The following is a 121,896-nucleotide window of genomic DNA, read 5'->3' as shown; positions in this document are numbered from 1 at the left end:
TAGCAAATGAATTGTGAAATACACTGGTTCAGATGTGAATGTTTATAATAAAAGGAGGGGAAGAAAAGCCACCATATTATTCTGTTCAGTTTAACTACACATTGTAAACTGTATAGAAACTTTCTCTTGTATTACACAGCATGAATAGGTAAAATATGAAATTATGCAACCCTGAAACTTGGACAAGTTATGACTCTTGTTCTTTGTTACTTGCTAATTTTTCCATCATGCATGGGCTAGGAAGTAGAGCATGCCTTCATGCACATCAGTTATCTGTACATGTTGAAAATCAGAATAAACTAACTGGCCAAATAAATTCCACAGGGGTCCCTAGTCTCCTAAAACTCCATTATAAGTAAAATTTTAAGATGCTGGACCCTGTTGCATTTGTCACATAATTTTAATCAAGAATGAATGAATGAATGGTATAGATATTAAGAGCTGGTTTTACCATCAACTGTATCTGTAGAAAGTTTCTGGGATAATACCCATGGCAGTATATACAGTGTATGCTATAGTACTGAATTTTAGAATATGTACATTTTATTTTGGATTATTTTTAATAATTTCTTCCATGTAGAAGTACTTACAGGAGTATACATGTGAGAATGTAAAATCCATGTGGCTTTCGCATTCTTATGTACCATATCTAACACGTATCCTGGATTTTTTTTCCCATAAGGAAGTATCACCTCAGAATACATTCCTCTTCTACAATATGAACGTTTGCATGTGCATACACAAACTGAAAACTAAAAACTGTAGAAGTTGAGGAGCTGGAAGAATTGCCAAAGCATGTGAAACTTTAAAAAGCAATAGTCAGAACTGCTGGAGTGCGTGTGGCAACTAATTCAAATGTTTTGGAAAGAAAAGCTCCGTTTAGCATTCAAATTATGCCAGTCAGCATCCTAGATCCTTAAAGAAGTGTCCCAGCTCATCTCTTTAAGCAGGCTGAGCAGCTTTCAGCTAATTGCAAATAGCCAATGGCCTGAACAGTGACAAACTGTGAACAAAGTGTGAAGTCAGAAGCAGCCAATGAAGCAGATTGGTAGGTCAAGTTGCTGGCTGACCTGGCAGTGATAAGGGTGGAACCCTGCCCCTACCTATGGCAGGAAGCCATGCACATGTGCTACTGCTGCCTAATGTCCCCCACTCCCAGCCTACACAAAAGAATGCTCAACAGCCAAAGAAAGCCTGCCCATCTTCATGGATAGTGCTGAAAATGTTCTCTCCCCCTGCCCCCCCCATCCTGAAATTCCTGCTACCTACATGAATCACATCACAAGCTGTCACTGTGGGGATACCCTTTTCTTTTCAAGGGAGGTTTGTGCCTTCTCTCCCCCTCACCAACTATTCACTGCCCCCGCTCTTAGCTTACCAGCTGGGCTTCTGTCTTGCCTTCAATCTACTTCTGGCTCCTTCGAATCATTAAAGATCTGAACATCTGTCAGTTGCTTACAATTCTCTTAAGCTTTTCTTTTCACTGAATTTTGACTGGAAGCCAAATCTCTTATTTTGATTTCCCTCATTTCTTTTCTGGCAGGCTCAGTGCACAATTTTAAGTAAATCTAGCTGGACAATAATTTTTTTTCAGGGTGAAATTTGCAGATCTAAAGAACCTTGCGGATAACTTTGGATGAGCCTACAAGTGTCTGGTAACAGTTTTAAGCCTTGTGCAACTTGAGTAAACAGTTCCATGTTGCATCTAAGGAGAGACCACATTACTATGTTATTTAACCACTTTTCACTTGTCTGCTCAACATATTTGATGTCATCTTTGGAATGTCCGAACTGTGCCAAGCCTACAGTGGATAAGGTCCCCAACTGTCATATAATTATTATAAGTAATAAAGTTAAATATATAGATATATATATATATAAACATATCTGTGAAAGAGCAGTTAATTCCGTTGCTGGACATAATCACAAACAATGATCTGTGAACAGAAATACAACTTCACTAACAAATCTGTCAAACATGTCATAAATGGCAATTGAGATGTATACATTGGATACAATTACTGCAGCAAGGGAGTATTTTTTGGTTGTTGTTAACACACACACAAGTACTAATGCATTCTGACAGCCTGTAGTAATTTTGTGAATCCTCTTCATCTGTGCGAGCTGGTAAGAATTGTCCTTGTTCTCATAAGTCTGTTACCATACTACCCAGTCAACAATAAAATTGCAAGTACCTTGGATGCATGAATATATTACGTTGATATTGTAGAAATGGTCAGTTTGGCATAAACTTTCAGCATGATTCCTGTTGGTATCAGTATTATTTTTCTGATGCTGTAAACAATTTGGTGTTGACAGAATTACAAGTCTGTTTCAGATTTACTTTTTATGATCCTTGTCATGTTTACCCTTTTCTTCTTTTTCTGACTTTTCTTGTTCATATTTGTCTGGTTTTGTTACACTATCGTAGGAGGGAGGTGAAGTTGTGGAGGAGCTTCTTTCTGTCTTTTCCAGAGCCAAGCTCAAACTTAATTTATCAAGAGCCATTTCAGTTTGGGAAGGAAAAACATCACCGTCCCTATATAAGTATGAGGCATGGCACACTGGTTTCCTCAGGCGATAATGCCTAAAGGCTCTCTGAATTACCCTAGCTGATTCCTCCTCAAGTTTCCGTTTCAGGGTAGTTGTAATTGGTTCATAGGAGACTTTTGAGGGATTAGCAGCCATAAACCGATCTTCCATTTGCACACGAAGGGCATCCATTTCATCGCTTTCACCCAAAACACGCTTTGTAAAGGCAAATAAGATATCAAGACAGTGAATTCTGTCACCACTCACCATGGGCAGGTCCATTGCAATAAGTTGAAAATGGTTTGGTTTTGGTATTAGGAGAGGTGGCTCCAGTGAGGCAGCAAAATCAAAGAGTTTGCTGTATTCTATAAACTGTGTTGCATCTGGATCAAATTTTTCCCAGACCTCATAGAACATCTCAAAGTCATCTTCACCTAATGGTTCAGCACTTTCTTCTGTAGCAACGCTGAAGTTCTCCAAAATGACAGCAATGTACATATTTACTACAACTAAAAATGAGATGATAATGTAACTGACAAAGAAGAAAATCCCAACGGAAGGATTGCCACAATCTCCTTCAACTGAGCTTCCTGGGTGAACTTTTTTAGGGTCACAGTCTGGCTCCTTGTTGAGAATGGGTAACAGCAGACTATTCCAGCCAGCAGAGGTGGTAATTTGAAAGAGGCAGATCATGCTGTTAGCAAAAGTTTCAAAATTGAACATGTCGTCAATCCCACCTTCCCTTTTAACATATGCAAACTGGGACATTCCAAATATAGCGTAGATGAACATGACCAGGAAAAGGAGGAGACCAATGTTAAACAAGGCCGGAAGAGACATCATCAAAGCAAAAAGCAGGGTGCGGATCCCTTTTGCCCCCTTGATTAGACGCAGAACTCGACCTATCCTGGCAAGTCGGACCACTCGGAACAAGGTGGGGGATACAAAGAATTTCTCAATGATCTGTGACAGGGACATACCTACAAAAAATGTTGCAAGTTAAAATTGTATAAGTATATTTTCATATATTTATTTTATATTATTGTAACTTTAAATCAGGAGTGACAGTGGAAGGAGAGGGTGAAACAACATCCTTGTGACTGCTTTTATCTGCAATTGGCTCTATTCCCCCTTTTAAAATCATATGACTCTGAGAGAGCAAGAATAGGATGCCAAGTCAATGTATCCTGGGCATAGAAAATGTTTTTTTCTTTTTAGTAATAGAAGAGCTATCAGAAAGTTAAAAAAAAAAACATTTTTCTATGCATAGCATACAGTGTATGCAACTGGTTTTTATTCGGAGTTTTGCACAGAGGTCCATGAATTCCAGGGACTGAGAGTTGCATTTGGTCTTTAAGTAGCTTCTTGGGGTAAGGGGCTACATGTTTAAAACTGGAAGGTTCTATTATAATTTTAAGTATATTTTGAATTATAGTTATTACCCACTGATTTAATACTGTCCCTCTTCTGACACATTAACTCTTTAAATATTTTTATCTTGCTTTTCTATACTTAAAAACACCAAAAGAATTCTAGCACTTTATTACAGTTAGTCTCTTTTTCTAATTTTGTGAGCTTTCTTGGAAATACAAATATCAGTTAAAGTGCAGCACATATTCATAATATAAGTGAATGAATACATTTGTTTACTCCTTTATAAAAGCTATCTCTGATAGCATCCATCATCTATAGGAATAAATTCAATTAATTATGCCTTGCACTAAGAATAGGGTTTTTTGTCTGTATCATGTACCTGAAATCACATGAAACTAGTTTCTATGATCTCTGAGGCAATTTATCAATTTATCATATACAATTTAATAATACAAACAGGCTTTGTAAAATGTGAAGCCAAGAATATAAATCTGATAGATAGATAGATAGATAGATAAGATAGATAAATACAGGATATGTTATCAGCAATGCTTAGTAATTTATGCCAAATGTCCAGAATATTGAAATGGGAATTTCATCTGATTTTACTTAGACTTCAAAAGTTTCTTACCTACAATGGAGAATATGACAACCACAAAATCAAATATATTCCAACCAACAGTGAAATAATAGTAACGGAGTGCAATCAATTTCAGGAGACACTCCCCAGTAAAAATGACAATGAAAATCAAATTAATCCAATATAAAATTTCTTCTACAGAAAGGTCCTGGTCAGCTGTTTCCACCATCATAGTGACCATGTTGAGGCAGATAAGAACCATGATGCCGATGTCAAAGGCTTGTTTGGTTACAAAATCAAAAATAAAGCCTTGTATTTTATTCTAAAAAAGAAAAAAGAATGTGTTGTTATTTCCTAAAGGTGTGGAAGCTATTGTTTTAGTAGGCTGCCCAGAGTCACTTGCTGAGATGGGCAGCTATAGAAATTGAATGAATGAATAAATAAATAAATAGTAAGTTATTTTTTCTGTTATTGATAAAAGGATGCATTTTTTTCAATTAAATGAAGTATTTTGCTTCTGTGTATTTGTTTTACTCAGTTAAATAAATAACACGCATTCTTACTGCTGGCCTGGGTATAGGTTTCTGTGGTTTTTTGGATCCCAATTTTTTCATAGCATTATAATATTTTTTCTGTTCTTCTGTCATAAAAATATCTTGACCTCCTAAGTAAAGAAATAAAAGAAATAGTTACAACCATACATTTACCCCAACAAGGACAAAGCTGTACAGTTAAAAAAGGCTTTTTAAAGAGATCAGTCAACAATTTCCTGAGTAAACTAAGTGGTCACAGGATAAGAAAGGAAGTCTTCCCATGAACTTCTAGTAACCAGTTAAAACAAAGCTATAAAAGATTCTCAAAAGGAGGGAACAGTGGAATTTTTCACAAATTTGTATTGCAACTAGTGGTTTTAATGTGTTCATAAAAAGTTATAGAGATAGGATAGGACACAGAACTGGTCAAATATAGTTTAATGCTACATTATTCAGGGTGCATAGAATAATAAGGGATAGCAATGAGCTCCAAAAAATGTTTCCAACTGATGTAATGGAATGAAAATGGCACATATAATTCAATGTTTATTCATAGAAAGTGATTATCTTGGGGCCAAAAATCCAGTATATGTTGATGGAGTATTTGCTGGCAATGCCAACTGGATACCCGGATGTAAGCATTAGGATCTACTGTAGCTGCTGTGTAGCAGGCAACTTCAATACTGGGATCTTTAGTTGTTGACCTATCTTAATCTGTTACGGTATGATTTAGGCGTATATTGTTAAGCTACTATCGTAAAACTACTTTCATCTGAGAATTTGTATAAATCTTAAAGCATCTTATTTTGTTGGATAAGAGGGCTATATTCCAAAATACTGTTAATAACTTTAAAGAACAAATAACATATTTAAAAAGTAGTAGTCAGAGTCTTGAGTTCTTTTAGTCATTTCATGGACTGTATGTAAAAGGGTGAGGGAGATGAGAGAAAAGAAGCTCTAAAAATCTTGAAAAGTACTTGTCTAGATTTTCTATGCAAAAACAAAGTGGGATAAGTTTTTGACTTCATTACACTTACTGAAAAGGTTCACTAGACTATTGTATTTTCCCGGTTTAATATTCTAAAATGTTAGCTATGAAAGATAAATAAGTAGCAACGGATAACTGTGAGGAATAGTTCTTCCATTACCCCAGTTATGCTATGTTTACCGGAGAGAGCCTTCTCAATGCTGCAGGACCAAGCGAGTCTGCTGCTACAACATTTGCACACACTTTTATGGATAGCAAACTATTATGAACAAAAGTGTAATATATAGTCACTAATTTGAAACAATAATTGTATTAGAAAGTAATTAAACCCATTCAGTCAAGACAACTAAAATGACATTCTAGCCATTTAATTATAACGACCACTCCATGAAGTGAAAACTAATTATTTGAATACTTATCTTCTTTTTTTGTTGGTTGAAATTATCAATGATGACACCAATGAAAAGATTCAAGGTGAAGAATGAACCAAATATAATGAAGCCGACAAAGTAAAGATACATATACAGGTTATGCTCATACTGGGGTTGCCTTTCTGTCTATAAAATAAGGAGGCATGGCAAAATATTACCCAAGGAGCTTTCAGGAATGATGAAGAATTTGTGTGTTACAAATTTGCTAAATACCACCATAAAGTAATAATGAAACACTACATAGAACATAGCAATATATCTTGAAATCTATTCTCTTCATTAATTTCCCATGAGGGCTGTGAGGAAAATACCTTCTAATTTTACAGGGCAGGGTAACATTAGAAGCAGCAAACCAGTGCTTAATGAGGTCCACCTGGGATCCTTTTGAACATAATTCTATATTATCATTGGATATCCTATAAATGAAGCAGTGTGGGGTATACTGCTGCCATAATGGAAGAATCCAGTATTAGCTTCCTTAATATTATTCTCTTCAATAATAAATACTGGAGAGAAGAAGATTGAGAATTCATTTTGGATGAGTTCGAGGATGGTCAAATCAAGTCCCAAGCAGCTGCTGAAGAAAACAAAATGGCTGCTCTGTCTGTGAGGAAAAGTTCAGCAAATATACCATATACTTTCTCAGTGTTATTACAGCTGCCAAGAGAAGTGAGTGACATGGATGGCAATTACTCAAAACTCTCTTGGCAAGGAGGAATGAGAGATGATCTTGGCTCAATATTCTTGGCTATTAGTAAGGCTTCCTCCAACATGGAGAGGATAAATTTGGAGAAAAGCAACAATTCTCTGTACAGGTCAGGGTGTCTGGCAAATAATTATTCTGAAGGTCCTGTTGCTCTTACCACGAGAGAGAAGCAAAGAAGAAAGGTAAAGTCAATGAGGCAGAATTAAGGAGATAGTGCTGCTCCTAACTCACATCCTCATCCTAGGATAAAAGTCAGCTTTCTGCTGCTTAGTCCTAATGAATAAGCCTTCTAAATTCCAGATTATCTTTCTTCTGATATCTAGAGACCAAAACTTTGAAGTATGAGAAAGATGCTCAAATTCAAGCATCTAGCCACCTGATTTATGGATCTGATTGAAAGCAGTAACATTAATTCAGTAATGTTCCTTTATACAATTTGAAAGCAAAGCAAAGTGTACTTATTATGAACACATGAAGATCTGCCATCATGTACTTACTCCTGTTGAATCAACAGCAGCATACATTATTTCCCCCCATCCTTTAAAGGTAGCCTATAAAAAACACAATATATTAGTGTTGGTATATGGCCAATGCTGTTCCATCAACAGAGGAATGATAAAACCTAGACTTCAGATTGAAAACACTTATTTGGAATGAAGTGAAAAGCTTCAGAATAAAGAACTGTGCTACTCTACAAATAACCCTGAACTAATTTTAATGGCCAAATAAATTTTCTGCAATCTTATAATTTAGCAACTGATATCTGAGTAAGATGGCCAGCAGTAGTGACTAATGCAAATGCCAATATACTCAGCATTGCTTGGATGGAATTTCCATATTGTTCCTCACTATCCTTATTTTTAATGACCAGTTCTCATTTTCACATGTTTTCTTCTTATAGAAGGATGGTGTTGGAGCGAAGCATAAATATGTTAGAACAGAAAAACTGAAATGGTGAGTCATGAGTATTTTAAACAAGTCACTGATTTTATTGATCTGGATCGATCCAGTGGTTTTTATCTGATAGAGGTTGAGGCAAAAATACTGCAAGAACCCTGCCAAAGACAACTGCTTTCCTGATATGTTGTTCCTGTATACTAAATAATGGTTGCTTGAAAATAGGGATATGGATCTTTGGCTGATGGCTTTATTTTGTTTCCATTTCCCCTATGAAACAATGGACTTCATAGTACAGATGGAAAGTAATTACTAGTATCAAACTGATAGTTACTTACAATTTGAAGTAGAGAAAGATATCCGGCTCCAACATTGTCAAAGTTGACTTTAACATTTCTCCATCTGGCATATTCTAAAGTCTCACAGACATTTTTAAATGGAACAATAAAATGTGAAATCCTTTTTCCATCTGTTTTATTAACACATTCAAAGAATGTACCAGCAAACAGATTTACACCCATGATGCTGAAAATTAGCCAGAATATAAGACAAACAAGAAGCACATTCATAATTGAGGGTATGGCTCCTACCAGGGCATTCACCACCACCTGGAGAGAGGGGAACAAACATTGTGTAAAAGATTGTAGGTCTACATCCAACAAGCTTATGGCACTTGAAAGGCTAATACATTTATCCCACCACACACTGGACTCAAATGCACATCAGGTGCATGAAATGTTATCCAAAGTTGGCAAAAAAGAAAAAGAGGACTTACAGCAATGAAGCAGAAATTGCCTGAAGTTTAAATATATAAAACCAATCATAGACAATCCACAAGGCAACACTGGCATAACAAATATGCTGACGCACCAAAAAGCAGTAACTGGTAAGAAGTAATTGCCCTTCTCTCTCAGTAACACCAAACAAAATATCAGGAATATAAAACAGAAAAATCTTACAAATTACATTTCCGCAAACATTTTATAAGGTAAGAGATTTCTTCTTTTTAAACAGAGCCTCTGGAATTTCAGGGATTACAATATGTAATGGATTTGTTTGACATCTTTGGACTGATTTGTCAATAAAGTATGCAAGCTTTGCACTCTAAGAGGAGTCCATCTGAGCCATATGCCTATGCATTGGCAGGGCAAAGGTGGGAGGGGGGATGATGAAATATTCATTGTGATGTCCTGATGCATGTGTAAATCATGGTGGGATTTGCACTGTGAGACATGTTTCATTATTTTTTGTTATTGTGGTTTGTACCAGGTACCTATGATTTAAGCTTACTAACAGCAACAACATCATCTTCTGAACAAGAAAATGAAGATACAGTGAAAGGCAGGTACACTAATAAGGTATTATGAAGACAAACCAGAAAGGAAAATGAACATGGCTCAAAGTCAGAGGGGTGGGATGGGGAATGAAACAGGCATATCAAGGACTGCAGACTAAGAAGAAAAACTGCTATAATTTTTTTCCAAAGTAAAACTTGGTAAACTATGAAATCTTAAAATGCTTGGAAAATGAAATAAATCTAAGTAAACATTATTATGCTTAAGCTCTTCTGATTTCTTGCACATTTGTGTAACTTTCTGAACTGACTTAATAATAAAGTCATTGTTCTGATACAGGCTTTGGATCTTTTTTTTAAATGGCAACTTGTCTATCTTTGATTTTTACACAGATAAAATATCAGTAACAGCTTCAACATAATTTGCAATGGAACACCCTTCAATTCAATCCAGTTGTTTTATTAACAAAGTATACCAATCTAACAAACACAGTATCAGTATATACCAATCCATATATATGCATACACAATCAAAGGAACCATTTCAAGCTTATTTCTACGCAAAAACAAATCAGTCAGAAAGTCTCAGTGGTTGTTATTCACACCCTTTTCGCATAGTTGAACTACTGCAAAGAGAGGAGGTGCCTTCAAAGACAACTTGGAAGCTACAACAGGTTTGGAATATGGCAGCCAAATTGGTAGCATGGGAAACACATTACTGTAGAATAGCTTTTATTCACAGTTGTTGCAATGCTGGCCAGTAAGCTTCACACCCAGCACAGTGTGCTGGTTGTTAGTGATAAAGCTCAATCCAGCTTGGCTTTATCCAGTCTGGCTCTGAATTATACTAGAGACTGCCCTGGGAAGGCATCTAGAGTGGATCTGCCCAAGGTCCTGCCTTTGTGAGAAGAATGTAGAATAGAAGGCAGGCCACGTCAGTTGCTTTGGGGACCACTATGTTGGTTTAATTATGAGACATTACTGTTGGGTGCCTTTTGTATACTGCATTTGGCACCTTTCTGAATCATTTCAGTTTAAATCTAACTGAAGTAAATACATAAATTCATGCCACACCATATCTTCAATATGTCTTTCCCACCAGCTTTTACTCAAACTCAATTCATCATTTTACATTCTGATCCTTAATTTTTATAGTCCAGATAGTTCGTTTACCATCTACTGCATTCTTTAAGATTTTGCTTAGTTAACATTCCCTATTTTTGGAATAAAAAGTTTATCTTTGTAGTTACCTTCCTTTTCATCAAATTAATTGTTCCTAGTTCAGAAAACTTTGAAGTTAGTCAAAAGTCAGGATCAGAAGAGAGTTGTTCATTAAGCATTTCCAATTATTGCTTAACAAATAAACATGATTCATACTAATAGAAGTCCCTCAAATCTTGTGCATAAGACTTTTCACAATATAAAATTTAATCTAATTTATTTATTTTAAGGTATATTTTTCTATCTATCTTGATGGTCAGGACTTACATTTTATTTTCATTTGAATAAGTTTATAAACTACCTATTTTCCATACACTTTTGCTTTTGCTTTTTAAATTACAGATTTGTTTGGTGATAAACAGAGCAATGTAATCTGTTCCAGGATTAATTTACATCTCCTTATGTTACAATTTTACATAATGTTTCTTGCAAATGGTTCTAATGATAGCACCAAAAGAACAAAACACTTGGCAGTAAAACTATTTGCCAAAATGACTGTTGCTATGATAGTCCCTCTGTTCGGAGATGGGCGGTGACAACTTTGATAGATAGATAGATAGATAGATAGATAGATAGATAGATAGATAGATAGATAGATAAAATAGTCTTCTCTGCAAATCCTTATCCTTGTTACAGGGAATGTTCCTAATAGTAGAAAAGCCAAACAGCAGATAACTTCACCCAACAAATATTCTATAGATATCCCCAATGAATGTCTATGGAACAACCTGTTACCAATCACTTTTGTCTTACTTACCCTCATTCCTTCAAAACGGGATAAGGCTCTTAAAGGTCTCAAGGCTCTCAGGGTCCGAAGAGATTTAATGGGACCAAGTTCAGAATAGTTCAAGGCGTTGGCAATTAAGCTTACTAAGGAAACCTGCTCAGAAACAAGAAGCACGATCACATCAAAATCATGTCATTTCAGAATTGCTGAAAAAAAAAGGTATTTCTTTAAACAAAAAACCATAACTTAAAAAAAAAGAATTCAATTACCAGATGGGTTGCCAGATCAACTTATCTGAGTTGAATGGTTTTTCCATCCTATATTTATATTCTGCCTTTCACCGTGGTGGAATTCAAGGCAGCATACCAGTAGAAATGTAGCCTTTTTAAGCAAGGTCATTGCATCAAGTGTTCTAGACTAGCCTAATTTTACCCATTAACTGTCATTTCATAGGTCCTGTATCATATCAAAGGCCATTCCCAGTGAATTAAGGCCCGTAAAAAAGGTATACAACTTCTCATCCACTCTACTCACTAACTGAAACTTTTTACTAATGAAAAGAAAAAGACCACAGTTGCTGGTCACAGAAGTGAGGTTTTAGATCTAAAAGTGTTTTGATGGCTGAATACAGAAGTGAGGTTTTGATCTATGCTGGCTGAATACACAAGTGAAGAGAAATTAATAAGAATAAAATACTGGAGAAGAGTTCTCAGCACAAGTGGAATGAGTGGTGCAGCCCACAGGGAACCCCTGAAGCAAAATCAAGATGCACAAAATTAGATCACTGAAACATCCACTATATTCACAGATATTTCAAATCTGCAATTTCAGCAGGGAATACAAGAAGGCCATTCTTTTAATATAGCCAAAACTCTGACAGTGAAATATAGGCAAGGTTTCTCAATTCCATGCACAAGCCCTTGATCAACTGGACTGCAGCATCAAGATTAAAGAGGTCAGAGAAAGAAAGTTCTTTCTTCCATCACATCACTGCTACATGTTGATAATGCTGTAATTGTGCAATTACCACAGAGGAATGTGCAAATGGCTACACTGTGCTTGAAACCTGAAAGCTGAGAAATCTGTGATAGTGCTTGTCAAGTGTGGCTGTATCAGTCTTCTAACTTTGTTCATAACAAGCTTCAAATTCTGTGAAAGCCAGATGGCAGCAGACATTCTCTGGAGGTAGATTTGAGCCAAGACATTCTGATGCCTTGAGCAAAGGTGAGCAGGCTATCAACCGAATGTTTTTTTCTCACTGATGATGAGCCACTTTCTCTATTGCACCTGAAAGCAGCAGCCTAGCTTAGGAGGCAAAGAGCAGTTTAGGTGGTATATAAAGACCAGCTTGGATTCCTTTGCATCTGCCCCATGAAGTGGGGAGAGAGTAGGGCTGGCCCAGGCTTTTGTGTATTAGCAACTATATAAATGCAACAGAATGCTTCAGGTATTAAACGTCCTCTTTTTTTATTTTCATCTGTAGCTTCTCTTGTGCCTTCTTAAGGATAATATAAACTTATAATCTTGTAAAGTAAAACGTTTACCATATAAATATCTATTTCTGCTTAGCACTGTTTTGTGCAGTGGCATGTCATTTTTCCTTGGTTAATGTATGTTTTGTAAATTAATGTTCTAAAGGGTCAGCAACTTTTTTAGTTGCCAGGCAGTATCAAATGTGCATATACAAAATCACAATGACATAAATGTGTATATACAAAACCAAAAAGCATTAAAAAAATAGACCCCCGATCTTATGAGATAAAGAGACCCAGTGTGATGGCCCCAGTACCAGGGTTTTAACTTGAAAAATTCTCCAGACAGTCCATTAGAAAGCTTAGAGAATTCATTTATTAAAATTCAATTACACAGGACAGTTGCAAAGCTCTGAATAACATTTTGGCGCCAAAGCATTCAGAGCAATTCATTCCCTCTGACATCATCCCTCCTCCCTGTCTTACAAACAAGCTCTTTCTCACTCCTGATTTCCCCACTCCCCCAACTCTTTAGTCTAATTAGAGTCCAGGTGTCTTATCAGCCTGTCCTTGGCTCTAATGGCTTGTGAAGGAATGTGCTGAAGCATTCTCTCTGTCTGCAAAGTGGCAAAGCTGACACGGGTTTGTTCTCCCTCAGCTGATGTGTGTAGCAGGCTGATACATGTAGCAGTGCTTTATGGCAGACGTGCAAAGGGAGCCTGACAGCCAGTCTGGTGTAGTGGTTAAGACAGCAGGCTAGAAGCCAAGAAACCCTGAGTTCTAGTCCTGCCTTGGGCACAAAGCCAGTTGGGTGACCTTAGGCCAGTCTCTCTCAGCCCTAGGAAGGAGGCAAGGGCAAACCACTTCTGAAATTTTGCCAAGAAAACTGCAAGGATAGTCCAGGCAGTTGCCAGGAGTCAAAACTGACTCGAAGGAACCAAAAAAAACACCTTTAGGAGATAGTATGTGAGAAATGTGAGAACACAACATTTGTGCAAAATATGGCAATCTCACAAGATTTCAAGCATTTTTTTTAAAATAAACTATTAGCATTATTAAAAAATTTAAATTATGGAGATCAATGGATGCCATCTTGTGATTGCTCAGGTGTCACACATGATCACCTGCTGTACTCTTAGCTTTAGACTAAGGTATCAAGGTAAATAAACTGAATCAGGACTTACATCTACAATCATGAAATCCAGCCAGCACCAGGCATTGGTGAAATAGACTTGAAAACCATAAGCCACCCACTTCAGGAGCATTTCCAGAATGAAGATGTATGTGAAGACCTTGTCTGCATATTCAAGTATGGTCTTGATGGTCTTGCGCTGTTCAATGTATATGTCTTCAAAAGCCTATGAATTAAAATACTACTACAAGTAAGGTCATATGGGCAAAGGGCTAAAAACGGAAAGAAAAGAAAAGAAAAGAAAGGAAGAGCCACCACACGTATTGTGCTCGATATTTTAAAGATTTTTGTATTAATTTGTATCTGAATTATATTTTGGATAGTTGTATTTTATTACTCCATTAGGATTCTTCCTGCTGCTTTTTTTTTTAAACACAGCATCTACTACCACTCAATAGGCCTGCCTTATGAATCACCACACTGATTTTCTCCATTATAAATATCTTTCTGGATTTCAAGGTGGCCACGACAAACCTTTTTGCTCCAGTTGCTTTGGTGCCTTTCCACCTCTGTTCCTGTTCACCTACTCTGACTCTCCAGCTTGTTCCTTTCCTGCTTCACCTCCTCTAATCTAATAGCTCATTCTTCTTATTCTCCCCTATCCATCTTAACAATCAGTGTCAAAGAGGTTCCTTTTGCATCATTACTTCCATTTTTTAAAAAAAATAACAGTGTGAGTACATGGATACTCACACTGTTATGGTGAGCTGGTCAGGCAGGTGCATTGTCGAAAAAATGTGTTTGCCACTCCATAATATTTTTAAGGGAAAAAAGAAAGAAAAAAGAAAACTCTCCCCCCAAGATTATTCAGACAGCCATGGAAGTGGGGGAAGTCAAGGATATTCTATTCTTCCCCTCCATCTTTGGATTAAGAAGAGAAGGCTTCTTTTTCTACCTTTTCAAAAATAGCACTGTGGTAGTGGTAGTGTGTGTATGTATATGCATGTATGTATGTGTTTATGTGTATATATACATATATACACACATATACACACAAACATATATATACCCTGCCCAATAAAATGTGCCAAATTTGGCTAAATAGCAAATCTACTTTTATGCAGAAAGAATCCCCTTCCTCTATCAGGGCCACCACATTCTTCTCCCAACCACATAGCAATAGCCAGGTGGCATCTGGAATGAGAAAGTGTTTCTATCTCTTAGTTTCACCTCAGCCCAATTATATGGCAGCCGAAATGGCTGCGGATGTCTCCACAGGTGCTTTCCCAAGCATCATACCTGCCATGGCAGAAATAGGTTTTCATTTTTATGAGAATGCTGCTGATCCTTCTGTCTAGTTCTGTGTGACATTTGGGGCCCCCTAGACATTGCTGAAAATATTGCAACAGAAATGGTTTTGAAGTTGACTGGCCCCTAAATTATCGCATGTCTACCTGATTTTGTTAACATAAAGAACAAAATCTGAAGAGGCAACTAGGCATGACCTCACAGAGCATATCTGCAAATGGTCAGAGAACTTTGGATATGAAAATAATTTTAAATTTGTACATGCAGGAATTTATGATACAGAAATTGAAGGGGACAGACTTGTGACTAAATACATGCAAACCTGGCATTGGAAAGAAATAGATGGAACGGCCCATCATGACTGCTTAAAGGACCACATTATATAAGTGGCTATTATATACGTGCTACAGACATCCAAAGAGATGGGAGATAGTGGCAAAGAGCCAGAGTTTTCTGAAACTCTTCATTGCCATCTGGTGGTTATCCAGATTTTGAGACCATATATAGAAACTCTAATGGATATCCCATATACATAAAACTCCACAAAATCCCCATAGATGCCAAACTAATCATAATTCACATTTTGTGTTCAGTGCACCACGGCAAAGGACTTTAGCAACCATTTTATATTCTCAGAATTGAAGAGTGTTAAGAGTCTGACCCCTTGTATTTATAAATGTTTAAAATATTAATTAGTACTGTATCTCAATGAGCTCCCTGGAAGAATCTGTTTGAACTGAGGCAGGTTCTCCTAAACCCTTTATAAACCATTAAACCAGATCCTGACAAAGAACTAGGCCTTTACAGACCTAGAGAAATTTTGAAAGCTTATGAATAGATGGTCAGAGTAACGGAATAATGGAACAGCAGCTAGAACATTATGGCCAGAGCAATTAACCTCAGCCAACTATTATTAACAAATAATTGTTTGGTTTACTAAATGAAGCAAGTCAAAATAAATCAGAAATAATGAGGCTACAAGGGAAGAACATCTGAAACATGCATAGCTATCATATAATTCAATATGTGTATATATTTAATAAATTAAATGAAATCTTCCATTTGATGCTGAAGTGACCACTGATACTACAAGCTAAGTTTCTCCATAACCAGTGTGTCATCATAGAGAGTCTCCCTCCTTAGTGGTCATGTACCCAATTTCAATTGTATAAATATTAAGGTTGTCCCTCCAGTTAGTCCACTTACTCAATTTCACAAGTCATAGAAGTTGGAGCATATATATGTGAAGTAATTTGGAATGCTGTTATAGCACAAGCAAGCTGATTGGTTTTCCTAGGACTGTTTCCAGGTGGTATGGGATACATTCAACTTACCAAAGCACCACTGCTGAGAAGAATCATGAAGACAATGAAGGTTTCAAACCAATTGTGTTCCACTATCTTAAAGCAAGTTTTGCGAAGGTTCCACCAGGATTTGCCTTTCCCAGAATCTATATTGACCTGACAACATTTGAATTTCCGTACACAGCCTAGAAACCAGAATATTTGCATTAAACAAACTTAACAGTCCCCCAAAATAACAATTATCTATGCTGAAACAAAGTCTTTATAGAAACCCCAGGCTGCAGTTTGGATCCAGAAGTATCTTTTGCACATGGAAAGTGTGTTCATGTTAACACACAGGACTCCAGTTCAGCAAAGGTCTTCATAAACAAAAGGGAAGGAGGTGATTTTTCAGATTCCAACTGCCCTGCAGGTTCCGGGCCACCTTCCAGCCTTCCACACTGTTCTAATATCCTTAACCCAGAGGTGTCTCTGGATCTGTGCATGTGTCAGATGAAAGCAGAATCATACTGTGATGACACAAGCTCTGCCCCTTTTGTGCGTGCCTTGTATAGCTGCACACACATACAAAAGGGGCAAAAGTTTGTGTCGCAACAGTGCAATGCTGCTTTCCTCGTTTTAACAAAAGTAACATGTCTGCAGATGTTTTTGTCTGAACCCCAATGTTCTGGAGCAGATTTTCATTAAGTACAAGTAGGAGCCAAAGGCACTGATGGGATTTGCTTTGTTTTACAGGAGCACAGTATTTCTGCTCATTGATTTCTGGAGTCCTCTCTTATATATTTTACATATTCTAAAGCCATGTATACAGCTTGTCAGCACTCAGTGTATGAATAAAATGATGGAATCAACAATACAATCCCCTTGATAACATTGATTGTCTTTGAGAGATGAAGAACATGAAAAGTAATTTTCTGCTGTTCATCTTTAAAATCAGCATTAGATTTATTTTTCTCAGATACACGTATCCAAAAAAGTTTTATAAAACACTAGTACTGAATTCAGTATGCATGATAGATTATCAATCAATATATCATTGACATACATGGCACTGAATTTGGAGAGTTAGAAAGGCTAGCTCAGGTTTCTTCTGATCTAGGAGGGATTCTTAAAGATCTGAGGAAACTGTAAGAATCCAAAGGGAAATAAATAATCTTTCCAAACGGTCATTTTGTGTGTGTGATAAAAGTCTATTTGTTTGCTTTGTTGCCAGGAACATGTTTTACTTTTCTATCTGCAGGCATACTGCATTTTTCCAAATCTCTAACTGCATTATTGATTGCAAATTATGAGGGATAAATGGCATGTGTTTTCTCAAGTAACAGTGTGAAGGCTGAAGCTGGCAAGGCCAGAAACTTGAGACCAGACAGGCCTGTTACCAAAACATGGTGCAGGTGCCCTCCACATCCACGGCTCAGAAATGAGCAACAAGAAGTTCATTACTATGTAAGAGAGGGAGAAAGAGACATAAGATTTAAGCTTTGACATTACGAAGAGAGGGCTTGACTCTGCAGCAGCTATATTCTTCATTATTAGGGCTTCTTACATCTGCAATAAAAGCAAGCTAAGCCCCACCCTTGACCCTGATGCTTTTAGCTTCTAGAAACGTGCTCTGGATGCAGCTCTGACAATTAAGGGTCATGGCTTACTCAAACATAGCAGGAACCTTGCCTTCCTGCTGTTTTATTCAATGGCTATAAACTTTAGGCTTCCGATCTCTTTCAGTTTTAAAAGGAGGAGGAGTGCATGAGCCTGAGGTTCAGCATAAGATCTGTCAAAGGGCGATCGCAGTATCTGAATGACCTGAGTGAGGTAAACCCAGCATTTCGGGAAAGCATTTGGAGGCTTCTTGTGGTTGAGAAGCCAGAGGAGAGATCCATAAATAAGCCTGAAAGAAACCATGGATTTTCTTAAACAAAATTGTGGATGGGTGATTTGCAGCTGGGAGTTGGGGGCATTTGAGAAAGCCAGATATTACATCACCCTTAGTCTTCCAGTCTTCAGCAAAGGATCGTTACCTTGTCGTGGTGCTGGAGCTTGAGCACCTCAACGATGCCATGAGCTAAACCATGAAGGGCCACCCAAGACAGGAAGGTCATGACAGAGAGGTCAGACTAAATGCGATCCCTGGGGAAGGTAATGGCAACCCACCCCAGTATTCTTGCCGTGAAAACTAAATGGATCAGTACAACCAGAGATATGTCGGTATACCATCGGAAGATGAGACCCCCAGGTCGGAAGATGGTCAAAATGCTACTGGGGAGGAACAGAGGATGAGTTCAACTAGCCCCAGACGTGATGACGCAGCTAGCTCAAAGCCGAAAGGACGGCTAGCGGCCGACGGTGCTGGTGGTGAACGGCGAATCCGATGTTCTAAGGATCAACACACCATTGGAACCTGGAATGTAAGATCTATGAGCCAGGGCAAATTGGATGTGGTTATTGGGGAGATGTCAAGATTAAAGATAGACATTTTGGGCATCAGTGAACTGAAATGGACTGGAATGGGCCACTTCACATCAAACGAACACTAGATCTACTACCGTGGACAAGAGGACCACAGAAGAAATGGAGTAGCCTTCCTAATTAATAGTAAAGTGGCTAAAGCAGTGCTTGGATACAATCCAAAAAACGATAGAATGATCTCAATTTGAATTCAGGGCAAGCCGTCTAACATCACAGTGATCCAAATATACGCCCCAACCACAGATGCTGAAGAAGCTGAAGTAGAGCAGTTCCGTGAGGATCTGCAGCACCTACTGGACAACACACCTAAAAGAGATGTTATTTTCATCACAGGAGACTGGAATGCTAAGGTGGGCAGTCAAATGACACCTGGAATTACAGGTAAGCATGGCCTGGGAGAACAAAACAAAGCAGGACATAGGCTGATAGAATTTTGCCAAGACAACTCACTCTGCATAACAAACACTCTCTTCCAACAACCTAAGAGACGGCTTTATACATGGACTTCACCAGATGGACAACACCAAAATCAGATTGACTACATCCTTTGCAGCCAAAGGTGGCAGACATCTATACAGTTGGTAAAAACAAGACCTGGAGCTGACTGTAGTTCAGGTCATGAACTTCTTATTGCACAATTTAGGATCAGACCCAAGAGATTAGGGAAGACCCACAGGTCAGCTAGATATGAGCTCACTAATATTCCTAAGGAAGAATCTGTATAACGACCAAGTAGCAACAGTAAGAACAGACCACGGAACAACGGACTGGTTTAAGATTGAGAAAGGAGTACGGCAGGGCTGTATACTCTCACCCTACCTATTCAACTTGTACGCAGAACACACATGCGACAAGCTGGGCTTGAGGAATCCAAGGCTGGAGTTAAAATTGCTGGAAGAAACATTAACAATCTCAGATATGCAGATGATACCACTTTGATGGCTGAAAGTGAAGAGGAACTGAGGAGCCTCATGATGAAGGTGAAAGAAGAAAGTGCAAAAGCTGGCTTGCAGCTAAACCTCAAAAAAACCAAGATTATGGCAACCAGCTTGATTGATAACTGGCAAATAGAGGGAGAAAATGTAGAAGCAGTGAAAGACTTTGTATTTCTAGGTGCAAAGATTACTGCAGATGCTGACTGCAGTGAGGAAATCAGAAGACGCTTAATCCTTGGGAGAAGAGCAATGAAAAATCTCGATAAAATAGTTAAGAGCAGAGACATCACACTGACAACAAAGGTCCGCATAGTTAAAGCAATGGTGTTCCCCGTAGTAACATATGGCTGGGAGAGCTGGACCATAAGGAAGGCTGAGAGAAGGAAGATCAATGCTTTGGAACTGTGGTGTTGGAGGAAAATTCTGAGAGTGCCTCGGACTGCAAGAAGATCCAACCAGTCCATCCTCCAGGAAATAAAGCCAGACTGCTCACTTGAGGGAATGATATTAAAGGCAAAACTGAAATACTTTGGCCACATAATGAGAAGACAGGACACCCTGGAGAAGATGCTGATGCTAGGGAGAGTGGAGGGCAAGAGGAAGAGGGGCCGACCAAGGGCAAGATGGATGGATGATATTCTAGAGGTGATGGATTCATCCCTGGGGGAGCTGGGGGTGTTGACCAACAGGAAGCTCTGGCGTGGGCTGGTCCATGAAGTCACGAAGAGTCGGAAGCGACTAAATGAATAAACAACAAAATCTTCCAGTATGAATGACCATCTAGATCTTGTCTGATTATTTGTAACTTGTCTGGTACTATCATTTTAAGAGAAAACTCTCCCCACTCGTGCTGTCATTGTTACTACTAACTCTTCAGAAGTTATTTCTTTCTTATCCAGTGTAAAGAGACAGTCACAGACGAGCAACTAAATATATTTCTAAGGCATCCTTTGATACTTTTTCTAACTTTTTTTTTCACTAACTAAAACACCTCTATAATCTTTTTCCATTCTGCTTAATTACATGAAGAAAATGAATTAATAGGAAGCTTCTTCCCTTGCAGTCTGAAAGCAGCAATTTACTATCCATATTCTGGCAAGTGAGAAACCCTCTGAGGTAAAGTCTACAACCAAATTCTCATTTTTTAATTCCAGAAATTATTGTCAGTCACATTACAGGCGAGCGTGAAGTTTGACAGTCTTTCATAAATTTGCATCTTTTTTTGTTCAGAGGCCAAGAAATTGATCCCGTAATAAATGACTGACATATAACCTAAAACAGTTACTAGCCAGCAAAGATAAAACAGGGTACAACAGTAGAAAGACAGTTGTCAACTTGCAGATCCAGATAAAAATTCCTGGTGGTATCATACAGATTAACAAAGTACATTTTGGGTGAAAGCAAGGGTAGAAAAGGCAGTAATTTGCAAAGCTGCCAAAATAAATCCAGTTTTATTCCACACACAATCACCACAGTGAAGCCGGTTCCCTTTGATACATACCTTCAGTAAAACAAGGCTTTGGTTGTGGTGGGCCTTTTACTACAGCATCAGGTTCTCTCTCTCCAACAGATGCAATATTAATTGTGCTGCCTTCAGTGGAGCTGGACAGACTTGATTTCTGCAAATAAAATCCCACAAGGCATTTTAAAGAAAGCAATACTTACTCTGAATAGAAGCAAATTATGCATGCAGTTGTGATACTTTTCAAGGATAAGCAGATTTCAAACTTAAGAAGACCTACTTTGTTCACTAGAGACCCTAGTATGAGTCAAGGAGAGCCAAATACAAAACAGTGAATCAGGCAAGTGGCCATATGCTAAGAATTAGTACTCTGTAAATTTCAGAAAATTGTGAATGGCATTACAGCCAAGCTCCTAAGGCCTTTCACATAGAAAGCTACACTGGGATTCACTTCAAAGATTCCTTTCCAGTAACCTAATTGAGGAAAATGGAGTGAGAAATGTTTTAGTTACAGGTAGTCCTCATTTAGTGACCACAATTGGACCGCCAACTCAGTCATTAAGTGAAGCAGTCAGTAAGTGAAACCGTGACAGTGCTTACAATTTTACTTCAGCTTTCTTTTGCTTGACAGACCTATGAGGGCTGGTCATAAAGTTACTTTTTCATCACCACTTTAACTGTGAATGGTTGCTAAATGAGAACTACCTGTATTTCAGTTGGATAATTAAAGGTTAGAAAGAAATTGAAAAGCATCCAGATATCTAACAGGAGATATCAAGTCACCTTGATGGTGTGTTATATTCAGATTTCCAGGGGAAAAAAATATCTAGAAACATCTATCTTTGCTCATATACATTACTTGGCATAGCTCAGCATTTGGCATCAATACTTATTACATGATACTTAAAATTTTCCTGTTTTTTTCTTGAAGATGGTAAGAAACCTAAAAAAAAAGTGTCAGTCTGGGGTAAGTTACATTATAGCCATCAGTAAAAGTTCCATACTTCCGCTACTCTGTCAGCCATGATTCCTCTTAAAAAGCAGTTCTGTCTCAGTCAATGGTTTGGATTTACATTCAACTCTTCTTGATATATATCCTATATCTGCTGAAGCCTCCCCCTATCCAAGCCACTCCTAAGAATTGAAGGATCTTTCAGATTAATATATGTCACCTGAGCTGGTGATAAAAATGGGATGCCCTGCTGCTATATGTGCACTTACATATTGTAGTGTCACTTGGCCACTTCTCATCACTGAAACACTCTGAAGTGAAATTCAGATGAGCTAGGAAAAACACAGTGCTAAAATACTAGTATCACAAATGATAAACCACTTTTCTCAATACAGCCAAGGCAACATAAAGCTAGTTTCTGAAATTTCTACAGTTGAAAGAAGCAAATAAATTACATTCCAACAGCCTTTGTTTTCCATTCTTTCTTGCTGAAGCCCAGATGTGTTGATTTTTGCACATTTTAAAACTATTTGTTATTTTGGTACATATACAGGTCCTTGTGGATATCCAGAATGTTACTGGAAAAAAATCAGATTGTGACTATATTGATTTGATACCTACCAATCTTGAAAACATCATCATGTATGTAATTGATTTAATGCACTGTTCTGGGCAAAGCCAGAACTAATATAAACTGGATAAACAATGGACATATATGAGTTTCCAAAATCAAGCAAAGTAGTTTTGGTAATGGCATTTTCCAATTCATTGTAATGTTATTACCACAGAGTATAACATCAGAAATGAGATCAGCACTACATAGCTGGATGAATGTGAGGAATGATGAAAGCATATTTAAAACCATATAGGATCATTTACACCACTATTGTGGCAATCCAATTTTCTTTTTTTAAAATTGGAAAGATGCAGATCTAATCTTTTAAAATAAAAATACACACACTTATAAATAAATATTTTGTTTTTAATTCACTTCCCCTTTTTTAAAAGGAAGTCACAAGTGCAAAGCGAATGAAAAACAATATATTTATTTACTGTATAACATATGGCTGTTTATCTGTTCTGACTTCACTGGGTTGCATTATCCAACCCATGCCTTCACCTTTCACAAGGAAGGGAAAGCCACTGCGTCATCCTGCTTCATCCTCTTCCTTGAAACTGTCTTCCTATATCAAACAAAACACAGACTACATATCCAAATACTCTGTCTGCACTCTCCTAATGAGAACCACTGGAGTTTTAACTTCTCTTGTGCAGTGCTGGCAAGGCTGCAGAAGCCTTGGGTTCTTTGAACCTTTGCCAGCGCTTGTCCTGATCATTGATGGCCAGGACAAATGATGTCATAGGAACACTTTCTTCCATCTTCATTGGGGAGGGATGCTAAGAGAAATCTCCCAACACCTGGAGAAAGACTCAGTTGGTTCTCTGAACAAGGCAAAAGGATCTGTGGCACTGTTGCTTCCCAAAGCCAAAAAGGGTGCTTGTAGGTGAAAGTGAGGAGACAATGGGGAGGCCAGCTTGGTCATCACCACCAGTTTTTCCCTGAATGATTCTTTACAACAATCCCTCCTCTGTACCTGGACAGGAATACATATTATTTAATACTCTGCTACTTTCTGAGGCAACTATACTGCTTTTCCCTTCAGATAAACAAAGAGCTGATAAACTGCAAGATAAACTGCCAGAGGGAAGACACTTGTGTTTGGTTCCTTGCCTGTTACACAAACGATTTGCCTGCATGGTTATTGAGAGAACAGGCAACACCATATACGGATTGTGAAGCACTCACAACAAGGATTATGTCTATGTTAAAAAATAATCATTCCTGGTTATTCTAGACTGAGCTGTAATAATGTTTTTGCTTTCATCATTCTAGCATGGACACTTTTCTTACCAAATGCTGTAACAATGACTGGACACATTCATTATGAACTGGATTATAAAACAAACAAGGTAATAGAAAACGTTTAAGCATCTAGAAACATACATCATGCTAGATAATTTCAGACTACTTTTAATTCTTGTATAATAAATAGCTATCCCCACCTTCCCCTTTGTCCTTCATCCTTAGCCACCTTTCTCAGTTCTTTGGCAGAATGTTTGAGAACAGCTCTGAACACGGTGTGTGTGTGGATGGCTGTGGTGGTGGTCCTGGGCCTGTGTCCCTACTGCATCCACAAAAGGTTCAGGGAGTACAGACGCACTAAGGGATGGCCTTAGATCATGGGTGTCCAACCTTTTGGCTTCCCTGGGCCACACTGAGTGAACAGGAATTGTCTTGGGCCACACATAAAATATATAATATACTGTAGTTAATATATATAAGTAACAAAACTTCATTTTTTATATTTTTTATTATAACATTTTAAAAAAGAGGGGAACATAAAACTAGTGGGATATTTGACCTTGTTTTTGTGAAACTAATGCCTCAATGTTTGGTTCGATGAAAGTGGTTGCAATTCTCAGTGAGTTCTCAAGGTGCTCATCAGAAATTTAATTCTAATTTTACTCTTTGTGCGCTTCATCCTTGGGGCTGCATTACTAGCTGTTCAGGGCCGCATGCGGCCCATGGGCCACAGGTTGGACATGCCTGCCTTAGATCTTTTGGATCCTTTTATTACCTTGAGGGGCCGGATGGGACTGTAGTGTAGAGCCAGTGTGATGTAGTGTTTGAGGAATTGCTGGACCAGGAGTGGGAAGACACAGATCGAATCCCATCCTTCACCACAGAGGCTCATTGGGTGATTGGGGCCAGTCCCTCTTTCTCAGTCTTACCTACCTCGCAACTTCCTTCCTTTGGGTAAAAATGGTAGGAGGGAGCCCAATGCCTTGCGCCCCTAAATGAAAAGCAGGATACAGACAGTCCTCTACTGACAAACTTTCAAGTTATGAACTTTTGCCAGTATGAACAAACCTGTCCACAACTCCAACTTAGAAGGTCCCAGAAGGCAGGAGAAGGCAGGAAAGGGTTAGTTTATGGCACGTACATACACTTGGTTGGACTTACGAACAAAATGGACTTACAGCCTTTTGGAATGTAACCTGTTCATAAGTAGAGGGCGGTCTGTGTGTGTGTGTGAGTGAGAGAGAGAGAGAGAGAGAGAATGAGAACTTCAGAACAGAAAAGCAACACTTTCTGCCTTGTTTGGATCAGCGAGATGTGGCTATGTGTGACCAGGGACATCCTTTTTTGGGACAAGGCCAAATGTCAGTAATAAAACCACATCAGGGACTTAAAACCTTTTTGGTGCCACAGCATTTGAGACTGACAAAACTCTCATTTTCCCCCCTTTTCAACTTTTCCCATCCCCAGCCTCTTCTTTCCCCTTCACATAATATTCTTATTTTTTCCTTATTTTTCCTTCCTTTCCACTGGGTCAGCTTCTCACTAGGCCCTGCCTTCCTCCCTTTAAACTGTGTAAGGTACCCTGCACATACATTCTGGGGCCTTCCATCCCTGGGTCAGACATAGAAGAGATCTGTGATAGACCATGGCAGCTTATATCACCCCCAGCAGGTCTTCAGTTATAATAATCTCCCTGCCCAGGGGAGAAAGCCATGGCTGCAAGCTTGCCAGGAGCCAGGCCCCTTCTTGTTGTGGGGAGTAGTAATGGTGAGGTACCGTGTCTCTGTTTCCTGAACCACAGCAGTCAGGAAATCCAGTTTCTCAACATGGAAATACTATGAAATGAAGTTAACTGTTAACTACTGTTAGCCTTGATGCCAATGTAGAACTCGTTATGTTACAGGGTTAAGGCCAGCAAGGAGAGGCAAAGAGCTGGAGAAGAAGGAAGAATTTAAACTTGTTCTCCATCTTTTGCACAAGTTTCTTGCTGTAGCAGAAAAACTGAGGGAAGCATGGACAAAGGCAGAGGTTGGGGACTGTGGAGAAGCCAGGAGTGTAAGGAGAAAGGAAAACACAGAGAAAGTGAAAGGGAGGTCAGCAGTGATGGTAGAAATAATAGATGTGCAGGAAGTGGCACCTCTGTGATGCCATAAAATTTGCCAGCAGAAGCTGGGGGGCTATCAGGGGCTATTTGTTTATTTATTTAATTTATCCCCACCGATCTCCTCCCATTGGGGGACTCTGGGCGGTTTACAATAACAACAATCGATTAAAACAGCAATATATAAATATAAAATTACTCTTAATAAATAATTATAAAATAAAAGTAAAAAAGTCCAAGTGGCAAAAGAATCTGACACTGCCCGTATGTGGGAGGAGTGGTCTAAGCTAGCAGCCATACCCATGTAGAACTATTCCCCTCTCCGCCCCAAGCGAGGCGGCGGAACCAGGTCTTCAGAGTCCTCCAGAAGGCCAGGAGAGATGGGGCCGATCTCACCTCCAGGGGCAGCATGTTCCACCGGGTGGGAGCTACTGCAGAGAAAGCCCACTTCCTGGACCCTGCCAAACGGAGTAGACGGGGTCCGCAGCATGCCCTCTCTGCACGATCAGGTGGGATGGGCTGATGTAATGAGGTGGTCCCTCAGGTAACCTGGACCCATGCCATGTAGGGCTTTAAAGGTAATAACCAACACCTTGAATTGGACCCAGAAGCAAACTGGTACCAAATGCAGCTTGCACAGCAGCAGTGTTACATGTGCCCTTCTAGGGGCACCAAAAACAGCCTGCACGGCTGCATTCCGGACCAGCTGGAGCTTCTGGATACTTTTCAAGGGTAGTCCCATGTAGAGTGTATTGCAATAGTCTGTATGGGAGATAACAAGGGCATGAGTGACTGTTTGAAGGGCCTCCCGATCCAGGAAAGGGTGTAACTGGCGCACAATGCAAAGCTGTGCAAAGGACCTCCTGGCCATGGCTGCCACCTGCTCTTCAAGCAGGAGCCGTGAGTCCAGGAGGATCCCTAGATTACGTACCGGGTCTGTCTGGGGCAGTGCAACCCCATCCAGAATCAGAGATGTCAACGTCCCAGATACGGAAGAGCCATTAACCCACAGCTACTTCATCTTACCAGGGTTCAGTTGAAGCTTGTTGTTCCCCATCCAGACCCCTACAGCCCCCAGACACCAAGAGAGAGCAGTCACAGCATCACTTACCTCACCTGGGATGGAGATGTACAATTGAGTATCATCAGCATATTGATGATACCTCACCCTGTGGTGATGGATGATCTCACCCAGTGGTTTCACGTAGATGTTGAAAAAGAGTGAAGAGAGTACTGAACCCTGCAGCACCCCACAAAGAAGGGGTCGAGGGTCAGATCTCTCGCTCCCAATCACCACCAATTGGGACCGGCCCTGGAGGAAGGTGAACCAGCGCAAGAGCACGCCACCCACCCCCAACTCCCTGAGCTGGCCCAAAAGGATACCATGGTCGATGGTATCGAAAGCTTCTGAGAGATCAAGAAGAGCGAGGATGGATGCATTGCCACCATCCCAATCCCACCATAGATCATCCATAAGTGTGACCAATGCTGTTTCTGTCCCATAACCGGGCCTGAAACCTGACTGAAAGGGGTCTACATCATCCGTTTCCTCCAGAACCCTCTGGAGCTGTAAAGCCACCACTTTCCCCAAAAAGGGGAGGTGGGAGGCTGGACGAAAATTGTCCAGAACAGTAGGATCAAGAAGCGATGGCTTCTTGAGGAGGGGTGCACCAATGCCTCTTTAAAGGCAGCCGGGAACACCCCCTCTCCCAGAGAGGTATTAACCATTGCCTGGACCACATGTCACCTCCCAGACTGCTTTTAGCAGCCAGGAGGGGCATGGGTCTAGATGACATGTGGCATTTACTGTCCATAGGATCCTGTCCACTTCCTCAGGTCCAACAGGATCAAACTGTTCCCAGATAACAGGGTAAGTATGTTCCCCTGGTATCTCTCCAGACCATGCCTCACACCTAGATTCCAACTTGGAGCAGATCCAACTTATTTTGTCCTGCAGATGCTCAGCAAATTCCTCTGCACAGCCCTGTAGGTGGGTCACTGGGCCCTCCTTCCCCAGAAGGGATCGAGTATCTTAAACAGGGCCATCGGGTGGCATTTTGGGGACGCAAAAAGAGAGGAGAAGTATTGACGCTTCGCTGCTTTTATTGCCACAAGGTAGGCCTTAATAGCGGCTCTAACCTGTGTTCGGTCAAATTCAGTCTTTGTCTTCCTCCAGCGGCACTCTAGGTTCTCTTAACCCTCTTCAGAGCCCTCAACTCCTCTGTAAACCATGGGGAGTATTGGGCTGAATGGGGCAAGAGAGGCCGCACAGGCGCGATCCTGTCCAAGGCCCCGGCCGCCTCCTTATTCCAGGCCGCAGCCTGATCTCCTAGCAGGCGGCCTACAGATTATGAGTTATGCACCCATGATTCTAATTAAATGTAGAGAATGCACCTCTTTCCCTCTTGATATAAAAACACTCAAGTTATGATTCAAGATGGAATTACCTCATGCACTTTCAGGGTCGGTTTTCCTACTAGTAGTTAGTTATAGTTGTTACAGTTATAGTTAAAATCATTGTAACTAAGGCTGGATTTCTGTTTTATACTTGCCACTCTTAAAGCCCCACTGAACATACTAGAAAACTAAATATCACATTATAAATTTAACATTATAATATTCATTTGGGTTATGTTCAGTGATTTACTTCCTATGGAGAAAACCATGGGCCAAAATCAATGATTTTCTTAAAATCACAATTTCTATTAAACCCAAGACACATCAGAAATTTATAATCCAAGGCAAAGTGGATCCATAGACCATGCATTAAAATGCAATGTAACAATAGTCAGACATGGTGAGTATTGGGCATTGATCATGCTGTAATGCAAGTCACATGACTCAAATACTAGATCAATTCATACATGTTTCTACTGATTTGCAATGGATGAAAGTGGCAGATATGGTTAACGGATTAGCATGCATGCCAGTCAAGTTTTATTCAACAGTGAACATGTAGATTTGCTAAGACAACCTGTTCAAAAGAGATGACACATGATGCTCTGCCTTGTTTAAAAGCACCAGGGGTGCACTCTTGATTAATCCTGCTTGATTTTAGTCCTGTGAGAGGTAAGAATGATAGGAAACAGGGTTGAAGACACAAATAATTTTTTTCTTTCTGTTTTGTTTCAGTAAATGTGATGAACATGGCTTTAAATGTTTCTGCTATGATATTCACACCAAAAAACCTGTGAAAACTAGGGAAACATAGCAAGTGAGTGAAAACTCAATTTAAAAAATACACATTAGGAATACTGGCTGCTGTGGCTTCCTGTGTGAGTTATGGCTGACTGAAGATATCTCTGCGAATGAGCAGAGAGGACCATCACTGTGAAGAACGAAAGACTGGTGAGTAGACCGGGCCTTCAAATCTCTCTGTAGAAGAAGAGATCAGGAGATCGCCCACAAGTGCTCTGAATGGTGCTCCTCATGAGGAGATTGTAAAACAGCAGATTCCCATGGGTTTGAGTGCCAGGAGCATAGGGAGATGCCATCTTTGCTCTCAGCAGTGGCAGACCCTTTCATGACACTAAGCCAGCCAGACTTACTTTCTAATCACATTTGGAAATGTTCAATTAACCACTTTGTGGATATTAGAGACCTTCAAAATGGTGAGCTGAAATTGATACCTGGTGAGTTTTAACTTCTTCAGATTTAAGAAATTTTAAACAGAGACTTAAGAATTTAAAATAATATACAATTGGCAAAAAGCAAAAGAAAAAAAAGGATTTTGATTTAAGAAAGCTTTAAATGGATTAGGAAACCAGAGAAATTTGGAATATTGGTTATTTTTGCTGTAAAATTTGAAAAACAAATGTATAATTAAATAATATACTCATGGGAAACTACCAGAAATGGAACTAAATCCATATTAGAAACTGAGGCTTGATGAAGGTTGCAAATGGACACTAGAGGGAACTAAAAGACCAGGCAGAAGAAAAGTTAAAATGGCTAAGCCTCTTATCTTAAAGAGTTTCTTTGAAACGTGGACTGAAATATTAATAACTAATATCTCATAAAGGATACAGATTTCAGTGGATAAACGTTCAGAAGATGATGAGAAAACTTTTAAAAAACCTTTACCTGACATAGAGATTATAGAGTTTGAAGGCATGGAAGACAATAAAATTGAGATTACCAAAATGGGAAACAAAAGACAAATCAAGAAAAGGATTTGGACATGGAACAGCTGCAACAAGAAATCCTGGACAATGCCTCTTTATGGGATTTACTAAGTAGGCTGAAAGCTTTGAAGACTCCTTTTAAATGCCAAAGAGTGATGAAAAATCAAAGTATCAGTAAAGTATCAGTCCAGAACAAGTTGACTGTAAAGTGAATTTGTGCATTACACTTTTCAACAGCGTGGAAGTTTTTCTTTTGAAAAACTGTTGTAGGATAGGAAAAAAGAAAGTCAGCTAGGGTCTATATCTGTAGTTCCCAAACTGTGCTGCAGCCCCCCAGAACACACCAGCAAAGTCACAGCGATGCTGTGGGATATTTACTATTTAATAAATGGAACTGTTAGTGAGTTTATTGTGGCACTCCAGGGTGCCCTGGTGCACAGGGGTGATATGGACCAAGAAAGTTTGGGAACCTCTGGTCTATACCATCCCCCCTCCCCGCCATAATTAGGATCTTCCCCTTCATCACAATGAATTTCTATTAAAGAGAAAAAAGGACCATGCTAGTAAGCAAGCTGGATTCTGCTTTACGCCTAACAAGACTAATCGTTCCCACTTATTCCCCTTTTTCCTACTTTTCTTCTGCCAGAGTTTAACTTTTCACAGACAATGAGTCTCTCCCATTCCTGTTTTATAATTTAAAAACTGTGATACCACTCTGATTCAATGGGCTTCCAATCAAAACAAAAAGGCACTTGTTCTAGATTAGAAGGACCATAATTTACTAATAAAGCATATGTGGTGCAGGCAGTGGATCCTAGGTTCCGTTGTTGACTTCTCCACTCCAAAAAGATTCAAGTAGCAAAAAAAAAAAATCTCTTTCTGCCTGAGTTACTGGTTGGATTTAGAAGGTGGCATCATTTTAGCTTAATATGATGTGTCTTAGTATAATATGAGAATGGAACCACAGTTGTCTGGGTTATACATTCTTTATATTAGGCAAGTAGGAAAAGTCACAGTGACTTTCACTCTCTTCTTTTCCCATGCACCTCTGAAGCTGGTGATTGAACTTTCATTTCAGTTTAATCACAGTTTAATATTATATTCACACCCCAAATTGCAGTTAATTTTAATTACAATAAGTAAAAGCAATAATCTGCATAAAATATAATCTGAATCTGAATTGTTTCCAATAATCTAGTAAAGTCCAAGTTTGTCTACATTTGTCCAAAGGAATAGTCAAAACTTCTGAACTTGAAGTAAAAAACAAAGTAGAATTGGTAATCCACTGTTCTCTTCTACCCTACTCCCTGCCCCTCCCTCTTATAATCATGTTGCTGTCAAGCGAGCTTTGTGGATTGAAAGTGGTTCAGCAGGAGTGGATAATGCACAGCCCTAGAACTTCAAGTGGCACTTGACCTAAACTGAAAATAAATTCTGCTTGTTAACAGACTTTTGGCAAGAGCAAAGTGGCCCTCCCGTAGCAGCTTACTAGTTGGTTAGATAAAAAGAAAAGGGATGGCACAAAGAGAGAGAAAAAGGGAATGGCATTTTTGGCTCCAACCCCACCTAGCCTCATCTCCTACACCATTCAATGTTTGCCAACAGCTTAGGCACAATGATGATGCCTCTCTACTTGAAGGACGGATATGGCCTGTGCACCTTAGATTGTCTACTTCGGCATGAGTATTAACAGCTTCACCTAGGGGTGGTAATAAATACTTCTATCTTATTTAGGTTGCATAAATAGAGAAGTGAAGGTGAATAACAGCAACCCGTGCTCAGAATTCTTGGAGAATGAGGCAGGCCTACTTATGGAGGAAAAGACACCTGTAATCCTAGTTCCATAATCTAATTGTTAAGGTGTTTAACTGGGATTGGGGAGATCCAAGTTCAAATCCATCCTTAATCATGGAAGCTCACAGGATGACATATGATTAGTCCTTATCTCACAAGATCATTCTGAGGGAGAAAAGATACCTAGGTACATCAGTTTGAGCTCCTGAAGGAAAGATGGAATGTAAATCTAAATAAATAAAATATCTGATTGTTACTGTCTGTATATTTGGGTTACCACTAACCTCAAAAGGGCATATGTGTAACTATTTTCAAAATTTTGACCAGTTCCTACTCCAGATAGTTGGCAATACAACAGTATTTTATATGCATGCACTTATTAGGTTAAGACATAGCCCATTTCAGCATTTTGTTAAAGATGGATCTCCTGAACTTTTATGCTGAAAAGAAAACTGTAAAAGTTACTGAGGAAGATTCCATGAAAATTAATTCTGAGAAATCACCACAGACTTGAGATACAGTGGTATTCCTATACTATACAAAGCCATAATCTTTTCCACATCTACAGCTTGCATACTTAAAAAATGTATCTGTGTCTCTTTTTTAATGATCTAACTGCGATATATTTTGATGCTGAAGTCAGATTAGTGATAAATCTTTGAACACATAGGTGGTTTCAAATTGCTTGAATCATCCTGGAAGAATTATCTCCCTTACCAAAATATCACTTCTGAACTAAAGTAATCTTACAAGCCAAGTGCCAACAGGGTCTGAGTGACTGTGCTTGGTTTGGTCTTTATTGCTGGCTCCTGTCATGTGTCCCTTCTTTTCCTTTGAGGGACACCTTCAGCCTACCAAAATGAGTGATCTTGATGTACCTAATTAAGCCATTCATTTGAATTTTGTAGATGGCACTCAAGAACAGCATGTTGTCAGGACTCAATTTTTGGCATGGGGTCTGCCTTGCTCCACATAGCATCTCCTCCCTTTCAGACTGTGTGAAATCTGTATGCACAACTCTTTCCAGATTTGTTATATTTTAAGACAACTCTGTCATCTGAATTCAACAACATGCAGATGCACGTTAGATGCCATTGTGTGAATGAAAGGACACATACCATACACTGTCTTGTATTACATGGTGAAAAGGTAATTAGGTTGTCACTTTCAATGTTCCCAAGTCAATACTCATGTGTAGAAAAAAAAACAGCAATTACAATGAAACCTCAAGTTACCTGATTTTGACACAACAGACTTCATATGCAGTGGACTAAATTTCTCCAGTCATTTATGCCATTTGGATAACCACATCATTAAACAAATGATACAAATGATGTAGATTGACACAATGCTCTACTTTTCAATTCCACTGGCATACATGATTGAATAGCCACTTTCCCAATTAGTCCAGTAAAATGAGATTTCACTTTATTGAAAACATTAAGAGTATCTTTAAACTATTTAAGTCATAGAATACTAATGGTACTATGATATACACTGAAGAATGACCCAAGCATATAAAACCAAAACAGTATTACTGTATAAAATAACATGTCTTACTTCTTTACTTTCTTCAAGTTCGGATATGCTGCTAAGTTCCTCTACGGTGAAAGGTTCAAAATCAGACTCTCCCACTGCTATTGGTACGGTCACAGTAAGATTTGGGTTGTTTATGAATGACATAGGATCATTGCCATCCATGCAGCTGGTAGTCATTATTCTAGGCTTCTGATAATCAAAAGTTTTGTTGATTTCCGCTACTGTGTGATTGGGAATGCACTGATCTTTCTTATCATTTTGTTCATCAGCTGAACTTAATTCAGTGGTGGCCTTGCATCTTTGCAAAAAAACAGCTTGGACAAATTCATATATCTTCCTCTTTACATAATCTATTCCCCACTGAATTCTTGCTATAGCCGTCTGTAGATTATTTGCTTCAGTTTCCTGTTCTGGAGCAGCAAGGCTGTCTGAACTGAAAGAACTCAATAGTAATGCCAGGAAGAGGTTTAGTACCTGGAGGATGGGGTGGAGAAATAAATTAATTAGATTTTTTTCCTCTAGTTAATCATTTTGATTTTTTGCTTTTAATTTTCTACCAATTTCATGCATTCACCTTTTAGTTTCTGAGTATAGTAAAAACAAACAGTACCCAGGTCTAGGTTTTCAGCTTTGGCAGACATAAAATCAAGTTTTCTTGCATGATTTTGATTGTGTGTGTGTGTGTGTGAGAGAGAGAGAGAGAGAGAGAGAGCTTTAAATCAGAATAGGAGGTCAGTCCTATTTTAAAAAAAAGTATAATAAGATGTAAGTCGGCTGGTTGGTAACACCATATCAGCACTGTTTTTGAAAATAGGCTGGAACGATATTGTAGTTGGAAAATAACAGATTAACATGTAGAAAAAAAGAAAGGAGACTCTGCGTGATGAAAAGGATGGGAGCAACAAAAGTACATAATTAAAATACAGGCCTGCTGGGGTCCAAACTAGATACGTTAGGAATATCTCTCTCCCCACAGGTGACTTTTTGAACCAGTGCAATTTCCACAACATTTGCACACTTTCATCTCTGAGCAGAGCACAACCTTTCCTTCCTGTTGAAATTAACTAGAGTTTAGTATTAGGTTGGTACTGTAAACTATGGCTGGCTGAGACATAGTAAAATATTCTTGCCATGTTTATCAAGCCTGGAAAGGTATAACTCAGTAATTTGAAATGAAAACAAGACTTTCCACCATATTTTTGCAGTTATGTCAGAGGAATTGGAAGGTGGAATACTTGAATTTGACTTGCATAAGCGTATAAGTTTAGCGTTATGTCAGAATCACGCAGTAAACTACTGTACCCATCATAGCAATTTATACATCTGACAGGTATCTAAAGTTGCAGAAGATATCAAGTCATAAACAGCCACCTCAGTGATTTTTAAACTCTGCTTACCTATATAATGGGTATGGAATTTATGGGGTACCAGTATCCTGTATATCATATAATTTGAAATAGGAGTAGCCCGAAGTCCCTAAGATACAGTCCCTAAAATATTTTGTATGACCAACTTGGCTGGTGTTGCAAATGCTCAACACTTTTTGCAACAGTCTTGGAAAACTGGTAAAAATGCAATTAAACTGCACTAAAATGTTTTAATTGAAGGACTATCTGAAATAGTCTAGAAGTGAGGACTTGGGATAGGTGGAGAATTGCAGAAGCATAATTATATACACATAGCGATATTTACTCTAGAATAGTCTTCATGAAGAAGTCAATGTCTTCAATCATAAAATGTCTATGCATGGCAACCACAAGTTTTGGTACCCAGTGCTGTACTAAAAAATCACATGTGCAAGAGACCTTTGGCGCTATTTATTTCCTTTTTAACCCACTTCTCTGCTGGGCATGGATTCCTGTGTTTATGCCACTGGCCACTGGCCATCCCCACAGATCAAGAGGATGAACCACAAAAAGCCAGGCGTGAAACAATTTTCTACTCCTGGGGTCTTTCACTAATTTCAAGCACATGCAGGCAATCTGCTCTGCAACAGGTCTCAACTGGTTACAGTGAAAATCTCTCAGCATTTAGATCAGGCCAGGAAATCTGATGTTCTGGAAGACTTGAAGCTGATTAACATGCAAAAGACTAGTTACATCAATGGAAACGAGCCAATACAGGGATCCTTGAAATCCCCCATAACTTTCTGAATGTATAAACTATATTTGAAGAGAGCATTCTTACTAGCTCCCATGGATATTAAACTTTGGGGGAATTGTGCAACAGCAGTTTTCTCAACAAAACTGATTAACTGCCCTCATCGACAGTAAGAGCTGTATAGTATCAGACAACACAGTAGAAACAATCGCATAACAGCTGTATAAGACAGTGTCTGCAAACACTTACCACCAGGTTCCCAATCACCATAACCATCATGAAGACTGTCAGGCAAAGGGCTTGACCTGCAACCTCCATACAGTCCCACATGGTTTCTATCCATTCTCCACAAAGCACTCGGAACACGATCAAGAAGGAGTGGAAAAAGTCATTCATGTGCCAGCGAGGGAGTGTACAGTCTTCTGAAATTTTGCACTTACAGTGCTCATAGTTTTTACCAAACAGCTGCATACCAACCACAGCAAATATGAAGACAATGATAGCTAGCACCAAGGTCAGGTTTCCTAATGCTCCAACTGAGTTCCCAATGATCTTTATGAGCATGTTTAGTGTTGGCCAAGACTTTGCCAGTTTGAACACTCGAAGCTGAAAACATTAATGAAGAATTCATATATAAGAGAAATTAAGATAATTTATATGACTGAGGAATCGGTTCAGCCTGGCTAAAATGCAGAGAGCTACGAGGCCACATTAGCAGCTGTAAGCATGTAGCCTGTGGACTGTTTCCACCCCTCCAGTCCCCATTTATAACACCACAAACCCTCCCAGACTGCAAAACCGTCAGTTTTCAGCAGTGTGTTGTTGTTGTCTGTTTGCTCTCAAGGTACTTTGAAATTCTCCAATCCACTTTTAAAAAACATAAAATACCGAGCTCTGCTTCTGATGTCACCATGAAAGTAAACCCCATTCCACCAAAACCTGCAGTGAAATAAACTCAGAGTAAAGGAGAAACCCTGCCTGGAAAAAACTCTGCCCTGCTCTAGCTTATATATGTTACATTCTGAACAATGGCTTTAGTTACAGCTCTAAAAGTACAGACTTCTTTAAGTAATAACAGCCACACAAAATACATGTTCATGTTTGGATTTTCCTAGACACTTTGCTTTTGTGATTGTTGACAGAATAGGAAGGGTATCTCAGAAGTATTTTCTTCTTCCTTTAGCTGAAGGACCAAGATGATGTTATCAAATTTAAGAGGTCTGGTCTGGCTAAAATCTGGCTGGACAAACAAGGTGATGCTGCTGATTGCAAGCACAAACTGAAAAAAATATATTAATGCTTAAAAAACCCCAAATCATCCAATATCCTTTCTTTGCAAGCCGCAATTTACTGGAGAGAAGACAAAGGCCTCCTCTACAGACCTTCCTCAGCCAGGCATCAAAATGGATTGTGGACTTTTGCTGAGGATGTGTCCTCACCATGGAACCTCCATGTCAGTCCTAGCCTGCTGCTGAGTCAGACTGTGGCCAGATCAAGGCGATCTGTCAGAAAAATGGCATTTTCTCCTGGGAAACACACCACCTCCCATGCAGGGGGAGGCTGAGGCAGGTCAATGACCTGCAGGGCTTCATGTGGCCACTGCAGGACTGCTCCCGCCCATTTGGCCATGGAGCTTGGTATTCTATGTCTTGCTTGGTAAGTGAATTAATCTGCAGATCTGTGCAAAACCTGTCGGATGCAGCCAGTCCAAAATGCACTCAGAAGGACTTTCATCTTAAGGAAGATTGCAGCTATACTGAAAAAAAAATCCCCCTACAGGCCAGATATTTACCAGTCTGAAAGACCTTAAGACGGACAATCCATCCACCTCTTGAAGACCCAGCTCCATTAAACTTAGGGTGACAATGAAGCTATCAAAAATATTCCAGCCTTCTTGGAAATAATAGTAAGGATCCATGGCAATTATTTTGAGGACCATCTCTGCAGTGAAGATCCCAGTGAAGACCTAAATGTAGAATGCAACCAGTTAGTTATTGTTTTATTCATTTATTCCCATGAAAACTTCATGTTTTATTCTGCTGTTTGTGAGCATACTACTCAAGAAACAATACTTGAAATACAATGACAAAAGCAAATATTTAAATCTCATTTGTGCTCCTGCTCCAACTGAGGAAAGACATGGCTTGACATAATTTTAAAAGAGGAGAATTTATACCACATGATAGGCCAGGAACCAGGGAAGGTTTGTTGGAGGAACCATTATTTAACAACTTAACTTTCTTTTTTCAAAAGAATTTTATTAGATTTAAGAGAAAGAAAAATCCTACAAAAAGAAAAAACAACTGAAAAAGAGTGGAAACACAAGAGAAAAAAAGAATTTTAAAGGTTACATAAAGAGGTGACTTCTGACTTTTAACAGCAAGGATATATAACAATCTTCCATAATCAATCCCTTACTCTATATCAAACCAAAATCACATTATGTCTATATATCATGGCGAAAAACGGAACCGGGGACAGCGATGGAGCCAGCACTTCGCACCAGAGGCGTGAAGGACGGCCTGCAAGAGGCAGAGGCGACCCGACAGTGGCTGGAGGCAGCGCACCCGAAAGGGGACACGGACACCCTCCCTGCCCACACTGCACCCCAGTTCCAGACCTGGAGCTCCAACCCAGACGGGAGAACCCCAATGGAAGACGAAGTCGGGGACCAGCAACTCCTCACTTGGGCTGGCGGAGCAGGACCCTGGACGGGAACACCTTACTCCACCTGGAGGCTCCGCTACCCCCAAACGCCTGAGCAGGAAGGCGCAAGACTACGTACTGGACAGCATCTGGCAGCACCGACGTCGGACGACCAGGGCACGCCAGGCAGGGTCATGGCCCTGGAAGCCAGGGTACGATACCTTGAGCACCTGCTCCTGTCCCCAACATCGGCAGACGAGGACATGACCCTGAAAGCCAAGGTACGAGACCTGGAACATATGCTCCAGTCCCTAGCAACAATCGTCAGCGAGCGCTCCAAGACTGAGGCAGCACAGGGGGCAAGAGGGGATCGGGGCAACATACCCACCTCGCCAACAACCTCGAGTGGAAGGGGCCAAGCACGAGACTCTGTCGCAGGGATTCGCGGCCCCAGGCCAGTGGGAGCCATCCCTCACCACCCACAGGTAGGGGACCCGCAAATTGGGAGGTTCGCCAAAGGCTTCCCCGTACAATTTGACGGGAACCCTACAAAACTGTCCTTCTTGTCCTGACTACCAGGAAACACGCTGAGACAATGACTTGGTCTCTAATATTTATTACTAGTACTTAACAAGAATCCTAACAAACTGAGGAAGCGTGGGAAAAACCCAGCCATATAAACCCCAAAGGTTAAGGCGGTCCCGATCTGTGTCTCTTTGAATGGCTGAACAGTTCCTCAGTGCTACGCATGCGCTTGACAGTCTGGGTGGGAGCCCCCTGCTCGCCATCCTTACTCATGACACTTCTTTCTAACAAATGCGAGGGACTACATGGCCCAATATGGCCATTGCTTCAACACAGAAGCCGCTAAAATCTCGGCGGTGGCCACCAAGCTCCAAGACAGGGCTGCGGACTGGTACGTGCAGATGTCCGAGTCCGGAGCCCCAGCCTTGGCCAATTTCCACGACTTCCTCGCCGAGTTGAAGCATTACTTTGAGGACCCCCTGGCGAAGGAAAGGGCCAAGTGCACACTTCAAGTGCTGCACCAGGGAAGAAAAACGGTGGCCGACTACGCCCTCGAGTTCAAGGTCCTCGCAGGCAAAATCACGGAATGGTCTGAGGCCACCCTGATCGACATGTTCAAGTGTGGCCTCAACCGGGAGGTGCTTCAATGGGCACTCTACAGGGACGACCCAGCCTCCCTTCACGGGTGGATTTGCCTAGCCGGAAAAGCAGAGCACGCTCAGCGCACATTCCTGCTCACAACCGCAGATGACAAAATCCCGCCCAGCACAAGAGGACCAGTCCCACAGTCGGGCCCAACCTGGCACGCAGACCAACAACGGAGGCTCGCCCACAGGCAGTGTACCAGGTGCGGGAAAATGGGCCACTGAGCGGCGGACTGTTTCACAAACAGAACAACGGATCGCCCGCCCAGACCCACACCGAAGACACCGCACAAGCCATCCAACCCCCCCAGACGGCTGACAGGAGCGTTAGCAACCCCGGACGCAGACGCCTACCTCGCAGGGGATGCGATCAACGCCCAAGAACAGCCGGCAGAAAACGCTCCCCACCTGCTCTAAGCAGCGCCACTGGGCAGGTGGTGAAGAAGGGGCGCAACAACCCCAGGGTGAGTGACGATTGCTCCATCCTGGCAGGGATAATTGAACTCTCTTACGGCCCTAGAGCCATTGCGGCTGAAGCTATGGTGGATTCTGGGTGCTCCAGAAATCTGATCCACCCGGACATTGTCGCCGCACTAAAACTGCCCTGTTTCCCCCTCCCTAAACCGCTGGCGTTCCATCAACTAGACGGTTCTACAGCGGGGGGGAGACTGGCCACCCAGAGGACCGGAATGGTCACCCTGACAATGGGCACCCACAAGGAATCAATAAACTTTGTGGTGACCCAGATAAGGAAACCCATAATAGTGCTGGGGATCTCCTGGCTAGCACGCAACAACCCACACATAGACTGGAGGACACGCTCCATCAAGTTCAAAGACGGGGTCTACCAGGCACCGACACCGGACAAACCATCTGCTCCGACGGTGGGGAGGGCAGAAGTCGTTGACCACACCCATGACCCCCCCCCCCAGAAGGACTGCCGGAGCAATATGCAGACTTTGCAGATGTCTTCGGAGAAGAGGAGGCGGACCAATTACCCCCCCACCGCAAGACGGACTGCACAATTGAACTGCTCCCAGACGTCCCATTACCCAAGCCCAAGATCTACCCCATGACCCAGAGAGAATTAGCGGCGCTGTGGGAATTCTTGGATAAAAACCTCTCCAGGGGCTTCATAGAACCAGTGAACTCGCCGGTTGGAGCACCCGTCCTATTTCGGGAAAAGAAGGACGGCACCCTGAGACTATGCACCCATTACCGCAGATTAAATTCTGCTTCCCTATCCAACAAATACCCCCTACCCCTCGTAAAGGACATGCTAGCACACCTGTCAAAGGGAAGGGTGTTTTCCAAACTTGACCTCCGCGAGGCGTATTACAGAATCCGCATCAGGGAGGGGGACGAGTGGAAAACAGCATTCAACTGCCCCTTGGGCTCCTTCCAATACAAGGTACTGCCATTCGGTCTTGCGGGGGCCCCGGGGGTCTTCATGCAACTCATCAACGAGGTACTGCGTGAACACCTATTCAAGGGCGTACCGGTTTACCTGGATGATGTCCTCATCTACATGAGGACGCAGAGGGAACACGAGAGGTTGGTGAGGCAAGTCCTCACTAAGCTACGGAAAGCCAAACTCTATGCTAAGCTGTCCAAGTGCGAATTCCACAAATCGCGCTTGGACTACCTAGGGTACAGAATCTCTGACAAAGGCGTAGAAATGGACCCCGCGAAGGTCCAGGCAGTTTTGAGCTGGGAACGCCCACGCACCAGGCACCAGCTTCAAAGCTTCCTCGGGTTCGCGAATTTCTATAGGTCCTTCGCGAGGGGGTTCGCGGAAATCGCCCTACCCTTAACCGATTTGCTCAAGACCAAGGGCGTCGGGGAGACGCGCAAGGTGAAAAACCCGGGGGCCGTACTTAATTGGACTCTTGCCTGTCAAACCGCGTTTGACAGGCTAAAAGCGCTGTTCACAGCGGAGCCAATCCTAGCACACCCGGACCCCAAACTACCTTTTGTGGTGCAGGTGGACGCCTCTGACTTCTCAATAGGCGCCATCCTGCTGCAAAAGGATTCCGCAGGAATCCTGAAGCCATGCGCCTACCTCTTGAGGAAATTCTCGGAGAAAGAGAGGCGCTGGCACGTATGGGAAAAGGAAGCGTTTGCGGTTAAAGCAGCGCTGGAGGCTTGGAGTCACCTTTTGGAAGGGATGACTTGCCCGTTTGAGGTCTGGACATACCACCGCAACCTCAAGGTGCTCCGTACGCCCCGCGCCTCAGTCCCAAGCAAATACGATGGGCTCAGTTCTTCAGCCGGTTCAACTTCCAGCTGAAGTTCATACCAGGCAAAAAGAACTTCCTGGCAGACGCACTCTCCCGACTGCCCCAGGATGCGGAGCCTATCTCCGACATTGTAGGGATGGTGCTTTCCAATTCCCAGCTGGGTATGGCAGCGGTCACCCGGGGTTGCGCTTGGGGACAGCCTGCCCCCCCTCACAAACAACTACAACGCAACCCGCCCCGAGATGCAGGCAACCTCAAATACCAGGTGGGCTACGGGCAGATTTCATAACGGCATTGAAATCTGACCCCTGGCTCCTCGCCAACCCCAACAAGGTCACCATGGACCAGGACCTCGCATGGGCGGAGGGAAGGTTATATGTACCCGACTCACAACGGCAGGCGATCCTCAACAGCAAACAGGCTGGTCACTTTGGGTTCTTGAAAACCCTACACCTGACTCGGAGACAGTTTTGGTGGCCCTCGCTGAGGAAGGACGTCAAGACGTATGTGGCATCCTGCCCAGTGTGCGCTATGGCCAAGCGACCGGCTGGCAAACCCCAGGGGCTGCTGCAACCCGTGGCTGAACCCTCCCGCCCTTGGGATGAAATCTCAATGGACTTCATAGTCGACTTACCGCCCAGCCAAAAGAAAATGGTCATTTGGGTGGTAAAAGACTTTTCAAAACAAGTGCATTTCATCCCCTGCGCCTTGATCCCGTCAGCCCAACAGCTGGCGAAACTGTTCCTAGTCCACATGTACCACCTACACGGCTGCCCCTCCCGCTTGGTGACCGATAGGGGCACACAATTTACCTCGAGGTTTTGGCGGGCTTTTTTGAAACTGATAGGTACCCAGCAAGCCCTGTCAACCCCCTGGCATCCCCAGATGGACGGATCCACAGAGATCCTTAATGCCACACTGGAGCAATTCCTCTGCTCCTACATAAACTATCACCAAGACGACTGGGTAGACCTCCTCCCATTTGCAGAGGTCGCATACAACAACGCGATACACCAAAGCACCGGAAAAACCCCCTTTGGGGTGGTGTCAGGTCGGGAGTTCGTCCCCATCCCTGAACTACCTCAGCCTCCGTCCCCAACAGTGGCCGCCTGTGATTGGGGTGAGAAAATCGCAGATTCCTGGCCGGTCATCAAGGACGCGCTTAAAGAGGCACAAACAGCGTACAAATCACAAGCGGACAAACACCGGCGCCAGCAACCAACATTTCAGGTGGGAGACATGGTCTATCTATCCACCAGCTTCATAAAATCGCCGCAACTGTCGAAGAAGCTGGCCCCCAAGTTTATTGGACCATTCCAGGTGACACAAATAGTGAACCCAGTCACGGTGCGCTTGGACCTGCCCCATAATCTAAAGAGACTGCACCCGGTATTTCACTGCAGCTTACTCAAGCCGGCAAGTGATCCCTCCCGGTGGCACCCACGCATGCCCCCCCCACCAGTGATGATAGACAGGCAGCAACACTTCGAAGTAAAGGAGGTGCTTGACTCCCACAAGTGGCGGGGCTCCCTCCAATACCTCGTAAAGTGGAAACACTTTCCACACCCTGAGTAGGTCGCTGCCTGTGACGTCCAGGCTCCCGACCTGACCCGCATGTTCCACACCGCCTACCCCTCCAAACCCGCGGCTTAACCTTCCCGAAGGGGGGCAGTATGTCATGATCACCGTTGCGATGCTTGTGACATTGCAACGGCTTGCATAACAATACAGGGAAATGGGTACCGGGCGGATTAAGGGAAAAGGCAACTAGCTAACAAAAGAGAGCAACAGGTGCTGACAACAAAGTGTCAATTCTAGCTGGAGGCGCGAAAGAGAGAAATACAATGTTGCAAAGAAGGTAATTGACAAGACCAGACCACGAGGTGCGGCCGAGCTGTCAAAAAGATTATGAACCTGATCGCCCGGCAATGACCGGCCGGGAAAACAGTCAAGGAAACGCCCGAAGCACAGGAGGGGCTCCACGACCCCTCACCTACCGGCAACGGAACCAACGGGGCTCGGGGCACACCCAGAGTAAGAAGGGGTGGAGCGCTGACCGGTGCGGGCTATTTAAATCCCGTTCCAGCGTGCTCCACTCACTCTCAGCTTTTCAAAATGGCATGCATTCTGTTCTATCAATAAAGCCAGAACCTAAGCCCACGCTAGCATCTGCGTCTTTACTGGTTAGCAGGCAGAGCCTGACACCTTATCTTAATATCTATATCTATATCTCCTAATCAACTTCCCCCAAATATAACATTTATTTATTTCCTTCCTACTACTATTCTATACATTTCTGTCTACTATAATAAAGATCAAACTAAAAAGCATATAAATTGTCTCCCATTATAATTAATAGTACAACGATTATAGTAATCTTAATCATATTAAGCCTAAAACCAAGCATTTATTATTATACCTTGTTAATCTTAATCCAAATCATTAAAGATGAATGAAGTCAAACAGCCCTAGAAGCAATCCAGACGAACATTCTTAAACCCTTATCTCACTTCAAAATAAATCAGAGCTTTTACATATCCCCACAATACACACAGAACATTTTTCATAAAGAAATCAGACAGCCCAACTGCCCCCCTTAAAACTCTAGCTTCTCAACAAAAAACCTCCCATACATAATGACCCCTTCTTTTCCATTCCATCAACAAATCAATTTCCCTTATGGCTTGAAACTGGATCCGTCCCTTTAATTTCTTCAACTCAACTATCGAATCTTTATCTGGCATTTCAACAGAAGCCTCGGTCTCGCTGTTAAAGGAAACATTTCTATCATTGTTAAGTTCTTCAATTTCTTCCATGATATCCCCAACCAGATGACACATTTTAAAGGTCTTGCTTTCCACAATATCCTGAATGTCTTGTATAATAGCTTGACAGGAATAAAAAAGAATCTATTTAAGGTCTCAGTGGAAATCTGAGAAAGTCTGATTTAAATCCTCCATGTCTCATGCAGCAGATTATGGCGCCCCCTAGGTACTTAACTAGTGAAAGTAGGAGATAATAGAAATATTCCAAGATGTGTTTACACAAGTGAAAGTATGATAACAAGCAGTTCCCCAGTAAAAGTAGCAGCAGAAAGCTGAGAGTTCAGAACAGCAGATTCAACATGTAGGAAAATATTAAAATCTTCAAATTTAGTGCAAAAATAGGAACAGGGAGATGATTACATAGTCTCAACCTTCCTTAGTATTCGGATGGAAAGCAAAATCCAAAACTTAAAAAGAATTTTTAAAAATTAATCCCAAAAATAACGATAAGCGCCAAGAGAGCCGGCTTCTCCTTGCCGTAGAAAGCCTCTCTTAGGTTACATAAACTTAAAAAATATATAAATTGGGTGATTTAGAAATGGGGCAGCTGGTCTTAGTGTCCCTTTAAGGCTACAGCATGGCTTGGAAATGGTGACATCCCAGCCTCCTGGCAGCTCTTACCAGATTAAGATTACCAGATTAAGATTGCAAATTGGCTGTTTGCGATCCTCTGGCTGCAAGTCACCGTTCTGAAGGACAGATGCGATGATTTCGAGTGTTTTCTTTGTCCATGAAAATGCTCCTGGGCTTCAGGAAAAACCTGCCTGAACCTGAAAAAACTGCCCTGTTGTCAGTTCTGTCTGCGGAGCCCATGGACACAGCTGTTCAATCTGCCATGTCCCCACCGTAAGTTCAACAACTTAACTTTCAATCATACAGAATTCCAGATGTGTGGGACTTCAACTCCCAGAATTCTCAGTCAGAACATTATTCCCACTGTAGTCCCAGTGTTGGAACTATATTCTGAAAAGAAGGAACAGGGCCATGGGAAACAAACATTTTCCATAAAATAGACTCCAGATTTAATTTCAGCAAGAAGGACTTTAATATTATGGTGGAAAAAAATAAAAAAAAGAACATAATTTGTTATAATGGTGATTCCTGCTGAAAGGGACTGATGTTCTGACTCAGGTTAATATTTTCAAAATGTTTAGAGAGATATCCATTTTTGGAAAGCTTCCTTAGAGTTTAGCAGGTTTATGAATTAGAAAATTCTTTAATGTAAATTTGACTTACCAGGTTTCCATTTTTAAGAACACTATTGAAGTAGTTGTCAATTGGATAATGTTCCATGGACATGAATAGTGTATTTAAAATAATGCAAATAGTAATCCCAAGATCGACAAATGGATCCATCACAATTAAATGAACAATTCTCTTTATTTCTAACCAACTGTCGGAACAATTCCAAATCAAGTAATTGTGGGCAAACTTGTACCAGCAAGGTGGACATTTCTGTCTTGATTCTTCAAGTTCTGAAGGAAGCCACAGTGAAAACATTCAGAGAAACACCTCATATTGATTTCATGATTTACACTCATTAGGAAACAACAACTTTACTAAAATGTGATTTGCAGATGCATTTCCATGTATTTTCTCAATTTAATTTTCTGTCATAGCACATTTCAAATATTGCCATTTAAAAGGGCAAGACTATGACACAGATATTGTGGCAAAGAATAAAGTGCTGGATATTTTATTTATTGATTTAGCCATCTCAAAGAAAAGTGACTCTCAGCAGTGCACAATAAAAAACAATTGTTAAATGAAAGTATTAAAACAAGTGCAATTAAAAAAAATCAAGCAATATTATTAATAACAAGATAGCAGAGAAAAATTGATGTTAAAAACAATGCAGCCATCTCATCATTTTCTTGAGATCCCCAAGCCTGCTAACACAGCCATGTTTTGAGGCACTTTCGGAAGGATATCAACGATGGGACCAATCTCACTTCTGAGGGGATGATGTTTGACAGGGCGGGCTCCACGGCAGAAAAGCGTCCCATCAGATGAAACTCTTTCCCAGATGGGCAGATGTAATTGGGTGGAGGTGGTCCCTCAAATAACCCATCCCCATGCCATGAAGAGCTTTAAAGATCAAAACCAGAACCAGGGCCACAATTGGGGGGGGGGGCAAGTGGGGCATGTGCCCCGGGCACTGTGCTGGGGGGGGCATCAAAATGAGTCCAGGGGGACGCCAAAATGGGCACGGAATCCATGTTTGCCCCAGGTGACACAGACCCTAGTTGTGGGCCTGACCAGAACCTTGAATTGGACCCAGAAGCAAACTGACAACCAATGCAGCTCGCAGAGCAGTGGTGTAACATGTGCCATTCTAGGGGCACACAAAGCTGCCTGTGATACCACATTTTGCACCAGCTGAAGCTTCTGGATACTCAAGGGCAGTCCCATGTAGAGCGCATTACAGTAATCCACCCAGGAGGTGAACAGATATTAATTCCTACTGCACCATCTTGAGCATGGCTATGGGAAAAAAGGCCTCAGAGCACTGACTTCACATTGCCACTGACAGTGGGGCCCTATGATCAGCTCCACACTGCTCAGCTGCAGCCATATCAGAGGAGAAGTGGGTAGGGCTCTCAGAGGTATATGCAAACTGTGAATTGATCTAAATGTGTAGCTTCCTTTCAAACAAAGGGGTATATAGAATTTTTGCCACCCACTGTTTCTTCCTTATTATGACAAGGCACCTAAATTAAAATTAGGTGTTAGTTAAGGCTTTGTCACAGCTCATTCTAGTACTTGAAAAAATTGCATTTCTAAAAACACATCCAGTATACTAACTTTTTAAAATAGGTTGATTGTCACTACACTTAAAGCAATGATGTCTTGCATTAAATTATAAAATATGCCTCTAAGAAAAAAACATGCTAGCTTGAGAAACATGAGATGATTCAATTAACTCTCCTAAAATGCACTGAAGGAATGCATGAGAGGGGTTATAGGTCCATCCAAGGGAATTGTTTGACCCATTAAATCTTGAATGATCCAAAGAAGTATTTTTCCTGTGATTATGCAGGCATGAAGCCCTGAGTATGCATGTGTGAATCCCAGTACATCATTCAATTTTCTTTTCTTAATTGCTTCCACCTCAATCTGTAGCATCAGCCAGGAATACCCAAAGCCAGACATACCTTTTCCAATGCTTGCACATCAGCTGCAGTACAGCAGACCCACAAGCCCAAGAAACGGAGTGTTTTAAAGTTCTAGGGGTGTTATGCACATTCTGAATTACATTTTGCCTTTTGATTCCAAACCTCTGCAGAGCTTAATAAAGTGCTGTTCTTTTTCTTGCGTAGTGTCATCCTTTAACTCTTAGCTTTTTAAAGCTTCCCATATACATAACAGAGAAGTAAACCAAAGTTCCATAGCAGTTTTACTATGTTCACGCACCTAGCTATGTACCCACCTTCCATCGTGTTTGTGATAATGCTGGCTATGCTCATTGCTCGTTGCCTTACGGTGGGGTCTTCCAGCAGATCCATTGATATCTGAAAAGAACTGGACCGTCTCCTTTTGCTTTCCATCTCAGAAGCAGTACTCTACAGTGGAGTAAGAAGACTAAATTATCAAATGACTGCAGAGGTACATACCAGAAACATAATCCAACACATAAAAACACTTCAAGAAGTTCATGCTACTGCACATGCAGCTGAATCTTTCTGTATTTCTTAGGCTGAAACTTACTTCAGCAGTAGACTGTATTTTGTGCTTGTTACCAGTAAACAACTAACCCTGCACCTCTGCAATAGGCCAGGTTAGCCTTTTGGCTTGGAAATGTCCCAGGACCAGGCCTACATCTCAGGAGCTCTTGTCCTAACAGCTCTTGAGGGCTCTCATGCATATCTTGTACATTAGCTTGAAGTTCTCTTGTATAATAATTGAAAGCTACATTTCAGCTTTCCCAAAGTGGTCCTTGGATCAGGATTATGGATCAGGTTCTTGACCCAGACTTTAGCAGGGGGACAATCTATGACTTCATGCAGCACATTTTTAAATTTAATTTTGCAGATCCTCCTTGGATTAAACAGAACCTGTTGGCATTGCTTCCTCCATTTTGAAATGGATTATACACAAAAACTATAATGCAATATATAGTAGGTTTAGGTTTCTAGAAATACCAGGGTGATGGTGATGGTGGCACACACACTAAAATTAAGAAAACAAGTGAAAAAAGCTAAAATTCTGCCCAATAAGGGGAAAAACTCCAGAAATAGTGGCCTCACTCACAACACTACATCATCATCATCATCATCATCATCTCATTGCCTTAGGCCTCTGTCTTCTAGGTACTAGTAGATATGATACAGGCCTTCTGTAGAACTGCAACATTGGCAACTGAAAGGACCCTGATTTTTCAACTACATCTTATTGTTAAGACACAAAGAAGCTATATGTAAATCAAAGTATGAAAACTTGTACTAGAGTTTAGAAGATTTAGCTTTATGCTTAGATAACCTGACAACCTAATAACCTGACACGTGGGGGTCCAGAAAGAAAAATTAGGTCATGCAACAAAAGTCATTTCAGCAAACAGCATTATGTTTTTGAGCCAGTGCTCCTCCAGGCCTTCAATCCATTCTGGATAATTATAAAAAATAAAATAAAATAAGGTAAAATAATATCCCAGGTACATCTTGTTACATGCTCTTTTGTCATTAAATCTGCCTAGTAACAAAAACATGGCTTAAGTGAGCTTCAGCATGCCGCCAGGGAAGATGTACTGGGACATAATACTGTATGGAGCTGCAAACACAATATGTAAAAATATGATCTAATCAATGTGAATTTATTGCATTTTTTTTAAATTGGGAAATGAGTTTTTAATGAAACAGAAATACAGTCAGAGGAAATATGGAAATACGGCATGGAAAGGCCTGGCTTATTAATGAAGGCCAAAGCGCTGATGTTAATCTTAGGGCATACCCTTGAATGCAAAATAGTTCTTTCACAAAGAACCAAAATGAAGGTCCTGGTCCTGATTTTGATCCTGGCATGGAGGGCAGGACAGGAAGCAAGGTAGCTTTCACCCTCCATTCTGCCCACAGCAGACTCTGTCCGATCATACTGCCTGAGTGCAAATTTGTGCGGTACGTTTATATGCAGCTCTACTTATGTCTACATATGTAGAGATGCATACCCAAAAAATCCAAGATTTATTGCCTCACTTTGTGCTGTTTTGCAAAGCTGGTTCCTATGAGACCTGCACCTGAGGAAGTGGCCTTACTGGGCTGAAGGGCCACAGAGCGTGGAAGATGCTGCACTTGTATAAATCACTCTAAGGTGACATAGGTGCCCTCTTGTTAGGGAAAGACAATGGGACAGACACTAGTGGGGGGTGGGGTATGAAGGAGATGAGAGCAGCTGTGGCAATGGAAGGGAGTAAGTATGGGTGCGCAACTTTGGGGGACCAAGTGCCACATTTGTGTAGCAAGGGTTGCATTCCAAAAAGGAGGAAGTCAGGATAAAGAGGTAAGATGAAGAAAATTTTACTTCAAACAAATACAGTTAATAGAATTATTTTCCATGCATTTAATAATTTTTCCCTTTTCATATGTTAAAAATTACATACGTTAACTGCTGCTTTTGGAAGGGCTCTGGGGTCCACATGTAGCAGATATGCCCCTCTGGAAACAATGTACATAATGGATCTTTTAGGCAAGGATGAGCAGGAGCAAAGCAAAGGGAAAGGAACAAAGAAGGGGGAGAGGGTATTTGCTCAGCATAAATTAAAGGTAAACATGGCAAATAAATACTTTGTCTTCTTTTCCTTTAAATCACATCATGGAAGTGTGTTTGCAAATACATGCAGCAGAAGTCAGACCAGTTATTTTTATGTAGCACAGTTTTCAAGCCTGGAAAGTGACAGTACTGAAAGCATTTCCAAGATGCAGAAGCATCCACGGTTTGGATTCCATTCTGGAGACCCATCATGCCTACGCTACTTAAAGCATCCTTACGCTGTCATCGGTAGTTGCTTTATCTATTATCACCTCTGGGAGAAGCTGTCCAGTAGGCGACAGGAGCACTGGTGGTCCTCCTACCAAGGAAACCACCCCATTGCAGTCCACACTGCTCTGCATCTTCCCATTCACTGGAAACATGGTCTGACTAAGGTTACTGCTGCGCCGTTCACTACGTGTGCGTAGAACAAAATAGGAACCATTCCGGCTTCCATTCTCTTCAAAGGTACTGTGCTCGCTATCAGCATCTGAGCCTCCTTCGGTGGTTTGACCTCTGAAGCTGGAAAAGCTGGCCCTGCTATTGCGCCTTGTGGGAAACAGCATTGACTAAGGAGACAGAAATTGAACCATCAAATGAAAACTTGTAAATCACATACAAATCCCAATTGGCAGGCTAGGCAATAACTTTGAGAGGATAAGCACAGTTGGACCTTAGGAAGTATGAAATGACTGGACTCTTAAAATGATTATTGTGGGGGTGGGACATGCCGTCCTAGGGGGTAAAGGAATGTGGGTTTGACTCAGAGAACGGGAAGGGGAATGTCCAGCCATTACAGAAAGGTTACCCAAGTCCTGGGAAAGTAGAAAACATGAGAAAGAAACTCAAAACAACTCCGCCTTGATTGTGTTAGGTATAAGTTGAAGTAGAAAGGGCTTTGGCAGACTTTCAGGATTCTGTTACAATAACCTAACTGCATTAAAGTATATTCCAAGGCTCTTAGCACCTTTTCTTTCCTGACCTCGTTAACCTCAAACTCACACTGCCAATCAGTGAGGCCAATCACCAATACCCATTGAACAGAAAATATTATTTTCCATCATCTCCTCTTGTCCCCAAGGATACTGTCTACAATCTCAGCTAATCCTTTATTTGGGCAGATAGGCATACTTCCAAATTGAAGCAACCACTATTTTCATTATCTAGTAATACCAATATGGCCTGTGTGAGGCTTATGGGATTTCTTAGAAACAAGGCTAAAATTAATGTAGTGCTTTGAAATATGACAGCTTTTCTATTTTTTTAATTAAAAAATGTTTAAAAAGTAATCAACTTGGGCAATTAGCTTGACAAATATCAAGACAGATGTACATGGGCACTATTTTCTCCACCACCCTCAATTTCAATAAACGCTAGACAGTACTTCCAAACACTTACAATTTATTGCATCAAAAGGCTATCAATGAAGCTTTACCCATACTGTTAAAGGAAAATTCAATATAATTAGCGGTTCCGTTGAGATGATAATCAGTCACTGGTAGCTTGCAATTGCTTAACATTCTGACTGCAATGTCACCATGTTAATTTCTCCTTGTGCTAGTAAGTTCTTATGAATAAAGTCATGAAAATGTACATATGTATAAATAGGTTATTTTGCTATCAGATACATAGCATCATCCTGTCTTTTCAACATAGCAACAAAGACACCACTGGATAAATTTAAAACATTCTATTCCTCTTTCCCCAAATTTTATTCTATCACCGCCACTTTTTTCCAACTGTTTGGCTTTCTAATAATAAAAAGATACTATTGTTTTAAGTTCCTCACTGCAGATAATGACAAGAACCTGAAACCCAGTATGGACATAATTTGTTTAAGAGCCATGTACATCTTTCCTTGCATGCAGACCATAAAGTGTGATTCAGGCCCCCATCTGCAACAGTTTAGACAGATATATATGTATCTGACCTGGTATGGAGAAATGACCCTATTTTCATATGTGAGTCTACTTCCTTCCAGAGAAAATCGAAATCCCTTCCTTCTGATGCTACTATCCGATTCCGATTTTGGAAACATTTTGCCATTCCCTTTATCTTCTCCAACAGACAATTCTCTCTGCCGTCTTTTCTTCCTCCGGTTTCTTCTTTCTTTAGCACTTTTGGAGCTTGACAATTCTGAAGATGTTGCAGAAAGTCTTCCAAGAGCACCATCATCCCTGAAGTCTTTATAAGCTGCTGCTGCTGCCAGCGCCTATCATATGAAGGGATCAACTACATAACTACTCTACACAGGACTTAGTTATCTAGCATGCTGCTTATTATTCTAAAAGAACATAGCTTGAAGAATACAAGGGTAAAGAAGGAACATGCATGTACCAAAATAATAGTAAAATGATTTTACACTAAAGTAGGGGCACTTAGTCTTTTTGTTTCATGGATCCCTTTGAGAGTCTGGATCCCTTCTTAGAAAAGCGTATTTACAAACATTAAATCGAATACATAAATAGATACTGTATTACAAAGGAAAACAATTATACTCAAATACAGTTATCAAAATATTTAAAAATAGCAAATATGCAATATAATATACTGTATGTGCTTCCTTATTAAGCCATTAAATCAATAACAAGCTAAGTTTCAGTTAGAGGTTAGTGACAATAAAGTTGCAATTTTTTCCCCATCCAAGTTCATGAACCCCCTGAAATTTATCAGCAGATTAAGAACTCCTGATCTAAAGATTTAGCTGATATATAATAATTAGAATTAGAATCTAGCCTGTGTGTTGTGTGTTAACTTTATGTGTATCATTAAATAAGCCAAGGTTCTTCATACTCTGTACACAGTATTGTGGTTGTGTTCTTTCCAGCAACATGAGGCACTCACCTCGTTGTAAGGCTCAGGGAACCCCATCCCATCCCTATGAGGGGGAATAACGCTATATGATACCTTAATTTCCTGTTGTCTTTGTTTCTGTTGCATCTGTCCTGCAACTGTTATTTGACAGATGACGGTTTTCATATGGTTTATATGCTTCCCATATGCTTGAGAAAGGCAAGACATAATGTACTCAGATAGGACTCTATTTTTATAAAACATGTCATAAACACACTGGGATAAAAGGTAGTGCTGCATGGGAGTCTCACACAAGTCCTTCTAAAAGGAACAAAGTTTGTGCAGTTCCTATTTATCTATATTTACTTTTCTTGAAGATTGTAGACTCCAGTACCTGAGCTTCCTCCTGTTGCCTTTTCAGATGCTCAAGCATGTGCTGATACTCAGTCTCCTTTCTCAGAGCTTCGTCAATAGTAGCTTGATTTTGTTCTTCATAGGCCATAGCTACCACTGCCAAGATCAGGTTGATAAGGTAGAAAGAGCCCAGGAAAATCACCACGACAAAAAAGAACATGTATCCTTTGCCAGCAGCCCGCAACGTCTGGGAAACCAAAAATTACTTACTAGGTTAGTAAAACAAGTAAATTTTAAAAATCAGTGTTTATCTATCTATATCTGTATGTATGTCTGTGTCTGTGTGTGTGTGTGTGTATGTATGTTTGTGTGTGTATGTGTGTGTGTATATATATATATATGTATGTGTGTGATCCAAGGCTTTTGTCTTGGATCTATTATTCAGCAGTGCCAAAAACTTTTCTGAATTTAACATACTTTGTATTCAGCTCTACCACCATGTATTATTTATTTAGAAACAGGTATGAGGAAACTGTTTTAGAAGCTGCATTGAATCCGATCAGGGTTTTAATGCAGCATGTGAAGTTTAGTTGTTTCTCTAACAAACGGTTCACAGCAATTCTTCACCCAATGTGACATGGTGGTTTATTTTTCTGTTCAGGCATTTACATAAACAATTTTGGTCCTTTCTCACAGTTAAAAGTATTCCTTTTCTCACCAGTTGGTAAAGGTTTTCCCAGTAATCCTGAGTCATCAGCCGAAAGAGTGACAAGAAGGCCCAGCTGAAGGTGTCAAAGCTTGTGTAGCCATAGTTGGGGTTTCTACCAACTGGTACACATGTGTATCCTTCTGGACATTGCCTATAAAAAAAGGTGATGAAATGACAATTTTTATGCCTTCTAATTAAGCATATGGAAAATCTCTGAAAGCAAAAGAAGAGGGAAAACCGCAATTTGTACCTGGAAATACTGGGGTGTATACTAAGTCCAAAACATATGGAACAGTTGAGAATAAAAACTTTACAGTAGCTTATTTCAAGATTCTTGAAGAATTCAGGCTTTGAAAATTGTGATGAACTCTGACCTAATCCCATATCCAGGATTAATATGTGAAAAGAAATTACCTCTCAAATTTCATACTTCCTCAAATCTTATACTGCAACAATCAGATCAAAAACTTCAAATGCACTTTAAAATGCTTGTTTTAGACTCAAATAGTTAAGAAATGAAAATTGAACATACACTGAGATACATCTATTAGGCACATTACAAGTCAAAATTTATACTATGTGGATTTATAAAGATCTGAAGATTCTGTGGATTACAAGAATCTACCTATGTACATATTCAGGGCTGACATGAACTAGAATTGGACTGACCTCAGAAATGATAAATCAAGGACATGTATTGCTTAAGTTCACACTGAGTGCTATCAGGATGAATATCTGAGGTTCAGTCCCCTTTTGATAGTGTTTCCATTTTTTGGTGCTTTTCCTCCTACTTCCCTTCTCAACAAAAAGAGATAAATTCTAGTTTTGCCAGAACTAGTTCCAAATTAATATAATTATATGATTGTGTGAAAAAGCTCCCATTAACTTAGCATGATTTTCAGGAATAATTATACTTTCATTAGGAAATTAAAGAAAATGGGTCTTTATACTAAACTGGGCCTGTAAAGCAAGGTATTACCCAGGCTTGAATGTCCTTGCCATATTATAATGCAAAGAAGAAATACTAAATTTCTCCCATTTCTTCCCTTGAGCTACAGCTTTTTATGTTATGTCCCATGCTATCTGGGAGCATTCCCAAACCTCTAAGATGAGCTGGTTTGTAAGGGGCAGAAGGCCGTAGAAGGAAAGAAATTCCTTTCATGAATTCTGCTCAAATGTTGACATTCAATTCAATGTTTGATGAATTAGCAGATTTAGTTACATTACTAATAATGGATTTCTCTTCTAAACTATACTTTGAAAGAGACTTACCCAGCATCTGAGTTATTACCACAGAGCAAGGCATCCTTCTCACCTTCCAAAAAGTAAAAGTGGTCTGTTAAGAAAAAAAAAAGTTTCTTATGATATTTTCATTTATATAATAGTCAGTGTTTCCTATTAGTTATAAGAGGACATTTTCAGAGTAAGAGCCACAATCAAATAAACCCACTGGATAGGCTAACATAATGATAAGCTAACACTGCACACTCTGTTCTTCTACCTTAACACCAAAACGTTTATAATGTATGGAAATATATCTGTGATCTTGTGACTAGACTTGTATTGTGCATGAGAAGACAAAGCAGTTAGGAATGCAAATTAAAATTATGTCTATATGTGGATTAAATTCAAGTAGGTTGACTAGCCTGATCATATCATTTAAACTGTGGAATCCATGTCACTCTTTTCTATTATTGTTATTATTTCATATCTTTACTTCTTTAACAAAGCAATCTTAGGAATCCATGTGATTCTGTAAATGATTACTAAAGTTTGACTTCAAGTGAAAGTTACTTCCAGTATGTGTGTCCTGTCCCAGCCCACATTCAAAACAAGATTAGTCAAGTGAGTCCAAGGGTCCAGAGTCAAGTCACGAGGTTTCTGATCAGGATTCAAGGCACGTGGAATCCAGTAAGCAGATGGTTGTCTCCAATGACTGGTCTGAGCTTGCGGCTCCCTTTTTATAGAGGCCGAACCGGGTGGAGCTTATTTAGGAGGGCAGGGCTACTTTCTCGTGCATAGCCTCTCCAACCTTCACTGTTCCTTTCTTTCCGCTCTCCTTGCTCTTAGGCTGGGAGGGGGTGGCAACCCCGCGTCCTCATCCCTGAGCAGCGACACCTGACCCTACTGCTCATTGGCCAGCCCCGCCTCCTCTGCCTACCCAGACAGACCTTCATCTGTCACCCCCGTCGCTGCCTGCATGCCCTCCAAAGCTGTCCCCGGGCCCGGCTGCTCTTCCTCGTCCTCCGACTTGGACTCTGAGCCCCTCATGACAATGCGTATACGAATTACAACTAAGTTTATCACTACTAGGAAAGTGGACAATTTGATTGAAGGGAAATTACTTATCATTTTTATCAAACTACAGCACCCACAACACTTTGAAAGAGCTTTTCTTTTTCTTTTGATATTGTAACTGAAACCACTAATTAATTAACTTCTGTGACTGATCATTTAGATTCAAATACAAAACATGAATTACTGGTTACTGGAGTTATTGGAATTTTATATTATAACTATCTGATCTGAAACATTATTTTTGCTAATGGCACTGACCTCTCTTCATTTAAACAATTCATTTTAAATGATCTGCCCTACAATGAATTAAATATGTATGGTATTTAGTCCAGAGAAGCCACTAAATAAAATTAGTCCAGAAAAAAAACCCTCTTAGATTAATTATTATTTCATCATCCTCAACCCTACTGCCAGGCAATGCCAAGCAAATGATGTTTTTACTTTAATCAAAAAGACTGCAAATTAACTAAATACTAGAAAATGCAGTGCCACCCAGTGGAACAACTGAATGATGATAGTGTGAGGTGTGGTTGATTCACAGCAATACTTTTGATTACACCATTATTTTCTGAATTCTGAACTGCCCAAATACACTGGTTGAACTTATGGCAAGGCTTAGATTCATATCCAAGTTGTTGTTGTTTATTCGTTTAGTCGCTTCTGACTCTTCGTGACTTCATGGACCAGCCCACGCCAGAGCTTCCTGTCGGTCGTCAACACCCCCAGCTCCCTCTAGAATATCATCCATCCACCTTGCCCTTGGTCGGCCCCTCTTTCTTTTGCCCTCCACTCTCCCTAGCATCAGCACCTTCTCCAGGGTGTCCTGTCTTCTCATTATGTGGCCAAAGTATTTCAGTTTTGCCTTTAATATCATTCCCTCAAGTGAGCAGTCTGGCTTTATTTCCTGGAGGATGGACTGGTTTGATATTCTTGCAGTCCAAGGCACTCTCAGAATTTTCCTCCAACACCACAGTTCAAAAGCATCTACCTTCCTTCTCTCAGCCTTCCTTATGGTCCAGCTCTTGCAGCCATATGTTACTATGGGGAACACCATTGCTTTAACTATGCGGACCTTTGTTGTCAGTGTGATGTCTCTGCTCTTAACTATTTTATCGAGATTTGTCATTGCTCTTCTCCCAAGGATCATATCCAAGTACTCTAGTGCATTACAATTGTTGTTGCTGCTGTTGTTTAAACCTTACCTTTATTTTCAATATATTTAGACCACATTAACTCTGTTCCATTGTAGTACTGCTTAAAGTGTGGGTCTTCGTAAGAAGAGTTACTCAGGGGCCAAAGTAAGCATTTATGCCTCAAGTGACCCATGAACAGCTGCAATCCTACTAGTGCAAACACACTCAAACAAAACAGAGTCAGGATCATGACATCTGAGAGCTTCTTCACTGACTGAATGAGGGCCCCTACAATTGTCTTCAGGCCTGAAACAAAGAGAAAGGTATAATCCCAAATTGGCTAAGGTTCCATCTCCAGGTGTTAGGTAAATGAGATGAATTAAAGATTTCATGCAAGCAGTTCCTATTTTTGAAAACCACCGCTTTTTGCCCAAAGAGAAAAGAGAAAGCCTTCAAATTCATGAGAGAGACATGAAATGTTCAAGAAGGCAACTGTGAAGGAATATAAAAAGCATATCACCTAAACCAGCTATGCAATTAAAAGCCAGCAATTTCAGTCATTCTTACTTTGCATAGAGCTAATGCAGGGGGTAGGCAACTTCGGGGTGGCAGGAGCGTAATTTTAATTTTGAGAGCATGGGGTGGTTTCAGTCACAAAACAGTTGAAATGAGAAGACATACATTTACCAGAAGGCAAATGAGCCCTCCGCCCCAGAATGTTCTCTCTGACCCCAGTGGGACACGAAGGCATTCCTACAAATCCACTGGACATTAGAGGGTGCTGCTCTGCTTTGCTTTACAGCATGATGGTTTTATACATATATAAAAGGACTTTTGTTAAACAAAGCCAAGCAGGATAGGAAGCTGGATCTGTAGCAAAGGTGGTGTCATGGGCATGCTGGTGCCCAGGGGCACCATATTGCCTACCCCTGATCTATTGTAAAGGAAATTTTTTACCAATAGTAAAATTTTTCATACATGACTTAACAGAAATATCTCCTTTCAAGCCAGACAGTGGTTTGGCAAGGTAAGGCTTCTCAAGCTATATTCATGCAGCATCCATGCGGTTCCTTTATTAGCTTATTACTAGGTTTACTAGCAATCCAGTTTTTTAAATGCTAACATCTTCATTCCCAAGTTATTTCAATAAACAAAGTTTATCTGAATATGAAAAGTGCAACCATTTTTCATATTGACGTGTGAAAGAAAATTTACTATTTTAATGTGCAACATACACAATTTGTATTGCTATCTCATGCAAAAATGCATTAAACTCAAAGGCTGATGTCTTTACCAGAGCAAGAAACAAGGAATTATTTCTAGACAAATAATCTGGATTGATTAGCTAGTTTAGCAATAAAGTTTGTCGAAACAGATATGACTGCAGTTTTGACAAATTTAAAATCAGCCTCTGGGTTTAACCTAGCTCTCACCTGGGATGACTGATATTGTTTTCAATGCCCGGAGAACTCTGAACGTTCTCAACGCTGAGACATTGCCCAGGTCCACAAACTCTGTCACATATCTGTAATAGGGGAGTTCACACACAAACACAATGACAGGATAAAAAGGAACAGTTGGAGAGGTACAAGGGACCTAACACCTTACACCACTTACGTCTTACCTGGGATTACAGAAATAGTTTTCAAAGCTCTCAGTACTCTGAAAGTTCGAAGAGCTGAAACATTGCCTAGGTTTACAAATTCTGTTACATACCTGTAGAATTAAACCACAGTTATTCAGAGTTGAAGCAGACTTCAGGGTACTTACCTGAGTATGTATTGGAGCTAAACTGTTTTGGTAATTAAATTATAATTAGCTTTTCTGATTTTGCGTTCAGCACATACAGTTGAAAATAAATCCCAGTGTATCCATTGGGGATTACACCAAGTAAGTGTGTGTAAGATTGCAACTACCGCCAATGCAACACTCTGTAGATATCTGGATATGAGTCACTAAAGATACTTCTACCATGTATATACGGGCACTGGCTTTGTTAGCAAACTGGAAGCTTTTTCAGGTGTATGTATCTCCATGTCTGTGTGTATGTATTATGGTGGAATAAGGTACCCCCATACACACACATGTGAGCTGCATTCACTACCAGCCCTATAAGATGCACCCCCATACACAGAACTGTCAGTGCTTTGCTGGGAGCCTGGTGTACACTGTAGTTTTCTGCATGCTTAACAAATTTATGTTATATCTTCAGAATGATTTGGATTATTTAAGTGAGCCAGTTTATGGCCACAACAGGTGTGTGCGCGTGTGTGTGTGCGTGTAAGGCAATTTGAGTCAGTTATACTTTATTATTGCATTTGACATTTTAAAAACAAGGGGAAAATGGATCTGACACAGCATTTTCCCCACTGATGCCCCCTACTTTCAATCTGCTCCTATACTCACAGAAAATATTGTGGAGAAACATAGACTGGGTTACAGGATGAACCATTCTGCTCCCCTTGTCCTGCTGATAGAAACTACTTTTCTGATAAAGGGAGCTAATTATGGACCAAGAAAATTAATCACAACTGAACCAAACATAAGTTTAGTATGGTTTATTTGTAGTATCTGATAACAGTTTCTCCAATTTTGGCTTCTACTCATAGAGTGAGAATTTCCCGTTGTTTCTTTCTGTCTTCTAGGGTTGCCACAACTACCCAGACCAGAGTTTGGGGAAGGGGGGGCATGCAGGGAAATTTCTTTTGCCTATTATGTCCATTCCACTAACAAAAGGCTACTGCTGGATGCAATTAATAAAAAATACAATTCATGTGTCTCAGGACTGTCTCATGCAGGTACAATCTTTGTGATTGTTTAAAACTACGTAAGTCACCATGTTAAAAAAAAAAGGCTGAATACTCACGCAAATGAAATTACAAGAAAATCAAGCCAGTTCCAGGGATCTCGAAGGAAAGTAAAAACATCTATACAGAAACCTCTTGCAAAAATTTTTATGAGAGATTCAAATGTATAAATTCCAGTGAACGTGTATCTGAGGGGGAGAAAAATGCATGTAAATTTGTCATTCCCATAGGATTTAGTGCAGTAATTTCCTGCTCTTGTTAATGCCTCCTTCTCCTTTTATTTGGTACCTTCCAATGTTGCAGAGATTTCTGCCCTTAAAATGGTAATTTTTCTTTCCGCTTCCCCCCTCCCGTTCATTCTTAACATCTGCTCCAATAGCTTGGGGATGAGGGCAGGGAATATGTGCTCTGTCATATCAGGCACTCATTTACAAACATGTACCTCAAAAATGCCACAGATTTCTTGAACACTCTGAGATAAATGGGAGTCTCACACAACTCCTTCTAAAAGGAACAAAGTTTTGTGCAGTTCCTATTTATCTGTATTAAAATCTCACCGTCTGCAAAATACTGGCAGGGTGATTTTGGTGCTCTCTCCCCCAGCACAGCTGCTTTGAGGTAACAGACTGCAACCTTAGCCCCTCTTCCCTTCCCTCTGTGCTCATTCTTTCTGTGGTCAGAAAGTCAGAGTTTTGCTTGTGTCCTCCAGAGAAATGTGGTTTTTTTTTAAAAAAAAAAAAGCAAAACCAAACCAAAAGAACATACAGACTTCACACAGGGTTTTGCAACCATGCCACTACTTTGCCTTTGGTACAATTTTGCATCCAAGGGGTAAGCCTGGTTGGAAAGGCAGCCCCCATCTGTTGTCTTGGCCAAGACAATGTCGTCCCAAACAGTGTAGTTACTTTTTGTTTTGTTTTTTAACTGTTTACCATCTGCTACCCTGGGATCCTTTAAACAATCCTGTGCTTGAGATTCAATGTCTATGGTGGAAGTTGATTAGGAAGCCTGCCCGTAGTTCATGTAGAACATTTTTACAATTTTTATTGCATGATACCAGTTTAGCATCCCTAGTACCTCAAGGTGGCACAACAGCCATTCCTAAACCACTATTTCTGGATGCAATAATTATTCCTTATTTTGGGGCAAAGTACAAATTCATATTTTGTCCATTACATCTATGGTGAACCTTGGAAAAAATAAAGAACAAACCTGAAAAAGGGGCAAATCTGAAAGAGGTTCACAAGGATAAAAAAAATTGAATTTATAACTTTGCTTTACAAAGGAAAATTCAAGAGCAAAACCAAGAAAAACTTTACAAAAGTTGCATATTCTATTAAAAATATCTAAAACCAAACAGTGTATATATATATATATATATTTATTTTAAAAAGGCAATTCAATTTCCATACTTTTCACATAAATGTGAAAGACGGTGCATTAAGAGGTACCATTTGTATGGTAAAAGTCAAATGATCAAAATAAAGGGCATAAGTCAGTTTTTGAAAAATCAATAAATCTAAGGGAGAGCTTTCTGAAATAAAGGAGTATCCTTTATAATAAAGGGCATATGGTCACTGTAATTACAGTCATGGGAAAAAGTCAGTACACCCTCTCTGAGTTCTACAGTTTTACGTATCAGGACACGGTGTAATACGCCATGTGTTGTTGTTCATCTGAGGTTGTCTTTACCTAATTTTAAGACCTGCTCAGGACCAGATGATTTTTATTATGTCCTGATACGTAAACCATGGAACTCAAAGAAGGGTGTACTTACTTTTCCCCCCGACTGTATATCTGAAGCCTAATGAATCCATAAATGGTAAACTGAAACATTTATGGATTCATTAGGCTTCAGATATACAGTTGGCTTTCGTTAAAGATTTTGCTATTCACAAGTAAACCAAATTCATTTTGTGTCAGTCTTCAGTACATTGGTTTTGTAATCTCTTAGGGTTTATGACGTCCTTTGGTGCCTGATAGGGTTATGTTCATTTCTGTTGTGGCTGGATTGTTCTTTTTCTGAGCTGAGGCTGAGTTGTATGAAATGCTATGTATCTCTTTGCCTTGCTTTCTCTATTAGTGGAGTTGTAGTTTGTTTAATTTTTCCCTACGTTTTTAGAAATTTGTTAGAAAGCTTGCAACTGTCTACACTTGCAGTATATTACAGCTTAAAGAGAATTTATACATATTTCTCTAATTTATATGATACGTAAATAAATATAACTGTCAGTGTAAATTGCCAAAGAACCATTTTAATGCAAATTGCCCTGCATTCATACTTTGTCATACATTTTCTGATAAAGGATTTCAACATCCAAATTCCCCAGTACAGCAGGTCCCCGGTTTAAGAACGCGTTCTGTTCCTAAGTCTGTCCTTAAGGTGAATTTGTATGTAAGTCAGAACAGTCATTTAGCATCAGTAAGTCAAATGTTTGTCTTAGTATATAGTATATATTTTACCTTTCTATGCATATAAAACTCTTAAGGAACACTTCCAAATATGCTAAAACATCTTAAACATAATAATATACTACGTAGTATTGTGTATTTAACTCAAAACATGGTACTTAACTTGAATTTTTAATATAGTAGGCTTTATGGCAGTACGTTCTTAACTAGGAGTTGTCCGTAAACCGGAACTTTCGTAAACCGGGGGCCTGTTGTATACAAACTCTTTTTAAAAATATAAATAACTACATTTGTACACAAGCTTCAAGAGTATGAAACAGAGGGTTGAAAATTGTTCCCAACAGAATGCACAGCAGAATTGTTTCCATTGCTATGGAGTTGTAATAGCTTCTTTAGCTGTCAGTGAGGGGTTATTTTAGCCCCTGGTGTATATTATAGGAGCTGTGCAGAACTCTAAAGAAAAGACAAATGAAAAAACTAATTTCTCCTTTCCTCCTATGAACCAGACTGTCCTGAGCAAAGTCTGTTCAGAGGTATAAACACTGAATCCAAACCATTACATTTCTATTCCAATGAGCATAATTTTCAGAGAAAGTTTTCAATTTGACCCTAATGTTGAAACCGCATTAGGTGTGCTGTATTTTTTTTTCTTTAAAAATGTAAGTTGCATTAATATTCTAAACAAAACTGTGTCTGGTATATCCAGTGGTGTGCTGATAAATGTATAACAACTGTCTCTGCTGACTCCATTACCGCCACCATGCCGTGAGCCACCAAACAGCTGATCAGCATGCCTGGCATCATGGCTCAGCTCTGCTCTCAGCTGGATCACAAAATTCCAGATAATTTAATAATCGGCTCTCGCAAGTCAGTATGAGCCAGCTCTAGCGCACCACTGGGTATATCAGGAAATAAAAAAAAGCAAAATTATTCCATAAGACACCTGATTTTTTTTTCCTTCCTGGAAATCTACATCACTGCCTAGATGTAATACCATATTATCATGGGACTGTTTCAGGTAATTTCAAATCTACATATGACTAGGAAAACAAACAAACCGTGTACTTACTCTACCATCTTTGACCATTCAGGAGGTTCTTTCAAAGTCATGAATACACAGTTTGTGAGAATAGTAAACATAATAAACATGCTGAATAATGTTGGATTATGTCAAGGAATATGTGACAAATTCTAGACAAGTATTATCATCTACCAGTTCATTTCAATACATGTCTACTCAAAAGTAAGTCTACTTAACTGAATGAGACAAACAGGCATAACTTTGTTCTCTAAATGTATCCAAGTTCTTAGGATACTGGCTTATAAATATTCATTGTATGAATTGATGAATTCAATTGAATCATATCTATAAATTCCAAATAAAAATGTCATGCCCAAAAAAAAAAGTTACTTCTAACGAAGTTTTATTCCACTGGCAGAAAATTAGAAGGAGTCTGGTAACATCTTTTCCAATAAGCAAATGTTATTAAAAAGCATAAGCTTTCATGAGCTGCTGCTCATTTTATCAGATACTCAGGGTGGCCACAATAAGCAGAAGGGAGGGAGGGAGGGAGGGAGGGAGGGAGGAACTTGTTCTGAGTCAAAAGATACCTGCAGACAGAAGGAGTCTTCTACTGGATTCATTTCATACAATGTTATCTATTTAAATAAGTCAAATAATGTTATCAAAGTAATCTAATTTAATTTAAGGAAGAGCAAGTACACCCCTATGATAAAACATACTGCTGCTGCTCTAAAAGCGGCTGCATATAATTTTGTAAGAGCAAGTTTTAAACAACTTCTGTTGTAAAAGGATATGAATGAACTAAAATTTTTATAGAAATTCTTCTAAGAGTATTGAAAGGACTCAGCATGTATAAGGCAGGTGTGGCACTGAATCTGAAGATAGTCTTCCCTTTATTCAATACTATAAATGTCTAATGAGAGAGAACAAAACATATAAATGCAATATGGTAATCATGTTAATTTTATTTCTTTAGTTTTACATCAAGATCCAGTTCAAATGTTCCAGAAAACCATGATTTCCCATTATGAGAAGGAGCCACAGTGAGCCTCATGTTATTTCTTCCCTTCATAATTGCGCAAGAGGAGTTTTCAAAACTGTGAGTTTCATTTTAAACTAAATACAATTCTCTATAATATTCCTGTTCTGGTATTCATTTATTTATAGAATATATTACCAGCTTTCATTCTAACAAACAATTATACTGATGTTTCAAAACAGGATTAAAACCACAAAACCTTCATATTATAACATCTTAAAACTATAAAACCATCAGCTTGCAAAATCTTAAAAATTATCACAATATTAATGACACTCAGAAGCACTGAATCAATTAAAAGCCTTACCATCAGCCATAAATAAACAGGGAGGATTTCCAGACGTTTGCATGTATTATTGTCTATTTTAACTCTTTTTTAGTAAGCCATACTGACCCATCATACCATAATTGTGCACAATAAATGTAAAGGTGCTCCTACCTATCATATTCTCCTAGTATATGATTAGAGATGGAGACTGAATATACCCACTTTAATTTTAAGGTAACTACATTTTTGTCTGAATTGTAAATTATTATTAGATTTAGCTATGACCTATCCAAAAAAGCCATGAATTTAAAGTTTAAACCTGCCTACACTAACTCAGTTCAATATTTCATCTAAATGGAGAGCCTATCAAGTATCACAGTTTATTTAGCTAATTAGTTTGAACTAACTTCTCCTTTTCCATTTTTTAAAAAGAAGAATTGCAGGTAATTAAAAAACAGTAACAAAAAAGTAGAACCTTTGAATTTCCTTTTCATGTGAGTGAAGAACGATGGCTGAACGATCTGAGATTCACATTAGTCATGTCATGCATTGGGAAACCATGATTTCCTCTTAGATCTGACCAAGTCATTGTGTGACAATTTTATTGACCAATGGCAGATATGTGCAAAATCTACGACTCCAGGAAGGGTCCTATTTCCCATTCAGAGTATAATCTTCTGCAAAGCCATATCTGTGATGGCCAGATGAGAAACAGAACATTCTCGTGTTCTCCAAAACTTTCGGCTCTTGGAATGGGAATGGTAGGCGTTGTACACACTTACCGTGTAGCATTTATCACAAGAAATTAAAAGTAGATACTTTTAATTTATTTTATTTCAACAGTTGTGAGCTCACCGCTTTAAACATATCACAAGGATATGGCAAATAAGGCATCAATTTTTCATTTCAGTACAAATGCTAGTTGATTAAGCAAGAAGAGCAGGTTTGTACTGCATTTATTATAATATTAAAATAACTGGCAGGTAAGATGCATTTACTAACCAAACACTGCAATCAAAGTTACACACTGACTTGTTTCATCCACATTATACAGTGCATATATACTCATTTAATGTTAGCCATGCTCTGGTTATATGAACACTTACTTTTTTATTTGCATAATAAGGGTCCAGGTCTTCCAAGGGCTCAGACACTAAGTGTGGAGGAAGGTCTCCATAAATAAAAGGCAATGGCTTCCCTGCTTCCAAGTCAGTATTTGGCTTTGGCTTCTTTTCGTCACTGTCCTCCTCTTTTAGCTCTTGATCTACTTTTTGTTTGTCTTTTTCTTCAGCGATCCTTTGCTCAATTGCTGCAAGCGACTCCTGAGTGAATCGGAAGAAGCAATCCGGTCCTGGTGGTGCAAGCAGTGCTTGTGCCATTTTTTCATTCTGCAAGTTTTAATTACTTTTCACTTCTTATCAAAGAATGACCTATTAGAAGGAGGAAAACCATACGAGTTAAGAAAGAAAGAAAGAAAGAAAGAAAGAAAGAAAGAAAGAAAGAAAGAAAGAAAGCAGTAACAGGTTTTGTCTGTGTCTGTGTGTGTGTGTGTGTGAAACTTTCCAAAACTGCAGCAGGAAAATAATCAGTAGATCCTGGCCAAGCAAACTTGAACTCTTTACAATATTTTTTTTTCAGATTTTCCAAATGAAATTAAGGAAATTAAGGGTTAAGGTTCTAAAATTCAGTGAGACTCAATGGGATATGGTAATTTCTAATTATCTGCATTCAGAATCCTGAACTGAAATTTTCTGTTATTTAAAATGACCGTTTAGTCATAATCGATCCTAAACTTAAGACTTAAAACATTTGAACCGTATCAGAAAACTCTATGTAGTGTTTAGATTCTGCTCATGCTACAACTAAGTATTTGCATGTAGGATCATAAAATGGCAGGAAACTTTTTCTTGTTCCAAAGTTGTATAGTAAGAAATTCCACTGGTAACCAATAAATATATATTTTTTCCCCTTTCTTCTCCCTCATCTATTGTTTAGTAATAGCTATTCTATCAGGCTGAAACAGTGGACAGGCGGGAAGCCATCCTCCTGCTTGGCTAATATACTGCTGTAGATCAATTTGATTCCTTTTTTCTAAAAGCCATAGCTTTTGGATTGTAAACATGAAGGCTTTATACACTGACTTTATATAAGCTGCTCTGGTGGCCTTTCCACTATAAAGGAAAGAAAAAAAGGCACAGGTATGAGTTAAAATTCAAGCCACTCTGTGATGACAAGGATAGCTACTTCTCTGTCTTTATTGAACCTGTGGAATGTCATCCAACTGCACAATTCAGTGACATCTCCATTATTGGGAAGAGAAACAGAACAGAAAATCTAGCGAGTGAAAATCCTGACTGCTTAGCTGATCATTTTGTGGATAAACTCAGAGGTAATACTCTGAGCTAGGTGGTGGTGGTGGTGGTGATGATGATGATGATAATACTCTGAGCTGGATGGCAAAATCCAGTGAGATGACAGAGGTAGCATCTTGCAATGTTATTTGAGAGGTTTCTGATTCTATGGATTTCAAGGAGGTAGACAAGGTTCTTTGCAATCTTGATGCTGCCACTGGATCCCTGCCCCTATGGCTGGTTAAAGAAACCAGGGAAGGGGCAAGAAAGCTGATCTACACCCAAGCTCTCGTTGCAGAAGGTGGAGGTTCCAGCGGTGAATCAAGAGGCCCATCCTGGGTCCAGTACTACTGGACAACTACTATATTGGTTACCTGAGGGACCGTCTTGTCTGCATCACATCGACTCGTCCCACCCGTTCATGTAAAGAGGGCATGTTACAGACCCCATCTGTAAAAGAACTCCATCTGGAGGGGTCTCGGAAGCAGGCCTTCTCTGCAGGAGCTCCCACCCTCTGGAACATTCTTCCCCTGGAGGTGAGACAGGCCCCCTTGCTCCTGGACTTCCGTAAAAAATTAAAAATCTGGTTTTGCCAGCAGGCCTGGAGCGGGAAGGAGAATAGCCACTCCTGGGGATGGCTGGTGCCCTAGAACAATCCTAGAATGGCCCTTTATACTCACAGACTGATAGAGAACCTTCAGCCATCTAGATTTTATCACATTTTTATTCTTATTGTATTTATTGTATTTATAATTGTCTTGAATTTTGTTTTTATTGTAAACCACCCAGTGTCCCTCCTTTGGCGGGGGGGGGGGGGAGATGGGCGGTGATAAACATTTCATAAATAAAATAAAATAAATATCCAACCTCTCCTATGCTGGATTAGAAACTGGGGGACTAGAGTTCTAGTTCTCCCTTAGGCATAGAAGCTGGCTGGATGACTTTGGGTTTGACTCTGAGCCCAACCTATTGCACAGGGTTGTTGTGGGAAAAATAGGAGGTGAATGCATTAGGTATATAGGGACCTTAAATTGGCTCAAAATAAAGGTGGGATAAAAATCAAATAATAATATATATAAAATTTTATTTTGGTTTTGTTTTATTTACCGTATACTTGTCCTTGTTGCCATTGTGCTTGTACATCTAGAGTCCTTGAGAGCAAGGCAATTGATACAATTAAATTAATGCCTAAAATTTAATTAATACTTTTTTTTTTTTGCTGTTCAATCATGTCTGATCCTCAGCGACTGCCTGGACAAGTCCCTGCAGTTTTCTTGGCAAGATTTCAGAAGTGGTTTGCCATTCCCTCCTTCTTAGGGGTGAGACGAAGTGACTTGCCCAAAGTCACCCAGCCAGCTTTGTGCCTAAGGTGGGAATAGAACTCACAATGGGATAGGTTTCTAGCCTGCTGCCTTAACCATTAGACCAAACTGGCTCTTTAATTAATACCTAATTATTTGCACATAAATTAATACATTTCCTGTCCGCAGAAAAGCCTTGAATGATAACCAATCTTTTCCCCACTACATCCTATAGGTCAGATAAAGTATGGTGCAGGTTGGCTATAAGCGCACATGGGCAGTGTTTTCACAGAAGGCTGACGTCTACTAGTAGTTCTCAGGCTCAAGGATCCTGAATGCAGAAGCCACAGGGGACATAACATGCATGATGATGTTATTTGCAAATGATGTAAATTATGAAGTTTGCATGAGTTGTGCCATGATGCAAATAATGCACAGTATTTAATTCTCATTGCTTATGCAATAATGTCATGAGACATGTGATGTCACTCTCTCCCTACCATCCTGGTAAGTGCAAAATGTTCTATCTTAGTTGTAAGGAAGAAGAATATATTTGGCAAGTCATAACTGCTTAGCTGCCAAATGTAGCTAGGGTTTTAAACAGATTGGGCACTTAGGATGATGATCATTATTTCTGACAACCACAGGAACTGAACACTGAAAATAAGGTGAGAGAACCACACAATGCAGAACCTCTCACTGCACTTTACTGAATGCAAATCAAGCATTTATGCCAAAGGAGGCTTTTTTCCCAATGCAAATAGCAGATGCAGGAGAAAAAAGGTTAAAGCTCTCGGATTGCCCCCTTCTCTAAGCACTTGTTATCTATTTTAAGTAGCTGTTTTTACAATTTCTATATTGTAAATAAAGTCTTGTTTAATTAGCCCTGAACCCTAAATAGTTAATTCACATTGCATTTATGTGCACACATGCTACCGAGTAAGTCCTTCTGAACACAGAGGAATTAACTTAGAATCAGGATTGTGCTGCATGTGTACCTTGCCTAACGCATCTATTTTTATCTGTGCACCAACTTAAAAGGAAAGGGACATGGAAACACCTTCCACCTAAAGTAAATATTTATTTTAATCAGCCCATTTAAATTCTATATACATTAGGCAAACTATTACTTGCTTTACATAATCCACTTGTACATTTATTTTCTAGATGCCAAGTCTATAATAATAATAATTCTAAAACGTTATTCACTATTTTACTCTCAAAATTTCTTCATGAAGAGGAAAACATAGAAAGAGGGTGAGATCAGATTGAGATTAATTTAGGCGACAGGTTGATTAAAAACAGAAGGCTTCCATTGCAGCTGTAGTGGCGCTTGTCCACTTCAAACAGATTGAAGACAGAGTAACCTTGTCAAGTTCCTCCCCAAGTACCACCCATTTTCACCAACTCTGATGCAAAACCTGGAGTTCATTGCACACAACTTCTGTCTTTCTTTCTCTGTCTCAGACATATACTATTATTTGTTTTTGTAAGATGTAACAAGCAGAATACACATGCACTAAACAGCAGTTGACTTCTGTTTCCACATACAGTGAAAAACACGTGTGCATATTTTCCACATTAAAAATACTTCTGACAGGCTAAACTATCTCTGTTTGCTATTTCTTGTCCAAAAGTGCAACATAAGCAACACTCTGGGCAGACCCAGGCCTACAATGCCTTCTGCTATGGTCAGCCCTTTGAGGTAGGCCAGATCAAGAAAGAGACACTGCAGAGGTTCCAGGAAAGTGACCATATTGTCCTATATCAGCCTTTCTCAACTTTTTGACCCTGGAGCAACCCTTGAAATATTTTTCAGGCCTTGGGGAACCCCTGCACATTCCGGCTCAAATATAGGCCACAAGTTACCAAATTATTATATTGGTTTCATGTGTAAGCCTGTGTATAAGCATTAACGGTGTTCTTAAACTAAAAATAAAGAATGAAACTTACCTCTTTAATGTGAAGTTGCCCGAATTTGAAATAATTTTTAAATGAATCATGATCTCCCAGGAAACCCCTAGTGACCTCTCGTGGAACCCTAGGGGTCCATAGAAACCTGGTTGAGAAACTCTGTCCTAGAGTATAGTAACAGAAGCTTGAAAGCCTGTCCATGTTTCTCCCTGTCCTGTCTTATACTGAACAACATCAAGGTGGGGTTACATTGACTTTCTTTCTTGGCTTGCTTCAATTTATTGTTTTATTGAGGATTTTGTTGTAAACCGCCCAGAGTCCCTCCAGTGGGAGGAGATGGGCAGTGACAAATTTGATAAATAAATAAAAATAAATAAAATAAATAAACTTCTTGCCTGAGTAATCTTTTCTGTAAGTCCTCCTTAATGATTCTTTCTTACTTTCCCCAGTGTCAGGTCGAAATTCCTTTACAGTAATTACCATTTCTATTTCCTTCAACCTTCCTTTATACACTCTAGGCGTCATCTTTTTCCTTTGGAAAGCACCTTCTCTGGCAGCAAGACTCAAAAGCTCTGGCTGGCTTCCTGCACCGTTTCAACCTTGCTGTCTGTCCTGCTCATGGCAGAAGCTTCCAATCTGCCCTGCATCTTAACTCAGCCATCCATCACTCCCTTCCCCTGCTTTGTTATTTCATCTCACAGCTTCCAGACAAGTGCTAAAGAGAAGCAAACATTATGAAATTATGAAAATCAAGAGATTTTCCCCAAGCCTGCACTTTTATTCCGTCAACCAAACAAAATAACATTAAAAAAAAATGGGTGTATTACAGGGAAAGAAAACGACTCATAGGAGAAAGGGCGCAGATGAGTCTGAATGTGAAATACTTAAAACAGATGTAGAAATCCCTGTCATAGCTCTTTCTGGGACAGGTTGCTGAAGTACTCTGAAGGAGGCTATTCATCATCCTTGGGATATCATCAGTGTGGTGGTAAGACAGTTTTTTCTTCCCTCAACTGTATTCCCATCGAAGTTTACAAGTAGTCCTTGCTTGCCAACCACTCATTCAGCGACCGTTTGAAGTTATGACGGTGCTGAAAAAGGAGACTTATGACTGGTCCTCGAAGTTGCAGCCATCATAGATTACAATCTGGATGCCTGGCAATTGGTGTGCATTTATGACGCTCGCAGGGTCCCACGGTCACATGATCTCCATTTGTGACCTTTACAGCCAGCTTCCGACAAGCAAAGTCAATGGGGAAGCCAGGAGGAAGTTGCAAGTCACAGTCACATGACATCATGCTTAACAACCCATAATGATTTGCTTAATGACTACAGCTGGAACTGACATCGTAAGTAGGCACAGTCACATGACATTTCACTTAATGGCTGCACCAGTTAGCAACAGAGTTAAGGCAAATGCAGGCAAGACAATAATTGAGAATACCTTAGATATACTTACAGGCCAGCTAGAGCAAAACAGCCACAAGACAAACCTTACCATTTAATGAAAGACTACCATCCATGAATCCTATGACATGTATAAGGTAATCATGTGTATATATTTATACATGACACACAGAAATGGAGGTTGGATTTCTTATGACTCAGTGGAATAAATATGATACTGGAATGAACACAGCTGTGGAATTAACTCCTCCCTCTTAGAACTCTCCCAACTAAGAAGTCTAAGTTCATCCAGAGCAGATTTCAGAATCACCCAGAAAGGAGTGGGGAAGGATTAATTTTGTCTGAGAGTAGAAACTGCATGGATGGTTTTGAATGATGCCAAATACCTTTTCCTTTCTCTCTTGCCCTGTTAGTATGCTGCTGTCCCTTATTCTTCTTCCTCTGAGCTGGTCTTTAAGAGAGAACCATACTACCTACACTGCCATTAGCTTTCAAAAATGTCCACTTGCAGAAGGTTGGTTGGCTGATGTCAATTCCTCATGCCCCAATTCCTCATGCCCTACCCAGTTCATTTGAGTCTTTAACACTTAGATTCCAATACTTTGCCCAACTTAGTCCCAAACACATCACTGGGTTATAGTTCTTCAGCGTAGTACCTAGCGAAATGATGTTCTCTTGTGCAGCTTTTACATCGCTGGTAGTTCTTCTATTGTGGCCTCATTCAGAGTTCAAGGAGTCCATTTCAGAATACTGTCTTTAACAGGAATGAAATGCAATGTAACACAAATGAAAATGAATTGGCATGTAGTGTTGACACTGTGGAAGGTAATTTATAATCACAAGAACACATTTGTTAATTGAAATTATAACAGTGTAAACATAGACAAGTGATTTTAATACATTTTTCTTTTTTTTGTCATAAGAATTTTTATTAGATTTCAAGCAAAGATAAAAACTACAAAAAAGCAAAAAACCACAGAAAGAAAAAGAAGAAAACTAAAAAGGTGTGAAAATACAAGAAAATTTTTTAAAGATTACATAGAGGTGACTTTTAACAGCAAGAATATACAGCAATTTCCATAATCAATCCTTTACTCTATATCAAACCAAAATCACATTATTTCTATAAATCATTCCATTAGCTCATTATAAAAGTCACTAAATACAATTGCTCCCTCTCCTTATATTAAAAGAAAATATGTAAAGCATCTAATCAACTTCCCCCAAAGACATTTATTTAATTATTTCCTTCCTACCACTATTCTATACATTTCTGTCCACTACAATAAAGATCCAACTAAAAAGCATCTAAATTGTCTGATAATTAACAATACTGCAATTATAGCAATCTTAATCATATTAAACCTAAAACCAATTATTTTTATACCTTGTTAATCTTAATTCAAATCATTAAAAAAGAATGAAGTCAAACAAGCCCTGAAAGCAATCCAGATGAACATTCTTAAACCCTTACCCCACTTCAAAATAAACCAAGATATTTACATATCTCCACAGTACACAAAGAACATTTTTCGTAAAGAAATCAGACAGCCCAACTGCCCCTCTTAAAAACTCCGACTTCTCAGCAGAAAACCTCCCATAGATAACGACTTCTTCCTTCCCATAACATTCCATCAAAAAGACAGTTCCACTTATGGTGTGCAATTCAATCTGTCCCTTTAATTTCTTCAACTCAACAATCCGATCGTCATCTGGCATTTCAACAGCAGCCTCAATCTCGCTGTCAGTAGAAACATTTCTATTGTTGTTATACTCTTCAGTTTCCTTCATGACATCCCCAGCCAGATTAAACATTTTAGAGCTGATGTTTTCTACGATGTCTCGAATATCTTGCATAATAACTTGGCAAGAATCAAAAAGTATCTGTTTAAGGTCTCAGGGGAAATCTCAGAAAGTCTGCTTGAAATCTTCCATTTCTCAAGCAGTAGATTATGGTACCCCCTAGGTAGTTAACTAGCGAAAGTGGAAGATAATGGAAAAACTCTGGAACATGTTTACACAAGTGAAAGTATGATAACAGGGAATTCCCCAGAGAAAGTAGCAGCAGAAAGCTGAAGGTTCAAAACAGCAGATTCAACATGTAGGAAAAATATTAAAATATTCAAATTCAGTGCAGAAATAATAACAGGGAGACAATTATTTACTCTCAATCCTCCTTAGTATTTGGATGGGAAACAAGCCAAAACTTAAAAAGATCTTTTTAAAAATTAATCCCAAAAATAACGATAAGCACCAAGAGAGATCACTTCTCCTTGCTGGTGAAAGCCTCTTTTAGGGTACATGAACTTAAATAAATAAATAAATAAATGGTGATTTAGAAATGGGATGGCTGGTCTTAGTGTCCCTTAAAGGCTACAGCGTGGCTTGGAAATGATGACACCTCTGCCTCCCAGAGGCTCTTACCAGATTAGCGCGAACTCTGTTTACGATCCTCTGGCTGCAAGTCGCTGTTCTGGAGGACAAATGGGATGATTCTGAGCATTTTCTTTGTCCGTGAAAACCCCCAGGACTTCAGGAAAAACCTGCCTGAGCCCCCCAAAAAACCTGCCACGTTGTCAGTTCTGCCGACGGAGCCTGCAGACACAGCTGTACAGTCTGTCATGATCTCACTGGAAGTCCCGATTTTAATATATTTTTCTTGAACAAGTACCAAGCATGGAGATTTAAAATAAAATCTTAAATTTAAGAATTGTTGATAACGACTAATCTTCACTTAATGACCACAACTGGTCATTAAAAAAATAATTGTATTAATTTTAAATTTAGAATAAATGCATCTCTCTTCTGTTACATATCCCAACAGCATATTCAGAATAGAACAATTTAAAACCAAGCAATTTAAAGAACTAGACAAAACACTGATTTAAATCACTGGTTTAAATCAAGATCCTGATTTTGAAAATGTTCTATTTCTGTCTGGAACAGTTGTGGGAAACTCCCATGGCATGCTACCACATTTATGCAGCCTGTAGGGTTCTCCTTCCTCCCTGCCCAAGCATGAAGAAGGGGGCTTCCAAGGGCCTTCCTTGCCTAGGTATCATAGGGGCAACCTTCCTTCTTTTCTACAAGCAGGGAAAGATGCAAGGTTGGACTCTTCATTCTCCAAAGTTTTTCTACCTGTGTGTATTATAAATGTTAAGAGTGGGGAATGTGTAAGAATGAATGAATGGAGGTATATTTTAGGAAACAGCAAGGAGCTAAGCCTCCTGATACATTCTCTGGTACAAAATTACAAGCTCGTTTATTTTTTCTCTTATGTCCTTTCCCTCTCTTAAGATATTTGAGAAAAAAGAATATTGAAGAGCATATATGAAAGATATGCTTTCATATAACACCCTCAGTGTGGTTACTGAATTAACCTATTTTCTAGGTTCAACCAATACACTGAACCATAAGCAAACCAAACTGTGTGAACTTGCAGAGTATGCTAAGCCATATACAAAAACATCCTCCTAATCAAAATTCAGATTTACTTGGTATGCAGCCATTAGGTATTTAACTAACTTGGTAGTTTCAAGGAAGCTAAATAGGGTGTCTGTCACATTTCCTGTCATACAAGGCAATTTGAACACACTGTGGGATGTAATAAGAGATTCTTGCAACTGTGGTGCCAATACAGTAGTCATCAGTTAACAACAGTAATTGGAACCAGAATTTCTGTCCCTAAGCGATGCAGTCGTAAAACACATTATGAGACTGCACTGCTTAGTGAAGGCACTCCCGCCACTCTGCTGTTGTTAACGAAATCCTACCTGGTCATTAGGCGATGTCTCACCCTGATCCAAAGCATTCCTAGCTTGGTCCCTCCCAGCCCTGAGCCTCAGTAAGGTAACTGCCTCCTCCTCAATCCCCCCCACCCACCTATCTCCCCCCATCTCTGCCCTTTTGGCTGCCCTGCATTCCGCCATCTCTGCTGGCCCTGTTCTCCATTCACCCTGCCACCCCCAACCGACCTTCACCCTCGTCTTCCTCCTGCTGCTGATGCGGTGCACCTGGCCTGGACCTTCATGAAGCAGTTGCTAGCTGTGCCAGGCCTTCTTCCTGAGGGCACATGCTGCCTTGTCCAAGTTGTGTTGGCTTTCCTGTGAGGCTTTGGAAGGCTTCAGAGCCTTGCAAGAAAGCTGTACACAATTTGGACAAGGCACATAAAAATGATTTATATTTTTTGAAGAATTATTTTTAAAAGTAGGTTTCAAATTGAAAAATTGACACTGGTTGCTATTTCCTGCTGTACTCCAAATATAGGGCCAGTCTGGGGTAGTGGTTCAGGCACCAGGCTAGAAACCAGGAGACAGTGAGTTCTATTTCCGCCTGAGGCATGAAACCAGCTGGGTGACCTTGGGCCAGTCACTCTCTCTCAGCCCTAGGAAGGAGGCAAGGGCAAACCACCTCCAAAAAACCTTGCCAAGAAAACTGCAGGGCCTAGTCCAGGCAGTCACCAGGAGTCAAGACTGACTCGAAGGCACAAAAAAACAAAACAAAACAAAACAAAACACCCTCCAAGTATATTGTGGGGGACAATACTGTACCAATCCTTATAAACATTATTGCTGTAAGGGATTTTGAATACCCCAAACGGAGCAGGCAAAGTGAAACTGTCTGATGACCCAGGAGGGGAAGGAAGCAGATTAAAGAAAGCAGGTTGTTGCCCTTTCTTTGATGTGAAAGGAGCCAATATATGGGCACAATAAAGGACACTGTTTATCTTAGAGGGTTCTACTATCAGTAGAAAGGGCAGGCTTGGGGCTTCCTTGGAAGAGTGGAATTTAGAGGCACCAGGTCAGCCTGTAGTAAGGTCACCCATGCTCTTACCTGATATAGCATTCTAAGGTCATGTTATAATCTGCATTGCCTTTGGATCCCTTATTTACCATTTTGAAGGGTATATAACCTATAACCATGTGGGCTACAGGGGCCTTTTGCATCCCTTTGGTAAGGAGCGCAGTGATCATGGTAGCCATGCATACCAATAAAAGACACTTTGTTGCATCTATCTCCAGATGCTTTGGTTTAAGTGGGCATTTTCCCCACAATAGCCTGGCACAGTTGGCAGAATTAGGGCAGTCTGCTGTGTTCAGTGTATTTTTTTAATATTACCTATCTCTACATGCTGCTTTTTGGCTGAACAAAATGAGCCCATTGTCCCATCCTCCAAACTGGAAGGATTGAAAATATATTGAAAGAAGGACTGAAAACATATGATACAGGTTTTAATTAATGGCAATTCACACAGGAGAAATGGTTCAACACATCCCTCAGCATCTTCTATCTGCTGCTTCTACCAGACAAACACTACTATCTGTTCATTTTAAGACTGGCATTCAGCCAGGATGTTTATTCCTTCTATACGACACAGAAACACCCAGAACATCTTGAGCTGCTGGAAATTTTAAATACACCCCAAACTGGGCCACACTGAGAAATACCAGCTCATTAAATCATTATGGGGTGCGGTAGCAGGGAGAGGGAAAAACCACGTTGGAATAATGGAATATTCAACATAGTGATTAACTGAACCCTGGTGGGCAGCAAACAGACAAAACTCACACATTCATAATTTTACTAATAAGAAAGCCTAAAGTTGTTTGAATTTCTCAGAGTTTGGAAATGCAAAAATTAAAACAGGCCTGTGGAAGGTGAAGGGACATTCAGCCTCTGAGTCACTGGACAAAGCCTTCTCAGGACACAGGTAGGCTACAGTGATGCTTATTGTGTCTGTGTGCTGGTAGGTAAATAACAGAGATGAGATTGAAGCAAATAGTAGGACATTCTCTCTGGTGGCTGAAGGTCTTGTGGGTGGGTCCTCCATTATATCCCCACAGAGAAAGTAGCAGGGACTCCACTTGCTCCAAAGCAGCAATTAAATCAACTGATCTCAAAGAGAGGTTTTCCCTAGCTGATCTGTTACCGGCGGCATTTCAACCAACAGCTGGCCTTTTCACATCTCAAGAGGAACCCTTAGTTTACATAAAGTGTGCCCAAGCAGGTAAGGGAATGGCTAATGTGTTTACTTGTAGCAGGTGGCATCATCGATGAGGTTCTCTTGATACAAAAACAACAGACCAGTGCTGATCCTGAAGGCCAAGAGGAGCAAAACTTCAATCCAGGGTCCAGATCAATAGCAAGCATGTACTGTTTTAAGTGTTTTGCTACACATACTAGGCAAAATAGCCTGTTGCTGTTACTATGATTTTTATACTATTAGATTTTACTCTTTTTACGTTTTCTTCTTTTAGCGGCCAGGCAGCTATGATGTGTTTACTGCAAAACATAAAAGTGATAAATAAATAAAACGTGTCATGACCCCCGTTGCGATGCATGCACGCATCGCAACGGGGAACATGCCTTTCAGGAAAAGGGGAAGGAAGGAGGAAGGAATCATCCTAATCCCTTAAACACTCAAACACAAACGCAATCATAAGGACAAAGGAGACACACCTTTGCCCTGACCAGAGAAGGCATCAGCATATCGCCCGGACATCCATGCATTACCCCGGGGGACACACCTGCGCCGGACATGGGAAGGAGACAGAGGAGACCAGTGATAATCTTCCTGATTGCCCATTAAGACCCCGGTATCGCACCCCCGATCGCCCATCAAGAAACAGGATCCGGACTGTGGGACAATGGGGGTGGAGAAGGGCCAGATCCGTGCCAGGGGTATTTACGGGGTACCCCGCACGCCATGTGCTCATTCCCATCTTTTTGCGTGTATGCACTCTGTTCTCAATAAACAGGATATCCTTAGCCCCATCTAAGTGAGTCCGTGTCTTTCTGAGAGCAAGGCAGCCATTACAAACGTGAAAATAATGCCAAAGCACACTAAATTCTTCAGAATGCCTCATTGTTATGGCTGAAATCAAAATCATGCTTGCACACATCTGTGTACTACTGAAATTTCCTTCTCGTTTTACTTCATTCAGCTTATCCGAATTACTATTTTCCAAACTTCAGATACATGGATTATTTAACAAATCCCAACATATGTTTCTATTCATTCAGTGATATCAGTTTCAGACTATATTTTCCTCCATCTCTAATCCTACTTTAAATTTCAGTTCAGATCCTGGAGTAAAATCCTTCTAAACAAACAATTTCATCATTTTTCTATCTTTTTATTATTTTCCCACTCTGCCTTTTTATATAAACTTTCTCCCAACACTAAAGCTATAATGCAACTTCTAAAACTTTGTTGTTTAAGAAACAGATTGGCAATGTTTTCTTAGCAGCTAAAAATAATTTGTTTGCTCTAGCTAATACATAAGTGATTTGCTGCTGTCTTCTTCCAGGATGTTTGTTTTTTTTTAACTTCTCAATCTAGACTACAGTTTGGGAATTTCCTGGTGGTCTCCCATTAGGCTGACCATACTCCCCGTTTTGAACAGGACAGTCCTGTTTTTTTAACATTTCCCGACTGTCCCGTTGTTTTAATATAAATGTCCCATTTTTAAAAAATGTTGGAGCCGTTATTGGGAAAAGCGGGAAAAAATTGAAATTGAAATTGAAAAGGAGGCTGACTTGGCAGTATTTTTCCATCTGGTGAGAAACCTACAGTGGGAACCACAGGAACAGCTGATTGGCGGTGAGCAAGAGGAAGAGTCGCTGCCGCCAATCAGTGCAGTGGAAGCCGGTCGGAAAAGTGCGCCCAGCAGAAAAGAAGCCGATTGGCTCTCAGGCCAAAACGGTGGGAATAAAATAAAATAAAAGGGCACGCCAGGGAGGAACAGGTTGTCAGGGACAACCGCTCACTAGACTCCTCCGTTACTCCCATCCCAGTTCACCGCCACCCTCAGCCCTCCTGCAACCGCTCCACCCAACGCTACCCCTGCACCAGCCTCTCCGGACCCAACCATTGCTGCACCTCCCCCTCCTGCACCTTCCCAGCTTACTGTTGATAACTTTTTTTATTGTCTTTTTCGTGAATACGAAATATTACATAAGTTTAACCCTGTCCCGTTTTGCCATCCCAATGTCCCGTTTTTGTCTCAAGGAAATATGGTCTGCCTATCTCCCATCCAAGTCCTAACCAGACCTTATTCTTCCTGCCTTTTGAAAATCAGCTGAAGTTGGCTAGGTACTGCCATCTAGCTGGTATAAAAGGACAATATATCTTCAAAATAGAAGTCTGTCCTCCTCCTGTTTCTTTAAACTGCATCATAGCTTAGGAGTTGGAAGTGAATGAAGAGCAACCTCTTGTATTGCTGCCTTGATAGCACCAGTGGAAAATCCTTAGGCAGACTAAGGGATAATAGGAAATAAAATCCAATGCATCTGGAAGGCAGCAGGCTGGTGGAAACTGCAAAGGGGCACAACCAACCCATAATTAGCTTCAACAGGCAGCTTTAGAAACCTGCCACATTTATAAAGCGCTACAAAGAAAAAAAGAAAACTTTTTGATAAATGCCAAAAAAAAAGACTTTTAACTGCTACTGTCTGTACCTTTAGAGGGCAGTCAGACATCATAAATCAATACTATGTGAGTAGCACAAAGAAAAGAGCCTCGTGTGGCACAGGGTGGTAGGCGGCAGTATTGCAACCGAAACTCTTCCTGTGACCTGAGTTCGATCCCAGCGGAAGCTGGATTCTCTCTTGGGGAGCTGGCTCAGGTCGACTCAGCCTTCCGTCCTTCCGAGGTCAGTAAAATGAGTACCCAGCTTGCTGGGGAAGGTGACGACTGGGGAAGGCAATGGCAAACCAACCTGCTATAGTCTGCCAAGAAAACATTGTGAAAGCGGCGTCCGCCCATAGGGTCAGACATGACTTGGTGCTTGCACAGGGGACCTTTCACCTTTCACACAGCACAAAGAAAGTATTACAGGAAAAATAGGTGAGGAAAGACTTCAGAGGCACATTTGTTTTGAACTGGGGGAATGCTGGTACTCCTCAAAACACCTTTCTGTGGGCAAAAGGACTTCATTTTGAATCATTAAAGCAGCTACTTCTTTTCTGAAGCTTGCACAGCTGCTTTGAAAGGATGTGACAGCACTTCTTTGTGCGGCTACTGATTTTATCATGCAAAGAATGTTTTGACAATACGGTATCTTTTACTGGGTGACTTTGAGCTAGTCACACTCTCTCAGCCCAGCCTGCCTTCCTAGGGAGAGTAGAGAGTGCTAGATATATAGGACATACGTTTAATAAAATAAATATATATCATAAATAAATATATTCATGCCATCTACACTTCAACTTCTTGGTGAATGGAGATGACATATCTCCAAAGGTAGTCAAATGGCGGTCCTGTCCCTTTCATTAACTGGCCACAGCTGAACAGAAATCTGGGTAGAGGACCAATAAAAACATTGTCGAAAAAGGTCTAGCTCAGAACTTTGTTTGAATCATCGTAATTGATTACAATATGGACAGGTAAATAAACTATGGCGACCAAAGGGGAAATTCACATATAATAAACAAATAATGATCCCAATATGTAATCTGGTATGATCCCCCAATTTTACTTTGGACACTAGGAGCAGCACCTTCAATTTTGATTTGTTTAAATTTGATTTTGGACAGCTCCTAATTTGATGTTCCAGGCAAGTGACATCACCTCCTTTCTAATCATAACGAACACTTGATTAATATTGTGAGAAAACCACAGAATGGAACTTTGTGAATCTTGGAGACGTAGCTCCATGATAATGCTTCAAATTAATTCTAGAGTTAGAAGCACACTGCTTTGGACAAAGGAAGATGGTTTCTTAGAAAACAGGTTTTCAGAAAACCAATACTTCCCTTTCTCCATTGTATTTCATGGCTGTGGACTGTCCTCATTTCCAAGACAAGAGCCACAGGCTCCCAGCTATGGCCAGATGATTAGTGGTTCCAAATTTCTTCTACATATTTTTTCTGTGTCAATTCTTATTACATTTCATGATTTCTTTCAAAGGAGAGAAAAAAAATGAAACGTTTAAAGCTGGAGTGGTTGTGCAGTTGTTTACTAAGTGGCTAAAGACACAGATCTTCATGCGTATCTTTCACTGTACAGTCCTCTCTCTGGGGATCTGCCATCTCCTTGGCTTTTCGTGCTTCAGTTAAATCCCCCCACCAGGCATCTTGTATGGACTCCCTCAATGGGCCTTTTTCAGGTTAGAAAGTGTAGGCAACAGGGGAGGTTTCAGAGTGTAGATATGAGAAAATAAGTTCAGTAATAAAGCAAGCAACAAAACACCAACACGAAAAATGTGAAGGAGATTCTCAAGCACCCTGGGAATAAAGTAGAAAACCAGAAGCCTCTTTCTCAGGGGAAGAAAACTTTTTGGGCCACGGGTGAAAATGAATGCGGGCTATAATGGTGGCACACAATTTTTTCCAACAGACAGAATGAAGGGGAGGATTCACAGATAAGTAATATTTGTACACAAATTCCAGCTATTCCAGAGCTACTTATCAAGTAGGATCCTTTCCTTCAGAAATATTTCCACTTTAAATAGTTCATATGGTTGGAGAAAGCTGATTCAGATGAATGCACATTTGTATATCCTTCACAATAAAATGAAATCTATCAGACTAAATTAAGGGTTTAAGATATATTTTACTTTGGTTAATTTAATCTTCAAATCATGCTGTTTGCAGAAAACACTATCTCCAGGCATATTGCATCATGGAAAACATAGATAAATAGCAATGCCTTTTTATGTGCTGACATCAAATGCATTTGCTGGTTGGATATAAGATTAATTTCTGAATTTACATGGCCATTAATATTTGTTTTTTTAATAGATACAATTAGAAGAAAAACTATCAGAGTTTCAACTAAATGTTTCTTCTTCACTACTTTATTCAACAGTACTTAAATAATAACCTCTGAGGCTGAAAAAGCTATTTTTTTTTACTCTCTAGGAACACAATGGCTAACAATTAATTCAGATCACTTAGAGCTAATAAAGAAATTGGTTCACAAAATTTGATGAATCAGTAAAGACATCAAATTAAAATTTACTTTATTGGATCAATATTAAACTCAGTACTTTTATCTGATGATAATAAGAGATAATGGTCTTTATATAGCACTGAGCTGAGTTTTAAATTACTTTTCCCTACTTACCATGTTCCAGAAATAGTTTCACTACAGGCAGTCCTCATTTAGCAACCACAATTGGGACTGGCAATTTGGCCGTTAAGCAAAGTGGCTGTTAAGTGAAACCATGACTGTGCTTGTGTTCTTACTTCAGCTTTCCTTTGCTTTACAGACCTGCAAAGGTCCTAAATGTGAGGATTGAACATAAAATTATTTTTTCATCACTGTCATCACTGCGAACAGTTGGTAAACGAGGCAGTCGCTAAAAGAGGACTACCAGTAGTGATATTATACTAAAAAATACCACTTTTAGCATGTCATGGCTTGGTCCTTCACTCACCAAATCTTTGAGTAGAGAATGACTTTTAGGCTAAATCAGGCAGTATTTAGAATTTTACTTTGTGGGTGCTCTCACAAAAAGCTACAACGGTTGGATCGGCTAGTCCCAGGACTTCTGTAAACATACTTCCCAGACCCATCTAGCCCAAACCTAGGATACTCTCTACCACCGAATCTTAATTTTTCTTTTTTATTCTCTACAGAGGTAGATGCATTTATAAACACAATATTTACCATATTATAAATAATTTTAATGAATTCCTCTAATGCTTATTTGAGCCCCAAAGACATTTTGTAAATAGGGTGATCCTAGAGACTAGTGCTTTGGATTGTATTATTCCAGATTCTTTTAATTAAAAAAACATAAATGGGAATATTTTTAAAAATTTAAAGTGGAATAGAAAACCCATCAGACACCAAGGAAGATGTCTACAGGCATGGTGTGTCCACTGGCACCACATTTCCTAGCCCTAGAATAAATAATGTATCTTCTAAACATACCTGGACTCTTTTCATTTTATAAATTAAGAGCTGATTGAATGTAATGGTTTTAAGAGCAAATTAGTGGGCAGCAGAGCATGTAGCCCTATGGAGAAAAGGAAGATCTTCACTAAATCATGTAATACAATTCTTCCTGGAAATTAATATTGACCTCTACTAATACAGGTAGTCCTCGAGTTACGACCATCTGTTCAGCTACTGAAGTTATGGCAGCACTGAACAAATAGTACTTATGCCCAGTCCCAATGTTATGGCTGTTGCAGCACCCCTGTGGTCACGTGATCAAAATTCAGGCACTTGGCAGCCTGCCCTCACTTATGACTGCAGGGCCCCTTCAACTCCCCCCACCTGCTTATCTCCCCCCACCTCTGTCCTTTTGGCCCCCTGCACTCTGTGGCCCCTGCTGCCCTGTCTCCGCTGCCCCCAGCTGACCTTCGCCGCCTTCTTGCTCCCACTGCTGACAAGGCATGTCCAGCCTGGCCCTTCGCGAGGCAGCTGCTGGCTGCATGAGGCTTTCTTCCTGAGGTCACACATGGCAGTTTCCTTGCGAGACCTGGGGAAGAAGGCCTCATGTGGCCAGCAGCTGTCTTGTGAAGGGCCAAGCCAGGCATTCCTTGTCAGCAGTGGGAGCAAGAAGATGGTGAAGGTCAGCTGGTGATGGCAGAGTGCAGGGCAGCAAGGGTGGCTGTGGCTGGGACTTTGTACTGCTGGACCAGGCCAGGGTGGCTGGGGCTTCCATAGGTGGCTGGGGCTTCATGCTACACCGTTGGGCCAGGCTGGGGCTTCCCGGGGTGGCTGCAGCTTCTCGCTGCCCTGAGGCTCAGAGGCTTCTTGTTAGCCCCAGAGCTGCAGCATGCCAAGAAGCCCCTGAGTCACAGTGCGGCAAGCAGCCCCAGAGCCATGTGGTTCTGGGGCTGCTTGCCGCCCTGCAGGACAGGGTGCAGGGAGGCCAAAAGGGCAGAGATGGGGTGGGGGGAATAGGCCGTTGGGAGGACTTGAAGGGGAGGCAGTCCCTTACCTTGGAAGAACCAAAGCTTGGGGCTGGGAGGGCTTGGATCAGGGTAAGTCCTCTGCTAACGACCAGTGGGATTTGGTCGACAGCAACGGGGAGCACTGGGATTGCCCTTCACAAGGCAGCTGCTTGCCGATCAATGTGGTCACGTGATATCGAACTTTATGATCCCATTACTTAGTGACAGAAATTTTGGTCCTAATTGCTGTCGTAACTCGAGGACTACCTGTAATACATTTTATAAAGAATTTTGCTATATTATTTTCTATTTTTAATCTTTTATTTTAATTTCTAGATACATTTGAATATATTTCCTATTCCTAATATTTGCAATTTATCTTTATATAGTGTGATCTATAGTATTTATTCCCTCTTTCTGTTGTTCAAGCAAAGATGAGCACAAACATATAGAATGAAATATTGGAAGAGAGCTTTATTTTTACCACACATGCACAGAGCTCTCTTGTAAATAAGTAGACAATTACCATGCACAAATAACTTTTGGCCCTTGACCACAGCTGTTTTAAATCATCTTAATAACCTGCAAAGACTTTGCATCAATGCCTCAAGCAATTATTTATGGTATAGCCTATAGTATGCCTAAACATGTAAATATATAAATAAAGCTCTCTTCCAATATTTCATTCTATATGTTTGTGCTCATCTTTGCTTGAACAACAGAAAGAGGGAATAAATACTATAGATCACACTATATAAAGATAAATTGCAAATATTAGGAATAGGAAATATATTCAAATGTATCTAGAAATTAAAATAAGAGATTAAAAATAGAAATGAGAGATAATGAGAATATCCTATTCTGTCATTCACCCTCACCAAGCTCTGCACAGACGAGGAGGCCACAATATATTTTATTCAACAATAATTTCATTTTAAAATATTTGACTAATTAATAATTTAAATCAACATTATGTGGTTTTTTTCAAGATGTACTGTGCACATACGAGATCTACAGAAATATATGAGACAGAGTATATCTGGATTACTAATTGGTCTGAGCTATATCTTCTCACTGGTCTTTAATCTGCATAGTGGCTGTAAGAAACCACCTACATTTTATTTCATTAGCTCATTTTTTTTTTGGTGGCCCCTGCCAAAGATCTGCATTCACAAACTCTCAAGACATTATTCAGGAAACAGCAAATACACTGGAAGCTTCCTTCCATATATTAACAATATACTGAGCAAGATGTAGACAGAAGAAAGATACGCTTTTATACAGTTTGCCTTTGTGCCATTATCTTAAGCAAATTTAAATAAACTTGTTATACTGCCTAAAGCTCTGGAATGTATTCAGCTTAGCTACTGATATCTACTTTCACTTAGGCAAAAATGAATGGGAACATCATCTTCAAAAAGTTTGATTGTGGAAGATTGGCAATTTCGGATCATAACTGAAGTGTTTTTCCCCTGAAGGCATTACCTTCCTTGTCAAAACGGCCAGTAGAGATTTATCAAGAACTGAAGAAATTATCTTTACCTTAGAAGTTTACCCAGAAGTTTAGCACTTCTGGCTCTTTTTCTCAACCTGGGAGCAAAGGTTCCAGATTTCTGGAGACCTTGGACTGAGGCTGATCTGTAATGCCAAGTTGATCTGTAATAAAGTCGTTTTAATCTAAGATTTACTCCTGGACAAAATGGTATACTTGGTATATATTACCAAAACCTGAGTGGGTGAGGACAGGGAGGTGACCCTTACTGAGATATGCCCATATGGGTTTTGGATATTATATCACTGTTGACCTGAAGATACTGGGAGATGAGAGATGCTTCTCACTGAGAGGCCATACTGCTCAACAGGAGCTCTGTTCTGTAGGTGGCTGGGTATGAGACCCTACATGTGCAGTTAGGCCAGGGTGTCAGCCCCAAGAGGTAAACCAGATCAAGAAACCAACTATAACTATATATTATTGAGATAGGCTATAGTAAGAGAATCTTGCAACTCTGGTTGTGTTTTACCTTCTCTCCCTCTTATGCCCCACTGAATCAGCCTGAGTTTCTTCCTAATACTATCTCCCTTCCCAGGGCTGAAGGAACGCTTCTGCCCTTGTTGTTTCTTCAATGGCTTCTAAATATTCCTTTCAAGGCCATCTCCATGGTTCTCAGCAATGAGGGACAGTTAGGGATGCTGCTGTTATATCATCTTCCCAGCTGTACAACAGTGTCCTTGTCTGAGCTTCTTGATCTCACCTCAGGGTTTGTAACTGACAAAACGAGAATATTATTGTCCCGAGTCATCACAGGCCTGACACATAAGGGAGGTAACTCATTACATCTGCTTTATCCCTCAGAGCAATTGAGACATGATGGAGGAATGGGGGGATAGATATGACATCTAGTCCCTCATCATGGAAATGTCACCTTCTAGTAACTATGAGATTGACCAGAGCCATGATTCTGCAGGGGGACTGGAATAATTCAAATGGTCTACCCCAGGAGTCTGAAAGACCCAAATATGTTTCAGAGAGAAACAGGGAGTTTCTCAGTAACTTGGAAATTCTGTTAAGAGATTACTCAACCTCTGGAAAAAGGAGATGATGATGGCTCTTTGACGTACTCCCCTTGTGGTCTTCCTCTGTGTACCAGTCCCAGGGAACCTGGTTTACTGAGGAACTCCAGAAGATGAAATGCCAGAAGAGAAGCCTGAAGCAATGCTGGCATAAGACAAAGAACAAATCACACTGGACATAAGTACCTGCTCAAGTTCAGGACTACATTGTGGTGGTAAGCACAGTAAATTGTACTTAGTTCTCTGCCCTTCATCCAGTGAATGTCATCCAGTGATATGATTTAAACTGACCTGGACACTTTTAGGAAAGATGGATTAGAAGACCTATTAGGGGGCTGTTGTGTCACATTAGCAGGACACTTCATGGATAAGTGTCTTCACTCACATTCACTCAGAAGTTAGAAGCCAGATGGACTGAGTCTGAAGTGACGACCAGGATAATGGCCAAATCACTACATCCAAGATAAGGCAGAAACATTAAGTATACAAAAGCACAAATGAGCAGAAGACATAATGGGGGGAAGAAGAGGTCCATGTGTTTTGTTGTTGTTTATTCGTTCAGTCACTTCCGACTCTTCGTGACTTCATGGACCAGCCCACGCCAGAGCTTCCTGTCGGTCGTCAACACCCCCAGCTCCCCCAGGGACGAGTCTGTCACCTCTAGAATATCATCCGTCCACCTTGCCCTTGGTCAGCCCCTCTTCCTTTTGCCCTCCACTCTCCCTAGCATCAGCATCTTCTCCAGGGTGTCCTGTCTTCTCATTATGTGGCCAAAGTATTTTGGTTTTGCCTTTAATATCATTCCCTCAAGTGAGCAGTCTGGCTTTATTTCCTGAAGGATGGACTGGTTTGATCTTCTTGCAGTCCAAGGCATTTTTTCTGAAGGATGGACTGGTTTGATCTTCTTGCAGTCTCAGAATTTTCCTCCAACACCACAGTTCAAAAGCATCTACCTTCCTTCTCTCAGCCTTCCTTATGGTCCAGCTCTCGCAGCCATATGTTACTATGGGGAACACCATTGCTTTAACTATGCGGACCTTTGTTGTCAGTGTGATGTCTCTGCTTTTAACTATTTTATCGAGATTGGTCATTGCTCTTCTCCCAAGGATTAAGCGTCTTCTGATTTCCTGACTGCAGTCAGCATCTGCAGTAATCTTCACATCTAGGAATACAAAGTCTTTCACTGCTTCTACATTTTCTCCCTCTATTTGCCAGTTATCTATCAAGCTGGTTGCCATAATCTTGGTTTTTTTGAGGTTTAGCTGCAACCCAGCTTTTGCACTTTCTTCTTTCACCTTCATCATAAGGCTCTTCAGTTCCTCTTCGCTTTCAGCCATCAAAGTGGTATCATCTGCATATCTGAGATTGTTAATGTTTCTTCCAGCGATTTTAACTCCAGCCTTGGATTCCTCAAGCCCAGCATGTTGCATGATGTGTTCTGCGTACAAGTTGAATAGGTAGGGTGAGAGTATACAGCCCTGCCGTACTCCTTTCCCAATCTTAAACCAGTCCGTTGTTCCGTGGTCTGTTCTTACTGTTCCTGCTTGGTCGTTATACAGATTCTTCAGGAAGCAGACAAGATGACTTGGTATCCCCATACCACTAAGAACTTGCCACAATTGGTTATGGTCCACACAGTCAAAGGCTTTAGAATAGTCAATAAAACAGAAATAGATGTTTTTCTGAAACTCCCTGGCCTTTTCCATTATCCATCGGATATTGGCAATTTGGTCCCTAGTTCCTCTGCCTTTTCTAAACCCAGCTTGTACATCTGGCAATTCTCGCTCCATGAATTGCTGAAGTCTACCTTGCAGGATCTTGAGCATTACCTTACTGGCATGTGAAATGAGTGCCACTGTTCGATAGTTTGAACATTCTTTAGTGTTTCCCTTTTTTGGTATGGGGATATAAGTGGATTTTTTCCAGTCTGATGGCCATTCTTGTGTTTTCCAAATTTGCTGGCATATAGCATGCATTACCTTGACCGCATCATCTCGCAAGATTTTGAACAGTTCAGCTGGGATGCCGTCGTCTCCTGCTGCCTTGTTATTAGCAATGCTTCTTAAGGCCCATTCAACCTCACTCTTCAGGATGTCTGGCTCTAGCTCACTGACCACACCATCAAAGCTATCCCCGATATTGTTATCCTTCCTATACAGGTCTTCTGTATATTCTTGCCACCTTTTCTTGATCTCTTCTTCTTCTGTTAGGTCCTTGCCATCTTTGTTTTTGATCATACCCATTTTGGCCTGGAATTTACCTCCAATGTTTCTAATGTTCTGGAAGAGGTCTCCTGTCCTTCCTATTCTATTGTCTTCTTCCACTTCCATGCATTGCTTGTTTAAAAATAATTCCTTATCTCTTCTGGCTAACCTCTGGAATTTTGTATTTAATTGGGCATATCTCCCCCTATCACTGTTGCCTTTTGCTTTCCTTCTTTCTTGGGCTACTTCTAGTGTCTCAGCAGACAGCCATTTTGCCTTCTTGGTTTTCTCTTTCTTTGGGATGTATTTTGTTGCAGCCTGCTGAACAACGTTGCGCACTTCTGTCCATAGTTCTTCCGGGACCCTATCTACTAAGTCCAATCCCTTAAATCTATTCTTCACCTCCATTGCATATTCCTTAGGAATATTAGTGAGCTCATATCTAGCTGATCTGTGGGTCTTCCTTAATCTCTTTAGTCTGATCCTAAATTGTGCAAGAAGAAGTTCGTGATCGGAACTACAGTCAGCTCCAGGTCTTGTTTTTACTGACTGTATAGATGTCCGCCACCTTTGGCTGCAAAGGATGTAGTCAATCTGATTTCGGTGTTGTCCATCTGGTGAAGTCCATGTATAAAGCCATCTCTTAAGTTGCTGGAAGAGGGTGTTTGTTATGCACATTGAGTTGTCTTGGCAAAATTCTATCAGCCTGTGTCCTGCTTCGTTTTGTTCTCCCAGGCCATGCTTACCTGTAATTCCAGGTGTCATTTGACTGCCCACCTTAGCATTCCAGTCTCCCATGATGAAATTAACATCTCTTTTAGGCGTGTTGTCCAGTAGGTGCTGCAGATCCTCATAGAACCGCTCTACTTCAGCTTCTTCAGCATCTGTGGTTGGGGTGTATATTTGGATCACTGTGATGTTAGATGGCTTGCCCTGAATTCGAATTGAGATCATTCTGTGGTCCTCTTGTCCACAGTAGTAGATCTGGTGGTCATTTGATATGAAGTGACCCATTCCAGTCCATTTCAGTTCACTGACGCCCAAAATGTCTATCTTTAATCTTGACATCTCACCAATAACCACATCCAATTTGCCCTGGCTCATAGATCTTACATTCCAGGTTCTAATGGTGTGTTGATCCTTAGAACATCGGATTCGCCGTTCACCATCAGCCACTAGCTGTCCTTTCAGCTTTGAGCTAGCTGAGTCATCACGTCTGGGGCTAGTTGAACTCATCCTCTGTTCCTCCCCAGTAGCATTTTGACCATCTTCTGACCTGGGGGTCTCATCTTCTAATGGTATACTGACATATCTCTGGTTGTACTGATCCATTTAATTTTCACGGCAAGAATACTGGGGTGGGTTGCCATTACCTTCCCCAGGGATTGCATTTAGTCTGACCTCTCTGTCATGACCTTCCCGTCTTGGGTGTCCCTTCACGGTTTAGCTCATGGCATCATTGAGGTGCTCAAACTCCAGCACCACGACAAGGTAACAATCCTTTGCTGAAGGGTCCATGTGTTATGTCTGTTAAAACCTTATTATGATCAGGATGAGCCAACAGGAAGTACAAAAAAAGTTATGAATTCATGAAGACCATACAAAACTCAGAAACACAATCAAACCTGGAAATCCATGAATCAATTTTATAAACAAAGGTAATGCCCTTTTTCATATTTCTGTTGAGCATTCTATACTACTGTTATACCAACATTGTCAACTGATTTTCTATAATGTTGCTATAATCAATCAATCAATCAATCAATCAATCAAATATATATCTATATCAATACCAATACTTGTATTCCAGCCAGTCTTGACTCCTGGCAACTATATAGATAAGTCCATACATTTTTCTAGGAAGCATTTTTGGAACTGGTTTGCCACTGGGGCTGAGAGATACTGTCTGATCTAAAAACCAGCTGGCTTTTGTGCCAAATGTAGGACTAGAGCTCAAATTTCCCTGCTCCTAGTCTGGCACTTTAACTATCTGGCCAAATCAGTTTGTATATGTACACAGAAGTAAAAACTGAAGTGGAATTGCAAAAGAGGTGGAGATAAAAAAATATCACAAGAATTAAGTGATTCTCCAACAAGAACTTTCTTAGACAGAAAGTTGTTCAAAAAGACTCTACAGTTAATTATTAATATTAGATAATATTGTTCATTTATATACCAGTTTTTTTAAGGGGTTCTACTGAGTGGTGCACAACTTTTGTAAACACATAATCTTTCAAATATCAACTTCTTTCTACAGAAGGAAAGAACCATCTATTTCTGCCTATGAAACAGATCTTTGATTCAGGAATCCACACTCACTGTATCTGAGTATCTTTTATAAGCAGAACTTTTCTGGATCAAGGCAAAAGGCCTATCTAGTCCACCATTCTGTATCACACAGTGGCAAACCAGAGGCATCAGAAACTTTATAAGCAAAGTAACTGATTTATGTTGCTTTCCAACATCTAATGTTTAAATACATTCCTTGTGATTCAGGAGGTAGTATGTTACCAAGAAAACTGCACTGGAGTGAAGCAGAATCCAAGTTTTACTTCTATACAGCCATTAAGATTAGCAGCCACTCCCAGCTCAGTCCTCCACAAATTTGTCTAGTACTTTTACAAAACCATATAAATTTGTGGCCATCATTGTATCAGAGGGCAGCAAATTCCAGACAGAACTATTCGTTGTGTGCCTTTCTGTACCCAACCTGAATATTCTCACATTTAGTTTCAATATATCATCCCCATTGTGAGAAGGGGAAAAAAAACTATATTTCCTTCTTTTTTTTAATTTGAAATTTTTAATGCAATAAAATATACAAAACAAACAAAAACAAAGATAGAAAATAAAAGATGGAAAAACAAGAAATTGAAAAACAAAATAAAACATAGAATTGTGCCTTCTTCCGTCCTTCTTTCCCCAATCTCTTTGTCTCATTTTTAATCCCCCCAAAACTCTATATTTCTCATGCTATGCAAGACTTTAGCTCTATCATGTGTCCCACATCCTTTCACTTTTATAAGCTATAAATATTAAATGCTGTGATCTCTCCCTATATAGAGAAGCTCAGTCTAGTCCCTTAATTATCTCTTTTGCTCTTTTCCATACCATTTCCCTCCAGTGCTATTTTTTTTTAGAAGAGAAAAACATCAAATATGCTTTAGGGTCTCTAAAAGTCTCTAAAATTAGCATGGATTGTTAATAAATGAGGTTTTACAGGTAATATTGCACAACTGATGAATTAATTATTATTGTATTGTTGGAATGTGTGAATCCAAGCTAGAAAGCAAAAATAGCAAGCACTGCTGAAGTTACACAAATAGGCAACTAGAGCAGAATGCTATGCTTGTATACAGAAAAGTAATTTCTTCTGAATTTCACAGGGCTGATTTATAAGGATTGCAGCTTTTTTCTTTGAGACAAGGGGAAAGCTGAATAAAGCCTTATGGGAAATCAACCAAACCTGGCAGCACAATTTTCTTTATTGATGTCAAATATGATTGAGAGTGACTAAAATATCAACAAGATTGCAAACAAATAGCGCTGTCATATATCACACAGTTTTAATGTATTTACTGTCAGAGGTATCAAACTGATCTGGAACAATTTTGATTGATCCTGGGATTTTATTAGCTGCCAATTTTGTGTTACTCAGACTCTTGTTCCTATGCTTCCTATCAACTACCATATATACTCATGGATAAGCCCATCTGTAAATAAGCAAACTCTTGAATTTTTAACCAAAATACCATGAAAAATGTGCCATCAGCAGACAAAGCAACCCTTGGAATTTTTGCATGTTTTAATTTTCACAATTAGCTTATCTGCAGGTGGCGCATTTTTCATGGAATTTTGGTTAAAAATTCAAGGGATGGCTTATCCACAGATGAACTTATCCATGGGTATATATGGAAAATACAGGTACTTTAAAAATTATTACTATATATATTCACAGATAAGCCCATCTGCGGATAACCATACCCAATTTTGGGGGTGTATTTTTGAACCTAAAATTCTTTGCTTATCCATGAGTATGCTTGGTATTTGCCACACTCCAACAACTTTTTCATTGCCCAAGTACATAAAAAATATATACTAGTTTTCAAGAAAAAGATTCAAAGGTTCTCCCCAGTTGTACACATGTCAGGGTACTGCTGCTGGTGATTTCTTGTCCACTTTATGTAGTCATTTCATGTCTGGATTTCTGCTTGCATCTTATCAGAGCTGTCTCCATCTACTTACTTATGACAAAAAAATACTTATGAGAAAAATATTTAAATGTTCTACCATCAGAATAAATTATGGAAACTAAATTTTGATTTGGGCCCTTTGCTTATTTGTTGACTCATATGTTTACCTATAATTAAATTGTGTTTTTCTAAGAAAAGGAGTAATAAATTGTTCTTGTTCTATTTTTAATTACTGAAATTAATTTTTAATTTTGTACAGAATTTGGTAGATAGTTTGTAATAACAATATAGCTTTAAAATAAATACATGAACAACACTTTGGAAATCCCATCTCTAGTGAAATTACACTTGGACTGGGATCAATATTGCTGGTCCAATTCAAAGGGGAAGAAGCAACTATTTTGTAGATGTTCCTGAATTATAATGTTTGGCAGCCTCAACCAATGGATGCCAGGAGCTGTGACTCAGCAATACATCTGCTCTGATCCTAGGATTGGAGACTACCAATGATATTAATCATAAATGAGATTTGAGGGAGTAAAAAGCCTGACTGTGATTTTTTTTTTTTAAATGAAGAATTGGAAAGTGGAGAGATGGAAACCAAATTAAAAATCTGAACCCAGATTTGGAACTGAAAATGGAGGATAACTGGAGAAGGAAGCAAGGTCTGACAGCCAGATTAGGCATTTTAATTTCACTTGGGCTAGACCTGTCTCTGAGTGCAAACATCAGCCATATCATTGTTGTTCTTTTTCCCTTTTATGGATTTAACTGTTTTCTTTGTCCCTGATCAATTAAAACTACTCATCTGAAGGGTTATTAAATATGTGTAAATTGCCTTTACAGATAAAAAATACAGCTATGTTATACATTCAACCCAACACAATACCAAACATCCACAGGTGAAGATTTTGCAAAATGAGGGAAGGAAAAGAACATTCAGTGGAGAAGTAGTCAAGAGGAGAGTGTGCTCTGAATTACTTCAAGCAGCTGTTCCATTTTGACAGGCTTCAAAGTGTAGCTAAACATGAATGGCAAGATTTCCTTGGGCATTCATACCACACTCCTTGCTTCCTCCCATTTTATTTGTTTATTCTTTTAATTGAAAAAAGGGGGTGGCGGGGAAAAAGCAGTCATATTGCAAAATGAAGCATCAGCCTCCAGCAGATGCATTTCCAGTAATGTTTTTGGATCCCATACAGATCCCACAGGTATTCTTAGAAAATAAAATAGTGGATAGGTGTAGCTTGCTATCTTGTTTAGAAATGTGCACCCTTGACTTCCCCTGCCCTCCACAAAATAAACCTCAGGTAGTAGAAAACGTTCTGGAGGCTAAATGAGACAGTAGGAAGCTACTTAGTCAGTTTTTATTCTGGTGAAAATCTGGTGAATGGATGTTTTGTGAGTGACTACCATAGTGGATGTAGCCATTCTGTGAATGTGCCTGTAATGTGCTTTCAAAATTACATGTGTTCCCAGTGGCCCCAAAAGGATGGGGACCCTGATTTAATCTCTGTTATGATCTCTTCACCATCAGATCTTTTCTTTTTTTCTTCCTCTTCTCTTCCCTCCCCCCCTTTTAAAGCTATTTTCCAACGCATTTCTAGGAGGCCCAATTCATAATGTAAAAATGAAATTGTTTCAAGCATCCACACTTTTGCTTCCTCTCATCTTCTCTATGGAGAGTCTTTGTGGGGAAGCTTGAACTGAAGTTGATTCTCAGTGGGCTAAATCAGGAGACCAAGGTTTCCTGACTCCAAGGTTTGAGACCTAGAGTAGAAAGATGTGACTTCAGATTTTCACTTAACTGAAATGATACTGCTTGGTCCTGAACTCGACATGCTCTTTCGTGATAGGACAACTACATATGCAATCTTAACTTTCTTAAAGGAAAGGTGAGGTATAAATGTATACATAAGCAATGTACTAATGTGTGGCTGGATTTAAATGGTTTTTGACATTGATACAGATCAAAAACTTGAGTCCTTCCCAATGTAATAATATTGAAATATTATATACAAGTACAGCTAAGTTTGCTCTTCACTGTGGAATAATAATAATACATCATCTAAAAATACTATCCTCTGCAGGAGAAGAAACTTAGCTGCAAAATGAAAATAACATTTTGAGCACAGAAAGATGGCATAATGCATTTCTGTTTGAACTGTGGGAAGATCCTCAGAACAAGTCTTTTTGCCAAATAGTCATTTTACTTCTATAACAGTATCATTCAAATGATTATATGGGAGAAAATTTATGCAGACATTGTTATCTATCTCCAGTCAGCTAAATTCTCCAGCCCCAAGTCATATAAAGTCAATTATTATATCCAGGTTAAACCATATAGATATATAGAAATATTTACATAAATGTGATAAACAAACACTTTCCTTATAAAATCATGAAGCCTGAAGGCCTCCTACAGAAGAGGAAAATTGGATATGACTAATTCTAGTGGGATGGAACCTTGAAGATATTGCAATCCAATAGAGATGCCCACTGGAGTAACAGGGGGAAAAAAGCAGATTTTTTATTTCCATTCATTTGCAAACTCCTACACATTTCCTATACTGTTGGATCCATGCTTCCAATGCTGTATAAGTGAAGCCCTGTCAGACTTTCAGGGTAAACGTATAGGAATCACAACCAGATGATCCAATTCTACTTTATTGTAAAGCTGCATTGACAGAAATTTGCAAGTCTGATAGTACAATTCTCCCCCCCCCACATCTAACTTTACAGCCCAAGAAACTAGGGAGGGTCTCTTCTGAGCCTCTTGCCCCGCCCACTTTCCAGCTGTGGGCCATGCCGTCTCTTATCTGACTGTTCCCTTGACAGCGTCTCTTGGCCCAGTCTCCCAAAGTCTTTCCCACATACCATTACAAGACCTACTCCCAATCCCACATACCATTACAAGACCTACTCCCAATCAAGAAAGCACCAATCAACCCCACCCAGAGTCATTGAGAGTTGGGTGGCATACAGGTTTAATAAATTATTACTATTACTATTAGTATGAAAAAAGCTATGATATTAGATATCCAACTTAGAGATCACTCACAAAATAGCTGCCATGGGGTTTGTCTATTTGAAAAAGACTGCCATTATGACCATTTGCTCACTGCCATCTCTTCTGGAATTTTTTCTATTGTACCTTGTTACTTTGGTTCTTTTTTCTGGACAGGTGAGAACATTCTCAAAGTATGGAGCTGCAGCCACCATTTTTACTTTCAAATAGTTATAGACCTTTTTATGGAACCCAAGGACATTTTTGTACATATATTTGATGCTTTGGGCTGGCATTTTACCCTGGATTAGATGAACTTCCTATTTAATCCTTAAAAAAAAACCTTTAAAAAATCAGGAATAGCAGGAAACCTTAGAAAGGACTTCATAGCCACATATATGCTCATGAACACCATTTTATCCACTGTGGTTTAAGAAGTTCTGAGTAACACTGAACTAGAACTATCATGGTTAATTACTAAAATGCCTGCCAAAATTTCAAACCAAGTATTTTTTGTAAATGAGAGTGCCATGCTTCCAGTTCACATAACTTTTGTTACAGGTATAAAGTTTGGGGCATGCAATCAGGATACAGAAATGTATAGAATTCTTCCAACATGATTAGCTGAAGCTGATGAGTATTTCCTAAATGCTTCACAACAGTTTAGTTCTATATTCAATACTTATAGTGTAGAAAAATTTTCAATTTGCAAGATAATAAAAAAATCAAAATATTCACCCTGAAAATCAGCAAAATATAAAGGAAGGAATATAAAGTTGGTTTATTTGATCAAGGTTAAAATAGGTATGTTATCTCTGGTAACCCTTAATGGACTTTTGCTGACATCAGGACTGAAATGATGAGGCTTTTAAGTGTCCTGGCTTAAGCAAAGACCACGCTGAGATGAGTCTCTAGTGTTTTATTTAACTGCTATAGTAGACAGGAAATCCTACCAAACTGAACAAGCGTGGGAAAACGCAGACAGATAAACCCCAAAACTCAAGGTGGGTCTGTTCTGGGTTTCTTTGAATGACAGCTCAAAGTCTCTAAACTATGCATGCATTTTCCCCCCTAGATAGGAGCCTCCTCCTGCTCATCATCTGTACTCATGGCATTAAGGATTTGTTTATAGATAAGAGATGGGATATGGGAAGAAGAGATCATTTGTTGTATTTTAAGAGAAGGTGATAAGTTACTAAAATTGTTTATACTTGTGATGAAGGGGGAAGTCACTTCTTTATATATTTCTTTTCTTTTTCTTTACTATATTATTTTTTCTTTCTTTTCTATTTGTATTTGTATTTCTTTTCTTTTCTGCACCTTCTATTTTTTCTTTATCTTTTTATTCTTTAATTTTTAAAGTTTGTATCAGTTTTTATTGTTGTAAATTTTATTGTTGTAAAAATCAGTATAAAAATGAAAATCAGCAAAATATTAGTGGCACAAGTCTACTGCTCGTATGATCTAGTGTTTGCATAGGACAAGAATGCTGATGCAGCAAAAACAAAAACAAAAAACCTTTGCTACCTTATACATCACAAGATTATACACAAAGAAGTCTGGCTGCATTCAGACATCATAGCTACTCATTAGGCTTGTAGTCTCACAAATACATATGCAGGAAAAAGACTAGTAACGGTTTCCATTTTGTCCAATTATGGAAAGTATAGTTCGTACAAAAGACAGAAAATTCACAACCGGAACATCAAACTTTTTGTGGAAGTTTTAGATTGCCTTTGGGGCAAAGAAGGGAAAATGGGGGAGAAAAATGCCTAATTCCATGGCTTGCTACGGCTCATTCACATAATGCTGCAACATCACAGGTAAAGGCACTGTTGCCGAGTGATGTGCAAGCCATTTCAAATTCAAATCGTTTCAAGCTTGAAATAGCAGCCTCAGCTTTGAAATGCTCTGCTCCAGCCACGCCAGAGTGTTCCACTGCTGTTCTGACCATCCTCGGAAGACTTCTAGAATGCCTGGAACGGTGTCAGAACACTTCCAGTAAAGTTAGAACAGCTATTTCTGACTAAAATGGAGCACACAGAAAATAATTAGAACCTGAAATGTTTTGCACACCTTTATTTATTTATTTAATCCCTCCTCTATTATTTTTATAAATACAGTAACTCAAGGAAGCGAACATACCAAATCCTCCTTCCTCCTCCTCTTTTCCCCACAACAACAACCCTGTGAGGTGAGCTGGGCTGAGAGAAAGGGACTGGCCCAAGGTCACCCAGCTGGCTCTTCATGCCTCAGGTGGGACTAGAACTCACAGTCTCCTGGTTTCTAGCCCGTTGCCTTAACCACTAGACCAAACTGGCTCTCATATTGCACTCATACTGCAAAAAAAAAAAAAAAAAAACCCCACCTTGTGATAACAACAATCACCTCCATGATTGTTCTGGCTCTTTCTACATGTTCTCAAGATTTTATACCAACTGAATCCTCCATCTAGTCCCCAGTCCCAGGATTAGAAGAACCAGTAGGGCTTACTGTTTATATATCTCTCCCCCTGCTGCACAGCAGCAGCCCTGCCAGGGCTGCTTGACCTGGTTGCTGAGGTAGTGGTGGAGTTCCCTCAAAGTGTTGGGGAGCTTCATCTTCTCTTCCCTCAGTGGCAACTGTGACAACCATGGATCTGACCCAAATTATTATTACCACCCACCCTGTTTGGAACTCCCTCCCAGTAGAAATTTGATCAACCCCATCCTTCCTAAGCTTCAGGAAGACTTTGTAGACTTACCTGTTCCATCTTGCACATGGATGGAACCATGGCACTCAGACTGCTAAAAAGTTTTCTGTAACATGGAGATTGCAGGGGCTTGGTATTTGGATTTGTTGGTGTTTATTTCTTTGATTTTTAAAACGTTTATAAGTGTTTGGGGTTTTCTGGGATACATTTTTATATTGTTAGCCACCTAGAGCCTGCAGGAATGGGCTCCACACAAGCAAACTAATAAAATAAAAAGCAAATAAATTAATAAATAAATACATCAGACTATCTGGAAAAGATGCTGTGGTGGGCAGCAGCTGGCCCTTGGAAGAGCAAGCCAGCCTGGTGTGCCCAAAGGGAGTCACCTGACCCGCGAGCGCCAACAGAGGAACGGAAGGGGGCTCTGTCAAGTTTGGGGCAGGAAGAGTTCGGGGTGCGTCTTTGGTGAGGGAGTTGGCCAGAGCGCTGGGTGGGGGCGGGGGTGACCTCAGGCAAGGTGGAAAGTTACTTAGCTATAGTTAGAATTGCGTTTGGGCTTTTTGTATTTAAACTGTGTGTTCTGTGAGTAGAAACTAGTTTTCTTTTGGTGCCTTTCATAAGGTTGATTTTTGTTTCAGCTGACCGTCCACCCCCCCCTCAGCTAGGCTGAGCTACTGGCCCCCAACGTTTCTGCCTGCTTTCCTTTCTGTATTCAGCCGGACTGCGGGTGGGGGGGGCGCGAGGGTCTCCCCTTCCATCCTCTCCTGGCCCCCCAGAGGGCTGGGCTGGAGGGAGAAACCCGTTTATAGTGAAAGAGGGGCGGCAGCAAGCAGGCCTCCCCTTCCAGGCACTGGTCAGCCATAGGTGTGGTTACCGCAGAACCAAAGGGCCTCAGAGGAGGGGCTGGTTTGACCCCAAGGGTGCCTTTTTTCCCTCATTACTAGCACGTTTCTTGATCTTCCTGAGGAAAGAGGGCGGGGCTGGTTCAATCCTCCACAAAGCTGCAGAGTATATTAGAGCTTCCGAAAGGCACTGTTGAACCATTTACTCAACCTGCTAAAAAATTGTAGCCTGAAATAGATTTCTCTCACTTGTCACAGTTTATCAGCTGTTTTATTTACTTTTTCTTATTAGCACACCAGCAAACAAGTTCTTAAATATGAGAAAAGGCCTTTGCCTATAGCTGAAATAACTAAAAATTGTTACTTGTAGTAATAATTAATTGTAAAATAGCATACAGATTGGAATCTAGGAAATATCCTCAAAATGTCTATATTGAGAATTTGTGTTCAGTTCTTCTTTTTAACATGATCAACTGAATTCGTTCAATATAAGTCACTGGCTTGCAAACAGTATGTAACAACAACAGCTTAATAGTCTAAAATGTTCACAGTATTACTCTGTCAGGATTGTGTGAACTAAAGAATTGCTGTAATTCTTCAAACACACCCATCATTTCTTAGCTTAGCCACTGCATTGTTTCATAAGCATTTTACCTTGTGTACCCTTTCCAAATCATTTTACTCAATGTGGATTGGCACTGTCTTAATATAAACCATTAAAGAGCAAAAGGACTAATCACATTTACAGGTAAATGGTTTCAGTGGTAAATGATTATTCTTTTATTAGAAGGCACCTTACTGTTGTCAGCTATTCAACAGAATAAGATGTTGCATTGGCAATATTCCTTGGAGTCAAACTGAAGATGAAATGCCCTCAACAGAATCTATAGCAGAAAGGTGGGAGTAGACAAGAGACCTAAATGTCCAATCAAGTGTGTCAGTTTTATAAAAATGTGATGTTCAGCTAACCCAGCATCCTCTCTTGATATTACTACTAACATCGCTCAACTTGACAGCAAAATGTTCCCTTCCACAAAGTGTCTCTAAAGTTTGGCTCAAGCACCAATCCAGCAAACACTATTTTTTCCATATTTACAGAATAAATAAATGAAGATTTGAATAATGTGGAAAATAAAACAAAGTGAACAATGGAAACCATCACATGCCAAACATATGAAACACTTACAAAATCATAAAAGATTTTTCTGACAATCCTTGAAAAACCAATAAAGAAAACAAAGACAAGGCAGGACAGAGTCCAGGAGAATTCTGCTGGCTGAGATTTTCCCCTATTAACATTATTTCTTTATTTATTTCTTTATAAATTTATTCACCGCCCATCTCTCCCCAACAGGGGGACTCTGGGAAGCTTACAATAAAACAAGATTAAAACATAATGGAAGAATATTATCTTTAAAGCCAGCTAAAGCCAATGTCTATAACAGGGTGGGCAATGCAGCTCTGATGCTAATTCCAAGCCAACTTTCTGGAGGGTTATCTGACCTTTTCCTGAAATCTGCTGCTTAAGAGGAAGAAAAAGTTCTTGCCTAATAGTACTCATTATGGACTCTGGATCCATCAAATGGTAGCTTCATCCTTACCCAACAGGTAGAGAGTTTCCAAACAATTAATTCTAAGGAAATGTGGCCCTTTACAACAAAGAAGATTGCTCCTCCCACCTTCCCTCTCTGGAAGAACTGTTTAGGATGATACACAGCTTCTCCTGATGTTTGAAGTCCTTTCCCTTCCCTTCCCTTCCCTCCCTTTCTTCCTTCCTTTGGGGTTCATTCTGTGAATTGGAGGACAGTGGCAAGGTTTGGCTGGGAAAGTCCAGATATAAAATAGTCCAAACTGCCCTCTGAAGATTCCTTGCCAGTCTTTTCCAGATGCTGAAAAGCCCTTGAGCTGAAGGTGAAACCCAGCTGTGTCTCTTCAAATATACTTCCTACTACCAAATTAGGGATGGACTTGAAACAAACAGCATATTTTGGAATGGCCACAAGAGTGGCTAGAGTGGTAGTCTGTGATGATGACTATTTAAAATTTAAACCAAAGGAAAAAATGGTTGAGAGGATGATTGTTTTTGAAAAAAATTAAAATAACATCTAATAGGAAAAATTGGAACACAGCTCTGCTTTTCTCCCCTGAAACTTTCTTTAGATTAAAAAGGGATATTGAAACATCCCACCAGCAGAGGAAATTTGAGGTAACTTCAATTTCTTTAAATAAAACCTCTAGATTGTAAGACTAACAGATTACAGCTGAAAGAAAGCAGCTGATTCCTTTTACATTCTTTTCAATCAGCACATCTCTCAACCTGAAGAAAAATAATCTCCCAGAAATAAGTATTTCCATTCCTACCATGTTTTCTTAATGTTTTTTTCTTTTTTAAAATTTTTTCCCCTTTTGGCCAATTTTCCTATGGGCAGTGACACATTCAGCAAGATCAAACAACATATTTGGCACAATATTTTGGCAGCCTACCTGCCAAGAGTAAGCCTAATAGAAACAATATTGTGGTTGTTCACTGATATTTTTGCTTCCAAAATAGTATGGTTGCCAAAAAAAAAAAGGGGGGGGATGCTGATGCTTCTTAATTGCATGAAGAACATTAATATTGCAACATACCAAACCTCAACAAATCATCCTAGATCTCCATAGAACCTTTCTGTTTTTAAATATATTCTTAAGCTCAGCATGAATAAAACATAATAAACACACACACACACACACAATCAAAGCTCAACAAATCAACCTATCATTATACTATCAGACTTTATATTTACGCTGAGGTGAATCACAGAAAGGCTTCCACCCAATAACTGAGATCTCCCCTTTTTTTTTTTTGGCATAGCAACTTAGTAGAACCACAGTATGAGATAAGATTCTGAGGAGATCAAGGATTTGACAGAATAAAGCTCATGATAAAATATATCAGTGTGATCTTGAATTAAATGAGAATGTTCTAAAACAAAATATTGGCATAAAAATATTTATAATTCACATAAAATACATATAAATGTATCTCACCAGGTTAAATATTTTCTTTGTACAAATTTTTAAGAGGGACTCATTTGAAATAAAATTTCATTTTAATGAAATAAAATGAAATTTGAAATCTTTAGGGTTTAAGCACTCGGGAAATCAAACCTTAATTTTGACATCAGTTATTCAATTATTCCTCTGAATGGAAGAGAATGATTAAGAAGCTATATTTCCCTATGGAATTAATTATTTTACCACTATAAAATAACTCTTATCAGTAAATTATTATCTTTTATAGGAAACAATCAAGTTCATACATCTACCTATATTTACCTTTTATTATGTAGAACTAATGGTTTTTTTTCTTCTTTTTAGCTGAAACTATTTATACCATCATCAGACATATTACTACCACAACAGAAAATAATTTTTCTGCAAGTTTTAACCCTAAAATGAGATTTGCAGGATGGTCTTTCCCTTTATAAGGATCCCACTGAAGGGAATATAGAAAGGGCTAACCATGCCTTCTGCAGTCTCTAGTTTCCAGACTATTCCAAACTTCCTTGAGGCAGAGAGCAGAAACAGCAGGCTGATGTCAAGAAAATGAGAGGCTTCTGTATAATCAGAGGAAATGACTTTTTTTTAATGACAAGTTAAATGATGCCCTTGGGGATGTGATGGAAAGCTATGTCAGTTCTGAGTGAAATATACCACTGCCCTTATTATTTTTGTTTGAAGTGAAATACTTACCAGCAGATTTATATGACCATGGGTCTCATATGATTCACTAAATCTTTTATTACTAAAACTTCAGAAAGGAATTGCTTATTGGTTTCATGATCAATACAAGCTATTAACATAGAATTAGCAGTACACTTCAGGTTGGGAGAAAAGCACTGAGGATTCTTGTACTCATTTAGCTAAATTACAAACTGAGAAGTGAAATAAAAATGTTCTCAGAATTTTAAAAAGCAGATTTTTCAGTATGATCCAAGATTGGAAGGATTCTCTGATCTAGTGTCCTGAAATACGATGGACAGTAATAGTAATTTCAGCCAATGGTTAGTATATTACATAGTGATTACATAAAGTCTGTTCCTATTTCTAGAGCAAGGTTGGCAACACACTTTGCATGGATGCCAGGGTATTTGTTGTACCCCTACACAAAGTCCAGAGCTCCCTTTATATTGCTTTAAAACAGAAGTGATGTTAAATACTTTTTAAAATGGCTAAAAGTCTCTTAAGATCCAACAAGATGTTTCCACTATAGCATGAGAATCCTGAGGAAGACTGGCTACATTTCCAGACATTCTGAGCATCTTTTGGAGGTTACATGGTATGAGAAAAAGATGCCAATCTCTGCTTTAGGGATCAGGTTTCATAAGGCCACCATAACTTCAGCTACAAGCTGTACACCAATATGAAACCATGTTAAATATAGGCTTCGCTGATTAACACACATTTTCACAGTGCAGAAGTGTTTTATTAATGACTCTGAGTTGATTCTAATATTGATAAATTACTACAAAAATATACCACGACACACTTGGACTAAATACTTAAATGAGGAAATACTACAGGTTACTACTACATATTCTATACCAATCATGGTACTATTGGGAAAAATATATATGACTGACAGTACAATAAATAACTGGACAGTTTTATTGACTTAGCACTGATATACCCATATCACTAGGAGTACCTAGAGATCTGGAAATAAAGAGCTAATTAATGGTGTAGGTACAAAGCCCAGAGATTATTTGGGATGAGCTGGAAATCTTGGGAGAAAGTTCAATTAACAGAGCTTTTTTCCCCTCTAATACACATATTCAATATAAAATGTTATGTTAAACTTTTATAATACAGCAAGGAAAAATTATTGGCACAAAAGAACTGGTTGTTGATTATATCACACACAAAGCAGGGACTCTTACATTAGTTTCTGTGCATTTACTACCACCCCAGCATGGGATTTCATTAAGTCAAACTGCAAAAGAGAGATTTTGCCTTTTGGAAGGAAAAAAAATGAACAGGATGAATCAGAAACACTGACCTCTTTAAAAAGTGGTCTTTACTTTTCTAAACTGTTGAAAAAAACTCTACACTTTTCCCAAATTTGTACAAATCAGTTTGTTCCAAGCTACTATCAATACCATGCATCTATTAATAATTTTCATCTGGCAACTAAACAAACTGCAGGGGAGGGGGGTTCTAAGGGAAATCTAAGTATTTCTGTGCAAGCAGTAATTATCAGAAATATAATTTTAAGTAGAGGCAGAACAGGGGCTTCATTTTTGTAAAGAGCAGCATTCCATTTGGTGATAGATCTATTGCTGGTTGTAAAGGTAAAGGTTTCTGTTTAGTTGTGTCTGACACTAGGGGGCGGTGCTCATTTTCATTTCATGCCTGAAGAGCCAGCGTTGTCCGAAGACACTTCCGTGGTCATGTGGCCAGCATGACAGTCATGGAATGCTGTTACCTTCCCACAGAAGCAGTACCTATCTATCTACTCGCATTTGCATGCTTTCCAATTGCTAGGTTGGCAGGAGCAGGAGGGAGTGCAGGAGCTCCCTGTCACACGGCGCTCGGGTCTGGAACTGCCGAACTTGCAACCTTCCAGTCAACAAGCCTGGGATCTTAACCACTGAGCCACCACACCCCCTTTGTTGCTGGTTTAGAAGCCTACATATAAGCATACAAAGTACACTTAGGATGATATTTAACAGGATCTGAAAGTACTGATGAATTGGGATTTCTGTCTGTTTGCTGCAATTCACAATGTTAAAGTAGAAAATTGCAGGAAGCTTTATCTGAAGGATTTTACCTGCCCAACACTGAATGTTGGTCACAATCTGGACATGTCCCAGAAATTTCTGACATAGTGGAGGAGTATGACTCTTATTTAGAAAGGTTTGAATGATGGCTTACTAGAAATTACCTTCTCAGGTAAAGAAGGTAAATATATTGCCAGCTAGCCATACTGTTTCTTGAAAACTCTCACTATTCCTGTGAAACCTAGAGCTTACGTATTCTTACAGTCTCTGTCAATAGCGCTAAACACTTAAGTTACTGTAATGGTATGTGGGAATCACTTTGGGAGAAAAGGCAACAAGACGCAACCAAGGTAACAGTCAGATAAAAGGCAACTTAGCCCACAGCAGGAATGTGGGCAGGGCAAGAGGTCAGAAGAGACCCTCCTTAGTTTGGGGGCTATAAAGGGAATGGGGGAGAGAAGTACTTTGAGGCTTGCATAATTATTAATGTAACCTTATAATGAAGTACAACTAGCTCATCTGGTCATGTTTCCTGCCTAGTCTACCTCGTAAGGCTGACATGAATCTTGCAAGTCTCCTGCTATCTTCCAGAGAAAGGAATTTTAGGAATGGCCTCCAATCCCCAGGGGACTCTGCTATCTGAGCACCTGTTGTCCAACATCACCTCTCCCTGATTTTCTCTTGCTCCCCACATGTTTAAAGTATACTTGATTGCAAGACTCACTTCATTCAGTTTATTTCCTGAATCTGTATAGCCTGAATCTCAGGCTACTTCCTGATATTCTGTTTTTATTATACGCCCCATTTTTTAGCCTTGTCTTTTTTTGTTTCTCAGTTTATCAGAGAGTTCACTGGGCAACCACTGCCAGTCTCATCATCTATCTTCCATTTTTCTTTCTCTTTAGTACTGCCAACCCTTCAAGGTAGGCCTGGTCAGGTACTTTAAGAACTACTAGAACTGTACTTTATTGTTATAGGATATAATAAGAGTCACTTTAATAGTAATATGGGTGGTGTATAAATTTAATAAATAAAATAACATAACATAATCTTGAAAGCCTGACAGAGATTATCCCTCCCTCTCACATTGAGTTTCTTCCACAGCCCACCTGTCTTTCCAGTCTAATCTGATGTTTTCTTATGACTGCTGCATACCTTCTTCAAGGCTGTCTCCATACTCTGCAGGTGTTGTGTTTTGGCATTAATTACCTCTTTTTTTTTCAGAATTTCCCAACCCACCTGAATGGGTTTTTCTTTTAGGATTTCCATCCATGGAATCCTTATTTTCATTCTTAGCTTATTGAAGTCAGCTGTCTTGAAATTGAGAACACAAATTTGATTACCTTCCATACTCCCTGCCTGCAATATAGTGAATTCTAGGATCACATGGTCACTCTTTTCTAAGATTTCTACAACTTCCGCTTCCTCATCCATTTCTTCCATGTTAGCAAGTATTAAGTCCAGTATAGCTGATCCCCTAGTTCCCTTCTCCACCTTTTGGATGATGGAAGTTATTTGCAAGGCATGACAAGAACCTGTTGAATCTCCCATTTGCCACAGAGTTTTTTCCCCCAATTGATGTCATGGATGTTGAAATCCCCCATTACCACAGTGATATATTTCATCCCACCAAGGTTCAGTAATACCAACAATGTCATACTGCCCCCCTTGAAACTAGAACTTCAAGTTTTTACAGCAAACCTGCTGGCTTAAGCTGAAGATTGGCCACAGTTGTTAATTTTTAATGGATTTATTTATAAATAAATATTCATATTATAAATAAATAAAATATTCATTTATAATAGCATTTATAAATATAAATGCTATTATAAATGAATATTTTATTTATTTATAATATGAATGCAAGGAGTGTAAATTATTTATCAGTAAATTAAATTATTTATCATCTCAATCAACTAGGACTCTAGGAGTGATGTACAATTAACAAAACAACATAATGGGAAACAGGGCCATATTACGTAAGTTTGTTGGAGTACACTACCCAGGACACAGTATGTGTCCAATAGCATACTATATGAAGTTGTTTCAAAGACCAAAGAGCCAAACCTAAGTACTGGGCATACTGCCAATGCTGAAATGATAGTATGTGCAATAACTTGGTTGTTTATGGGAACTCAAGCCGCTAGACACTGGTGCATTTGTCTCACTATTTCAGGTTGTCCAAGCATCTTACTTAGAGCTCACTTCATAGGCAAGACAGAATATTCCTATACTGGGTAGAATCCAGGCAATAGTTGCATATAAAAATGAACCCTTCACCATTAGTGGCTGTACAGGGTGACAGGCCCACCCTTTTAGGAAGAAACTGACCTCATCAAATCAAGTTAAATTGGTCTAAGATATTTACAGTCACGGAAGCTATTGTTCTTGTTGCAAAAACTGGAAAAAAGCCTTGATGAACATCAACCTTCTTTTAAATAAGGCACCACAGAAAGGTTCAAAGTTACTATTATGGTTCATCTTGATGTCAAGGCCATTTTTCACAAACCATATCCTTTCTCTTACTCCTTCAGGAAATATATAGAAAGGGAACTGGAAAGAATGGAACAGCATGGCATTGTGTCATGTATCCAACACAGCAACTGGGCAGCTCCTATTGTATTTGCCCCATCTCCCCCAAAAGATAAATCTAGTCTGTGTGGAAGTTAGAAATTGACTGTTTATTGTTGTGAGGATCCAGAACCATTCCCTTTACCAAACACGGATGATCTGCTGGCTACACTGATGCAGGCAAAACCTCCAGACTTACTGTGTGCCTACTAGCAGCTGGGTTAGATTCAGATTCCAAGTAGCACCTAATCATCACCTCTCACAAAGGTCTGTACAGAATCAGTATCAAAAACTTCCTTTTGAAGTTTTAACTCTAGCAATTTTTCAACTTATAATGGATCAACTACAGGTAGTCCTTGTTCAGTGACTGACACATTTAGTGACCATTTGCAGTTATGACAGCAATGAAAAAGTAACTTTGTGGCCAGTCCTCCCATTTATGACCTCTGCAGGTCTGTACAGCAAAGAAAAACTGAAGTAAGATCATAAGCACAGTCATGGTTTTACTTAGCAATCGCTTCAGTTAACAACCAACTTGCCAGTCCCAGTTGTGATTGTTAAATGAGGACTACCTGCATTACAAAAGTTACATTATGTGGTCTACTTCCTGGAATTTGATCTCTGCTTCCTTTGTATAAGAATAGTTAGCAACAGTAGACAAGCTAAACTTGAAACTTAAGGAGTGCAAGAGAAATGATCTAAGCGTCAAGTTCTTCTAGAATCAGTAGACTATGACATTGATCAACATGGTCATCGTCCCACAGAAAATAAGGTTCATGCAACAGTGCATGTGCCTTAACTCACAAATATATCTGAACTACATTTTTATGTCAAATTATTACATGATTCTTCTTCATACATTATGCCTGATGGAGAAAAACACGTTAATGTTTTTTTTATCAAAAATACTATCTTCAACAGAATGGAGTTAGGTCCAAATAGAAAGAAGGAGCTTGCCGTTATTTCTGTAATAAAAAAGCTTCACAAATAACCTTATGGGCAGAAATTCTCCTTGATCACAAGCCTATTTTGGCTATCATAGGATCAACATTTGTCATGCCAGTATTAGCAGTATTTTAAGTGTAGCAATGGACGCTAATTCTGTCAGCTTACCACCACAACAGAGTACAGATATTTTGGGGATCATGGGAATGCTGATTTTTTGTTACATCTATTATGCTCATCTACCATAGATATTTATAATTAGGGTATTTTTTTCAAGTTTCTGATGTGGAAGAATGGCTTCTTCATTGTAAAGATATTTTGGCAATGTCCCCTTTTGGCAAGAGCAGAGAACTGTATTTCCAAGGGCTGGCCCAGGTATATCCAGGATAAAATGATCACTTAATGATCAAAGCTTCCATGGAGATGCTGAAGGAAGAGGGTTTGGGGTGTTAACTGGAAGCATCCCAAAAGAATGAGACAGGGAGGGCTATTAAGTGGTTGGAAAGTTGGGGAAGGATTGATGATTGCTGTAGTGATGGGCGGGAGATAAGATAGGAGGCAGGAGATGGGCCATTACAGAGGAACAAGGATAAGAAATTTTGTCCCCTCTTCAGGCTCTCTGGCCACACCCCAAGGTTCTAAGTACTGCATTGCTGGAAGCCTTGGCCTCAACCTGGTCTTTTGAATGGCGCATCCCTCTATAATAAGCTGCCCTTCTTCCATGATCTAGTGATGGTAGACAAGATGGAATTGGGTACACTGCTGAGATCTGGCCAGGCAAAGATGGAGGGTTTCCTCTGCCAGTTAGGTTTCAGGTGGAGTACCAGCCTCAATACCACAAGAAGGCAGGGAATGAGGGGTGGCAATGACATTTCATTCGCATGCTGATTATCATTCAACTTTACATCTCTACCCCAGGCTGAACAGGTTTGGTGGCAGATGTCTTGCTTTAGTGCTTGGAAGCTGTGAAGTACTAGATAGGGACAAACAGACTGAGACTGGTCCTTGTTACCCCTAGGAACACCTGCTCCTGGTAGAATCTGCTTACCCTACATGGTTTAACCAGGAGGGATTGCTTTGAGTGACTACCCTCTGTGAAATCAGGGGAATGACCTTGGAGGAGAACCTTAATAGCAGAAACTCCCTCAATGTGTGTCAATTTGTCCCCCAAAGTCAGACTGGTTTCCCCTTATTCTTCTTCAGAAAAGTAATGAAAACAGTTCTTGTCCAGAGAGTATGTGGGGGTGGGGGTGGATTTTAATGGTAGACTACTGTTGAGCTGGTTTTGTTTCTATATTTTATATATGGGTTATTGTTATATCTTGCCTTCCATCCAAGTAAACTACCAACAGTCTATTAAATCAGGTGACATATAATTTCTTGCAATAAATAAATGCATACTATATATACATACTCTGGGAAATTCAGGTGGTTATACTGCCAAAATTTCAACAAAGTTCTTACCTAAGCCCTGTCCAGGTGTCAACAGGATGAAGGCATGATCCAATGGTTATTTAGGATGGCCTGGGCTAAATCTAAACACAGAACAGTCCGTATGTTGTTTGTTGTTCCACAAAGAATCAGCCCCTTTTGCATCCCTTTACCCAAGGATAAAATCTGCATTGGAAAGAATTTATGTGGACTATGTTGAAATAAACAGGCAGAGCTTCCTTGTGGTCATAAACCATCCTTGTGATAATTTTTCACGTAGTTGCAGGTATTACCAATTAATATCAGTACCAGTGAGGGAGCTACGTAATTTGTTCACCTTTCTTGGTGTACCAGTATAACTGGTTAGTACTTTTTGAGATAAAGTTCAATTAAGTATACCTTTTCTCCACTATACCATCCAGCCTCAAATATTATGACAGAACAGGCAGTTCAAGCATTTAAGAAAGTTTGGATAAAACAAACTGTTCAGGCAGCTGGAACTACATATAGCTGAGCAAAGATTGAGCAAGTTCCTATTCAGCTGTAGGAATACTCCTCACATGTTAACTGAAAGTACTCCTACAGAACTGTTTCTAAAATGACAAATCCATAGCCAGCTAGATTTACTGGAACTCTCTTCGGCCCATATTGCAGAGAAGCATCAGAAGCAACAAATATAAGGTCATGATTATCCAAACAAAGACTTAGCCCATTCCACCCAGGTGAAAAAATATATATAGTATAGGAATTTCAGGAATCTCAACACCACTGGTCTTCCAAGAATTGTTTGCCATAGAAGTTATTTAATTTATAATGTAGGTGTTGGTGATCATACCCACATTCATGTGGATAATTCATGTTTATCAGTTCCAAACGAACAAAGCCTAGTGGTTAAGCAACGGGCTAGAAACCAGAAGTTTGTGAGTTCTAGTCCCACCTTAGGCATGAAAGCTAGCTGGGTGGCCTTGGGTCAGTCATTCTCTCTTAGCCCAACTCACCTCACAGGGTTGTTGGGTAGGGAAAAGGAGGAGGAGGAAGGAGTATTAGGTATGTTCACCGCCTTCAGTTATTTATAAAAAAAATAAGGCAGGATATAAAAATAAATAAATAAATAATAAAAGCTTTACCTTCTCTGGGTAAAGCTGCATCACACAGCATTTCTACCAGAGGAACCTAATACGGGGCTATCTTCTCTACCTTCTTTACCAGAAGATGGCCCATCAGCTTCCACAGATGAATCAAAGTATCCTCAGAAACCTGCAGAAAGACAGGTCCCTTAAAAAAAATAGTTCTTGTTGTTATGTTCATAACTTGCTAAAAGGGGAAGGAATATAAATTTTGTCTCGGACAGGCATTTTTGTAAAAGACAGCCCTCCATTCACTGCTGAGAATCACGTGAGATGTAGAATATTCTGGCAGCCATTTCAGGTCCAGAAATGGGATTAACAACATGTCAGCCAGCAGAGTTCATTCTTAGTTAGGTTGAACTGCTGTTCCAAATAAAACAATTGCTCTCAAGACATCTTGTTATTAATTTCGAAGCACCAACCATAAGTATACAGAGTACTAACCTTAGGATGAAATTTAACAGGATCCAAAAGTGATTATGAAAACTCAGCAGACTGGGCACCAGGTCTGTCTACCCTGAAGAGGTCCAACCCCATGTGTGTGCTACAAACCAGAAGCCTCTCTCATCAGTCATCACACACTTTCAGAAGCTGAGAGGGAAAAAAAAGGGGGTCTCTGCTGAGATGCTAAATGCTCTGGCAGATTTATGCATCCCAAGTCATTTTGGCTTTTTAAAAAAATAACATCAATCCACAGAAATGGATTCACATTCAACTGTTTTAATATTAGCAATATGTGCTCCTTTTCATCCCTCCTCATCAGGAGCCTAGCAGCTATGTTCTGGCTAAAATGCAGTTTCCAAGAAGTCTTCAAAGGCAGTCAATCACACAATCCACTTTAATCATCTACCAGGAACATAACTGGAGCATGAAGAACTGTGGATGGGCAATTTCTGCCAAGGAATAGACACAATTCACATACTACCAGCGATGGTAATAGTTCATGCCTTGGATGTTGTTTGGACCTTCACTGACAAAACTGACTTAAATGTATCCAGAACAAACTGACACCATCACTCCAATCAGACAACCACCCCCAGCATTTTCACCAGGGACTTCAATTTACTTTCATCCGGTTCCTGACAGGTTACACACAGACACCAATGCAGCTCTTCTCTTGACAGAAAGGAAAACAGAACTGCCTATTGTAACAGCAGTGCAAGAACCTCAATCCAAATTTATGGATGTTCCTACCCAGTAAATTCATGTAGGTACTAAAAAGCATGGGAAACAAAATAGCCATGTGATTCCAGGAAAAGATGCAGATGGCTTAAACAGTTGTATGCCCCAAAATTCAAAGTACTGTCGAAAACAATGCAAAATAAAAACATATCTGCTGGTAAATATATTTGAACGTTCTCATATGCAGAGAATCACCTAAAGAGATTTATGCACACGATCAGGCATGCATGCCTTACTGAGAACTAAGTCACACAGGATTCAAGGGCTTACTCCTGAGAAAATATCCAAAGAACTGCATTTACATTCCTTAAGAGTTATTTAGCATATCAGCAGTCCAATATAGACAGAGCAGTTACCATGGTAAGCAGATTTTAAATATACAAATCTTGATAAGGTGACTATAGCCTGTGTTATCACAAATCAATGAATTTATTTTAATATTTTGAGATATATTTATTTATTTATAGCATTTATATGACTGCCAAACCAGGCAATGTGACTCGGGGTAGCATATATGAAAAAAGAGAGAAAAAAAAATCAGCAAACACAAAAACAATACATATCGTTAATACCACTTAGACAATAAATGGTAAACACAGCTGAAATACACTATTACTCCTAAAAACGGAGAGTTTTTTACTTTACTCATTCTGGCCCAAAGGTCTGGGACAAATACATATATAAACAACTGTATACATCATGCTTGATTCTGCTTTCCTAAATATTCTTTAATACTTTTCTGGCATGCAGAATAAGGTATTTCAAAGACTGTTCTGAGTTTTTATGACATTTCTGCATGATATTCTGTTAACTGCATAGTAACATACAGACCTCTGGAGTTGATATTATTTAAACAAAGAAGTTCTTTCTGTCACAGGAAAATGCTAAAGAAATGAAACTGTATCTGATAGTCACTTTAACCTATCCTAAGGTGCAATATGTTTGCTAATCTTTAAAACCCCCCACCAATCTCTGAGTGTTTGCAATTATAGGCACCTCGTAACTTAATACAAGCAAGCGGATAGCCAATAGACCACGTGAAATAGAAATTTTATATCTACAGTTCCCAATCCTATCATATACACTATAGCAAGATTCCCCATACTTGAGGCTTTCAGATATACTGGACTGCAAATCCCAGCCAACATAGGGACTCTGGTGCCAATGTAACTTTTGGGGTTATCTTGTTGAGAAAGGCTCTATTAGAACAGAACCTTATGATCCATCCTGCCCTACTAAAGTGCTTTCTCTCTTGCCTGAGTGAATCAGCGGGTGAGGGAACAATTCCTTTATGCAGAAGGAATAAATAATTTAGTAAATTACTAATCAGTGTAGGATATCCCATTAGCCTGAGGCACTTCCCTTTCCATCTATTTCCTTCAATCAGTGAGACTGCTGGTCTAAGCAGCACAGAAATGTGAACATTTCTTTCAGGCATCATGTTTAAGACAGACAGGCAACTACATTACATATAAATTACATTATAGCACAAAATGATCCAAAAATGCCCCAACGTTGGTTCATTTTCTAAATAGAAAGTTCCTTCAATAATGCCACTTGACTCACAGCAATATTCAGGAGGACTCAAAATAACCAGAATGAAGCACAGAATCAGCATGCAAAGGTTCTGTCTATACCCTTGAGCCCAACCCTTGGCCTGGTGCAGGAATCCAAATTAAAACATCTCAAGCAAGTGGCTGCCCAGCTTCTGACTGAGTACATCTAGCAAAGAGAAGCCAACCATTTCCTTCAGCAACTGATTCCACTTACTGATCTTAATGTTGGGAAGCTTTCCCTAACATTCAACCAAAATCTGCCTTCCCATCACTGAAGACCATTATTACAACTGGCATTTAAACAGAAAAGCTTTGCGTAATACAAAAGTGCACTATGGCTGTCAACTGAGAATGCCAGTCACTCTCTCTCAGCCCAACTCACCCCACAGGGTTGTTGTTGTGGGGAAAAGAAGAGGAGGAAGGAGTATTAGGCATGTTCGCTGCCTTGAGTTATTGATAAAAATAATAAAGACGGGATAATAAATAAATAAATAAATAAATAAATAAATAAAATAGCACAACTTGACCAAGACTTCCATGAGATTTTAGTACAGAAGAGGGCAAAACATGGGCTGAATTATCCTATCATAAGATAGACACAGAGGTGGTTAATCATTCATACACAACAAGTGTACACCTGTGTCTCTGCATCCAATTGGAAGTGTCAAGTGTCATATTGTAGAATTCTGTGTTGTTAACCTATTTATAAGATTCAGATGAGGGGTTATAAAATAGTATCAAATCTGCAAACAACATAGAGATAATGGGGGTAGCAAATACCTTAGATTCAGAACTATCTTTGAAAGCAGAAACAATGGGCAACAAGGAAGATGAATTTCAACAGGGACAAGTGGGGGAGACCACATTGGGCAGAAGTTCATGTGAAAAAGAGCTAGGTTTCTAAGTGGATCACAAACTGAACATGAGCCAACAGTGTGATTTGGCTGCAAAAAAACAGCAAATGCAATGCTGGGCTGCATCAACAGAAGAAAAAATGTTAAGAACAAGATAAGTTATCCTTCCTCTCTATTCCATGTTTGTCTGACTGCACCTAGAATATTGCATCTGATTCTGGGCACATTTTAAGGACAGTGACACAATTGGAGCAAGTCTGGAGAAGATCAATGAAGATGATAATTGGCCTAGAAGGAGGAAATTAGGAGTAATAATGGGTAATGCTGGTTTGTTTAGCCAGAAGAAGAGATGGCAGGGACACAAGATTTCAAGTATCTGAGAGGATATGCACAAGACAGTGTAGGTTTGTTTAGAGTTGTAGAAGACAGGACAAGAAATAATGGTGTTAAATTACAAGGAAGGAGATTTCTGTTGGAGACCAAGAAAAAATAGGAGCTCTTTGTCAATAAAATAGGCTGCTTTGGACTCTCTTTCACTGCAGGTATTTAAACAGAGACTAGATGGCATCTTCTAGGAATACTATAGTAATGGATTCCTGTGCTGCGCAGGCAGTTGGATTAGATTATATCAAAGTTCCTTTCCATTCAGCAATTCTATGTCCATTTTTTTCCAGGGGAAGTGTGCTTTAGATCCCCAAAAGAGGTCAACCTATATCATTTTTGCGTTCTACTTAAAACATTATCTACTCAACCACATCCTCCTGAGATAGGATGAATACTTCTCAGCAAACTCTGACTGTCAAACACAACAGTCCTAATGTTAGCAGTTGGGCTAACAGATCAGCCAAGCAGGCCCACTAAAACCCAGCTGTGTGTCACTGGGCTCTGGCTGAAGGCTGCTGATTAAAGCAGTGTATTTGTTGTTCTTCATCCAGCCTAGTGTGTCTCAGTCATTCACTCCTTCTGAGTGATTTTTAACTGTGGAATCCTTGGCGCTCTCTGAGCCTTCTTGTTTTCTTGCAGATGTTTCATAGCCAGACTAGGCAACATCTTCAGTGATTTTTAACTCCTAGCATTCTCCAGTCACTATGATCATTTCTGAGCATTCTGGGAGATGAAGTCCACCTGGAAGTTATCCAGACTGGGAAACATTAAACTATCCTACAGACTCTCCTATTTCTCCACTGCATCAGCTGTTAATACCAGGATCTTATATGCAACCGTTTTTTTTTTTTGTAACCTTATACCTGCAGGCATTTTTCTTCTTCTTTACCCTATGCCTTTTTTAAGCAAAAGGGTAATATATACCAAGGCATTTTTTTAAAAATGGAAATAAATCTCATCTGACTTAATATCCCAAGTAAGCCTTCTCCCTGAAGCATAGAAATCTTCTGCAGAGGGATGTTCCCTCAGAAAAGAGGCTAGCTTTCCATTTGAGATGGCCACCAGTACAGCAATGTACAGAATATCTAAGGATCATTCCTTATATTTGAGTCCTTGATAATCACCAAGCAGACACTAACAATAATCACACATATTATAACAATTTCAAAACAGCATCAATATTATCTGAGTGTCCATCTTTCGCCTATCTGTCAAGTCACCACAGAGTGACTTCATAGCATCCTTCAGGATTGGGGTGGATTATAAATACAATTAATAAAGAATAAATAAATACGTTAATTTGAAACACAGATCCCTCTCTCCTACTTCATTGCTAAAACCAGCACAAATAATATCTGAAACACCGAGGTCATTCTAACCCCTACAGCTCAAGAATACAGAGGAAAAAAATGGAGTGTTCACCAAGAACTCTCTAATGAGATGAGATTAATAAGTTAATGGGATGCTGTATACATACATATTTTTTCCTCTGACTTTAACTCAATACTGGAGAGGGAAGCACTTAGAGTATAACAGGGTTTTCAAAATCAGAAAGACAAGCAGCAGCTGACTTTTCTGACCACCACCCTGAAATGACCCCTTTTGGACAGCTGTTCTTTGAAAAGGTAAATTAAATCATGAGAAGGATATCAGAAGCTACAATATAGACTGATGGGATTAAAATTTATAGCACTTTTTAAAGAAGTTAAACCACTTCAGTATTTTTCTAAGTAGCCAAGATGAATACCGTCCTCACATACATTTTAAAAAAAAACCTAAGGCTGAAAAGCAACAGGTTAAGACAGGCTATTGGTGAGGGATTATGGGAGTTGAAGTCAAATACATACATAGAGAAAATGCTCCGCCAGATTTATTTTTTTGCAATGGGCATAATTAGTCTTTATACACAGATACCACGTTCCCTTAATTATTTATGACATGAAAGCATCATTTCACTCAACTAGTAAATCTTCTGCCTAAGTGACTGATGGAAGGAACTATTGGCAAAACTTTCCCCAAACATATTCTTGATATTGGAAACCCATAACCAGGGGAAGGGCGGGGAGGAGGGAGCTAGGCTTTATTACAGGGTTGCTTGAGTCCTAAAAAAATACAAAATACAAAAGAAATATACAAAATTAACATCACTGATAAGGAACCCCAAGCCTAATATGTGTCTCTTTCATCATCTACCTACTTCCTCCCATGTACAAGCACCGAAGGCCAACTCTTTAGCACAGCTAAAAATAACCAGAGGTAACGGAAGTCTCCTATACCTCTTCTCTGGAATTATTAAGTTATTCTGGAATTCTAAGTCTGTCTACAGAGCCACTCTTTTTTCTGCCTAGCAAGCAGGAATGCTTCAGTAGGAAATTCACTTTTAATTCTCAGTGTAATGTGGCAGAAAAAGAGAACTTTCTGTGTATGGCTACTCAGAGGAGCGGACATTATTTACAGCAGAGATAAACACTTTGTGCTGGTGGACAGATTTGGAATTTTGAGCAAATGTTCTGATCACTCTTATAAAATGGTTGCTAATGAGGAAGAGTTTGTTCACACAGTGGCTGCTGTGAGGGCAGAGAGAGTCACACAATATCCATGTACCTGAAGGCAAGCTGGTAGAATTACTGCCTTTCCCAATCTCTAGGATGTTCTTTACCACCCCACTCTTTTTTCCCCCCATCTTTTCTGGGCAGGTGGGCACACTTATAAACAAAGCAATGGGTTGTAGCTGCCTCCTATTTTTATTTTCTAGGAATGCTTGTAGGACCCATGTATTTTTGTAGATAAAAATGACAAGAGGCTGGCATTTTGCTTCCCTCAGTGGAGACTGACATTTTCTCAGTGTGCACTATATACTAGATGGATATACTGCCCTCCCCAGCAGCATATCTGCAGGGACCAAGTATGTATTCCTAATTCCTGTTTACATCTCCAAAATACGTAATTAGCTTTCTTTCCAATTTACTATTGCCCATACTTAGAATTAGTTACTGGACAATTGAAGCAACCATGATTGATCGATGATTATGTGCCCATTAAGTCAGTGTTGACTCTTAGAGACCACACAGACAAATTTTCTCCATGCTGATCTGTCCCTAACCAGGTCTTCCAATATTGTAACTGAGTCCATCCATCCTGCTGCTAGTCATCCTCTTTTAGTTTCTCCTTCCACCTTTCCCAGCATTTGAGCCTTCTCCAGAGAGCTGGGTCTTTACGTAATGTGTCCGAAGTAGGATAATTTGAGCCTGATCACTTGTGCCTCAACTGAGAACTCTGGGTTGAGTTGTTCAATGATCCATCTGTTTGGCTGCCAAGGTATTCTCAGGAGTCTTCTCCAACATCAATTTTCAAGCTTGAATACTTATTCTATCCTGCTTCTATCCTTCTATTATGAAGTAATCATGAGACAACCTCAAATAACAAAATCGGTAAGAGAACCTAGATAAACACTTGCCTCCATTAAAAAAAATCTCTCTAATGTAGGGATCACTTCTTCTTCCAGACAAAAGTTAATGGTGAGATTAAGTAAAGGTAACTTACAAGAGTTATAGTTCAGCACGTGAGGAACACACCAGGTTACCTTCCCCTGTGTATGTCAGTGTTAGGAATACACACATGCCACGAAAGGCACACACTTAGGTAAACAATTTGTGCATTACTATTAGAAATGATAGCGTTCCAGCTCTATTCACTTACTTTTCAAAATATATCTGTATCCGTGTAATGTATAAAGCACTTGTCTTCTATCTTTCTAACAGACCAAGATAAGCCTCACCAGTCTATATCCTAAAAAAAGATTATAGAACAGAACCTGTGGGAAATCTTTTTAGATACCATTTCTAGGCATCTATCCTGATCAAAGAAAACCTTAAAATTGCAAATCAATGTCCATGAGAACTTAGACACATCAAAGACCACAGATGCTATCTCCCACCTTATGATAACAGTACAACTGCTTTTAATCATACAGAAACTCTAATTCACTAATTAATCCATTATACTAAACAATCTGCAAATTAATATTTCAGAATTTAATCTTTTAACGTATCAGGCTGATCAAGACTGGCTAATCTGTGCAGGAAGAAGCTGCTTTAAAAAAAAATTACTCTGATTGTCAAAGTCCACAGCTAGTATCAGAGGGATTAGAATTTTGACTTGTTCCGCTCTACTATTTTTGTTCTGGTGGAATTTAATTTTTTTTATAGGTGGGTTAATTCTATCCAAGGAATAACATTTGTTTTCTTACATTTCCTGCCAAAAACTGATGGGAATTCATGCTATTGTTGCTGCCAAATTTAAGTAGTGTGATCTTGGAGACTGAAAAACAGGGGGCAAGGGTCTGCTGCATACTCCTTATGTAGATAAAGGTAGTCACTAGAAATGAACTAAGACAACAAATGATTAAAACAATTACTTGCAAACAGTAGCTGCTTATGACTCAGCAGTTCCAATGCTGCAAGCTATGGTTACATCACGTCCAAGTTAAATATCTTTGTTCTAATACACAAGCAAATTAAATAACTGAATTATGCCTGTTTATGGAAAGTGGAGCAAGAAACCTCTTTTTGTGGACATTTCAACCATTTCAGTGTCCAGTAAAACACAAGGAAGAAAAGTAGGAATAACTGAGAAAATATTTATGAAAAGCCAAGCATTAAAAAGGATAATGTACCTGATAAAGAGATGAAAGCGCAAAATGAAAATGCTGGCATGTAATTATCTGTTCTAATGAATCTTCCTGAATTTTAAACATTGTGAAGTAAAACACACTTTCTCTCTCTTTAAAAAAACTTTAATGGCATCCCCTAACACAGGGATAGTGAACTTCCTCGACGTTCTCTCTCTCAAATTCCTGCAAGCCCTAATCTGCATGGCTAATAGCAAAGGATGATCCGAACTGTAGCCCAGAAATCATTCCTGCCTACAGTTAGGCACCTTTAGAATTAAAAAAGAGCCATTGTAAAACAACTTCAGTGCCATTATAAGACCATTCCAACACAATTTATTGCACACTTAAGAACTGAAATGCTGCAACTTATCGCCAATAATTGGCACTTCAGTAAAATTAACTACCACGGTTTGGCAGTTGATTACAAAAACAAATATTACAAAGTGTCTTGTTACTTTAAAGATTACTTATTTAGAATGAAATAAGCTTTGGGAAAGTAATGAAATTAACTTTCCAATTTAATAATCTTAGAATATCTTAAAACATTTGAAAGCAATGACTTTTTAAAAAAACAGAACTATATCTGATCCAATATCAGATGGAGAAACAAATAAGCAAATAAACAAAAACTATGCATCCAAATTATTGTTTTCTATTTCAACGGTTCCCATAATAAGATGGTCTGTTGGAAGCAGCTTCTTCAATCATATTTTGTCCATCCCAATCCTATAGCATGCCAATTTGTTCAAATCTAACCACACAAATAATTGACAACATTTTTAC

General features: G+C 39.7%; 1 protein-coding gene across 1 annotated transcript; it reads right to left on the bottom strand.

The window, feature by feature from the left end:
• Nucleotides 1–1,253: 1,253 nt before the first annotated feature.
• LOC134507532 (sodium channel protein type 2 subunit alpha-like) lies at nucleotides 1,254–66,714 on the bottom strand. The gene is made up of 26 exons (XM_063318234.1): nucleotides 66,402–66,714; nucleotides 64,783–64,901; nucleotides 64,034–64,123; nucleotides 60,612–60,740; nucleotides 59,179–59,270; nucleotides 57,815–58,051; nucleotides 55,587–55,650; nucleotides 54,324–54,465; nucleotides 53,646–53,852; nucleotides 52,389–52,670; nucleotides 50,731–51,027; nucleotides 48,147–48,279; nucleotides 45,953–46,191; nucleotides 37,629–37,802; nucleotides 36,086–36,442; nucleotides 33,758–34,210; nucleotides 21,402–21,519; nucleotides 16,530–16,684; nucleotides 13,940–14,113; nucleotides 11,314–11,436; nucleotides 8,380–8,649; nucleotides 7,642–7,695; nucleotides 6,427–6,564; nucleotides 5,050–5,154; nucleotides 4,538–4,808; nucleotides 1,254–3,512 (listed from the first exon to the last, which is right to left on the bottom strand). Exons 1-26 carry the CDS (start codon nucleotides 66,672–66,674, stop codon nucleotides 2,341–2,343), a joined length of 5,868 nt encoding a protein of 1,955 aa, XP_063174304.1. The 5' UTR covers nucleotides 66,675–66,714; the 3' UTR covers nucleotides 1,254–2,340.
• Between the last annotated feature and the right edge of the window lie 55,182 nt (nucleotides 66,715–121,896).

The sequence above is a fragment of the Candoia aspera genome, chromosome 1 (assembly GCF_035149785.1).
Source record: "Candoia aspera isolate rCanAsp1 chromosome 1, rCanAsp1.hap2, whole genome shotgun sequence".
Taxonomy (NCBI): domain Eukaryota; kingdom Metazoa; phylum Chordata; class Lepidosauria; order Squamata; family Boidae; genus Candoia; species Candoia aspera.
The sequence above is the reverse complement of the archived record's forward strand: the minus strand, read 5'-3'. Positions and strand labels throughout refer to the sequence as shown.

Excerpts from the sequence above, each read along its gene's own strand:
- LOC134507532 (XM_063318234.1), bottom strand. The coding sequence starts at position 66,674 with ATGGCACAAGCACTGCTTGCACCACCAGGACCGGATTGCTTCTTCCGA. Across the intron at positions 58,052-59,178 it reads AACAATATCAGTCATCCCAG|GCCTGAAGACAATTGTAGGG; the intron begins GTGAGAGCTAGG and ends TCTTTGTTTCAG. Across the intron at positions 55,651-57,814 it reads TAAATATATTGAAAATAAAG|ACCACTTTTACTTTTTGGAA; the intron begins GTAAGGTTTAAA and ends TTTTCTTAACAG.